Below are 144,179 nucleotides of genomic sequence, written 5' to 3'. Positions count from 1 at the left end.
CTCCCCCAGCACCAGTGACTCCGGCATTGCAACCCTAAGATCTTCCTGGCTGAAGACACTGGCGCTGATTCTCCTCTCTTGAGGACCTGCGGCTCTCGCACTACTATCGGGAGGGCATACCTGTCCTCTCCCCTGAGAGAGTCTCGTCTTGTGATTTAATTGACGATGACTGTGCCTGTGTCACCTGGAAACGGGCAAAGGAGCACTACACACAGCTATCAAATGTAAATATTTGTATCGCCAGTTTCACCACCGCCTATGCTAAGTTAGAATTGTACTCTCTTCTGGATGCATTACAAGATCATTGTTTGTATTATGACACTGATTCAATCATTTATGTAAGCAGGTCAAACCATTGGGACCCAGAATTAGGAGATTATCTGGGTCAATTGACAAGTGAACTGCCTCCAGGTCAACACATTACTGAGTTTGCTGCAACAGGACCTAAATCCTATGGATATAAGCTCTCAGGAGGGAAAGCGTGTATCAAGGTAAAAGGGATCACATTAAACGTGGCTAATAGTGAGAAAATTAATTTCGATAGCCTAAAAGATTTGATACTTGACTATGCGGATAAGGAGGCTGATACAAAGGAGAAATAAAAGACACTGTGGCAACCGGGGATAGTGTGTATTAAGCACGACTGGCACCTAGAAACAGGAACACTGCAAAAGACACTGAAAGTAGTGTATGATAAACGTGTCCTGAGACCAGACCTTACATCCTTGCCCTACGGGTATTGAACAATGGATTTTAGGCTGCAGCACCCATTTTCATGTATTTTGTCAGGGCCCTCTAACTGCGGCAAGAGTTTTTTTATCAGACAATTATTAGACAATAGTAGCCATGTGTTATCGCACATGCCTGATAATATTGTATGGTGTTATAGTTGCATGCAGCCTCTCTATAAAGAACTGAAGTTAAAATACCCATTTATTACATTTATAGAGGGCTTGCCTGAAACATTTAATCATGATGAATTACTGCCCTGCGATAAAGTATGGAAAAGGCATGTGAAAGTGATGAGATTCAAAAAGCCTTCACTAAATACGTGCACCACAGAAACCTCAGCATTTTATACATTGTACAGAATATGTTTTGTCACTGACGGAAAAGTAGAACTATCACTTTAAACACCAAATATATGATCATTTTCAAAAACCCGAGAGATAAATTACAGATTACAAAGTTAGCTCGACAGATGTACCCAGCCAGGTCTCAATATTTTTTGGAAGCTTATGAAGATGCCACCAAGAAGTCTTTTGGAAACTTATTTGTCGATCTCATGTCAAATACTCCTGATGAATACCGTTTAAGGGCTGGTCTTTTCCCCCTAGATACTCCAGTGGATTATGTATATAAAAAAAAGAGAAAGTAAAAGCTGTCAACTTTCCAACTTTGAGCGCATTTGCTATCTGTGACTCTGGCTGTCAGTACGTCACAGCGCATGCAGAGAAACATTGCTATCTTGCAGCTACTGGTTAAAGCCACCCCACAGCAGAGGAAGGCTATTCTGTATGCGGGGGGGGAGTGATCTAGTGCATGCTGTATCTGAAATTGCTCTAAATACACTGAAAGGCAACATCCACTTAAGCGCTAAACAATTTCGGAAACTCAAGAATAGTGGCATCGTTATAAAAACTCTAAGTAAAAAGACAGTGTCTGAAAAAGCCACTTTATCTTTGCAGATGCCTGATACCGATACCCTGACCGAAATAACACCTACCAGAGCCTGTTTTTGATGATATTTTAGAGGCTATACCACAAAAAAGACAGGCAAAAGAAAAATGCTGAAATATTACTTACGAAAATGGTGTCCAACAAAGCTGTAACTTCATGGAACAAGAAAGGGTCCCCCTTGTACACAAATTGCCCAATCTGTGGGTCTCGTGATAGATCTGGTTAGAGCTGTCACACAGCCACATACTCTTGCAGCAGGGAGAGCTCCAAAAGGCTGGGGCAGTTTAATGACAGCTATGGTGGAGATTAATATCCCCGGTTCTGTATTGTCTAACAGAGTTAACAGGGGGTTATTGGAGAAACTAAAAATGACCCCTACTAGAGACAGTTATATGTCTGCACAGAGATACCCTATTTCTCCCGATCCAGAGCTTATCTCAATGGAGGGGGTCGCTGCTCCACCCGAAACTCTGCAGAGAGAGCAGCCCACAAAGAGACACAGGCTGTTTGGAAAATTATCATGGTTATCTCTGTAAACGGGTCCTCATGGTTTTATTTATTGTAGTATTATTTTGGTGGGTGTTTGTTTATATATAGGTTATAGAAATACATAAGTTGTTGTTATCTGTAAAATGTTTAATCCTAGTGCAAGTGTTTTATTATCATTATTATGTGTTTTCATGCCAAAGAACAATTGTCAGTAGTGTTTAATTGTTTTTGATTATTTTTTTGTGATAATTGGCTGAATAAAAATGTAATGTGTGATAAACAATGGCGTTTGTATGTGTGAACTTATTAACTAGGTAAAACCGTAATTATTGTGTATATAATATTTTATACTCTGGTTAACAGGCATTACATTTAGGAGAATTTCAAATTTCATTAAACACAGACACACACACACAAGCACTAATGTAGCATGCCTCTGCCTCTATAGAGTTATTTATACACTGCTCTAACATTGCTTATTTCTGTTCATGACTGATTTAGCAATTATGACAGATCCTAAAATCATGCTTTCGGTTACACACCTGGCAATTCTCATTTACATTAAGCTTAAACAAATAAACAGGCCTTGTTCTCAGGTTATTATAACTTTTCACAAACTGTATTACCATATTGTCATTACAAATTAAATCTTCAGAATACAACTTTAAAATCTGATTATAAGCAAACCCTTTACAACGCTGTTGTAAAAAGTACACACAGTGGTTTCCACATATTGTGGATAAAGCATCCTGCAACTGGTTACTGTTATACATTGTTAACACAGCGTTTGTGTTAAAAACGCATGATTGATTTAGGGAAAAAAGGAGCATTGGGAGGGAATCCATAAGAAACAAAGAATTCAGCCATCCCATCTCCTCCTACATAGATAGCGAGTCAGTGCTCTCCGGGTCGGTCGTGAGGGTGTTCTGGACCCGTGATCGTTTGGGGAGCTTATCAGATGGAAACACACCCAGAAAATAGTCTTGCGTATAAATGTCCTTAGTCATGATGGCACAAAGTTGCTTGGTATCCATGATAAGTTATCATTCTCGAAATCCAGTTGTAGCGGTTTAGTGAGGAACTGCTCCCCATCTGCATACAGGGCCAGAAAATTAATATCACAATGTTTAAAGTTGAAGGGGTATTGTGTAACGTCCCCGCTGAATGAGGCATTATCCACAAAACCAATTACTATTATTTTAGGCAGTTGGCCCAAAAACAAAATAGAGTTTAAAATCTTCAGCGTTGCTCATGAGACAGAACGCTTCTCTGTTTCGGGTGAGTTTAATTTTTATATCAACACTGTTCAGCATTAATTTGTCTTGAAAAACAGGTCTGCATGGATACACCCCAACAATTCCAGTTTTTGGCTTCCTGCTATATAGGCCGCTCTATTTGTGAACCCCAGATTTGCCCCGTTCAGTGGGGTTACTTTATGCTGGCCAGTCTTTGACAAAAAGGCCTGCCGAGTATTGTGTGTTCAGAGTGCTTTCACTGTAGTTGAGAATGGATTCTATAATAGCTCTGTACAGATAACAGTTGTTGCTCTGGCTAATAAGGCAGCCACTGATTGTGATGTCGACCTGGCTGAAAAAGGATGCCACGGGGTAATTTACCAGGCTCACACGATCATCTTGGGCCAGATCGGTGCCATTGTGCTTAGTTATTTTACTAGTCAAATAGATCACAGTGTTGTTCAGATCTACATAGTCTTCGCCGTTTCCAGTGATGTAGAATTCCAGTGGGGCGTTGTCAGAGAGAGCTGTGAGGGGCGGCACCTCCACATAGAAACTCTTTTCAATACTGGACTGTGTGGGGGCCAGCTGAAAAAGGTCTAGTTCAGATTTGGTACACTCCACAGAGCTGCATTGAACGAAAGCCATGCTTAAAATATATCCCCGCAATGTTGATTTCTGGAACTCCTGTTCTTGCGGGCTCTGTTTCTTTTATGATTGTGTTTCTTCCATATAGCCCTTCTTTTAATAGGTGTTGGGGGCCCTGTGAGCCTTAGTGGTAATGTTCTTTTTCTATTAACTTGTCTCCTTATATGCATTTGTCCTGAACTCTCTTGTTTAGGAGCATTTATTCTACTGCCCAATGCACTTGTAACCTGGCCGACCACGTCTTTAGCTATGTTTATTGCGGCTGATCTGACGTGTGGTTTGAAAATTTCTAACCCACATCTCAGAAAAGGCATAGCTTTTCTGAATAATACTCTAAATCAGGGGTCGGCAACCTATGGCACTATAACCACTATAGCTTGTTTGCATATGACGTCACATCACTGCGTTGCTGTGGCGCAAAATGCAGATGGAGGGCAGGAAGTGATTTTCTACATAGGAAGCACTATCACAAACTCAAATTGAATATGTTTTGCGTTGTTTACGGTTGCTCAAATCGATCAAACCGAGAAAAACCACAAGGAGCTTTTATCATGTACTAAAAGTTGTTGCAAGAAATTGACCGAAAATTTACAAAAAAAAATGGCTTGCAAACCTGTGTCTGCGATCGGGAGGAGCCGAGTCGGATAATGCTCATGTGTGCAGTGACCGCTTCATCAAAGGTTAGCTAATACAACTGATGTGGCTATGTTTATGTAACGTTAGCTGTTTCCATACTTTGTAAAATTAAAGTAATTGTTTTTTCTTTTCTTTGTTTGAGTTTGAACAAAAATACGTAACGTTAGCAAAGCTAACTACAAAGTGTTTTGCAGGGTGCAGCCTTCTGCTATGGTGTTGTTCTCTTTAGGCTGCCCTGGTGCTTTAAACGACATTGAGTCTGTAGACTGTTGCTGTCATTCCCCTTAGTAGAGTAGGGTACAAAACAAAATAAATGATATGTACAGTACATTTAAACACCTTTTCTCCATGTGATGGCTTGCACTTGCACTTTTCCATTGTACAGGAGGCTGTATCTCGCATCTTAACACCAGCTTCAGTGGAAAAAAGAACTGCCCCTACATGAGAACGGAGAACGGAGAAAATAATAGAATAGACATTTCTTTATTAACCACAAATGGAACATTGTATTTTGCATAGTTCATCTGTGGGTGTGCACTGGTGATATATTTAAAACAATAGATAGTACAAGCAACACCACTAACACTTAAGCTACACAAAATAAAGGCGAACAAAATTAATGAGCAGCAATGACTTCTCTCTCTTGTTTCGCGATGATCCACATCTTTAGTGGCATTTCGGCAGACCTTTAAGAGTGGTCAACCTAATGTAAAGTAAACAACCGTAACGCTAACATCGAGAGGCGCAGCAGCATTGAATGTCTGTCGCTAGGTTAATCCACAGGACAAAAAAATAAATGCCACTCACCTGGGCGAAAACCAAACGACAGTCATTGTGGAGCACCTTGGTACCAAGGTTGTGGACCCAACCACTAACAAAGAAGTTGTATACCTTTTTTAGTGGAAGGATGTCTGGAGGACAAGGTAGTTGCTTATATCTAGTGCTTCGATGGCAGGCAAGTCTTTCAATTCAGTTGAAAAATCGCTGCTCTTCATAACATATGGATCACGTCCAACATATGTTGTGATTTTCTGTTTATACCTTTCTCTCGTAATAGCGTCTAAACTAGTACAGTACGGACTTTCCTCCATCTCCTCCATTCTGCTTTTCACTTCCTGCCCTCCATCTGAATTTCGCACCTCATCACAACACAGAAGTGGGGCATAAGTGTTAACCACTAATTGGTGTTCGATTATATCGGTATAAACATACATGTGATTAAACCCAGCAGTAATATCCGCAAGGGTGCGGTGATTTCCCACCCCGCCCTCTTCTCGGGAATGAACCCCAAGACGTGTGCTAGTTGGCCCCTGGTAAAAAACAATAAAGTTGAATCACCGAAAAGCCTCACGCTTCTACTAATATGATTTTATTGAAAGTATACCTTGGGCGATGTGGGGACAGCCTTGATAGCATTATTCATGGCTGTTAAAAATACCAATTTGTGTCGGTTGTCTCAGAAAGCAATTCGAAGCTCTGTTTCCTGTCAAACATATTGACAGTTATGGGGTAGTGCATCTCCACCACCCCTACTTCCCATTTACCTGTTAGATCAATGGATTTGGCTAGATGATCACTGAAGTTGGGGCTCTTGTTATTAGGAAATAGATCCTGTGAGGCGTTGCTGGTTAAAGTCAGGTAAAATCCATTTGCACTCAATTTTTGAGCTACTCACAGCCCCGGTGCTATGTCTTTCACCTCTTTGATCCAAATATTAAATTTAACCCCCCAACCCAGCCATTTGACTAAAACTTGTTTATTACAACCGCGGCCTATGGAGTCTAACATTTTTTGTATACTATAGATCCTGTCAACATTCGGGTTTATCTTTTGTAACTTTTTGTAATCTTTTAGTTTGTAAATGGGTCTTAATCCAGGCACACATTCTTTGACTATGAATATCTCATTGGTGAATGTCTGCTCATACCCCTTTTCAAATTTCCCTTTTATTCTTGATACCCTCACATGATCACCTTGTTTAAACTTGAATATTGAAGGTTTGCTTTTTCAAAATGACCCATACACAGTCCTCCAAACCCTCAGGGCATTTTCTTATTCTCTTTTTATTTTTAAATTAATTTTACCAACACTGTACCATAAAACATATAACCTTAAAAATATATATTTAAAACTTTAATTTGTTATTCTCTTTTAATTTTTTTATTTATTTTACCAACACTGTACCATAAAACATTATAACCTAAAATAAAAAAATATATAAGTATTTAAAATTTTATTTTGTTATTCTCTTTAATTTTTAATGTATTAACACAGTATCATAAAACATATAACCTTAAAAACACAGTTTAACCTATTAAACATTACACCGCCACACCAACAGGGTGAGGTTAGGTGTGAATTGGGGGCAGGTAGACAAAAGCTACTTAAAGCAGCTGTTAGACCAAGAGGTAATCAGAAGTATTTACAAGTTGCCACAGAGAGACAGGAGAGTACAGGTGTGAGGCAGCCCTCTTGTTGTTTGACTAGTTTCAGACCAGTCTTAGCATTGCTCATTTTGTTTTAAGTTTGCCTTAATTGAAGTTAGCATTGTCTGTAGTTTGCTTAAATTGAAGTCAATTCAGTTCAGCAGCTTAGTTGGTGAAAGTAAACAGGCTGTAGAAAGTAGATTTAGTCGAGGACTAGCAGGAATTTTGTTGCAGGAGGAGCCAGATGGGGCCTGTTAGGTATGAATTGGGGGCAGGTAGACAAAAGCTACTTAAGGCAGCTGTTGAGAAAGAGCTGCACTGTTTCTCAGTCACAAGAAGTTAATCAGTTGAATACAGATCTGAAACCTAGAGACTTTTAGAAGCATGTGACCACTACAGTGTCAGGTTTGCAGAATGATTGGCTTCCTGGATGAACTCATCCAAGAAGATTTCATTTGTGAACGTTGTCGGCAGGTTGAAATCCTAGAGATCAAGGTTCGTGATCTTGAGGCTGAGCTTGTTGATCTGCACTGTATTAGGGATATAGAAGAATTGGTCAATCAGCCCATGAGAGAGATGGTGTGCATGCCAAAACCTAGGAGAGTTGAGACCATAGAGAAGAAAAGTGGACAGAACTGCTAGGTTACAGTAGGTCATCACCGCAGAAAAGAGCACGCACAACCCCTAGAGACACCCCAAGACCTAGAATTACCCAACAGGTTCCAACTGTGTTCTAATGGGGGACTCCAACATAGACTGGGAAAGCCCAGTTGGGACTACAGAGGCAGAAATAGAAATGGTTGAGATGGTAAATGTCTGCTTTCTAACTTAATTTGCCAGGGAACCAACCAGGGAGAGAGTATGCATTGACTTGATATTTTCAAATGACCAAGATAGAGTCAGAGGGACACCAGTTAGAGAACCAATGGCAAACTGATCACAATATGGTTAGCTTTGAGTGGGGAGACACCGACTCACAGCCATCCAGGAGACATCTTTTTGCGTGTTTGTGAGGCAAACATGCGTAGCGTTAGCCCAGATAAACAGGCAGGTTTCAGGAGGGAAATCTTCTATTCGGCTGGTCTCCTGAGTAGATCTCATCTGACTACAGATGGCCTTGTAATCCCAGGAGGCCAGCACGACTTTATGGAGGCCTACTTCGAGCGCAAAGGCTCGGAGCGCCCTGTAGAACGGCAGGGGATCCCACGAGTGCGGCCTGATGTTATCCATGGCGCAGCGCATGGCGAGGGTCATCGAGCAGAGAGGTGTTGAGCTTCCAGACCCCAGGCCCCGACTCCCGTGTGCTCGGGATGAGCACCTCTCCAGTGGCTTACTGAGGAGGACGAGATCTATCCTGGAGAAGGAGGAGCCAGAAGAACTCACCCAGGTGAACAAGGGGACCAGGTCCCGACCTGCGTCGCAGAGTTCAAAGTCCTCCACGAACGCAGCGAGATCCCTGCTGGCTCTATCATTGCGGGGCTTACTCCGGTCTACATCCCTCAGAGCACAGTTGAAATCACCTGAAATGATAACTGGTAAGGTGCTGATCAGGAGCGGGCATAGCTGAGGGAGAAAGAGGACTCTCTCTCTCTGGCTGGTGGGGGCATAGACGTTGACCAGCCTCAATACAGCCCCTTTGTATTTAAAGTCGAGGCTGGCCAACCTGCAAGGTTCACTCAGAGAGCTGGCTACAGAGGACCTTCCTGTGCAAACCCTCTTACTCCCTTACCAAGATGTTCCCTCCACTCTCTCATTCACTCATTCTAGCCCAGTAAGCGAGGGAGGCCACGTACGTGCTGTGCCTTCCTCTCCCTCTCCCTTCACTGCCAGCTCAGTGATGACATCACAGAACTCTCTCTCTCAGCTGATTGCTATGACATCACAGAGCATGTACATTCCGTTGCTTCCTGTCTGTCAATCACATCTTTCCATCTCTATTTACAGTGATCCTCTCCAAACCAAAACAATTCCATTTTAATTATGTTCTTCACCCTCCAAACCCATCTATAATACACGTCCAACACAGAGGTTTCATCTTTCATTTTCTTGACCTTCCAACCTAATGAAATCAGAAACCATACAATATCATATGGGAAACTAGTCAGTGAAAATTTTCCATAGACAATAACATCCACAGTTAAAGATGCAAAATAAATAAAATGTTGTAACACTGCAAAACATTTGACCCAAATCTCATATGCAAAGCCACATTCCCAAAACACATGCCCCACAGTTTAATCTTTCCCACAGGCCTCCCTTGAACAGCACGCTGTATCCACACATCCATGCCTATACATTACATTACTTGTCATTTAGCAGATGCTCTTATCCAGGGCAACTTACATTTGTACCCATTTATACAGCTGGGCATTTTACTGGAGCAATCTAAGTGAAGTACCTTGCTCAAGGGTACAACAGCACTGCACCACCCAGGATTTGAACCCACAACCTTCCAGAGCCATAATCACTACTCCACAGTGCTACAGTACTGCCTTGACCTGGTAACCTGTTGAAAACACTTAACCAATTAAGATCTTTCAAAGCATTCACTATCCACCGTGGTTGCAATTGCCCCCAATCAATTGCTTTGAGACCCACATCAATGGGTATCTCCCTCTTTGCAATAATCAGATTATACAACTGCTTGTGATCAACCGACATGTCCCCCTCCAGCAACCCCCCATGCAGTTTCAAAAGCAGTTTTGCATATTCATACTCCTTTGGTCCCATTTCCACATGTGGTACCGTATTATCCCATGGCATATAAGACCTTAAAGCACCCCCCATCCAAAGCCGACAAAAATAGAAACTCTTATGGTCAATTTTCCCCATGACAGTTGCACACACATTTGTGACATAAATACAATCCAATTTCAGAGGTAAACAGATCACTCCCCTCCCCCCCTCCCCCACCTGTCTATACATTAGGTCCCTTTTTACACTCTCATATCGTCCTCCCCAAATGAAAGTAAAGACAGCCCTAGTCAATCTTACTTTAACCCTTGCAGGCATTGGAAACACCTCTGCTAGATAAATCAAAGAAGGCAATAAGTCTGCTTTGATTCCCATAATTTTCCCAGAGATAGTAAGGCACAGTGATTTCCATCTATTCAGTCATTTAAAAACCTTATCAATCTTCCCCTCCCAGTTTAGCCTAGCCCCAACTTGTTTATAAAAATGCACCCCCAAAATCTTGATGCCATCCTCACATACACTCATGCCACCCCTAGAGTCTCTCCTCCCACTCCAAGCCCCACAATACATTAGTGAAGTCTTCCTTTTATTGATGGAGGACCCAGAAGCTGCACAGTATTGGTCCAGTACATTAAGTGCTCTATCGATATCCCTGTCGCAGACCAAGGTGAGAGTGGTGTCACCAGCATACTGGGTAATCTTTAAACGCTGCCCATGACTCCTAGACCTTCCCTTGTCAAAGCCTTACTAAGAATGTTATAGTCTACGCACAACAAGGTTATCAGTCTCCTATTTTCATTTAAAGTGTTGTCACCCTTTTTATACAGCAGACTTATTACCCCCTTCTTCATCAACTCTTCCATAGCATCGGTCTGCAATATTTCCATAAAGACCACAGTCATGTCATCCCCCATAAACCCCCAAAAACACTCATAAAATTCTTTTGAAATCCCATCAAACCCAGGTGCCTTATTATTTTTTAAAGAAAATAAAGCTCTCCATAATTCTTCGTGTGTGAAGGCTTATCCAAACCCTCTTTGTCGGCTGCCTGTAAGACTCTGCCATATGCCCAATAATCATGTCTCGCTTTGTGGGATCTATCTCCCTCTTCTGAAACAAGTCAGTATAAAAGGCATGAACATGAGCTAAAAAAAAATGGGTAGTTCGAACACATAAATCCCCTTTAACAAACTACGTTATGTAGCGCTTCCCCTGTTTCTCTTAGAACAGGATGAAAAGTGTTCTAGATACTTTTTTCAATCTATCAGTCTTTTCTATAGCACCTAAGAAGGAAAATCGCTTAGCCATCAGTTCCATCTTAGTGCGTATAGTTTTCTTCATGTTGTCATAGTGGACAACATTGTCTCCCCCTGATTTAATTTGCCATGTAAAAAAAGTAACTCCCATTGAAAAACATACATTTCACCCAATAAACAGTATTTTCACATTTGAAACCTGTTACAAAAGTAACCAATAAGATGAACATACAAAAAGTTAAATTACAATTTTTGCTTACTGCACGGTTCAACAAAATCTCCCCAGAGCATCAGTATAAAATCCTAAAATACACTGTATTTACCCTAAAACAGATATTAAATCAACAAAAACACCAAAACCTAAAGAAACCTATATTCATAATAATCAATTTAGAAAAAATAAACCAATAAGGTAAAAAACTAAAATGATAAAAACAAGATTCCTGCTGGTTCCAGAACATCACCAGCACATCACCATAAAAATCCTACAAAATAAAAGGAAATACAATTTAAACTTAACAGACAAAAGTTTTAAATTAAATTAAAACAACAGGTTTCCTTCCTCACTCACTGAACAGACAGCTTCACCCAAACACCATTTCACTTGGAAGCCTTGTAGGCCAATGTAAAATAGGCAAAATCCAGCTTGAGCCTGCCTACCGCCAGCATTCTGAACAGCCTCACCACCTCTGTCAGCCCTAAGCCTGACAGCCTGTTTTTTCAGGACTTGAGTACAGCTAGCTTTTCCTGCCCTAAAAGAAAATTAATTAGTACACTTAATTAATATGCTTCTACCAAAAGGGACCCCAAAAATAAACAGCAGCCTTGTAAACAGTACCCCCAGTTGGAATAGAGGCTCTAGCCTTTCAGTCACTATAAACATGGAACACAGTTTCGAAGTAAAAAACATAGCTCAAAATCTCAATGAAATCAGACATATATTTGCTTCACAACCACATATCACCAGTGAATAATCCCATATCAACCAACATTATATATGCAAACTAGATGCGGTTTCTGGTGCTTGTCAATCACAGATCTATTTCGGTGGGTCTCTGTAATTGAAACGGGTGAGGATGCACAATTCTCGATTTGTCCGCCTGCTGGAAATATGCGTCTGCATTGGAAATCATTTGTTTCCACCACTGACGTAGGAGTTTCTAGTTAGACACAAGCTATGGCACCGTGCACCCCCCGGTAGAGTGTATGCATATGTCCACACGATAAACAATGCACATTTTAGCTGCTTATTTATAGAAATCAGGAAAACCAAATACGTGTTTTGGTTTTACAAACTGACGCTCTTGTCCAGTCCAGAATGTGTATATTCCCTGAACAGGGAATCTGCGAGCAATCAACTAACTAACTAACTAAAGGGAACACTAGCTCTATATAGAACAACCCATATTAATACGTAACATCCTATTGGCTGATAACCAGGAATTGCTGTGACTAGGTTCCACACTATAACAAGCACTGAGTGCAACACACCTCCGTAACATTATATAAAAAAAAGAAAAATTATGATAAAAAGTTAATTAAAATTATTCTTGCGGTCCAGTCAAAAGCATCTGGTGGTCAGGATTTTGCCCGCAGGCCGCCTGTTGACTACCCCTGGTCTAGAGTCTACCCTTCCTCTCAGTTCTCTGCAGTGGGCTGACTTTATACATAACCTGTATGGGTCTTGACTTTTTAAAACTCTAAATTTCATTTTCTGAAGTTTTAAAATCTGACCTCATCCTCCCCCTGCTCCTCCACCACACCTGTGGGAGACACCAGCAGCTCTGGAAAAACAGCATCTTTTCCCTGTCCTCCTACCTGTGTGGCATCATCTCTAAGGGTTTGCTTTTGCCCTGGAAACAGACAGATCCTCACCTCCCTCAGCACTTTCTCTGCCTGCCTGCCAATTCTTCCGCACTGGGCCAGCAAGAGAGTCCAGGTGCCATCAGGTGTCCTAACATTGTGATACCTGCCCTCACAAACCTTTCCTGCAGTGCTAGTGACTGCAGGCACTGCGCTCAGAGAAGAGAAGAAGTGGTTCCTCTAGGAGGTTGAAAACTCCTCCTCCCTCTCCACTTTCACTGCCTTCCACACTTTTGAAATACTGCAATAAAAAGAGGGTAGGTTAGAACTGTCCAGAGCGTGATGGCTAATTAAAAAAAAAATTAGTGCCATATCCCAGCCCCTCTACTTTTTTAAGAAAGAAGCAGGCCAACCTCTTCCAGTGGGCTCACTCCCCAGCATACAGGAACCTTTGTATGGCCTGCAGGTACACTACAGCAGGCTTTAACCAATGCTTCCCCCCGCAGAAAAACTCCAGGAGAAGCTTCTGAAGACCATCAATAATATCTCAGGGAAGGTCCACACACACCAATTTTTGATACAGCATTGAGGCAGTCAAACTATTAACTACGCTCCCCCTAAGTGACATTTGTTCCAGCAGCCCCCGCCACCACTCCAGCCTCCCCCTGACTTTGTCTATCAGGCCCTCCCAATTTTTCTCCATATAAGCAGTGGTACAGAGGAAAACCCCTAGCACCTTCATCCCTGATCTGCTCCACTCCACAGAGTGTGTGGCAGAACCGGAGGGCCACTCCCCTGCCAGCTCCCTGAAAGGAAGGTATCAGTTTTGTCCCAGTTAATCTTTGCAGATGACGCCCTCTGGAACATCTCGAAGCTTTGCTGCAGCTCTAGGATATCTTCAGTACTCGAGACAAACACGGTCACATCATCTGCATAGGCAGACACCTTCACTGACACAGGAGGAGCGGAGCATGGCAGTTTCCAGCCTCTCAGTCTACTCCTCAACAGAGCCAGCAGGGGATCAGTCGAGAGGGAGTAAAGCATACCTGACAGGGGGCAGCCCTGCCTGATACCTCTGCACACCGGGAAAGGTTGGCTTAGCCTATGGTTAATTTTTAAAACACTAAAAATATTATATTATAATATAAAAATCGAATAAACGTAATAAATTGGGGACCAAAACCAAAGGCTTCCAGGGTTTTAAACAGATAAAAATGACCCGATCAATGGCCCTACAGCAGCTTAGCGGCAGCTCCCCAGACCTCAGAATCTCCTGTAGCACAAGGAGCAAGTCAGGCCCAAGGTCATTCCAGAAGTGTTTGAAAAAATCAATCGTTAAACCGTCAATAAAATAGCTGCTGCTCAACTCGGTTCAAAAAGCAAGGCTATCCCTGCACTTGTATTAGAGCCGTGACTCAGCACACACCGTCATCTCCACTGCCGCTGCCACTCCACTTCATCACCCGGATCAGAGTGCATTTCCTGGAGGAACACAACTCCTACCCGCTTCTGTTCTAAAAAGCTTAAAACTTGTGCTCTCTTAAAACTTAGTCTGCAGCCATTAACATTACATTTTTTTGTTTTAGAAGCCATTAAAAAGGTTAAAAGAACAATAAGCAAAAATATTAAATATATAAAAACTATACATTAGTAAAATGTTCTTTGTTCTGTCTCAATGAATCACATACAGTACATACTATATTTTTAAGTCTATCGTTTTGTCATGTCTAGCTCTTTCACTGTTGCATTCTGTAATGCTAGTTCTGTGGATTGAATAAAAGATCTAAAATCAGAAATAAAAGTTGCTACATCCACGCCACGCCTGCCTTTTATTTTATCAAGGAAATCGTTTATCATTTTAAGTCGATATGCAATACTACACCAAACAGGGGTGTCAGAGAACAGTGAAGAGTCGGAGATGTCCCCTTCATTTAGGTCTCCCCCCTCCCCTTCAGCTCATCTCGTCTTCTTCCAGACCAGGATCCGCACACTCCCCAGCTGCCTGCGGCAGCAGCTGTCTTAGAGCCCTGCTCTGCCTTACCTTCGCTCTCTGGCGAATTAATCTCATTTTTTTTTTTTTTTGAGTAAGAACCTCACCCTCACCTTCACTTTCGGGGATCCTCCCTTCTCCTGCAGAATGCTCCCTTTATTCATCCTTGACGCCAAAATAATATTATTACTTCCCACAACCGAGCAGGCCGCCAGCAGGCAGTCCTCAAATGACACATTGGTGTCCGGCAAACAGCGGATCCCGTGTCGGTGGGTGAGAGCCCCTGACTTTTGACTTTTGAAATCCCTTTATTCTATAAATTAGAAAACAATTAGAAAAACTAATATAAAGCCAATACAAACACTGGTCCAAAAAAACATAACAAATCCAACATTTCTCATCCCAGTTTCAAAAAGTCCAGTTCAATGAGATCTTAGTCTTTCATAGTTTGTCATGAGAGCATAACAAGCTGCCCCTCTTTAGTCATGGCACACACCCCTTCTGCAACAAACAAAACTCTCCAGCTCAGCTGTGGTATGTACAGCAGTCCCAGGGAAGCCTGCAGCCTAAACGCTGCCATCCTGCTAGGGATATCAATGAGCCCCTGCCTTCCCTCTTCACGGGGGAGATACAAAACAGCCGGGAGCAGCCAGTGATGCCCGCTCCACAAAAACTGCACCAGGCATTTCTGTATTTTGCTTACCAAAACCAGGGGAGGATCCAGGCACACCAGCTTATGCCAAAGCATGGAGGTGACAAGATTGTTAATGGTGAGGACCCTGCCCCTGAAAGAGAGCCGAGAGAGGAGCCACTGCCAGCTCTGCAGCCTCCCCGTCACCCTGTCCAGCAGCCCCTCCCAGTTCTGCTGCATGAATTGCTCATTCCCAAAATAAATAGCTAAAAGCTTGACCCCAGTTTTACTCCAACTTAAAACTGAAGGCAGTAAAGCAGGGGGGGTATCCTCCCAGCTGCCAATAAGAAAAGTTCCACTTTTTGCCCAGTTTACTCATGCTGAGGTTGCCTTTTCATACATTATAATGCGTGACTCCAGCACAGCGACATCTTGGTCAGTTGTAACAAACACACTGAGATCGTCAGTTTATGAAGAGAGTTTAATAGGGGTTGCATGGGGTGCAGCTGGCACTGCCAACCCAAGCAGTTTCTCCCGCAGCTGGTGTAATAGGGGCTCTATAGAGAGGGCATAGAGCATCCCTGAGAGAGAGCAGACCTGCTGTATCCCCCTCTGCACAGGGAAGGGGACAGTCAAACCATTATTAATCTTCACAGCACTAAAAACATTGTGATAAAGGAGTCTTATAAAGTAAATAAAAACAGGGCCAAAACCAAATGCTTTTAAACACAAAACAGATACTTATGGTCAACTCTATCAAAAGCTTTTTCTTGATCTAGCGAAATTAAACCAAAATCAACATTAAAAACTTTGGATACATGAAAAAGATCTCTTAATAAAAATAAATTATCAAAAATCGATCTCTTGGGCACATGACTGATCTGTGTGCACCACGGATCCAGTCTTGGTCTTTAGGCGATTAGCGAGAGTCTTGGAAAGTAATTTATAACAGGGCGCCAGCTCTTGATGTTACAGAGGTCTCCTTTCTTAGGTAGCAGTGTTATCACTGCCCTGCAGCAGCTCAGCGGCAGTTCCCGATCCCAGACTCATTCCTGCAAGACTTGGTACAGATCCTCACCAACAGAGTACCAAAACTACTGGTAAAATTCGGAAGTCCATCCAGTCCGGGAGCCTTCCCTTTGGAGAGCTGCACCACAGCCGCAGTGAGCTCTGGGAATGCCAACGGAATGTCCAGTCCGCTGCTCTCCTCCTTGTCCAGGCTGGGGAGACCCTGGAGAAGTCACTCCATCTCTCCCGGGTCACAGCCCTCAGCCTTATAGAGATCAGAATAAAAGCTCACTGCAACATGCCTGAGCTCCGCAGGGCTGAAGACCTCTCTCCCCCCGGGCAGCCTCAGACAACACATTCCTCTCCAGGACGAAGAAGAAAGCTGTGGGGGCGTCCATATCTTTAAGCTAAGTAAAGTGGCTCTGAGCAGAGAGCCCTTCACCTTCTTCTCCAGCAGGCTGCCCAGGTGCTGCCTCCTCCCCTGCAGGCCCCGATACGCCCCCTCATTGCTCTCGCTGGCCAGCTGACTCTATAAACCAACAATCTCTCTCTCCAGTTCACTGACCACTGCATCCACTGACCTGGAGACATTGAGTGTGTACTGTTGACAGAATTTTTTTATTTGAATCTTCCCTATATCCCACCACTATAATTCGTTTTTTCATTTTGCCAATTTTTACAAAATAATCAGTGAAGTTTTTATCCTGTAGCAGATTGTTATTAAAGTGCCAATATGATTTTGAATGTGATTGGATTGGTAGTGAAACAGTGATGTAAACAAAATGATGATCAGAAAGGCTACTGGGTGCTATACTGCTTTTAGTAAATGTATTACTATGCTGCTGTGGAGTATAGAACCTATCTAAGCGTGCCCCTGACAGCTGATTTTGATTGCATTTGATCCATGTATACTGTCTATTTGTGGGATGAAAAATCCTCCAAATGTCAACCAGGTCAAAAGTATTTCATACAGTGGCCAGCTTCCTGACAGAATGGGGATGGGGCTCCCCGTGGTTTCTATCTATTAAAATCCATAGTACAATTAAAAACCTCCCCCACCACAAGGAAATTATCAGTACTGCAACCCCTGAGTTCCTGACTGAGCATTTAAATATAAAAAATAAATACCAGCGTGTTTTATTTGTACTTTTAAAAGTCGACCTTGAATAATATCCTCAATACATCTCTGCCCCAAATTCTGGAGAAAATAAAACAGTAACCCCAGCACGAAAATTAGAACTGTGGCTTAAAATGCAGTCGCCCCTCCACTCAGACTGATTACTGCTGTCTGAGTGTGTCTCCTGCAATAAAATCATGTTTGAATGCTTACTGTTTAAAAAATCAAATAATTGTGCTCTTTTATTAAAATCCCTGCACCCGTTCACGTTAAAAGAGCCTAAAATAATTTTCTCCATTGATAAAAATAGATTATTCAAAAATAACAAACACGTTAAAAACCAAAAGTTCTTTATAAAAATAGCCATTAAAAATGTTTAGATGCGACTACATTTTCAAACTGAGCAGACATATTTTTTAAGTCTGAACCGTTTTTTCTGTTCAAACTCAATTATAATTGATTTCCTTAAAATTAAATCTGCAGAACACAAAAACAGTTTCTGGTCTGGGAAGAAGGATTTAATGTCTACTCACCTCTTACATTTAGTTTGCTGATCTCTGTTAGTGAATAGTTTCCCCCTTTGGCTGGCCGTGATGTCAGAGAGCTGCGAGGTGTCAGAGAGCCCGTCCTCCCAACCATCCTCTTCTGATCCCGCCGATCCGTCCTCCTCCTCGCCCGCAGAATCTCCATTAGCCACCAGCATCTCCGCTACCTACACAGCAGGCTGAGGAGTCTCATCACTTGGGGGAACATCAACAAGGCCTGCCTGAGCCCCGAGGCTATCACCCCCAACATCGCTCCCTTCCTGCACCGAGTCCTCAGACAAGAGATCCGCGGGTTGAGGCCCACCTGTCTCTTGCCCTTCAGACCCGGTGCTCAGTTGTACCACAGCGTAGGGGTTTAGACCCTACACCGCTGTCATGAGAGACCATAATAGGCTCCCAAACAGACTCCTCCTCACCTGCCGCCGCAGATGTTCTTTTTTTTCTTTTCTTAATGACTGCAGCGTACAACCCCTCCTTGGCTGTGTCTGCCGGCGCTGCAGCCCCCCGGCTCAGCTGCAGCCACACTGGAAGCTCTTCCTCCTAGGCCACAGCTCAGGTCTCGGCGGCTCCTCAACCTCCGCTCTCTGAACCGCAACTACTTGTCCCTGCTTCAGTTTGTAGCTTGGGGCATGTCTATTTAAAGTGCCCCTGTTCCCCGCAAGAAAAACATTTAAAAACCTCTGTGCTAGCAAAAACAACATAATCCCTCCCCTCTATATTAAAACGCCAAGCTACATTTAAACTTTTTTTCTGGGTTATCAAGTAGTACAAAAACTTGTCTCCTAAAAGACATAATGTGTTTAATTTCTGGATTTTTACATCCAAGGGGAATCATTGTAATTGGTGACATTATTTTACCGTTTCTGGAAAGTTCTCTTTCAATTAATGAATTATTAATAAACAAGGGAATATTTGACAATATTACCTTGGTAAGAGGTGTAGATAACGGTGTTACAGTTACCAAAGCATCATTCAACATAAATCCCTCTTCCACAATTGTGTTGACCAGATTTTCTTGATTAAGGAAAACGACTATAGTTTTGTTCATTTGTGAGGGGGATTTGATTATTTCAAACCCGACCACCATCCCCACAGCAAGAAACAGCAAGCAACAATCTTCAACAGAATCATTAATTTCAGATTTTTTTTTAAAACCGTGGCCCTTGAAGCCCCCTAACCCACTGGAGTGGGAACCCATCATCAGGCACACACTGGCTAAAACATTTAAAAAGTACTAAGAATAGAAAAAAATACTTTTAAAAAACATTAAAAAATATATAATAAATACATAAATAAGTAAATGGCGATTAAATGCACCACTACCACTTTCACACAGCTCACAAACCCTGTCGCATCTTCTTAATTTCTAGGTATAGAAGATCATTCATATTTTATTATATTTTGATGATATCACGGAACTCTCTCTCAGCTGACTGCTATGACATCACAGAGCACATACATTCCATGCGTGCACCTTTCCCGGAAATACTGCAATACCGGGCCGATGCCTGAAGGGAATGGAGCAAGCTCCCTCTCCCACTCCCTGTTCCAAAAATCCATGTAATATGTTATCCCCACATGGGGGACGTATCAGATATTAAACTGATAAGAACCGATTTTTTGTTTTGTTTTGTAACATATTTATTTACAAAAGCAACAACACCAATACAATGTATACAGTAAGACGAAAGCACAAGACATGAAAACAATACAATAACATTACAGGAGAAAACCGAAGAAAAATCACAAACCAGAAGCAATCAAACAAGCAGTAACACATAGTCACACATAGATACAAGTCACAATAACAATGTTACAAACACCTCCCCAAGATACAGAAGACACAGTTCCAAGCAAAAGACAGGTTCTCATAGAGCAAAGCATGGAGAACCCAAAAATACAGTAACAATCAAAACACAGAAAGAGAAAAAAAATCAGGACAAGCACGAAAGAAACCATACAACATACAAAAGAACAATGGTAGCTAAACCACCCACCCAAGCCCACCTAAAGAAATACAATAAGACAGTCACAAGAGAAAACTGACCTTTCTGAACACCAGAAGTTAACAGCTTTTTATACAATGCATGGCATGTGGGTCTGGGCAGGGTCAGTCACAGGTTTCCCAAAGTGTTGTCTTGAGATCAGGTTTCTGACCATTGTAATGTTCATGGTTGTCTTCCTGTGGGGAGGTGTAGGAATGTGGAAAACAGATGGCTTCCTTTGATCTACAGGGAGAGGTCTGGTCCTATAGTCCTCAAAGCAACTGTTGATCAATAATGATGAGGTGACCTCTCTGAAGAATCCCCTTTTTAATTGCTTTCAGAAATCAGACTGTAGAGTAGACTGAATCAAACAGAGTCTTTATTCAAGCCGCTTGGAGAAAAGTAATACACACAGGTCTCTGTCCTTACTTCCCTAAAATCATAGAGCTACATGATGTTATATACATACTGCGATATCCTGGACAGGGTGAGTTTGAACCAATAAGGGGGAGACAACTCCCTATCTTATGATATCCTCACTATCTTCCTGATTAAGCTTAAACACAATGTTTTCTATTTTATGCCCAAATATGGAGAAATATGTAGCCATTTCGTTATGTCTAGATAGGCAAAGAGGGGTTGTGTGCCCACTTCCCCATCTTCTTGTGGTTTTACTAGAACGTACGTTCTGTACTAAATTTGTATTGTGTGTCTGCAGAGAGATGCATCTGGTACAAACCGGTAGAAGCTGGTCTCATTATGTGCTCTTTGGTAACCTCATGTACGGCTGAGGAATTTGGGGCCTTTTCACTAAGATAAGCCACAGAAATCTTGACACAGATGCTGGGAGTGACTTCTGCAGCATCAGCACTAGTAAAAACAGCCTTACTAACATTTGCTTGCTTGACAATTAATACAATTGTTAGAATTTAAGAAACTGCTCTGAGACTGTGTTTGAGACAGGTTCTTCTAAGCTGCTTGCTGAATAAAGACTCTATATTACATGATTTCTCCTCTCCAGTCTCATCTCTTATTGCGGGATTTATTGGGGTTGTACAGCGAAGTATTCAAATAATCGTGGGATAGGAATGTCTTTTGCCTGGTCAGGCAAACAATGATGTCATAACTACACCTTATTGAGCTTTGTTATGGAAATTGCAATGGCCACCTACAATTTCCTGGAGCTTTACAGTGCATCTCAATTATGTTTCATCCTGCTCCAGGTAAAAAAAGTCAATCCCTAGTGACTACCTACATAATACATACATTTTGTTGCTTCTAAGAGAATACAAAAGTCAGTTTACATATATTTCTGTTGCATTTTAATTTACAAACATTGTACATTCTACAAATCTTAAGAAAAGGAATTAACTTCATGGCTTTTATTCTATTCATTTGAATAATTTGACATCTCCACCAAAAGTACATGATAAATTGAACTATCAATACAATAATTTATGCTACTGCAGATGCCATTTGAGCTGTTTCACAATGTATTTGTAGATTCCTATAATCTGGGAAAATTTTAATTATAATATTCTAACTTATTTTTCCATGAACCATCACTTCAATGTTATGGACCTCAACATTGGCCTGTTCAAAATGCCGTGTGGCTGTCTTTAAAGCCGCGCCCTCGGCCTACTGTGTCTCAACGAGAACACCAGCGTCTTCTCTGTATGCACCTTTGCCACTACGGGTCAAACATCGATTCCTTCAGGACACGATTCATAATGTGCATATCTGTCGTGGAATAAATCGGTCATCTGAAGACACAATGTGTGGTTCGCACAACATCCTCCTTATAAAAGGCATCTCTATTACATGGACAGTAGTTGACATTCACACAATCTATAAGGTTTCCAGTAAAGGGACAATTCAAATTAATAATAATCTTGATTCCAATTTATCATAAATTATTTCAGTATAGCACTCAGCTGTCGTCAGCAGCATTATATCTCCTGTATTTACTGAATCAACTTTCCTTCCAAGTGTAGATACTTTTTTTTTGTGCAGCTGTCAAACCTTCAAAATAATGTGCTTATATTTTTCCTTTTTAGCTAACTTAAATATCTTAGACCATTTTAATAACTATTACAGCAGCTCCTTCAACAACAGTTAATAGTTGTTAGGTAAATGATGGCAGTTATTAATCTTTGTTTCTCAATTCATTTTTTACCAATAAACCATAATTTAAAATTATTCCCATAGTTTCATAAGGAACAACTCCTATTATTCCTATTTTCATTATCATTATTTATTTCTCTAATATTTCCTTCCAACATTGCCATTGTCTTTATTTGTATTTTACTCATTAATGGATATTCATTGTCTCAATATACACTCACCTAAAGGATTATTAGGAACACCATACTAATACTGTGTTTGACCCCCTTTCGCCTTCAGAACTGCCTTAATTCTACGTGGCATTGATTCAACAAGGTGCTGAAAGCATTCTTTAGAAATGTTGGCCCATATTGATAGGATACCATCTTGTAATGGAGATGTGTGATGGAGATTTGTGGGATGCACATCCAGGGCACGAAGCTCCCGTTCCACCACATCCCAAAGATGCTCTATTGGGTTGAGATCTGGTGACTGTGGGGGCCAGTTTAGTACAGTGAACTCATTGTCATGTTCAAGAAACCAATTTGAAATGATTCGACCTTTGTGACATGGTGCATTATCCTGCTGGAAGTAGCCATCAGAGGATGGGTACATGGTGGTCATAAAGGGATGGACATGGTCAGAAACAATGCTCAGGTAGGCCGTGGCATTTAAACGATGCCCAATTGGCACTAAGGGGCCTAAAGTGTGCCAAGAAAACATCCCCCACACCATTACACCACCACCACCAGCCTGCACAGTGGTAACAAGGCATGATGGATCCATGTTCTCATTCTGTTTACGCCAAATTCTGACTCTACCATCTGAATGTCTCAACAGAAATCGAGACTCATCAGACCAGGCAACATTTTTCCAGTCTTCAACTGTCCAATTTTGGTGAGCTTGTGCAAATTGTAGCCTCATTTTCCTATTTGTAGTGGTGATGAGTGGTACCCGGTGGGGTCTTCTGCTGTTGCAGCCCATCCGCCTCAAGGTTGTACGTGTTGTGGCTTCACAAATGCTTTGCTGCATACCTCGGTTGTAACGAGTGGTTATTTCAGTCAAAGGTGAGTGTATATATATATATATATATATATATATATATGGGAAAGAAAGGTGATTTAAGCAATTTTGAGCGTGGCATGGTTGTTGGTGCCAGACGGGCCGGTCTGAGTATTTCACAATCTGCTCAGTTACTGGGATTTTCACGCACAACCATTTCTAGGGTTTACAAAGAATGGTGTGAAAAGGGAAAAACATCCAGTATGCAGCAGTCCTGTGGGCGAAAATGCCTTGTTGATGCTAGAGGTCAGAGGAGAATGGGCCGACTGAGTCAAGCTGATAGAAGAGCAACTTTGACTGAAATAACCACTCATTACAACCGAGGTATGCAGCAAAGCATTTGTGAAGCCACAACACGTACAACCTTGAGGCGGATGGGCTACAACAGCAGAAGACCCCACCGGGTACCACTCATCTCCACTACAAATAGGAAAAAGAGGCTACAATTTGCACAAGCCTGGTCTGATGAGTCTCGATTTCTGTTGAGACATTCAGATGGTAGAGTCAGAATTTGGCGTAAACAGAATGAGAACATGGATCCATCATGCCTTGTTACCACTGTGCAGGCTGGTGGTGGTGGTGTAATGGTGTGGGGGATGTTTTCTTGGCACACTTTAGGCCCCTTAGTGCCAATTGGGCATCGTTTAAATGCCACGGCCTACCTGAGCATTGTTTCTGACCATGTCCATCCCTTTATGACCACCATGTACCCATCCTCTGATGGCTACTTCCAGCAGGATAATGCACCATGTCACAAAGGTCGAATCATTTCAAATTGGTTTCTTGAACATGACAATGAGTTCACTGTACTAAACTGGCCCCCACAGTCACCAGATCTCAACCCAATAGAGCATCTTTGGGATGTGGTGGAACGGGAGCTTCGTGCCCTGGATGTGCATCCCACAAATCTCCATCACACATCTCCATTACAAGATGGTATCCTATCAATATGGGCCAACATTTCTAAAGAATGCTTTCAGCACCTTGTTGAATCAATGCCACGTAGAATTAAGGCAGTTCTGAAGGCGAAAGGGGGTCAAACACAGTATTAGTATGGTGTTCCTAATAATCCTTTAGGTGAGTGTATATATATGGGCAGATGCGTAAAGTGGGTGGAGCAAGCTCCCTCTCCCACTCCCTGTTCCAAAAATTAATTTAATATGTTATCCCCACATGGGGGACGTATCAGATATTAAACTGATAAGATTTTTTATTTTAATTTATTTTTTTATTAGAAAATGATCAATACAGTATACACTGAACAAGTAAATTACAACCACAAGGAAAACAAGCACAACAAAAACAGAAACAACATTCCAAAAACAAACAGCAAACAGGCAAACCAGGTATCAAGAAACAATCAACGAAGCACAGGGCAGAAAAAAATGACATACATGAGTCAAAACAAAAGGAAAACTATCACAATAAGGAATACAAGCCCTTCCAATGCTCTCTGGCTGTGTGAAAACCCCACACACACACATCCCGCCTCATTCTCCCTCTTAAGTCACCCACCACCCCCATGGGCTGGATATGGGCACGGGACTTGATAAGGGCACCCCTAGAATCCCACAGAGCTTTGCTTAATGAGGCTGATCAGGAGGCAATACAGAAAGGCCAGGTGCTTGTCCCTACCACCCACAACCACCCCCAGAACCAAATCCATGTAAGTGGCAGGCATCCCCAAGCCCAAACGTCCAAAGATCCCCCCCATAGCCCGCCACACCTCCACAGCATACCCACACTCCAGAAACACATGATTCCGTGTCTCCACATGGCCACACACAGGACGAGGACAGGCACTGTTCACGGGTCAGGCCATGACGGAGCAACACTTCCCGAACAGGAAGTTGGCGGTGTACCAGCAACCAATTCAAGTCCTATAGTCCTAGGCTTTTAGGTTGTACCCGGTCCCAAACCTCCAGAGGTGCAGGCAGCACCCTGCCCTCACACAGCACAGTCACCAAAGCCAAATGCAGAGCCTTCTGGTCCATGCACAGGCCCTCGTCCCACACCTGAGGGTGCTTACTGGGAAAACGTATGGAATGTCTGTAATGTGCAGGATACGTCTCAGCAATAGGCACACAGGAACCAGGTGTTTCATGGTCCATGAGAACCATAGACGGACAAAAAAACACTTTATGATGGGGAACAGAAGTTAAGGACATACAAAAACTAGAAAAGAAAACACAATCCAATTTCAGGGGAAATGAGGCAAACCACGGCCCCCCTTCTCTACTGGCAGATACAGCACTTCCCTGGCCCCTCCCAAACAAACCCAAACACTAGGGACAGGAGTGTCCGCCTAAGACGTGGAGGTAAAGGAAAAACACAGGACAAATACATTAAAGAATGAACAATATCTTGTTTTAACCTTACCAAAATAAGAGAGATGCAGAGAAGCCCACAAACCTAACCTCACTCTTAGCCGGGAAACATTCAATTCCCAGTTAAAACCGGCACAATCCCCCCCTCACAAAAATACACCCCGAGCAGTTAAGGGCACCTGTGCAAAGATGCAACCCCCCGGCACGTCCTGCCTATGTTGCAGCGAACCGAAATACTTGACCGTGGTCTTCTGGACATTCAAGCGTGTGCCCGCAGCCAGGGAATAATGCTCTATGACCTGGAGAGAGCGCTCCAGATCCATGTCAGAACCCAGAAACAGTGTGGCATCATCGGCATACTGGGCAATCTTTAGTCTCTCCCCACCACTACCTGGCAGTAACACACCCTGCACCCTCGGGTCCCCCCTCAATGCTGCAGCAAAAGGTTCCATAAATAGAACTTATAGCAGCGGAGAGAGGGGACAACCCTGCCTCACTCCAGAATGCTGCAAAATAAACTCACCCAAGTGCCGATTAATATTAACCCAACTACCAACCCCCGTGTACATAACCCGTAACCAGTTCACAAACCTATCACCAAACCCAAAATGTCTCAAAACCCGAAACATAAAACCCATGGTGCACACGATCAAAAGCCTTCTCCAGGTCAAGGCTAACCAACATGAGAGGTACATTTCTGTCCTCTGCCCAGGCAATGACATCACGTGTGAGCAGGAGGTTCCGACATATAGACCGGCCTGCCACTCCACAAGTCTGGTCAGGGCTGATGACATGGCTCTTGGCCCGTTGCAGCCTGCCCACCAGCACCTTGGCGAGCATCTTATAATCCACACACAACATAGTGTGTGGCCACCAGTTGCGCAAGTCAGACGCCTCACCCTTCTTATATAACAAGGAGATAATGCCCACCTTCATCGACCGGCCCAACTCACCCCTGTGCAACACCTCCTTGACCACCTCCACCAAAAAAGTCCCCAACAGATCCCAGAAACATGATATAAAATTCCTTGTGGCAAACCATCCACCCCCGACACTTTCCCCTTTCCCATGGCCCGCAATGCCCCCAACAGTTCACCAGAGACTGGAGCAGTGGCTACCTGCACCATCCCTGCAGCATCAGACACCTTTTTAGCCTGTGCAGCCCGGACTTGTTTAAAAAAATATGTGCTGCACGTTTCATGGAACTCATGAAATTCGTGTTAGCACTGCAAAAGGAAAGCCTTAGCCTTGGCTACAAAGTGCTCCTTCAGCTGGGCTTTGAGGCGGAGACACCTCACCATGTCAAAATCCCCCCCAGAATTTGACACACTGTACAGCCACTCCAGCTCCATTTGCAGACCCCAAACCTCCTACCAATCAACCACCGAGCCGTAAGATGTCCTCAGTGCCACCCACCCCGGGAAATGGACTCTGTAGAGGTCTCGAAAGGGAGCCTCTTGCAAAATGGAGCTGTTGAGCTTCCAGTAGCCTCTGCCAAAAACAGGCCCCTTTAATGAAAAACAAATACAGAGTGAGTCATGATCAGAACACCATTGTCATTGTACAAGAAGCCACCACCAATTCTCAAGACCAATGGTCCAATCTATGTGCTGCCCCCCTAGTGTTTCGGAACGTAATTCCCACTTCTCATGGACGACACAGCTTGAAACCATCCGCCAAAGAAAAACGAGACAAGACAGAATGCAACTGAAAAGCAGTGAAATCAGACTGGCCTGCACCAACAATATCCACATTAAAGTCCCCCCCTAGGACTAAACGCCTGTTAGTGATGCAGACATCCAACAACTCTAAAAAGAGTTGCCGCCTCAAGCTGGGGACTGCAGGAGCGTAAACATTAACAAGATGAAACTGCTGCCCCCCCACCCCACATTAACACAAAGCACACACCCAGGGACTGCAGCAACCGTGTCCTGAATAGACACCTCCCGTGTCTCGAAAAGGATCCCCACCCCTGATGAATGGACACCCCCCACACTGTAAAAAGTGTGACATCCCCGCCATCCCGGAGATTGACCTCCTGCAAAAAACACACAGTAAAGGAATAATAAACAAAATAACAAATAACAAGGACAAATAACAAAAGGTAGAGGCCCGCTTCTAGCAATTAACAATACCAGCAATAAAAAGCAAAAAAAATCACAGGCAGAGAGAAAAAATAAAACAATAAAACAGAATAGCGGGAAACAAAACATACAAAAACAACGATGTGGTCACAATTACTTATGACAAGCCACACTACGTACCTGTCTCTAAGACTCATTTTGACAATATTACGATCGAAGTGAAATCGGATCAGAATATTGACATACCCTTCCGTTTTGGTATGGTTATAAGCAAACTACATTTTCGACCTGTGAAACATTGTGTACACGGTTAAAATGACTATCATGAGGGGTTATGTCGATCCTAAAGACTATGTGAACTATTACAAAATGCAGGCTGGTAACGGTTTGCCCGGGTTCGCTGGAGCTAATGTGATGTATGGGAGCGGAATAGGTGGACTCTTTCAAGGACTTTTCGGGATGGCTATGCCTCTTCTCAGGAGAGGCTTTGATATAGCGAAACCGCATCTTAAATTGGCCGCCAAACACATCGTAAGCGATCAGCAGCGCTATGACCAGATCCGCCAACAATGATAATCAGGAGGGTTCGGGTCTAATGGTCCTGGCCAGAGGCTCTCGTAAAAGACGACGCCCTCCCGGAGGGCGGAGAGTTGTAGCTAACAAAAGACAGAGACTTACTTATTCAGCAATAGACCGTAGCAGAACTCGTAAGAGTAGGCAGCCGAAAAAGAAGAAGAAGAAGACCGTTAAAAGAAAACCTAAAAGAAAGCCAAGAACCTGTTCGGGATATATATTTTAATCATGGCTTTTGTACACAACATGTCGGAAGAATGTGTGAAATCAGAACTGGATCTGTTTACAGTCCCTTACACGCAAACAAGTATTGATAAAAGCATCCGCCTCTTTCGGCCATTTCAGAATCCGCCCCTCTGGAATTTTTCATAGCCGGTAATGGTGAAGATTATTTAGATTTGAATAATACCCTTATTTTACTCACTTGTAAAATTGTGACTGAAGAAGGACAGGCTATCGAGAGGGAGGCCAAAGTGGGGGTTATCAACTACCCGGTGGCCACCATCTTCTCGCAAGTGGACGTAACCCTGGGGGATAGACTGATAAGTCAAAGCAGTAATACATACCCCTATAGAGCACTGATGGAGTGTATACTTAATTATAGCGAGGAGACTCTAAACAAGCAGTTCAGCCCCGGGCTGTTTGCCAAAGACACACCAGCCGCCATGGATGTCAAGGATCCAGGTGGCACCAACGTGGGTCTGAAAAAAAGAGCAACATTTTCTACAGCAAGTAAAACAATTGAGCTTTTTGGTCATGTTCATTCCGACATATTTTTTCAAGAGAAACTGATGCTCAACGGGGTTGATATTAAGATAAAAATGATTTGGAACAAAAATGAATTTTGTCTGATGAGCGATGATGATGAAAAATATAAACGTATTATTTTATTTGGCCTCGCTATTTGTTAAAAAGGTGTCCGTTTCACCAACTGTTAAACTAGGCCACGCTCAGGCTCTAATGACCACTAACGCCAAGTACCCCATTGAAAGAGTCTATATGAAAGTGCATAGCATCGTGGCAGGAACTCGCAATATGAATCAGGAAAACCTCTTCCTCGGACAGCTCCCAAAACATGTAATTATCAGGCTGGTGGATAATGACGCATTTACAGGGTCATATACAAAGAATCCATTTAATTTTAAACATTATAATGCAGAATTTATAGCTATGTATGTTGATGGCACGCAAGTCCCCGCCAAAACTTTTCACCCCGATTTTGAAAATGGTTGCACGGTCCGTGAATATTACAGTCTAGTTCTCGCTACAGGGAGACATCTGAAGGACCAGCCTCTGCTGATAAACCACGCTGAATACATCAACGGCTACACTTTGTACACCTTCAACCTAACCCCCGATGAAGAGTGCGGGCAACATTTCTCCCTGGTGAAAACAGGAAACATGAGACTGGAAATACGTTTTAAGCAACCCCTAGCCGGTACTGTAAATATGGTTGTGTACGCCGTGTTTGACAATATTATAGAAGTGAATCAGAGAAGGAATGTGCTCTATGATTATTATTAAACATGAACACCAGAGAGCTCACGGCTGTCATGAACTGTAACCCCCACACTAAGAAGCTGTTTCACGGAGTCTATGCCTGCGATCAGTTACCTGAATTGAAGCTAAAGAACTTACCCTCCATGTTTATAATTAACACTCACCCTGAAACCATGCCTGGAGAGCACTGGCTGGCTATTTATCTGACAGAAGATCATCGCAGTGAATTTTTTGATTCCTACGGAAACCCTCCAGATTTTATTCATTTTCCAGCTATGATCAACAACTTTTTAATAAACAATTGTAAAGAACCGGTTTATAACTGCCGGCAAGTGCAAAGTCTACAGACTATAACCTGTGGTCAACACTGTGTGTTTTTCTTATATCATAGAGCTAAAGGTCTCCCCTACACAAATGTTATGATGCTGTATGGCACTGATTTAGGAAAAAATGATAAAACAGTGTCCTGGTTTGTTCAAACCTTGTGTCCTAATAATAACTATGTTAAATACCTAACATGTATACAGAATGTCTGTTCTTGTAAAGATTTTAAAAAATGTCATGCGTGTTAAAGAAATTATTTTTATTTGACATAATCTGATATAATCATTAAATTATAAAATGTGAAAAAAACATTACAGAATAAGAATTATATATATATATATATATATATATATATATATATATATATATCATAAAAGGAAGTTTGTTATGTTGTAAAATTGTGAAAAAACATTACAGAATAAGAATATATCATATGTCAAAATATGGATATACATCATAATAAAAGTATCAAACCTTACATACAAAGACTTTGCTTTACCCATTTCCAACTATAAGTACTCATTTATGCCATTAATAAGGGGTCCATCTATGTTTTGATTCGGGTTTCGTTCTTTTCTTTCTGGCGGGGGATTCAACCCAATCACTTTCACCGGCCTTACAGAGGCGGATTTTGTGACGGGTGGTTTGGTTAGGGATTGTTGATTGAGGCATGTTCAGACACACCAAAGCTTGGAGGAAATCTCTCAACCTCGTAGGCCTCCTACTATCCAGAATCTTATTAGAACTCGTTACATTCTTGATCAAATCAAACATGTGCAATCCTTTAATCACCCGTCCTTTAAAAATAAATTCACCTTGGTTATTCCAGGAGGTCACCCGAGGTGTGTTAAACATTTTATGTAGAATATATTTTGCATTTCTTTGACTTCTTACAGGCATGCTTTTCAATACATCTGATAAAACCGCATCAGTCTCTACAGGGTCTTCTTCTTCTGTTTCAATAACCTCACTACTTTCAGAAAGCTGCTCTTTCTCCGAAGGCAACATTAAAGTTAGAGTACTCTGGCTTTTTGCACCCTGTTTAACGATACTCAGATATCTTTGTAAGGCAGCTGTATAAAGCTGTACTTTTTCATAAGGGTTTAAATCGCATCGTGACAATATAGACTTCATTTCAGAGTCTAGATTATTTTCCAGTCTGTTGGAGGGATTCTGGAGGCGGCGGGGATTTTGTTAGTTTGTCAAGTTGTACTTAAGGCACCAAAAACATTTTTTGGGTGTATTCCATCGCTACTATACAGATCTGGAAGCTAGAAGGTTGGTTAAGAAAGGTAAGGCTATGCTCAAGAGGGGGCCGATAAAACCACTTTTCTGATTAATAGCCTTTCTCTTCTTTTTAATGGATAACTTCTTGTTAGTGAGGACCTTGATAACAGACTTTTGTTGTTTTAGTTCACCCAGTTGAAAATCTGTTAAGGGTATGTTGCCCCGTAGAATGTTGAGGCAATTTCACATAAAGTTTCTATCAGATCAGAAGGGGTGGCCAACAACACAGCTTTCCTCTGACGAGGATTACCCTCATATAATATCTTTAAAAGCGGTAGGTTTCTTCTTATCCTAGCCCACATTCTATTTTTTATTTCTTCTCTTTAGCACGTAGACTACAGGCCAATCTGGGGGCAGCAAACCCGCTCTGAGTTGATAGTCTTCGGGAGTTTGCGCTTTTAAATCCACTAGCAAGTATCCGTAAGGGTTTTTAGTCGCGTCTTTGAACGATCCCAAAAAGAATTTAGATTGTCTGGGGTACATTTGCCGGGCCAAAGTGTTCACCTGCAGCTTATCTCTAGGATTTTTGAAAAGAATAATATAATTAGCATTTAAATTGATCGTTCGACTTATTACCTTGAAAATAATAATTTTGAACTAGATAGACGATACTCAAATTACTATGGTGTGTATATTTTGTAAAAGCTTTCTCCACTTTGCTATTGTCGCTAGCCGTTTCCATGAGATCGTCTATTAAATTGCATTTGTCACTGGGTAACAAATCATCGTCGCAAAGTGACGTAGGGACACCTTCCACAAATTTAAGATTTTAAATTTTAACCATTAGCTCATCGTACAGAGGTTGCCAACATGAGTAACACCAAACTATGTTATCGAGAGTTTGTGTTATAGCCGTTGCAGAATTCTCTAAAAGCCTTTTAAGAAAAATGCTTTTACCAGAATTGGAAGGGCCCGATATAATACATGAAAAGGGGTGTTGCAGTCTGTTATCGAATCCCCCGTCAATATCCATAGGGTAGCGTATTGTAGTCTGGCAAAATAACTCTTTTGTTGTACACTACCCGAAACCTTTTCTGTAGTGGCCTGTTTTCGAGAGTGTAGAGCTTATTATTTTGGATGATCTGATTTCCGGAAGTAATCACCTCTTGAGGTTGAACGCATTGATCTAGGCCTACAACATAATTTTGAACCAAAGTCGTTAGAGACTTGATATTGATCAGTTTCTTGTTAGTGTGATTCAAAGTTATACCTTTCACCTTCATACAGCTCTTTCCTGAAGCTGTTTTATAAGTCTTTGGACCCCCGAAACAAACTCTACGATGTGATCTTGGGGGTCTAGCTCATTTGTTAACTTGCCCAGATAATCTCCAAGCGGCGGCATCCAATCACCTGGTCTGCTGACAAAGACTACAGAGTCTGTATCGTGATATAAAGTTCGCTCCTGCAGACGCTCCATTAAACTATACAATTCTAATCTAGCATAAGCTGTTGTAAAAACATTTCCAGGCTTGGTCGGGAAATCTTGAGGTCGTCGCCACTGCACCTGAGATACTCTGTAAGTTACAAAGCTAATGTGCGACACATCGTGCTCTTTGGAAAACAGAAATTTAAGAAACTGCGACGGATCTTTAATCAAGGTAGTGTTTATTCTATTAGACCGCTCTCCAAATTTACCCCACAGGCAATTTAGAATCGGTTTTGATATCTGTCTCTTCGCAGGGTTTACAGTTATGTTGCTCAGATCCATGGATATCTTTTTCAAGATATTTCTGAATATAGCTCTCTTTACTGGTTTCATCAGTACACCATGAAGGGCAGCCGGAAGCCTGCTTCCCTTTAAGGTGTGTCATGATGTAATCTGCAAAAAGTGTGTCAGATTTTTCAGAGAAATGCCAGACCTCGTTCACTTTACCGACGCTGTATCCTTTCTCAATCGCTTTATTAAACTCCACGCTGCACCACACCCCTGTCAACAACCTCTCATCATCCTCATGTGGACACTCCACCGTCTGGTTTTCAGTTTCAACGCACGTTCTACAAAGCGGAAACATCAATTTTCCCGAAGCTCTATAAGGCAAAACTGGCAAGAAAAGCCCCCTGGGTGGATACATTGTGACCTTGATTAAGCCAAAGTATTGCTGGAGATCGAGAAAGTCGCGATAAATTATGGTGGGGTGTCCTACGGGGTACATTTTTGTCTTGTTGACAAAGGGATATAGGCTAGTGAAATCATAGTAATCTATTCTCTCCTCAGCCTTCATCTCGTAATGTAAACAGATCACGTTAGTGCGCCCTCCGAACAAAGCGTCTCTCAGTTCGAGACGTTCGGGAAAATCAAAGGTTTTCATGAACGTTGCTTTTTCATAGCCGTCCACTCATGTTCCCACATCACTTTCAAAGTTAAACTATAGGTGTTTTTTAGAGTCTCGATTCTTTGTAAGAAATCAAAGTGCATATCTCCACAGATTTGACGAGTGACAGGGTTAAAAGTGTTTGCATCAAAGCACCAAGGACAACTGTGATCAATACAACCGGCAAACTCATAAGCCGTACGAATCCCATTTTCCTCCGAAAAACCGTCCAGAAAGTAGGGGCCCATTCTAACCTCGCCATAATTCAAAGCATGTATGATCAAGATGTTATGATTGTCGGACATGTGTTCCAACCATTGGATGGATGCCATAGAAAAACTCTTTTGTCAGCACCTGTAATTGTCCGGAGTTGTAATGGCGATGGTGTTTTTCTGCAAGAAATTGGCTTGAAACATTTTCATACAGAGAGAAGCTATTGTCGTACACTGTAAAGGGTCAAGACCCATGACTTCATGCCTGAACCTAACACATGATTCTTTAAGGATCACCACGGGGCATCTATAATTCTGTGTTTCGACCGTGTTAAAAAAGTGGCAGAACCAGCCCTTTCCTCGCGTTTCAAACCCCAACACTTTAGGTAAAGCGCTCAGTTTCATGGGTAAGACGCTGGTTGAAATCATGTTCTTTGAAACACATTAATTTACAGCCCTGCACTATGATGTTGGGGGTTACACCGTTTTCCACCAAATATTTCATCAAGATATAAGAGTCATACCCCCTAGCATTATGAGCTATGAATGTGTAATCTTGTTACTTTGGACAGCGATATTTTTGCAGCCCACTCGCGATCCAACATGTCTATATAGTGAATATAATTCGCTATATGAACGCCTCCTTCCTGCCTACACTCAAAGTCATAAAAGACATACTTGTTATGTAGGGGTGCCGGTTTAACAGACTGTATGAAACATTGGTGTTCGGTCTCGGGTGTTAAGTCGGCGTTACAGAGATGACACCTCAGAGCGGCACACTTGTGGGGTTTATCCTCTTTATAGGTGTACTGTCTGTAACACTGAAGAAAGTGGACCGACAGATCCTTAAACAATCCTTACACCGCACTGTGGGAGCTTCACCCTTTCGACATTGCGGATGGTAACACACATTACAGTACCCGACGCATTGATGGTTCTTCCTATCGTTAAAACCCTTGTAGCAAAAATCACAGATATACGAACACCCCAATAAAGCCTTCAAATTTCTAATACCGTAGTAATGATTTTCGTGAAGGAAAAGAAACAATGTGTGGGGGTTAAACTCTGAGTGAGTTTGAAATGTGTCAAATACATCATTTATCTCACAACGGTATCAGACTACGATCTTAAGACCCATCACCTCCTCAAATTTGTGGATATCTGAAAAAGTCACCATCTCCTGTTCCGATAGACCCGCTGCCTGATGCATTTGCAAAGCATCATGCAAAACCTGCTCTGCAGCTATATTAAGTTTGAGCAGGCGTACTATACTATACGCAAAGCATGTTTTGTTATTTGTATTACCCTCAATCACTATTTGCCCGAGTTTCTTATTAATTATTTCAGTCTTGAGACAACTTGACAATCTCCTACGAACACCACCCTCAGGGTTACGAACAACATTAATGACCAAGACCAGACTTTCATCGGCCAAGATGGAGGCTTGACTCTGAAGCAGGTTTTCAATTTTAGATAGAAAAGCCTCAACATCTAACTCATCACCTCTCATTATGGTAAAAACACTGCTAAATAATGAATCTGCTCTCAGCTCCAACTGCACCACATCCTGGGGTCTAACACGTTTGGTAATTCGGTCAAGCATATTTTGTATAATATCATTTATTGTAACAAATATCTCGGTATAATTGTCGCTGTCGAATAATTCTGCAAAGCTAAATCTGTGAACAATTTCAAAATTACGGAAGTTTGGTCTGTCTACGTGCTCTACACCCCCATCATTATTATCAGCATCGATATTATGACAATCCCCACAACTACCACCACAAGTATTTGTTCTATCGTTACTCCCCCGAACATCTTCAGCCTCTTTGTTGATATTTTGAACATCGCTAAGCTTGTGACTAAACCCACTGTCAACACCTGCAGCTTCACTGTTCTGACCCCCGCCACAACCCTTTTGTTGTACATTGTTTAAAGCATGCTGAAGACCTTCAAAAGTGTCAACATAGTTGTCATTTACAACATGGTTAGAGGCATACTCAGGAACGTTTTCTGTTGGAGCAGGACTAGTAATAAGTTGGGGTTGTTTTGTTAATTTGTCTCCATTCGGAAGGGGTAGGTGGTCTAAGGAATCAACCATTTGTAACAAGTCAGAATTTACAGAGGGATACAAGTCTATAGCAGGAGCCGGTCAGTTGTTTATTTCATCCACCATTTCTAATAGCTCGGGGGCAATCGGTACATTTGCTAAGGCCTCAGGGTCATTCGTATCAGGATCATTCTATCTAGGTCTTTTGGACTCCTGCTCATGAATGTCTGCATCATTGGTCCTTTTATTACTTTCAGACATGTTCAATCCCTGATCCTGTTTATATAGCTTGCTAAGGCATTAGTTAAGATTGTTTGACCCTCAATTACCTGTCTGATTATTCAACACTATACACTCACCTAAAGGATTATTAGGAACACCTGTTCAATTTCTCATTAATGCAATTATCTAACCAACCAATCACATGGCAGTTACTTCAATGCATTTAGGGGTGTGGTCCTGGTCAAGACAATCTCCTGAACTCCAAACTGAATGTCTGAATGGGAAAGAAAGGTGATTTAAGCAATTTTGAGCGTGGCATGGTTGTTGGTGCCGGACGGGCCGGTCTGAGTATTTCACAATCTGCTCAGTTACTGGGATTTTCACGCACAACCATTTCTAGGGTTTACAAAGAATGGTGTGAAAAGGGAAAAAACATCCAGTATGCGGCAGTCCTGTGGGCGAAAATGCCTTGTTGATGCTAGAGGTCAGAGGAGAATGGGCCGACTGATTCAAGCTGATAGAAGAGCAACTTTGACTGAAATAACCACTCGTTACAAACGAGGTATGCAGCAAAGCATTTGTGAAGCCACAACACGTACAACCTTGAGGCGGATGGGCTACAACAGCAGAAGACCCCACTGGGTACCACTCATCTCCACTACAAATAGGAAAAAGAGGCTACAATTTGCACAAGCTCACCAAAATTGGACAGTTGAAGACTGGAAAAATGTTGCCTGGTCTGATGAGTCTCGATTTCTGTTGAGACATTCAGATGGTAGAGTCAGAATTTGGCGTAAACAGAATGAGAACATGGATCCATCATGCCTTGTTACCACTGTGCAGGCTGGTGGTGGTGGTGTAATGGTGTGGGGGATGTTTTCTTGGCATACTTTAGGCCCCTTAGTGCCAATTGGGCATCGTTTAAATGCCACGGCCTACCTGAGCATTGTTTCTGACCATGTCCATCCCTTTATGACCACCATGTACCTATCCTCTGATGGCTACTTCCAGCAGGATAATGCACCATGTCACAAAGGTCGAATCATTTCAAATTGGTTTCTTGAACATGACAATGAGTTCACTGTACTAAACTGGCCCCCACAGTCACCAGATCTCAACCCAATAGAGCATCTTTGGGATGTGGTGGAACGGGAGCTTCGTGCCCTGGATGCGCATCCCACAAATCTCCATCAACTGCAAGATGCTATCCTATCAATATGGGCCAACATTTCTAAAGAATGCTTTCAGCACCTTGTTGAATCAATGCCACGTAGAATTAAGGCAGTTCTGAAGGCGAAAGGGGATCAAACACAGTATTAGTATGGTGTTCCTAATAATCCTTTAGGTGAGTGTATGTTGCAACTCACGCAGGTCCATAGATGCCAACTCAACCTGTAGATTGATAGTCTCCTGCAAGGTTGTAGTTAGATCTTCTTCTTCACTCGATACGACGCTGGTTGGTGATGCAGGCGGTCCAGGCGGTTTTTGGATATGCGTCGGGGAGTCCTGGCTCCTAACTTGCGGAGACACCCGGGCAGTTTCTCGGGGTGTTGTTGGTGAATAACTGGGGCTACCTTGCTGTGTAATCAGACGCAGTAATGAACTGTCTGAAATAGATTCCGATGAACCTGAAACACATGAGAAAGGATACATTTAATCACAGCCGGTAACACACACACACACACACAAAATAATAAATAAATAAATAAATAAATAAAATGAATATAATAACATAAATAACATCCTTAAACAAACAATATATTATTATCATAGATAATATTATCATAGATTTATGTAGACCTATAGCTTTTCAATGAACTATTCTTACACTTATTAATACAATAGTGTTCAGATTATTATAGACCATTCATAATAAAAATATATAAAAATGTTTAAAATAATAATTACATCTAGAATGTTGTATTACAATAATAATAATAACAACGTTAATAATTGTCTCAATAAAGCGGGTGCTACGAAAACATTAATAATAACGGTAAGTAAATACATTGTAAAATGATAACCACCCGGACAATATTACCGTTTCATAAATAATAGTTTTAAATACTCGGTTGTAAAAACGTGTAAACGATGCAAACAGACCGTTTAAATACAGACATCTTCTTAGATCTGGAGTTCCTGATTCAAGCTCGTCATCACTTTCGGTGTCTTAAACGGAGACATGTATAAACATGAGTTAATACCCTAGGTTAGTCTGTGCGCAGCGGCCAGGTTACTTTCACTTTAAAACGTAGACTACTACAGTCATTTAAACACTACAGATCCCAGCATGCCTCGGGGCCGGCCTGCGTGCGCATCATTCTGCTCAGATGGCTCAGCGTAGGCCCTCAGCACAGCACGCCCTGACAGCGCCAGACAATAGAGCCATTGTGCGCACTGTGTACAATATGAGCACGGCTCCATCTCTCGGAGTAATGAAAGAAAGGTCTCACTCACCCTCGGAACGCGTTCTTTTCCGTAAATACTTGACACAGGCCGGTCTGGATAGGTCCTCTGATAAAAACACAAAATAATATAAAAAACCACCGCCCGTATAGATCCATAATTTAACATCACAGATCCTGGCGAGATATTTATTACATGTATAAAATGAAAAGTATAACCTACGCGGCTCACCGTTTGACGTGCTGGGTCGCTCGTCATCTAATGTCGGGAACAAATCTGAAAGTAAATATGATTATATGAAAATAAAAATGTACATACATTCATAACGCGAATAATTAATACGGTCTTACCCGTATTCATTGATTCGCTCGTGTAGAAATCGAGCATATTGTATGGGGTGCTCTGTAATCCTGCAGATACACGGGTGCTTGTTAGAAACATCGCGTTGTGCCTAATATTTATAAATATTAAAAAATATATCAATAAATAGTAATATCTAGTGTAAAAGGTTCTTGAGACGTTTGAAAATCAACGGTTCCTATAAACAGAATTTAAACGTTTAATTACAATTCAAATATATTTAAAACATTTCTAATATTAATTACATTTCAAATATTAGATTTCTTAAATACGTATTTAAATGTAGCACATTGTATTTTAATCTTTCTGAATGAGTGTACGGTTATCTAAACACTTTGCAATTATATTTCTTGATTAATTTAATTATACTTACCATCAAAGTTTGAGAAGTTTAATGTCCGATCCGCATGGTCATGGCCAGGCATGTTGATGTCTCTTTGTGTGTTCTGGACCGTGCAGACAGCGTGTTGACCAAATGGACTGAATCTCCACCGCGAATCCGCATTGAAACACCGCGCTGTGCGCGTGAACGCGGTGATGACCGCCGTATTTCCCACAACTTTTCCGTTCACGCGCTTGAAAATTTCTTTGACAATCCGTATGGTGGCGCTCGAGGATAAGTAATCTAAGTTTGTTCATGAAAATATCACTTATTAGATTTTATTTAACCTTAATATCGTTAAATGTTCTGTAAATTACACGTATCTATCGTATGTTGTAGATCATGTACAACGCTTGTTGTTGACATATGTTTAATAAAGTTTTCTGTAGGTCTTTCCATTTATTTTGATATATAATATACACTCACCTAAAGGATTATTAGGAACACCATACTAATACTGTGTTTGACCCCCTTTCTTTCAGAACTGCCTTAATTCTACGTGGCATTGATTCAACAAGGTACTGAAAGCATTCTTTAGAAATGTTGGCCCATATTGATAGGATAGCATCTTGCAGTTGATGGAGATTTGTGGGATGCCCAGGTTTGTATACATCTCTTATTATATTTTATTACATTTTAGAACCAAAATACCTCTTTAGACAAGGGGGGTTTATTAAGTGGTCTCTCTCTCTCTACGCGTGATTGATGTTACAACCCCCCACCACTACCACACTTTTTCTTTCTGTAATCCAGCAGAAGCTTAATATTACTTATTTTCAGTAATGTAATTTAATTATATTAGATTCCTATTTTTGTCACAAATATATGATTATTGCACATCTGTGACTTGACCGCATCTTCCCTCTAAAAAGAATCTTAAAAGAGAAACCAATTGACCTATGAGTTTTCAGTTCAACTATTTATTTAGATTAACTGAAAAACCCAGCATATGAAATTCTCTTATAACGGACAGGATGCCCATGTAAACAAATTCCCCATTCTCGTTCCATAAAGTTACAGCGTTGCTGGACACCATTTTCTTAAGTAATATTTCTGCATTTTTCTTTTGCCTCTGTGGTATAGCCTCTAAAATATAACGAGAAACAGCCTCTGGTAGGTGTTATTTCGGCCGGGGTATCGGCATCAGGCATCTGCAAAGTTAAAGTGGCTTTTTCAGATTCTGCCTGCCGCGTCAGGGCCAGGTACCACTGTAACACTTGTGCATAGTGAAGGGCCGTTATTAATGTTTTATGTAAACTGTATTATGTTTTATATTAATAATAATATGCAGACCAAGTAAAGTAAATATATTAAGTTAGCAACAACCACTTTGCAAGTTGTTCAGGGCATACCCTCTAGACATTCCTGTCAATAATAATTGGGCCCACAGCTGTTTGTTAAAAGTCTGTTTGAGGACTTAAATTGCTTCCCCAGATTGGCAGGAACTGTCATTGTTAATGATTGATTAACAGTTGTTAAAATATAATTAGTGGGATCAGACCTTTCCAAGTATATCAAAGGAAGACATCTGTTCTTTGGATCCCACACCTCTCCCGAGGAAGACTACCATGAACATTACAAGGGTCAGAAATCTGCCCTCAAGATAACACTCTGGGAAACCAGTGACTGTCCCTGCTCACAGACCCACATGTCATGCAATGTATAAAAGCTGTCCCCTTCTGTTATTCAGTGAGAGTCTCTGCTGGAGAGCTCCCATGTTGGGGCCCTCGCAGGCCTGGCATGTTAAATAAATACATGTTATCATCTGTGCATCAAGACTGGGTTCTTCAATAGTGTTTTGCTTTTTCATATTCACCCAACTGAGAATTTTGCAGAATATCTTTAATTTCCCCATTCAATTCATACGTGGCTATTTTTCTGATGTCATGTTCAACTGGAACATGGCGAAAATTATTTACATCTGTTTCTGAGGAATTAAATACATTTTCTCTGTGCAAAAACTGCATTTTTTTTACTTGGCCAGTAGCCTGGTAATGAGCGGTAGGGCAATACTTAGCAAATTACCAATAACCCCCCCAGGGTGGTTCAATAGATTTATCCTTTTCTTGAGTTTCCAAAATTGTTTAGCGCTCAAGTGGATGTTGCCTTTCAGTGTATTTAGAGCAATTTCAGACACAGCTTGTACTAGATCACTCCCCCCCGCATACAGAATAGCCTTCCTCTGCTGTTGGGTGGCTTTAACCTGTAGCTGCAAGATAGCGATGTTTCTCTGCATGCGCTGTGACGTACTGACAGAGTCACAGATAGCAAATGCGCTCAAAGTTGGAAACCCGACAGCTTTTACTTTCTCTGTTTTTTATACACATAAACCACTGGAGTATCTAGGGGGAAAAGACCAGCCCTTCAACGGTATTCATCAGGAGTATTTGACATGAGATCGACAAATAAGTATCCGAAAGACTTCTTGGTGGCATCTTCATAAGCTTCCAAAAAATATTGAGACTTTCCTGGATACATCTGTCGAGCTAATGTTATAATCTGTAATATATCTTTCGGGTTTTTGAAAAGGACCATTTGTTTGGTGTTTAAAGTGATAGTTCTACTTTTCCCATCCCTGAGAGGGAGAGCCCTGCTTTGTGTCAGCACACGTCCGACAGAACGGGTCGGTAGCACGGGGAAGAACAATTGTCTTTGACTTTTGCTAGACCAAAGTAATTGTGTACATCTTCAAACCCGTCACATATCAGGATGACCAACGGGTTACAATTTGGTTTTATTCACAAAAGGGTACAGACTGGTGAAATCGTAGTAACGGAGCTGCTCACCAGGCTTTAGCTGATAATACAATGTCACAGCATTGGTCCTCCCATCGAATAGAGACTCCTAAAGATGCTGGTAATTGTTTTTCGGTAATAAAAGTGCTAACATCCAGATTTTCATTCTACATTGTCTTCCATTCGTGTTCCCACATCACTTTAACATCAAACCCTTGTAATTTTAAGAATTCGGTTTCATACATTGTCTTTTTATATAGCCAAACAAATGTTGTGTGTGTGACGCTGTTAAAGTCATTTTCACTATAACAGCTATCGCAACCGTGAAAAAAACAACCATGGTACTCAAATGCAGTTTTCACTCCATTTATTACTGCGAAACCGTCTAGATAGTACGGGCCATATTTACGCTCACCACCTGGCTTTAGAGCGTGTTGTATGCTGATCTTGTCTGTGTGCTCTGTATACATAAGCCATTGAATAGCAGGGGTGATAATTCTCGTGGGGGACTAATACAATGGTTTTCGGCCTGAGAAACATGTACCGATACATGGTCATACACACTGAAGCTATCGTGATGTACTGAAACAGGTCAAGACTGACTTTAATCAGGTCTGAATCAGGGTCTTTTGGGCACTTTGGATGTTTCTGCTCTGTCATGTTTAAGACCTCATCCCTAAATATCGTGCAAGCTTGTCTCAGTATGTCCACATCCTGTCTACAATAATGTTTCAATTCATCTTGGAAATTAAAATCAGCGTGTTTGTGTACATTGTACTCTGATTTATCATCACCCTTCATGTAGTCTATCCCATAAAATTGTTCAGCAGGTAATGGACCTACATAATTTTAGTTTGCAACCATATTAAAGAAGTGTGGGAAATGACCTTTTGCAAACCCCATGGCTTTTGGCATATTGCTCAGTTTCATAGGAAAAAAGTTTAATGAATCAATGAACCTAATGTTCAGACCAGTCACTGTCATGCACATAATTGTACCTCCTTGTGTGATTAAGTGCAAAGCAACCTTTTCATGTATGTGCTGTCTAATTACCAAGTAGTTATCATAGCCTTTACCATTGTGTGAAATAAAAGTGTAGTTTTTTAAACACGTGTCGATTAAACATTTCACAAAGACCGATAATCAAGAATCTTCATAAAACTCCCATGAGAGTTTGTTGTTTATGTGTGAGGCATAAACATAATTTGGGATGTGTGTCCCTGTTTCTTGCATGCATTCAAAATCAAAGAAAATGTATTATTTCGATTGTTTGGGGACATGTACCATGTTCATGTAGCATAAATGAATGTCGGGGATCTCGATAACATGTCTACAACGATGACACAGCTTTTCTTCACAAGTGTGTGTTATTGGGAGAAAAGTACAACAATTCGTACAGTAAAAGTTCTGAACACATTGAATCTCTTTGGTCGCAGCTTTAGGCAGGTGTCTCCTGAGACACACACTGCCTCTGCAGAATATTTTACATACACTACATCTTGTGATGGTCTCTTTAATCTCAAAAAAGTGAGGATCTAAACATGCATGGCACAAATTCCGACACGTGTGATTATTTTTACGTTCATAGGCCGCTTGACAATACTCACAGAAATTGCGAGCGCCTATAAATAATTTGATGTTTAAAACACCGTAGTAATGTTGTTCGTGAAGTAATACAAATAGGACTTTAGAATTTATAGGTGTGGGTCCTGTAGTAAAATACTGCCACTAGTTTTCATATTACAATACCTTGATAACGACCCCCAACAGTCTTTCAAACGCATGGATATCTGAAAAATGAATCTTTTCAGAATTGAAAACCCTAGCTGACTATGTATGCGTTTGTCACGTTTGTTTTTGTATCTGTCCACTCTTTCCCTTTCCACAAACAGTACACACTGGCAGCAAAACATAAATTGTCACCTTGGTTTTAATTTTTTTCTCCAGGTTCGAGATGCACAGGCTAGGAGACTGATCAAGGAGAAGATGGCAGCACAGTCACATCCACCGCTGACATGGTGAATGTGGCCATACAGTTTTATAAGGGATTGTTTTCTCCTAAGGCAGTTGACAAGACCGTTGGGGACTCTTTTCTGGCAAAAGTTGGGCAGTGAGTTCTGCCTGAGCTCCAGGAGGAATTGGAGGGCCCGATCACAGCGGAGGAGCTGAAGGGTGGTGCTGTGGTCCATGGCTAATGGAAAGGTCCCTGGGGTCGATGAGCTGCCTAAGGAGTTCTGTGTTGCTTTTTGGGATGTGCTGGTTGGAGAGTTGTTAGTGGTGGAGGGGTGCTATCTTTCACTGGGGTTTGTTGGGGGACTCTATGTGGGAGGGCATCATTTCTCTTTTATTTAAGAAGGGCGATGCTCGTGATTTACGATGCTGAAATTATAGACTGATCATTTCTTTGTCAGTGGGCAAACGTAAAAAATCAGCAGGGGATCAAATACTTTTTTCCCTCACTGTACATGTTTTCATTTTATTATTATTATTATTATTTTTTTTTATTTTTTTCATCTTACAGGCCAAAGGTATCTACCACCTCTGCGCTTGTTGCTGCATCATACTTGAACGAACAGATGTCTGAAGGGTTGGCATTCCAGATGCTCACTACAGAATTTCCAGTAACCCTTGATGGAGAAGCCGCATTGAAGAAGCACAGATGCAGATTGGCTGGAATTCATGAGCGTCACTGTTATGACAGATGGAGGAGTGCACAGTACCAATTGAGAAAGGAAATGATCAACAGTAAGTAGAGAACTGCTGATATTTTACATACATTTACAGTGAATACAATATTTGTGGAATGGCTTTAAATTTCATTTCTTGTGTCTTTTTCAATAACAGGTAGATTCCTTAGACGTCGTCCAACAGAAGGACAGGTGCAGTGTTGCATCACAATTATGTCCTGGAAGAACAATGTTCCAACTGTACATGATGTCCTGGCAGCCACAGATTGGGATGGACACTGATTCAGCTAATTAATATGATTGGAGGGGTCTGCAAATTGTCAAAGATCACCAGAAGGGGAGGAAAGTAATGATATCAAGGCAATTCCAAAAAGGTGAAGTTGTATGTGACTATCATGGCCGACTTATATCAAAGGCAGCAGCATGTGGCTTTGATGAGTCACATGGAAGAGGAGCAGATGGGCTTCTTGTTCTTCTTTAATGCAAATGGTGAAAAGTTATGCATCGATGCAACAGACGAATACTGCTCTTGTCAAAACAAAATCCACACCAAGGGAAGGCTAATAAACCATTCCAAAAAACAGAACAACATCAAGCCAGTGGTAGAGGTTTTACATATAAAAGAGAAACAAACCCCAACCATTATTTTTATGGAAAAATGCGACATTGCTATAAATGAAGAACTATTGTATGATTATGGGGTGACAAGGTAGTAATGTCATGGAGAAGGACAATCCTTGACATGGTTAGATGAATAAATATTTTTCAGGTCATCATACTTGTAATAGTGCATTTTGTAATTATTTATTGATTTTTAATTGTGTTGTGCTGTATCCCTGGTTGACCCAGCACTGCCTTTGTTCCTTGTCTTGAAAATAAAACATTGTTATTACTTACCTGTTCATGCTGTTTTGTCACATTGTTTGTTTGTTGTTGTTTTAAAATGCTTAGTTTGGGGAAATAAATCAGTTTTTTTTTTTTTTAAGGTTTAGAAAAAATCAGCTCTAGCCACCTAAATGGAATTTATAAATGCTCCAATCGGTTCCAAAACACACTGTAGCTGGGACTCTCACTAGAATTGTCCCATTATCTGATCGTCTTCGAACCTCTGACTTTCGTTCTTGATTAATGAAAACATTCTTGGCAAAGGCAGACATTCGAATGAGTCGTCGCCGCCACGGGGGGCGTGCGATCGGCCCGAGGTTATCTAGAGTCACCAAAGCGGCCGGGGGCTGGACCCCGGATGGGTTTTTGGTCTGATAAATGCACGCATCCCCGAAGGTCAGCGCTCGTTTGCATGTATTAGCTCTAGAATTGCCACAGTTATCCAAGTAGACTTGGAGCGATCAAAGGAACCATAACTGATTCGTGGTCCTGTGGTTGCAAGTCTATTGCAACTTGCGCAAGTCTTTTCCTGCCTTCAGAACACACTGTAAGCAATTGCCCAAGAAATTCTCAGATTAGGTTAGATCCCTGGCCAGTTCAGCTCCTGAGCTGCATTTTCTCAAGATCTAACCAAATCTGAGGATTTTCAATTTTCCAAAATAAATTGCTAAAAAATACAACAAGTGACTTAAACCGTCTCATACTGGCATACTGATGTCTGGGGGCATGTAGGCTATCAGACCAGGGGTCAGACATCATCAGAAAGCATGCCAGTGCAGAGATCAGCATACCAAGTTGATCCCTGGGCAGTTCAGCTCCTGAGCTGTTTATGTTGTGGATCTAACCAAATAAATTATTTGTAAAGCCAGATAAATAAGCTTTCTTTTGAGTGGTCACAAGTGTACAGAAATCCTTCCAGTGCCGAGATATGGACAGAAACAGTCCATCAGGCACAACTCAGAAATGCACCCGTGAATGAGCCCTCAAAATCAGCTTGAGATCTGCCAAGCTCCCTTGAATTAATCAAAAAGCAAAACGGGGAAAAAAAAAATATAAACAATCGACACATGCCCTAAGAGGAGGAAAGAATCTATCTAAAACAGGGTCAATCTTTTCTGTCTGCTCTAGCAGTGCAGAGAAATCTAATTTTACTATGAAAACAAATAATGGCTCCACCCCCTGTACAGCAAGCAATCTTCCTCCTGTACAAGTGTACTCTGAAGTGGGCTTGTGCTAAATGACAGAAAGAGATAAATTATAGTTGAAAACACAAATGTTTTTTGAAACCAATCATATATTTGGGAATAAGCAAACACAAACTACACATCTGTCATTTAAATAAAAGAGAAAAGATTCATTCACAGTAATTAAAAAATACAAAATCGATTTTTTTAATGTATCATTTTGAAAAAAAAAAAAAAAAAACACATACATGGATGTGCCATGTCCATGACATGTCAGAAATTATTTGGGAGCCATGAGAGAAGTCACCTCACTAAATAGTGGCCGGATTAACAAGATCAGCTGAAATGGACAAAAAAAATGGTTAAAATGTTAAAATATTCAAATTTTAAATACATACTATTTAGTTTTCAGACATTACAAAACAAATGTATATCTTGGATTTTTTCCTCTCTGACACTTTCCCCCCCGATTTGGCATGCAGCTTGAGAGATGACAGGGATCAGAGATGCTGAGCTGCAAATGCGCCAGGGCAGGCGGACAGAATGAAGAATGGATTTCTGTTCCATAGTGTTCCCATGGACCAGAAGGGGCAAAAGTTACAGCTAGTCATTCTAGCTGTGCTAGTGGAGCAGGAGGCCGTTGCTGCTGTGGTAGGTGGAGGGCACGGTAGCTGACCTCTGTTGCCCCAATTTGTACATACTTGAAAAATTAAAAATGTTTTTTGATTAGGTTCCTATGGTAACATGCTAAACCCTTAGGCTGTGCTTTCTCAGATAACCGGGTTTCAACCGCAGCCTATCATTTTGGAGGAAAAAGCACAAACCCATGTAATTTTAACGTGCATGGTGCTGAAAAATGAAGCCCTCAGGTAGGGCTGCCAACCATTCCTTATTACAGGGGTTTCCAACCCAGGTCCTGGAGGACCCCCTATCCTGATGGTTTTAGTTCACCAAGATGATGAATGTTTGGGGAGTGCTGATATTTTAACACCTCAGTCTGTGCACCACCTGATTGACTGCTCTCATGTACATACTAGTGAGCTCTAGTTTAAAGCAGAAGTTCTAGAGCCACAAAAGCAGGAGGTATTTGTGATCTCTTCTTGATTCTTCATTCTAGTTGATCTCAAAGGTGTTTCATGGTATTGCCTTTCTAAGAACTTTTAATTGTTTCAGTAGTACATGAGTCATTGGTTTGAACATTTTTGAGAATCTATAAAACTTGGAACTAAAGTACAGTCTTGGATCATGGCCATTAGTATAATTAAAAACCCAGTGCACAGAGCTTTTCATTGTACCACTCATAAAAATAAAAGCCTGCCATTGAATACTGGGTGACTGGGTAATTTTTGATACGTGAGGTCAAATGTTTAATTTAATCTGGCCCTCTATTAATAATGTGCTGTAGTATCATCCTAGAAATACTTCTTAGGATGCTCTCTGATGCAATTTTATTATTATTATAGGATGAGGAACTTAATGAAAATGCAGAGTAATAGGAGGCACATATTTCAGCATAAAAAAGGATGGAACCATGTTGTTTAATACGATTTATTAAAACAGGAACATGAGTCAAACTATAGCATTTTACATCCTCCTGATTCCTTTGTGGACTAAGAAGCCTTTACATAAAAACAGCTGCACACAGGATCATTATTTTATCTCCAGTTGCCAGTTCTGCACAGCTCCCAGTTTCAGACCTTTAACTGTCAACAGTGACCTCTTCTCCTCATAAGTAAAAGGCACGTTCTCTGCCCTGTCACCTAAGGGTAGAACAGGAATTAAAATAGTACAGAAAGTGCAGATGTAGAGGACTGAATAAAATGACAGGCTTGTAAAAAAAAAAAAAAAAAACATTAAATACACATGCATATATGTAGCATAATACACCAGGTGGCTGTGTATAAATACATAATGTTCTCTTTCAAACAGTATGTGTGGCACCCCAAGCACAGAAAAGAGACAAAATATTCTATCAGGCCTTCCCAACACAGTAACATACCTTAACAAAATTATCAAATGCATATAGTCTTACTATCAATATTATTAAATAGTTTAAAATACACCTTTGACCAGGGCAACTTGCATTGTTTAAAAAAAAAAAACTATGTACACAGCATTGCATGGGTAACAAAATCAACTTTAAACAATCCAAAACATTGAATACAATTAAGAATACAGATACTAAAATGAAGGTATAAGAAAAGATTAGAATGCACAATTACAGTGGCTCTCAAAAGTATTCACCCACCTTGGACTTTTCCACATTTCATTGTGTTACAACTTGAAATCAGAATGGATATAATCAGGAGTTTTTGCCACTGATCAACATAGAAGATGTCCATAATGTGAAAAAAAAGTGACAAATATAATCTGTAAATTATTCTAAATTAATTACAAATACAAAACAGAAAATAATTTAATACACACGTAATCACCACCTTTGCTATGACACACCTGACTGAGCTGTGATGACACAAATTGTCTTTAGAAGTCACATAATTAATTGAATGGAGTCCACCTCTCAGGTTAAATACACCTGTCTCTGGGAGGCCCCACAGTCGGTTAGTACAATTCCTAACAAAAACTACATCAGGAAATCGAAGGAACATTCAATGCAAATCCGGAATAAGGTTCTTCAAAAGCAGGCCCGGTGCTATGGGTGGGCCTCAGGGGGCCTTGCCCCCCCAGTTTAGATCCAGTGCCCCCCCCAGTATCCGATTCTAAATTGTCATTTAAAAAAAAGCAAAAATAATATTAAAGCGCAATTTGGTTCTATAAAATGTATACAAACTACTACCGGAAATACTGTGTTTCAAAACCAGGGTTGCCAGGTTTTTTTTTATGGCAACAAGCCTTATTGATTCCCAAAACAAGCAACCTCCTACAACAACCAATCAAACAGAGGGGGGGGGGGGGCGGCTGCTGTCAACACTTTATGACTGTTGATATAGGGTGCATTTATGACATGCGTACTTTTGTTATTCTGCAAAGACTTTGACCAATTTAGCCAATGGTTTCCAGATCAGTCTTCTGAATCTGTGCAAATTCTGGTCAGAATTGTTAAAGTCTGCATGTTGTGAATGCACCCATTGGGTGTACGAATTATTTTATGCATTAATGATGTTTTTTTTTTATTTTTTTTATATGGTTCTGGATTCAATAGACAATAATAATAATACCCTCAGTACTACACCTGAGTATGTTCCCTGCTTTTATTTTTTGTTATAGGCATAATTCTTTTAGATAGCTAGAAAACGCAAATGTAGGCTAAGAATAATTAATGCCCAAACAAGCACATTCCATATAAAACAAGCCCAGAAACTGCAACCCAAGAGTTAAAAAAAAAAGTAACTGCAAAAAAAATATCTAAATCCGTGGGAAATGTTCAAAACCCCTTAGTGACGTTTTTTAGTTGTGCCTCTAGTAGAAGACGGCGACACATTAATTGCACTGCGTCACTGTGGGTGAAGACATTGAGACCTTTTTTTTTCAATTGGCTTTGAAAATGGACATATGAAAGTGGCTGAAAACAAATTAAAAACAAGTATCCGGTATAGTATAATAGCCTGTTGTCTTTCCTTTCAGTATAATTTGCCCAATTAAACAATTGCGTATAAGGGAATCGGTTTGTTAATAACAGTAAGATCTTTTTTTTCTGTTCAATTTTGAAGAATCAGATGAAAGTAAGCATTATATGTACAGTCCTTTCTGTATGATAACTTGGTGTATATGCAAACCTGTGTATTGCGCATTGTAGAGTGCCTGTTCACTCGATTTGTACTCAACTTGACTCAGATGCTACCTTGTAGCTAATGCGGTAATAATAACAATAATAATAATAAAATCGGAAGGAACTGTATATAATATTGTATTGTAATCATGTCATATGATTGATTGTTTCCATTGTTTAATGCCATTATAAGGAAGTAAAATGGTAAAGAATATGATTTAATTCATTTTACAAAATGGGCCCCGCCTAAATAAGTGGCTGCCCCCCTAGAGCGTTTAAGCTGCCGCCGGGCCTGTTCAAAAGCACCAATCAGGGGAAGGATATAAGAACATTTTCAAGGCATTGAATATCCCCGGAGCACAGTAAAGTCCAGTATTAAGAAATGGACAGAATATGGCACAACTGTGAATCTGCCTAGATCAGGCCGTACTCAAAAACAGAGTATCCGGGTGAGAAGGGCACTAGTCAGGGAGGCCACCAAGAGGCCTATAGCAACTCTAAAGGAGTTAGTCTTCCACTGTGAGCTGGACTGTGCATACTGCAACAGTAGCCCGGGTGCTTCACAAAAGTGGACTTTATGGGAGAGTAGCAAAACGTAATCCATTGTTGAAAAAAACTCACAAAAGGCATGAAGGCATGTGGGAGACTCTGAGACCAAGTGGTGGAAGATTTTATGGTGTGATGATGCTTTTTGGCCTCAATGCTAAGCGCTATGTTTGGTGCAAGACTAACACTGCACATCATCCTGAGAACACCATTCCTACTGTGAAGCATGGTGGTGGCATCATCATACCATGGAGATGCTTCTCTGCCTCAGGGCCTGGAAATCTTGTAAAGATAGAGGGCAAAATGGATGCAGCAAAGCACGGAGAAACTAACCAGCAGGACAATGACCCCAAACATACAGCCAGAGCCACACTGGTTGGCTTAAAAACAAAAAGGTCAATGTCCTGGAGTGGCCCAATCAAAGCTCATATTAAATCCATTCTGATTTCATGTTGTAAAACAATGAAATGTGGAAAAGTTCAAGGGGGGTGAATACTTTTGAGAGCCACTGTATATTCATGTTTTCTTCTAAAATATATTAAAAACTGTAATCTGTACATTACTGACTTACTTTGGCATGAATATTGCAATTTGTATTTTTGTTTTATATACAAAACGTTTGTGTGGTGGAGTTTTATTTCTGGGTTGCTTTAATTCAACTTCAGGAGGGATGCTCTTACCAGAAAGTTGTGCAGTCACTGCAGAGGGCCTCTCTCTGACTCCCATCCACTGCACACATTCTACTGAGCATCTGGATTCAAACTTCCCTGTGTTGTCAGAACAACTGTAAAACATAATCAGGCTGTTTAAGATAATTTTACAGTCATAGACCCAAAATAGCTGTCAGCTGCAGTAGACAAACACCCGACAAATTTAAAGACTAAAGTATGTAGCTGCATCTATGCATAAGTGGAGCAGCTCCTCAATATAGATTAACAAGCTTTCTTGCTTATGTATTTATTTCCCCCTAGATCTTCTCAATTTCCAAAGCTTAAGGAAAGTGCTGGAATACAGCCATGCGCCAAAACAATGTCAAACCCAGTACTTGATTGACTGAATAACCAGGATCCTCATTCTAACTGGAGTGACAATTGGATGCATGGATCCAGGGTCTAGGGGGCCGAGGGTAATAAACCACTAGTCGAAGCGGTGCCTAGAACCAAGGCTACACACACTGGTGGTGGAGCGCAGCAGAGGCACAGCTGCGGGCTGTAGTGCGGGTGCAAGCCGGTGGAGGAGCACCTCACGCGGACGAGATCTCTTACGACAAACCAAGGCCTAGGCTGAGCTGATTTAAATAAAATTGCTGCATGATCTTTAACGAGGGGCAGTGGACATTTTTGAGCGAATGTGTCATGCTTTCATTGGGTAGAAGCATGAGTTTATTTGCACAGATCTGCCTAACTTTGCTAACTTTGCAGCAGATGTGTTGCAATGGTAACTTACTCAGCTGGAATTTAAGTTTGCTTCGAGGAAAGTTTTTCTTTCAGATAGCTACGAGGAATAGGGTCCTGGTGTTGAAATCAAATTAATATTATTAATTCATCCCCCCTCTCCTTTTTTAACTTTAAACCAAAACCTCCTCCAACAAGGTCAATCAAACCCTCTCTCTGCTTTTGGCGTTACACAAAAATGGGTTTCTAAAATTCTGCCAAGAACCTTTTACCTGGAGAGCAGTTTACCATTGAAGAAGGTAAATCTTTGCAGAGCAAACTCTTTCTTGTCTGTGTAGTTGAAGGAATGGCCATCGTCCATATACAGGTCTCCCACTGCACTGCCCTGGGGAGAGCAAATGGCAAACATGGTTAGCTTTACAGGCTTAAAAAGTGCTGCTTTGCTTATCATTCATCTCCAAAATACCATTTATATCCAGTTTACTCTTGCAGTTCTGTTCAACTGGATTTAAAATGTGTTTTTACAAGCTGGTGGTGCTGTAAACAGAATAAAAAATCTAAGACGGAAACAGACAAACAATAACAAGGAAGACTAAGAATAATACAAATAAAATAGTCTCTGAATCATCACTTTCAGAAACCTTAATTTTTTTATGCCGTGTGAGTGTTTTATAAAAGTACACTAGGGAGGAACACCTTGGGGTCCAGTGCCACAGTCAGAGAGAATGGCATACTGTTCTGGTCAGCTGTGCATGTGCCAGCCTCCTTCTTCCTGGGTACCACAGTGCCACCTCGTTGGAAGACTGGCGCCTAGCAACAAGAAGTAAGAAACAAGCGGTTTAGATTCTGTGACTTCTACATCAGGCTCCAGCAGTAAACAAATCAGGGGGGTACTTAAATAAAAAGAGAAATGTGCAAAAGCACTTACCATGTAAGTCTGACATTAATATATACAAATAAGTAAATGGTTAGCCCCAGAGAGACAGGGAGCTCTGACAATGGGAGATGTTCTACTAACCACAGCAAATAAAGGGAAACTGCTTGTAGGAAAGTCCTGAAATGTTTGTACCTCAATCCCAGGAGTATAAGGAACAAGATGTTAGACCTAGAAGCCACAGTGCTGGCATGTGACTATGATGCTGTACGAGTGACAGAAACATGACTTACAGAAAAGGATGGAGATGAATACAAGTTGAAAGGATACACACAGTTTAGGAGAGACAGCCAAAATCGAAGAGGTGGTGGGGTAGCATTATATGTCAGAAATGACAATGAGGCAGATGAACTCAAATTAGATCCTGCTAACGAAACGGAATAATTGTGGGTTAAATGATTGCATAAAAGATTTGGAGGGTTAGTGGTAGCAGTGTTACAGACCACCTAATTAGATATGATGTTGTAGTGTACAATGTTATCAGAACTGCATGTTATGATCTATAATGATCAATTAATAGTAAGATCAACATTTTGGTGTTTATGCCACAAAGCTCACTTTAATGTTACATTAACATACCTGTTGGTGTCGTTAGTTTCGACAATTAAAATTATTGTATCAACTAGTGTTGTCACGATACCAGAAGTTTGACTTCGATACCGATACCAGGCTTAGTATCATAACATTCGATACCAAAACGATACCACACCAAAAAAAAAAAAAAAAACTTTCTAGGTTAAGGCATAATGTAACATTAAAGTGAGCTTTGTGGCATAAACACCAAAATATAAACAATGAGACCTGTGCTTTTCCAATCTGTCATCTTGCAGGGAATTCACTGTTGCATCACTTTAATTACCAAATACAGCACAATATTTTTTCTGTATTCAGGTCATAAATTAATGTACATGTTGATCTTACTATTAATTGATCATTATAGATTTGAAAACAAACACTATAAATGTTGTGGCACAGTGGGGGGAGTTACATGCCAGCGGGTTATATGGGTGGTTGCAAGTAGGAAAAGTCCCCCGACTCTGTCTGCGTTTCTTTTAAAAATCAAGGGTTCTTTGTCTTTGTCCTTCTTTTCCTGTTTTTTTTTTATGATGCCATTAGGGTGAACACCTTAAGGGGTGTCCCAATCCATTAGGCAACGAGTGAAGGAGCCTAAATCGAGCTTTTTGTGCCCTTCAATTCTCCCTTCGACGGAGTGTAAAAAAAGAGTACACTTATGCGTTTTAAGGCGGAGACAAGTCAATAGGGAATATATGGCAGCAGCGGGTACATATAAAAGTAATCTAATGCTAGCTAGACAGTTGTAGAAATTGTTAAATTATGTATCAAGGAAATTATAATACATAGATAATATAAAATTATTATATAATCATGATTTAAATATATGATTAGACAGTTCAGCCAAAAAATGTTAACCTATCAATTAATTACTGAAGTGTGTCCCATTGAACACTTTTAGTTTCACCCTACACGCTACACCCTAGCTCACTCAAGTGCACACTCTGTGATGTCAGCACAACGTCCTGCGAAGTGTATACCTGTCGAATGGGTGTAGGGATCAAGTGTGCGATTTGGGATGCAGCCAAATAAATAAATATTTGGGTCCTCCCTTTTATGCAAGCAGCCCTGAGACACCTGTTCCTGGTGGTGGGTCAGCTGACTGCTGGAGTAAGTCAGCTGACAGCCAACAGGAAGTTGAGTGCTAGGGTTTGTGGGCAATGTAGTTTTCCCTGTGTTTGTAGGGCTAGCTGCCAAAAAATGAAAGACACGTGCAGGAATATACACCGATCAGCCATAACATTATGACCACCTACCTAATATTGTGTAGGTCCCCCTTTTGCCGCCAAAACAGCCCTGACCCGTCAAGGCATGGACTCCACTAGACCTCTGAAGGTGTGCTGTGGTATCTGGCACCAAGACGTTAGCAGTAGATCCTTTAAGTCCTGTAAGTTGCGAGGTGGGGCCACCATGGATCGGACTTGTTTGCCCATCACATCCCACAGGTGCTCGATTGGAGGCCAAGTCAACACCTTGAACTCATGATTCATCAGACCAGGCCACCTTCTTCCATTGCTCCGTAGTCCAGTTCTGATGCTCACGTGCCCATTGTAGGCACTTTCGGCAGTGGACAGGGGTCAGCATGGGCACCCTAATTGGTCTGCGGCTACGCAGCCCCATATGCAACAAACTGCGATGCACTGTGTGTTCTGACACCTTTCTATCAGAACCAGTATTCACTTTTTCAGCAATTTGAGCTATAGTAGCTCGTCTGCATCAATGAGCCTTGGCCTCCCATGACCCTGTTGCCGGTTCACCGCTTTTCCTTCCTTGGACCAATTTTGATAGGTACTGACCACTGCAGACCGGGAACACCCCACAAGAGCAGCTGTTTTGGAGATGCTCTGACCCAGTCGTCTAGCCATCACAATTTGGCCCTTGTCAAAGTCGCTCAGATCCTTACGCTTGCCCATTTTTCCTGCATCTAACACATCAACTTTGAGGACAAAATGTTCACTTGCTGCCTAATATATCCCACCCATTGACAGGTGCCATGATAACGAGATTATCAGTGTTATTCACTTCACCTGGTCAGTGGTCATAATGTTATGGCTGATCGGTGTATCTGTTATATATAACCTTGCCCCACACTGTGTTACAATGTGTAAAGATAATATCAAAGTGTTTAGTGGTTTCAATAGTTTAACAGGCGGTGAAGACTCACACTGTCGAGGGTTACAGAAACATTGACTGTCCTGCCTCCTCTGAATATCTGGGAAGAGTGAACATCGTACCAGTACTGCGAGCAAAAGTTACAAAGACATCAAGAGTTACCAGTTGGGACTGGAAATACATTTTCTATAAATTCAGTATAACAAGTAAAGAAACTTTAACACAAACACTTTCCTCACAAGAAAATAGCAATATTTTTAGCTGTTAATTTAAACATTTGCTGTCTCCAATGTATGGTAAAATAATGAATAAACAGGGTTATTGTACATATTAAATGTAAACACCTCTTTGCTGAGAAAAAATGATCAATTACAAATATATTAATGAATTGTGGAACCAATATATATAATTCAAATATAGCTTACCTCCCCACATCCTGGAAATAAAACCTTCACCTCTTTGACTCCAGGGTCAGTCACAGGGCAAGCCAACAAAGCACTTCCTATCAATAACAGAATTTTTTTTTTTCTGCAGTTGCTTTCACTAGTCATTTTTTGATGTACAATAACTATCAGACTAAAACTAATGGCATGTATACCTATCATGTACTGGTCTTCCACTGCAAAGGTCTGTGGCTCTTTGGGGAATTCTACCCACAGCGGCCTAAACAAATATAAGAACAAAAGTTACAAATGTTCATCCATCTTGGTTGATTGGTTTTTAGTACCTTGTAGTTTCACTTTTTTTTTTTTTTGAAGGAACACAGAGAGCTGTCTAAATGTAAATGGTTAAGTAGCTTGTTCTCTACCTCCATAGCTCTTTATGTGAACATGTGCCAGTCTTAAAAATACCTAATATTTTAACTACTGACTAACTACTGACTGACATCTTAAAATATGCTGTTGACTCATGACACAGTACCCACAGAAAAGAAGTGATAAATTAATCCTTTAAAAAAAAAATTAAGAAACTGAAAGCAGAAATTATATATATATATATATATATATATACACTCACCTAAAGGATTATTAGGAACACCATACTAATACTGTGCTTGACCCACTTTCGCCTTCAGAACTGCCTTCATTCTATGTGGCATTGATTCAACAAGGTGCTGAAAGCATTCTTTAGAAATGTTGGCCCATATTGATAGGATAGCATCTTGCAGTTGATGGAGATTTGTGGGATGCACATACATTTTTCCAGTCTTCAACTGTCCAATTTTGGTGAGCTTGTGCAAATTGTAGCCTCTTTTTCCTATTTGTAGTGGAGATGAGTGGTACCCGGTGGGGTCTTCTGCTGTTGTAGCCCATCCGCCTCAAGGTTGTACGTGTTGTGGCTTCACAAATGCTTTGCTGCATACCTCGGTTGTAACGAGTGGTTATTTCAGTCAAAGTTGCTCTTCTATCAGCTTGAATCAGTCGGCCCATTCTTCTCTGACCTCTAGCATCAACAAGGCATTTTCGCCCACAGGACTGCCGCATACTGGATGTTTTTCCCTTTTCACACCATTCTTTGTAAACCCTAGAAATGGTTGTGCGTGAAAGTCCCAGTAACTGAGCAGATTGTGAAATACTCAGACTGGCCCGTCTGGCACCAACAACCATCCCACGCTCAAAATTGCTTAAATCACCTTTCTTTCCCATTCAGACATTCAGTTTGGAGTTCAGGAGATTGTCTTGACCAGGACCACACCCCTAAATGCATTGAAGCAACTGCCATGTGATTGGTTGATTAGAAAATTGCATTAATGAGAAATTGAACAGGTGTTCCTAATAATCCTTTAGGTGAGTGTATATATATATATATATATATATATATATATATAAAATCCTGTAAGACATTAACTTTTAATTGTACCAGTAGATGTAGAATATTGCATGTTTCATATGTGTAAAACAAGTAATTTTTTTGGGATAAAGGCATGTGCTAAATACCTTAATAATAAAAACAATACTATATGGACTGAAATGAGAGACTTACCTCATTGGTGGCTTGGCTGAGAGCTGGGCCTGATGGAAGAGGGTGTACCAGTAGGGCAGCAGGCAATACCGCTGGGAAATGGCTGCCCTGATAATGGTTGTCACCTCCTCCCCAAAGATCCATGGTTCACGCCGCTTTGTTTGCATGGCTGAGTGGCCTCGGAAGAAGGGCTGCAGTGCTCCTGCCTGGTACCAGCGTACCAGCAGCTCCGGTTCAGGGTCATGGAAGAAGCCACCCACATCCACTAAAGAGAGGGGCGAAAATAATCTGCTGTTTGTTGCACTGCAAACCAAAAATGCCACAGAGCTGTATGCTGTATGTTGTTGTTTTTAGTACCATGTTGTTTGTTTTAGTAGGCTGCAAATCATTTGCCCTTTGGGACTTAATAAATACAGTTAGGTCCATAAATATTTGGACAGTGACACAATTGTCATTATGTTGGCTCTGTACACCACCACATGGATTTGAAAGGAAACAATCAAGAGTGTAGTGTAGACTTTCATCTTTAATTTTTAGGTAGTTACATGCAAATTGGGTGAATGGTGTAGGAATTACACCCATTTTTACAGGTGGTTACCCAATTGTAGGTGCTCAAAAGTAATTGGACAACCTAACATAATCATGAATGAAATTGTGAGTTTTAATACTTGGTTGCAAATCATTTGCAGTCAATGACTGCCTGAAGTCTGGAACCCATAGACATCACCAGATGCTGGGTTTCTTCTCTGGTGATGCTCTGCCAGGCCTGCACTGCAGCTGTCTTTAGTTCCCGTTTGTCCTTGGGGCGTTTTGCCTTCTCCATACTCTTCTCATTCCATCAATTTGATCTTTGACTCATCTGTCCATAGGATGTTGTTCAAGAACTGTTTAGATGTTTTTTTGGCAAACTCTAATCTGGTCTTCCCGTTTCCTGTTTACTTCTTGTGGTAAACCCTCTGTATTTACTCTGGTGAAGTCTTCTCTTGATTGTTGACTTTGATACAGATACAGCTACCTCCTGAAGGGTGTTCATGATCTGGCCAACTGTTGTCAAGGGGTTTTTCTCCACCAGGGAAAGAATTATTCTGTCATCCACAACAGTTGTTTTCCATGGTCTTCCGGGCCTTTTGGTGTTCCTGAGGTCACCAGTGCGTTCTTTCTTTTTAAGAATGTACCAAATAGTTGATTTGGCCACACCTAATGTTTTTGCGATCTCTCTGATTGGTTTGTTTTGATTTCTAAAGCAAAACTGAAAGCAAAACGACCCAAGAACAAGCAGGAACTGAAGAGAATCACCAGGGAAGACACCCAGTATCTGGTGATGTCTATGGGTTCCAGACTTAAGGCAGTCATTGACTGCAAAGGATTTGCAACTAAGTATTGAAACTCCCAATTTAATTAATGATTATTTTAGTTTGTCGAAATACTTTTGAGCCCCTACAATTGGGGGGACCACCTATAAAAATGGGTGTAATTCCTACACCATTCACCCAATTTGCATGTAACTACCTAAAAATTAAAGATGAAAGTCTACACTGAAAGCATATCTTGATTGTTTTCTTTCAAATCCATTGTGGTGGCATACAGAGCCAAAATGATGACAATTGTGTCACTGTCCAAATATTTATGGTCCTAAATGTAAATACTGCCCATGAAGGCTTGAGTTTGTGTATGAAGAATTGAAGTGTCTCCTGCTGACTCTTACCCACTGCTGACTCTGCTTGGCCAACTGTCCCCACCAGTTACCCTGGTGGTTATTAAGGTTAAGGTGATTTCAAGTGCATGTCTACTAATGGTAATTATGCCTTCTTTGACTACACCGATCATAACAATAATATAACTATTGACATATTTTGGCCTTTACTTGAATAGGATCTTGCCAGCATTTGAACCTGAACTTCTTGTTCATTTACTTAAATCAAGACTGATATGGGATATAATATTTACTTTGCATTTACTGTATGTGTTGCTTACTTAATGCCTAAAGCAGGTGATAGGATAGCTTTGATCCTGGCTAAAGGACCTGTCTTGCTTTACTGGACATGCCCACAAAGTGTGATTTTGAGGTGGATTCTGCTATATAAAACACTTGTTGTTAGAATGGCACTCTAATGCTTTGATTCTGAAACAGGGTGAGAATCCACAGAGACAGACAGACGCATTTCCCTGGGTGTGGGATCAGGTTGCCGGACTACAGCTCAGTTGATGCAGCTCACCCCCACAGAAGGAGATTCCAGTGATGCTCAGTGTCAGCAGCATAGGGATGGAGATTTTCAGATAGTCCCAGGTGGCCACATTGTCTCCTGTCCAAACAGCTCCTTCATACAGACATAGAGGCATCAGATACTACAGTAATTGTATTTATACATTGCCTCATACTGGAATGCCAGTGCAAAGAGTGATTTCTCATCCTTACAAATATGCAGGTGTTCTGTCATGTGGATAATAGATAATGCACATCATCCAGCCCACAGTGGTTAGAGATTACTGCAGTGGCGATTGACCTCACTATATCTGTATTTACAAAATATTTTGACCCCCATCCATCAATGTTAGAACTAGAAGAAGTAGCGCATGAGAAAGACCTAGGAGTTTATGTGGACTCCTCACAAAGGCAAACAAAATGTTAGGGTATATTTTCAAAAGTGTAGAATTTAAAACAAGGGAAGTAATGTTACGACTGTACAATGCGCTAGTTAGACCTCATCTGGAATACTGTGTACAGTTCTGGGCTCCACACTTCAAGAAAGATATCGCTGCTCTAGAGGCAGTTCAGAGGAGAGCAACCAGACTTATTCCAGGTTTGAAGGGAATGTCCTACTGAGAGACTGAGGGACCTGAACCTTTTCACCCTGGAAGAGGAGACTACGTGGGGACTTGATTCAAGTCTTCAAAATCATGAAAGGCATTAACCACATCAAACCAGAGGAGCTTTTCCAGATTTTCCAATGTTAGAACTGCATTCCTTAATTATTATTTATTTTTATTATTTTTGTCTTGTCTTAGCAGATGCCTTCATCCAGGGCAACATACAACATAGCTTTAATACATGTGTTTTTTTCTGAATGTCCTATGAAAGATATTTAAATCAGATGGAGGTATGTCTCTGGCTGTGAGACTTTGAAAATGTTTTCCTTCTTGGCTAGCAATACTACTTTAATATGGATTTGCTTTTCTCAGTATTGCAGTGTCCTGCTCATGGATGTGCAGAGGGTGGGTGAAAAGGTGGGGTGAGCCACTGCCGTTTCCCCCCCACCAAAGTGAGATTTAGGCCGGACCAGGGCCACCTTCACTCATATGTGAACGGGGTCATAGTTTTAAGGCGGCCCTGGGCCAGGTCAAAACTAGTCCAGCTTTTTGACCTGGCCTAAATCTTTGAGGCGGCCTAAAGGCGACCTAAACGTGAATATGAACAAGCCGGGCCCTGGGCTGGGTGGAAAGGATCAGTACACCAAAAAAGCCAAACAAGACAAGACAAACAGTATTTTCTCTATATTGCTTGAATGTCATATCGATCTATAGCCTTAAATGTACAGATACATTTCACTATCTCATATCTTTATATATATTAAAAAAGTAAAGGCTAAGTAATGAGTTATAATGATGTAAACAGTTCAAACTACTCGGTCAATTAAAACAAAACTGTGTGCAGCTGGTAACTAACTATTGTTTTTTTCTTGTACTAAGTATGATTGAAGTCTGAAATGTAACAGTATGCATTTTACACCTGAAAATTGCATTGTGAAATTGTGAATGGGACCAGGTGATGATAAGGCCTAATACATGTGAACAGGGTCTTGGTTCTGACCACACCTCCCACAACGTACTTCAGCAGCACCTAACACACATTATTTCTTATTAATCTGAAACCTATTGTTCTAAAACTCAGTTCTCTGGTTTATTTATCTGAATCCCATATCCTATTCAGTGCTTTATGCCCAAAGTCCCACTCACCAAACCTCTGGGATCCAGCAAAGAAGGAGCGTGTGAGGACAAAGGGCCTCTCTGTGCCACCTGACCTCCAAGTTAGGCCCTCTGCTGTGGCCCAGTGCTGCCAGGAAGAGAGAGATCAGTATTACAGACCATCTGCTGAGAATGGACATTATATTATATCCTCAAATCAAAACTCAACTTTCCCTGGAAAAACATCAACATAGACATTAATTAATGCCATTAACTTTTACTAATGACTTTCAAATGCCTCCCACAACCAATATAGAATATAGTGATAGCAAAGAGGAAATTCCATTCTTAACTTGTTAACTTGTATGTTCTACAGTACTGGTGTTTTGTATCATACTAGTCTAATCTATAATGTATTTTCACATAAGTGTTTAAGAATTAAAGATTCAATAAGTCAGATTGTGTTTTAAGTGGCTGTTTCTCCTCTGCATTTAAACAAGCTGCTGTCATCCCACTCAAGAAACCAACCCTTGACCCCACCTCTCCTCAGAACTACCGCCCTGTCTCCCTACTCCCCTTCCTCTCAAAGACTCTCGAGCGGGCGGTCCTCTGTCTTTATGTCCCAACACTCACTCCTTGATCCTCTGCAATCCGGCTTCTGCACAGCTCATTCCACTGAGACTCCTGGCAGTCACTGACTCCCTCAGCTGTGCTCGGGCGGCCTCCCTCTCCTCAGTCCTCATCCTCCTTGATCTCTCCGCAGCATTTGACAAGGTCGATCACTCTATCTCTCCTGCCTCGCTGATCTTGGAATCTCTGGGACTGCTCTCACCTGGTTCTCCTCCTACCTCAGCAACCGGACCTACCAAGTGACATGGCGAGGTTCCTCATCCACCCCCCAACCTCTCCTCACAGGCGTTCCGCAAGGCTCCGTCCTGGGCCCGCTCCTGTTCTCTCTCTACACTCGCTCGCTGGGCCCCCTCATCGCTTCCCATGGTTTCTTCTACCACTTCTATGCTGATGATGCCCAGATCTTCCTGTCTTTTCCCTCTTCTGACCCTCTCATCCCCTCTCGCATCTCTTCCTGTTTGTCTAGGAAGTCACCCTCGATCCTGTGCTCTCCTACACCCAGCACATCAACACGCTGATGCGAACCTGTAGATTCTTCCCTGAGCAACATACGCCAAATCCGTCCCTTCCTCACCGACTACTCAACTCAGCTGCTCGTCCAGTCACTGGTCCTCTCCCGCCTGGACTACTGCAACTCCCTCCTGGCCGGCCTGCCTGCAACTAATACCCACCTGCTCCAGCTCATCCAGAAGTCTGCGGCTCGTCTGGTCTTCTCTCTGCCCCGATTCACACACGCTACTCCACTGCTCCGCTACCTCCAATGGCTCCCGATATCGGCACGCATTCAGTTCAAGACACTGACCCTCACCTACCGCAGTCTTGACCACACTGCACCGAGTTAGCTTCAGACCCTCGTCTCTCCATACATCCCCTCCAGACCACTGCGGTCTTCCGGTGCCAGAAGATTAACTCTGCCTCCACTCCACTCCCCTTACTCCAGAGCCCACTCCTTATCCCTTGGCCCCCAAATGGTGGAATGACCTTCCCACTGAAGTCAAAACAGCAGAGTCCTTGACCTCCTTCCAGTGCTTACTCAAGACGCATCTTTTCAGACAGTACTTGTAATATTAGTCCTTTTAATCCCCTGCAAGATAGCACTTCACAACATTTTATCATGCTTCTTGCGTTACTAATACTTGTATTATTGATTGATTTCCCCCTTGCTCCCTTTCCCATAGCCCTTGACTGTGACTTAACATCTTGACAGCACTTAGTTTTTACTTTCCAGGATGTATGACCTCACTTACTGTACTTACCTGTGTAAATTGGAAGTTGTAAAATGTATTATACTTTGAATTGCTTTGTATAATGTAAATTTGAATTTGTAATGTTTGATGCCTTGTACTTAACTGTATTTTTGCACTTTGTATTGCACTTACACCGATCAGCCATAACATTATGACCACTGACAGGTGAAGCGAATAACACTGATAATCTCGTTATCATGGCACCTGTAAGTGGGTGGGATATATTAGGCAGCAAGTTCAAGGTGTTGACAAATTTCCCAGATCTCAATCCAATCGAGCAGCTGTGGGATGTGCTGGACAAACAAGTCCGATCTATGGAAGCCCCACCTTGCAACTTACAGGACTTAAAGGATCTGCTGCTAACGTCTTGGTGCCAGATACCACAGCCCACCTTCAGAGGTCTAGTGGAGTCCATGCCTCGAAGGGTCAGGGCTGTTTTGGGACCTACACAATATATTAGGCAGGTGGTCATAATGTTATGGCTGATCGGTGTATGTTGTAAGTTGCCCTGGGCATCTGCCAAGAAATAATCATAATAATAATAATAATAATAATAATAATAATAATAATAATAAGTGCTAGTTTGGTATGAAGTAAGATGAGGTTCCAACAAATAACTAATCTGTGTAGTATTGTCAGACTTGTCTCCAGAGAGAGCCAGGGCAGTATAGAACTCTTGGTCTATGGTCTTGGTCAGACTTGGTCAGAACAGGCTTAGTTCAGGAACGGGCAAACAGTGCAATAAAGACAAGGATAAATATGTGGTCAGGGTCACAAAGCAAAATGTCAGTTGATTGAACAACCAAGATAGTAAGAGGGAAATACAGGAAACAAAACACAGGAAGGCGAGCAAGGGTCAGTAAACAGGCACTCAGTAACCAGAAATAATGCTTACACATGCAGTGCAGAAACTAACAAGACTTGGCATTGAATGCATCAAACAGGGGTTTAAATACAGAGCAGAGGGAAGTAGGGGACAGGAATGTGTAGTGTTGGGCCAATGGGAGCTGAGGGATGGTGGTGGAAGTGAAATGAAATTAACAAACTTCAATGGCAAGTGAAGTTAGGTGTATGAACACTTGCACAAACGGCTGTAGAACTTGTTTCTATTAGAAGCACATGACGCATTTAAGAACGTAAATGCCAATTGAGAACACTGGTCCTAAGTAATTTAATTGTTTTCTGTTTTAGAAACAAGTATGTAAACCAAGTAAGTCCACATTAGGGAGAGGCTTTTGTGATTGGTTTGTTTGTTTTAATAGTGCTTGAAAAACAGCTTCAGTATAAACTGCATTGAGATGCTAATAGGTAACTTTTTTTTTTAAAGGAACTTCATCGCATTGTATTGTGTGTGTTTGATATTAACTATCTGTTAATATGATACAGCAGTTTAAAGTACCAACTATATAATTTATAGATCATTATTTGGGATTCTTTGTATTTTGGATTGTTATGTTCTGTGTGGATATGTTTTAGTTTTTGGTTCAGTTATTTAGCTTTGCATGTGTTTATTTTTCTTTGGTCACTGCATTTAAGCGCTTGTACATTCTACTCGTTAACCATATTGCTGCTGCATTGAAAATATTGGCACAATATTGCTGCTATATTGAAAATTGTTATATTTAGAACATAAGAACATAAGAAAGTTTACAAACGAGAGGGGGCCATTCGACCCATCGTGCTCGTTTGGTGTTCATTAATATCTAAGTGATCCAAGGATCCTATCCAGACTATTTTTAAATGTTCCCAAACTTTCAGCTTCAACCACATCACTGGGTAGTTTATTCCAGATTGTGACTACTCTCTGTGTAAAGAAGTGTCTCCTTTAAACAATGTTCTAGCACTGAAACTGTTACATTGAAAAAATAGCTCCTAAATTAATAGTAAGCAAAACTGAATAATAATTATTTTGTAGTAATAAACTTTTAAAGTTTCTAATTGGTCTCTGTTTTGGTCGTGTGCTTGGGAAGGGTGCTGGAATAAGTCCTTCCTCAGTTTAAAGAACCTAATGAGGATTTCCCTCTTCTCTCTATAACATGTTGGGTGTTCCTTACAAAAACATTATTTCTGCATTTCAAATGTTAATCATTTGAAGGTATTTCAGGCAAAACATGTGAAGCAAAATTACAACATTTATTTGATGTTGGCTGAATTACTGATATCCTTCATCAAATAATATGCAAATTAAGAGGCTCTCTGATTGAACTGGTGTCACAAAGTGCATCAATTCTCAATGCTCCTGGTTAGGTTTGAACTCACCTCACCTGTTCACATAAAATTAATGTAATATTTGAATCCCCCCTAATTTGACTGTTGATATTAAGTCATGACTATATCTGCAGAAGCCTTGGCTATGGTAGGTGCCCTAATTCTATATAACAAAAAACTAAAACAAAAAACAAATCGAATAAATGGACTTCGATGAGATTCAATAGCAAAATAATGTACAAATATTTAATACTGCAGTGAAATTAAAGAATCAGGAAATTCCAACTTGTCTTGAAGCCATTTTGACGCACCTGATAAAAACCGTAGAGGTTATGTAGCTCCCTGTGCTCCCAGCCCCCATAATGCACTGCATCCTTCGGCATGGTCTGCTCTGGCCCGTCAAAGACTGAGGGCTCATTCATGTCGTTCCACACAAACAGGGAATCTGTGGAACCCTGATACACACGGAAACTCAGTCATAATAGGTTATTATTATTAAATGATTTCACAACAGAGATGGAGTCTAGACCAGGATGTCTCGAGACCAAGAAATTGACCATGTCTAGCCTCATAAATAAAATAACATTTTGAATAAAAACTAGAGCTACAACGATAAGTTTACTTTTTAAAGGCTTTTGTTAAACAAATTGAAAAATCTGAATAACAGAACAAAATGGGTTTAATTGTTGGTGTATTAGCAAGGAATACAGGAATTAAAACAGGAATATACTGGTGTAGAGGCGAAAACCTGACACTGGATTTAAATTTTAATGTTTTTAATGAAATTGTTAAAGTCAATGTGGGTGTATCTCTTAGTACAAATGGTTTGTTCTCTGTTTCCATGTTGTAAAATTATATAGGTGACCAGAGGGATTCATTATGCATTGTTTAAACCTGATGGTTGAATGGGGATTGGCTGTATTACACTTTCACTGGTACTTAATTTTAAATCTATCAGTCATTTTGGTGAGAGAACTAAACTATTACAGAAAATACTGTTATGTGGAAGGGGTCTAATTTTTTCAAGGGGAAAGTCGAAAGCCTGTGGCTACTGAGGGCATCATAGGTGTAGTAATTTAGCAAATTAAAGGACACTCCGAATGCTACTGGAGAGAGTACTTACATTCATCTTAATTTTATAAATCTTTACTTTTTGTAAAAATGGGGACATAATCTTAATATCTTAAATAAGACTTACATGTTAAGCTACCACGCCCAACATGCTGAGACCCAGACCAAGACCTCAAAATGTGACCTTCAGTCCAAGACCAGGTCCCCAGACTCCATCTTTGTTTTACAGACACCTATGTCCAAGGCAACTTACTTTTTTCACCAAAAGCTAACAATGTACTACATATATCACTAAAAACATACACTTAGCCACACAACACAATGAATTCTATATACCAGATTTCTATGACTGAGACTTTGAAGGTGCAAAAATAAGGCAAATAAGAAATCTGAGTCTGAACAGTAAACTTGCGAGGCAGAAAAAGAGAAAGATATGCAAGAGCAATAGGAAAGATAGAAACAAACAGACTAAACACAGACCACCACTAGTAGTGACCACATTTTTGTTGTACATTTTAATAAACAGATGAGGCAAGTACGTTATAAAAGTCTAAACGCCTGTAGCAAATAAATGAATGAACAATTAAACATCTCAACTAATCCATGGAAGTGTAAAAGTTCAAAGGGTGTCAGGAGGTGAACAATGAAAGCCTCATCACTTAAAGGGCTGTGTGATAAAAGTGACAAAGTACAACACTATTTTTGAAATGCTCTTCATTCATTTTCTACCATAATCCTGTCCAACTCGGGCTCACCTCATAGTTATCAAGAGCAAACTTGCTGCTGTACCAGTCCCGCGTCTTTGGGTTGGAGAAGTCCAAGTAACAGCAAGGGCCTGTAGAGAAGTGTTGGGGGGGGAGTAAAACCAGCAGTACAGGAAGAGATTGTTACATACAGTACTCTATGAGAGGATTAACAAATTCAAACTGAAGTGTTGCCACAAGGCAGACAACAATATATTACTGACCCTAAAATCTGAAAGACAAATTTTCAAAATTTCGTAGCAATGTTAATTACAAGAAAAATAATACTAATACTACACAGTATAGTGAAACATACCGTGAATTACATATAATATCAGTGACAGTTTTGTGTTTACGTCTTTCAAGTTTACATTATTTCAATACATTGGGTCTCTGTTATTCTAACATTCTGGAATGTGTTAGATAAGAGAGGATCTATACCCTTTACTGTCTTTATATGAAAGCTTAACATCTCTTAACATCTCTATCTTTCAAGTCGGAAGCACTGCCCAAGGGGGAGGGGTTTCTGCGCACGTCCGTAGGAACCCGATCGAAACATCACTCTATTAAAGCTTCCATTGGCCCCTGTGCCCGTCACTCAAACATATCCATTCCCACTTCCTATTTGTATAAAAAGTGAAGTCTGCACAGGATCTTCCTCTTTTGCCTCTTTGCTGGACTCGAGAACGTGAGCTCTCTGTGTTTTGTGTGTTTGTGCATCAGACCATTTTACAAACTGAGTGTTTCGGTTGGCTGGCTTCACTAATAAGTGTTGTTCACCACCGTTTCGCTACATCTGTGTCTCTGTCTTGTGTTTGTATTAGTTACATTTATAATTAATCTCGATTCTGTTCCGTCCGTGCACTGAAGACCCAGCTGCACTTTCGAGGGCTTTTTTAGGTTTCAGTTTAGTAGAGCCTTTTAAAAATAATAGCTGTGTTAATATAGTGACTTATATTATCCATCTGCCAGCTGTGTTGTTTTTTTTGTCCATAGGGCTTTTTCCTCCAAAGCTGGAGCAAAAACCGAGGCCCGGCCACCCGGCCTCAGTCGTAAGAGATCTCACCCACGTAAGTGGCTCCTCCGCCGGCTTGCACCCGCACTACAGCCCGTGGCTATGGCTGTAGGAGATCTCGCTCTCTTAGCTTGCTGGGATCGAGCACTGCTACGATTCATTGTCCGTGTGTGGCCCCGGTTTTAGGCCCCGCTTCGGTTGGTGGCCTGCTACTACCCTCGGCCCCCCGGAACCGGTGGTGTCCCTGGAAACCCCAGGACACACGGTGTGGTTAAGCTTACGGGCCTGTGTGTGGTTTGGTGCTGCAGTGCCCCCGTGTCCACTAGCGTTGCCAGGTGGGGACGCACTTACAGTGGCCAGTCCCACTAGGCGCTCCACTTGTCGTGGCGGCGTACCAGTTGCTGTAAGCCCCTTGGTGCACGCACTGACCGGTGCCCCTGCTGCATGCTTTTCTGGTACGCACGTATATGCGCTCAGCAAAGATGGAGAGACCCCCCTCCTCCTCTCGCCCGCCGATGGCATGCTTGGGTTTACACCGTTGCACCCCAATTGTATATAGTTTCTCTCCAGCAATGTGGTAGAAGCTGAAAGTTTGGGAACATTTAAAAATAGACTGGATAGGATCCTTGGATCACTCAGTTAGTAATGAACACCAAACGAGCACGATGGGTTGAATGGCCTCCTCTCCTTTGTAAACTTTATGTTCTTCTGTTATTGCATTGTGTTGTGGTTGTGCATGCGTCTGCCTGTATCCCGCTATATGTATATACTATGTGTAGACAACAGGACTGTGGCCTTTCCTAGCGCTGCTAGTAGACTGGGGAGCCACTGCCGCTGTTTCCAGCTGATGGCACTTGAGCTGTTCTCACTGCCTTGCTGTGTATATAGTTCCTTGGTCAGCAGGTCTGTGGCCCACTCTGGCTGTGCACCATGGAGCAAGGGGCCGCTTCTCCTGTCCTCAGAGGAGGGCACTCGAGCTGGCTCTAGTGCCCCGCTGTGTACATAGTTCATTTGTTTAACACAGTAGAGCTGCCGTTGCCATGTGTTAGCTATGCTAATCGGCAGGCGTCAACTGCTCTTGTGTTACGCGAGAGGTGCATGAGCTGGATCCTGCACCTTGCGTTGTATATAGATTGTTTATATGACATTTTAAGTTTAACAGCACAGTGGAGCTGTCCGCTCTGTACTGTTCAGTTGAGTGTAGATGCTCCTGTGCTGCGCGGAGGCAGCATGAATATTCCTGTTGCCACGCTGTATATACTGTTGTGTTCAGCTTGGCTACTCTAGCTGACTAGCCAGCTGTGCATTATGTTTAATTTTTTCAGTGGGTCTGTGGTGCGAGAGCAGGGGTCCACTGCCACGTTAATGCGTGGAGGGTGCACAAGTTGCTTTGATTGCCCCATGCCATATATTGCGTAGATCTACAGCCTCGCTGCTAACTGCGCTAGTAGAGCAGTCAGTCTTCCTATTGTAAGTGGAGGGTGTAAGAGTTGACCTCTGTAGCCCTGCTTTGTATATGCTGGTTGTGGACAGTTCCCAGTAAGAGCATGACTGAGGTCCTCACTCCTGTGCAGCCCAGGTGTGGCCCCAAGTGGCACTTGTTGGCTCCTGTCTGGAGTTGTATTGCCGACCGCCCTAGTGGTCGCCTTGAAGCAGGCTCCCTCATCAGATTGCTTTGTGATGGTTTTGTTATACAGTATCCCTCCCCATTGGGCAGTGCTTCCGACTTGAAAGATAACGATAGGTTGTGAATGCAACCCAGGTTATCTGAACAAGGAAGCACTGCCCAAGGGTTGCAAGGTCATGCAGGAGTCCTAGCTCCCAGAGAGGAGGATCCTGTGCAGAAGTCACCTTTTATACAAACAGAAAGTGAGAAGGGACCTGTTTGGGCACAGGGGCCAAAGGCAGCTTTGATACAGTGACGTATCGATCGGGTTCCTACGGAAGTGCAGAGAAACCCCTCGGGCAGTGCTTCCTTTTTCAGATATTCAGGATTGCATTCGCTAGCTATCATTATTCTTGATTTTTCACTGAGGAGCCTATAGTGGCAAAATGCACTTGAGTGCATTCAAGTGGAAGTGATGGTCACATACGAAGTCTAGCAGTACTGTCAGCATCCCTGTACCTGGCCAGCATGAGCCCTCGTATGGATTGCCTTCTCTGTCTTTGACAAAGTGCCCGCAGTTTTTAGCCTCAGCATACAGCGAGTACTCTGGGTCAATTTTGATATGAGGATCACTGATCACCACCAGCTGAAAGGGGTGTAGGGTGGGGGGAGCATAGAGAAGCTATCAGCATTGGGAAAAGAATCACAACCCCACTACATGTACATATGACATTAAAGAGTAAACGTCTTTTTTCCTCAGAACTATTCAAAAATACATACAAATTCAACCTTTTCCTTTCCTGTGAAGGTGAATGTGAATGTGCTTTATAGACTGCATTTTTTCAGTTTTGAAGGTATTATACATGTCGTTGTCTTCAATACTGTCACTACTATTGTGATCAAGAATGACTGGTCATTGATGTTGTAAATTGAAAATTCAAACCTATAATCAGAAATAAGTTTAACTAATCCCTATCCATAGTAAGGGCTGACAGTGTTTGCTGTGGAATTGTACCAATACATGGTCACTGTATGTTTTACAGACAGAGTACAATCCCAAAATACAAGCAGACTCATACTCATAAATACTCATTTACTCCAAAACAGATAACATCCCACTATCTTAGCAAACAGTGCTGATCAAATCCTTAATATATAAAACCACAGAAGCATCTGTAAGGTTTGTCCTTACAGTATCTGTATCTGTCCTGGATACAGAATTACTTATTTTTTATGCTGTGTATGATTTTTCCTTAAATTTTTCCTGTAAATATGTTTGTGAAATGTGTCCCAATTCTGGCACAATCAACTGGCTGATATTCTCACAAGTGAAGCAAATGAGTAGAGAAATACAGCGAGCGTGCAAAGGAAAGCATTGCAGTGGAAACCTGCTTCGCTTCTGAAAGGTTTTCTCAGTGTCCGTTGCCTTTGAAACTTAAAATGGACCATCTCAGGTGCACCTCCGAGTGTTCCACACCACACAGCTCCACCCCAGTAGAGCAACAAACTCATTTACACCAAAAGACTAGATTCCAAACGCGGAGGATTTATACACTCTACAGGGTTACGTCACCGTAACCAGTTCATGTACACAATGAGCCCTGTTACACGTCTTAACAAGCCATATTTTAAATGTAAGAATGTTTGTCTGACTATTTTAAGTGCTGTTATGGGGGATGAAGCTGGTTAAACAGTAATTTACTTTTCCAGTTTGGTGACTATAAAAGGAAGAAAACAACTGATTTTAAAATGCATTGTTTAAAATAATAGATATCTAGTAATTATCTCCACTAACCTTCAACGGAACATTAAAGACAAAAGAAAACTATTGTTTTAGGTAAAGGTCAGTTGGGTAACTGCAGTTCCCCTTTAAAAAAAATGTTTAGGTTACCAAAAACTGAAAAATAATGTATATTTCATAGTTAAAAACTGTGTTACTACACCCTCTTAAGCATTATTTGGCAGTGTTACACACAGCTCCTGTGCATAGAAATTACACTATTTCTACAATGCACACATCATTTGAAAGCTTATTCTCTTGGCTACCAGCGTGTTTCATTCTCAGACACATCTGATTTACAGTTTCCGTGTCGCCCGCCGTCATTCAGAGAGGGTAAACGCGCAGTCTGCTCCTGGCGGGTGGCCACATTCAGACGTTCACAGATCACTCAGTTTCGATTGGATTTCTTTGCAAATAGGCTTGTTTTGTTCAGAACAACCTAACAATTAATCCAGTATATATTATTTGATGTTCTATCAAACACAAAGAAGTTCAGATCCAATTATGTAAAATCATTGTGAATTAGTACAGATTAGTATAAACAGAGTTTTCCATCTTGACATTTTGAGCTCTCTACGGGTGTGTGTTGATTATACCAAAACGTGGATGGTCTTGTTTTAATCAGTACACTGTCTGGTTCCAGAATATGTCATAATATTTTCTGAGATTTTGTATTCTTACTCAGACCAAGTATCCCCCCTCCCCCCCCAAAAACAAATGTTTTGCAACAGAGAATGCTTCACATCGTTAGAAAGTCAAGAGACACTTGGCATACAACACAAAAGTGAAGAGTACACATGGCATTAAAGAGAAGCACACAGATTTGGTGCCCTTTTAAGGGTACCAGAGGGGATTGTCAGCTTAAGGGGTTAAATTGTGTTAAACAAAACAATTCCATGATTTATATTTTTATCTCCAATTGTTTATTTGTTCAATGTTTTAATTTCAGAGAACACTGAAACATTAAACTTCATACATTTAAATAAAAAGAATGAAAAATTGAGGTGTTCTAAAAACTTTTCACCAGTAGTTTATATTTATAGTGTTTTATTATTACTTTTTAAGAGTAGTTTGTTGAGCTATAATCATTGACTCTTAACACTCATCACTCAGCTGCTCTACTCTCTGTTTGCCTGTGCGCAGCTTCTGTCGGCCAGTGATGCCTGTTTGCCTTGAGTTGACAGGTGTAGGGTACAACAGTTACAGGATACATCCTGCTGTCTGCTCTCACCAGCCAGTGAAGCCAGTTTGCGAGGCATGGACCACCCTGCACTGCCTGTTTGAGAGGCATCGGACACTTACATATTCTAATCTAGTACTAATGCCATTTGTAATATACCCACAATCTGATTTAAAGTTAGATTTTCATCCTCAGATTGTTGAAAAGATAGTACATCCAATTAATAGCATATATCCTGCCAAATTCCCTAAAATAACATTTGTTTATTTTACATATAACTCCATCCTTATGACATTTTTACAAATTCGTTAATTAGCTAATAAGGCTGGCTCAATGATTTTATTCTACATCAGAGTATTGCTATATGAGGACTAATAGAAATATGGCTTGCCCCAGATGACACAGCCCCAAACAGGAGCTGTTTTATGTGAAAAAATCAAGGCCAATTGAAGGACAGATCCCAGATTTTCAAGGAGTAAAATATAATAAATAAGCTAAAGTCACAAAAAATTGTGCTGCAATCAAATCTGACAAAGTGTATAACTAACATTTGTATCAAGTAAATAAAGGACAAATAGCATATCAGCATGTGGCCAAATAACTCATATTAAATAATATTTAATTATATTAGTATTTACATGTCATAAAGAAAAAAAAAAAAAAGAAAAAAAAACATGAAGTTGAATTTGTTGCCATCACAGTCTGTTGAAAGAGATTGTTGTGATGGGACACTGGAAACAATTGTTTTATGTAAATTGTGTTGGAATATATTTTGATATGAACTGGGATCTATAAATAAAAATGTATGATGATGATCTCTTCATCAGATGCACCTCTTCAGGTAACACTAACACAAACATTACAAATCACCTATCTTAAATTCTCAGTGTCAGGTTGGTTCATCTGTTGAATGAACACGGCAAGAACTCACTGCAATCTAATGGCTCATGATGTTAGTAGCTTTTGTAGTGTTCGTTACCCAGTGTGAACCTGTCAACAGTGTTGAAAGTGGAAAGAAGAAAAATATCAAGTGCTCTGTCAACGAGCAGTGAGGAATGTACCTTGCGTTTTTTATCCTGGAGGTAACACTGCAGGCCGGGGGGGTCGGGGAAGAGCTGGCGGTCCCAGGTGAAGTAGCGCTTGCCCTGGGTGTGCTCAATGTCCAGCCAGATGACGTCATAGGGGATGTGGTGGCGGTCGAATCCCTGGTCCACAGCCCTCACATCAGCCTCGTCTTTGTAGTTCCAGCGGCACTGATTGTATCCCAGAGAGAAGAGGGGGGGCAGAGCCTGCCAGCCTGATCACACCATGACACAAGCATTAGGGACACGACTTGGACTGGATGAAAATCTTTACAGTGGATTGCATAAGTATTCACCCCCCAAGGACTTTTGCATTTTATTGCGTTACAACATGGAATCAAAATGGATTTAATTTGGATTATTTGCCACTGATCAACATTAGAAAGTCCAGAATATAAAACTGAAAAATAAAATAAACAAATTGACAAATTACACATATAAAACAGAAGATCAATAATTGCATAAGTATTCACACCCTTTTCTATGACACACCTAACTAAGCCTTTGTGTAACCAATTGTCAATAGAATTTCATAATTATTTGAATGGAGTCCACTTGGGTGCAATTTTTGTTTGTCACATGATTTCAGGTTAAATACACCTGTCTCTGGAAGGTCCCATACTCACTTAGTACATTTACTAACAAAAACTACATCATGAAGACGAAGGAACTTTGAAAGTTGGTATAAGGTTCTTCAAAAGCACCAATCTGGAAGGACTGTAAAGCACTGGCAGGCAGCACTGTGGAGTAGTGGTTAGGGCTCTGGACTCGTAACTGGAAGGTTGTGGGTCTGCACCCCATGTGGGGCAGTGCTGTTGTACCCTTGAGCAAGGTGCTTCATTTAGATTGCTCCAGTAAAATGCCCAGCTGTATAAATGGGTACAAATGTAAGTCACCCTGGATAAGAGCGTCTGCTAAATGACAAATAATGTAATAATTATATGAGAACATTTCCAAGGCATTGAATATCCACCAGTGGACAGTAAAGTACATTCTAGAATCTGTCCAGAACAGGCTGGCTCAAACCATTTTGATTCCATGTTTTAACACAATAAAATGTGTAAAAGTCTTTGGGGGGGCGGTGAATACTTATGCAATACACTATATATTGGTGATCACACTACACGATTTTAAGCCTGATTTGAGCCCAATTTGGCCCTCACGACAGATCGGGACTGATCGTCACGACAAGTAGCCTGGTCTGGGCGCGTCCCCGCTGCCGATGGTCGTGTAGTGAGAGCCGGGCTGCGATGCAATCGCTTGCCCTCCGGTCCGATCGTAAGCTATTTGGAGCTGCTACGATTTTATTAAATATGTTTAATATTCACGACTCAATCGGCGCCGATCGTGGAGAGTGGCGTGATCAGTAGCCAATGAGAGCCGAGCTGACTGAAGCAGAGAAAAGAAACAGGAAGAATAAACATGACAAGAGAATACGATTTTCATACGTATTTATTAAAATACTTCAAATACCAATGGTTGTTTTGGCGCAGGTTCTTTAAAAATACTCTAATACAGGGAAAATAATATTTCAAATACCAGTTAGTATCTGTAATTGACCCAGGTCTGCGCTAAATATTAACCCCTACAATGCGATGCTCACACTGTGGGATGGATAGAGCCTGTGACTGTTGCTCAGCTGCAGCTCTCACAGTAGCTCTCATGGCCATGTCTTCACACACATCCTTTTTTCTCTCCGCTTGTGTGTTTGTCTGACACACGAACATGAACAGCAACAGCAGTTGCAGTGCAGTTGCAGCAGTGTTCTTGTTACGTAGATTTCCCCAAGTTTTGCACAGATCTGCAGAAATCCACTGATTCCATTGGTGGAGCAGCGCAGATCTGCGCATAACTGCGGACATCTGCACTTCACAAACGTGACCTGTAAATGTCCACGTCCATGTTTGTTGACCTTTTCTCTGTGTGGATCACGTGCGTTTCTGCGAGATGTGGGGAGTGTGGAGGCTGTGATCGCCACGACAAGGATTTCAGATCAGTCGTGAAGTGCATGTTCCCCTGTACTTAAGCGGTTGCGCTCCTTCACGACGCAAAAGACATAAATTCGGTGCAAAATAGTCTTTAAGTGTGAGCTGCCCACTGTTCACAAAATCGCGTCAGATTGTAGAAATCGTGTAGTGTGACCCCAGCATTACATTGGTCTTGAGTTTTTCAAGTGACTTCAATCACTGGCTAGAGAACATGTTAATCTTCACTAATTTAGACAATAATTGCGTAATTGGTTCCAGCTTTCAGTCTTTACTGCTGATAATGGGACCGATGCACCAAGATTGCTGATGACACCTGTTTGTACTCCAAAATAGCTAGCTGTCTTCTTTATGCAGATATATGACACACATACTGTAGCTCTCCTCAACCAGGGTTGCAGAAACCAGTTTCATATTTATGTTAAAACTAATATTAGCCAATATTGTGTAGAGAAGGTGACAAGCAAGAGATGCTGATTTGGGGAATGAAACACTTTTAGCACTTATTTGACAGTGATGAGAATAAAGACAGCAGAAACATTATGTTAAGGTTATTAACATATATATATATAATTATTATTTTACAGGAACAAAAATCATCAGGACAAGCCTTTTTGTCATCTTAGGTGTAATTTAACACTAAATTATTTCCTCCAAAATAGGACCGATATTGTTTCTAATAAATGAACACATTTTAAGACAGTGATCAGCTCATTTGCAGCAGCTGTGTCCTCAGGTGACTCACATCGGCAAGCTGCAGGTTCAGAGTTGCCGGAAATTAGTTCACCTGCGATTATGATGTCATCACCAGCCGAGCTTCAGTTTTTTAACTACCCTTCTCCTTATTCTCATTACCCTTATTGTACTAGCAGTTCTGACTCGCAAGGGGGCTGCAATCCTGACCTTAATCCTGCCCAGAGCACCAGTGTTACCAAGCCCTAACCCAGCTACCCATTTATCAATGTAGTTCATTATTTTCCTTTGTTTGGTTTTGTGTCCCGTACCACCACAGCACCGCACCCATGAAGAAAAACCTTTGTGTTTCTTTTGTTTTGCTAACTCCCTGCCTGGGTGTACTAAACAAAGGCAGTGCATACTGCACACCCCTAAAAACCCAAGTGACTTGTTTCAACCCTGATGGATACCCACAATCATGTTGTTAATAATTTATATTTAAATAAACTAAGGCCTCAACAACCAGTCAAGACAAATCAGATGTTCAATTCCTTTAAGCCTATAAGAAAATATAGACATTTAAAAGGAAATGGACTTTAAACTTGCTTGTAAAAGTCTCACAAGCAGGACAAGTCACAAAGTAATTCAACAGAAATACAGAGACATTTGAATCGAAATAAGAGATAGTCAACCTGTCAGTCCAGCGTACTGTGTGAAAATGTCGGAAGGTGAAGGGCCCAACAGAATGAAGGTGTCAATGATGCCACTCTCTGACATCCAGTGGAGCTCAGTTTGGGAGGGCAGTTTCCTCCTTTTCGCTAGTGAGGGACTGGCCACCTGGGAATGGAGGAAGAACAACAGAAAGAAAGTGTTAGAAGATGTACCTACCTGAAGAATAAACAAAAAAGTGCACTTCCACAATAACTGACAGTGAATACAGTCAGCAACTCGGTCCTCAAATTGTCAGTTGACTGCAATATACATTGGTTTTAACTATTTACAACTGTTCTGTGTAATATCAGTCTCTCCACCTCCTCCAAGCTCTCCCTATAGTTTTACCAGGTTTTCAGAGACAGTGCTGATGTCCAGGAGGGTCTCAGAGGCATTCAGCCAGAAGATGCCAATGGTCCTCTCCAGTTTGTGGGCCAGCAAAAGGGGCACAGAACCATAGAGGCCCAGCTTACTGTGAATGTCATAGGCGAACACATCCAGATTGTATAGCCTGTAGGGCCCGCCAGAACTGCAACACAGTCATTAAAGCACTGTTAGCAGTAAGTGGGGTTTTCCAGAGCAAGTTCAAGATAGAACTGTAAAACAACTGTTACAAAACACTGGTTGCAAAGTCATGGGACACATTTTTTGGACAGAGTATGATTTTCACTCTGTGTTCACTCTGAAGAGAGGATGATAAACATACATTTGCCGACTTCAAAAGTAATAAATGAGATCCGTATAATTCAACTGGATCATGTGACAAGAACTGTGTCGGATACTACTTGAGCAAGTGTGAACTAAGAGATGGATCATCAAACTGAACCTTCATCTAGTAAAAGAGTAGCAGCAAACCCTAATCTAACAGAACAGGGCAGTGTGAAAACAAGCCAGGAAGTAAAGAGCTATTCACAGGCCTGGAAAGTGCCTGATGCTTGCCTGGTGTCTTTGAGCAGAAGTGTGTCTGCATGTTCTGGGATGCCATAAACATTGGAGAAGCCGTGCAGGGTGAAATCCAATCCCACAGAGCTGGGCCCTAAAAGACATTGATTTATGGTTGATATTTTATATCCAGCCTCACTTGACACTGCCTCCTAAAAATAATGTGCATTTACAGCTTGAGGGTTATGGATATATACCTTCAACACAGCAGGATTTATATGTCAACCAAAATCACATAGTTTTAAGACAATTACTATATTTGAATGTCTATTGATACCTAAGGCATGATATAAGTAATTAAAACAAACCCTAATGTTTCAATACCTGTTCTATTAGCAATTAAATATCTCACTATTGTGACCTACTGCACAGTGTGATGTCACTGGGCCTTATTTTTCTGACAATGTAAATAAATCAAAGCAAGCAAGCACCCTATAATGCATTATCATATTTCAGAATTTGTGTTTAAATACTACCATTCTGTTCACTTCGGTAGAGTGGAATTTACAACACATAGATTCTGAGTCCCCAATAATACCACATTAAACTGTACATTCTTCATTAAATACTTATGGGCTAAAATAAACAATGAGATCACTGATGAAATTCTGTAGTTGTAATGTGATTAAATCTTTAAATCTGCACAACAGAGTCCCCCAATGGCTTTCAAGGCTATATTGATAAATTGTGTTTAAAATCGTTAAAGGAAAATACCATTTTTATATTGAATCACAAATGATAAATCATAAGCATCCCGATTTTTAACTAAAGTTGTAGATTCAAAAATATTGGCCCCCATATTCAAACTTCTCTCAATTTACCCACAAAATGTGTGTCTCACAAAAAAGGAGAGATATTATAATGGCACAAATCTTTGCGCAACATTGGAATATACAATTTTTTTCCTGCTGTGCTGGGTGAACCGCACAAGCACTGTCCTGAAGGGCCATGGACTTCCCTGGAACCTGGGGGAGGGGGGGAAGGACCGCCAGAACAGCTGACCCGCTGTTCCTTCTGCTACTGGCTCCCCTCCTGTAGGTGTGTGGCTGAGAAAAGTGTTGGTGAGAGTGAGAGAGCAAGAAGACTATTTTCTGGGTAATGTACTTTGCTTAAGGACACCGATTACACCATTATCTGTATCTGTATCTTTATCTGTTCAACCAACTAAATTATCCTTATCCGTATCCGTACTCTGAATGGGCGTGGCTTAAACCAAAAGTGGGTGGAGAAAACATTTTTTTAAATTTAAGACTGAAATGGATATGGGTTGATCAGAAGTTGCTATTTACAGAACAGCCTCGGAATTGAGCTTCAGAGCAATGTTTTTGATCACAAGAGTAAGAGGACTATTTAGTTTTTTTATAAACTTGAATGAATAAATGAGTCAATGAACACATGAAGTACGAAGTAAAAACTACAGTGTTAATAGTCAACATAACTTTCTTTTTTTACTCTTTAAACATTTAATTTAAACAGTGTAATGTTTCTGTGTGTGATCACCTTTTTCTCACTGCCTAAATGTTTTTATTTTGGGGGGAACAGTATTTTTTATTGCTACACAAAGTAAAACACGTAGGCTATAATATAGTAATATTTAAAGCTTAAATAAAGCCTATATATATATATATTGAAAGCTTTAATTTGTTATAATTTTTATTTATTTTTATGAGCTATAGTGAGAAAAACGTGTTAGGTAAGTCATTTAAAATAATAATAATGTACCGTACTTGTACGTTCAGCAAATAATGTGTGTGTGTGTGTGTGTGTCCACAGTGCTGTTATTCCCAGTGTTTGAGCCAGCTTTGCACAGTTATTGGATGAGAGTGCTGCACAAATTGCATGCAAAAATGTGTATATTCACTCGAATTAGGGCTTTCACGCAATTCAATTAGATTGCGCTATGTGCATGTTTAATGTCAGCACCAGAATACATTTGCATCTCATGTTTCCAATTACCGAGTCATTACCATATGTTAATATAGCCAGAGCATTAAAGGAACAGGACTCTGCAGGTGGACGAATTAAGGCAGTGTACTGGACAGAGTGCCATATTTCTACACCTGTTTGTGACGTTTTAAACATTGTTTTTTGTACATTCATTATATATATATGAGAGAACGGCTTTGGCAATTTGTGTGCTTCCCATGACACACACAGACACACATTATTATATATATATATATATATATATATATATATATATATATATATATATATATATATATATATATATATATATATATATATATATATATATATACATACACTCACCTAAAGGATTATTAGGAACACCTGTTCAATTTCTCATTAATGCAATTATCTAACCAACCAATCACATGGCAGTTGCTTCAATGCATTTAGGGGTGTGGTCCTGGTCAAGACAATCTCCTGAACTCCAAACTGAATGTCTGAATGGGAAAGAAAGGTGATTTAAGCAATTTTGAGCGTGGCATGGTTGTTGGTGCCATACAGGCCGGTCTGAGTATTTCACAATCTGCTCAGTTATTGGGATTTTCACGCACAACCATTTCTAGGGTTTACAAAGAATGGTGTGAAAAGGGAAAAACATCCAGTATGCGGCAGTCCTGTGGGCGAAAATGCCTTGTTGATGCTAGAGGTCAGAGGAGAATGGGCCGACTGATTCAAGCTGATAGAAGAGCAACTTTGACTGAAATAACCACTCGTTACAACCGAGGTATGCAGCAAAGCATCTGTGAAGCCACAACACATACAACCTTGAGGCGGATGGGCTACAACAGCAGAAGACCCCACCGGGTACCACTCATCTCCACTACAAATAGGAAAAAGAGGCTACAATTTGCACAAGCTCACCAAAATTGGACAGTTGAAGACTGGAAAAATGTTGCCTGGTCTGATGAGTCTCGATTTCTGTTGAGACATTCAGATTCAGTCAGAATCTGGCGTAAACAGAATGAGAACATGGATCCATCATGCCTTGTTACCACTGTGCAGGCTGGTGGTGGTGGTGTAATGGTGTGGGGGATGTTTCTTTGGCACACTTTAGGCCCCTTAGTGCCAATTGGGCATCGTTTAAATGCCACGGCCTACCTGAGCATTGTTTCTGACCATGTCCATCCCTTTATGACCACCATGTACCAATCCTCTGATGGCTACTTCCAGCAGGATAATTTTCACCATGTCACAAAGGTCGAATCATTTCAAATTGGTTTCTTGAACATGAAAATGAGTTCACTGTACTAAACTGGCCCCCACAGTCGCCAGATCTCAACCCAATAGAGCATCTTTGGGATGTGGTGGAACGGGAGCTTCGTGCCCTGGATGTGCATCCCACAAATCTCCATCAACTGCAAGATGCTATCCTATCAATATGGGCCAACATTTCTAAAGAATGCTTTCAGCACCTTGTTGAATCAATGCCACGTAGAATTAAGGCAGTTCTGAAGGCGAAAGGGGGTCAAACACAGTATTAGTATGGTGTTCCTAATAATCCTTTAGGTGAGTATATATATATGCTGAATGCATACCTCCTCGGTAATATATAATATATACACCTCTATATAATTGTCCTGATATGGCAAACGAGGCTCATACGCGTAGTATTGCAGTACGAACACAATACTGTGGACGTAATAGTAATGCAAATTACCCAATACCAATAATTGTCTGAATGTATGTAGGTCATCACAGAATCAAAGATAATGGTATTATGTGCTTTACTACTGCTGTGTGTCCAACATGTCTAGCACCTACTGCAGTGCTGTGTAGCCAGAATATCCTTGGTGATTTACATAAGTAAGCTATTCATTCAATTTATTTATTTTACTTAAGTGTAAGTAAGTGTTAAGTGTAATTATATTCAGTGCATATTTGGATGTAGGGTTGGGCGATATTAAAAATTACATATCGCCGATGATATCCGATATTATCGGCTTGTGGGGGGGAGGATCTGTAGCAGAGGTTCACAGCCATCAGGGGATTTAAGTATTGCACCTATAATGTTTTATATACATTTTTTTTCATTCGATATAAAACTCTGCTTAATACCCTGCAGATGCGATAGAAACTTTAACAATTCGTGGTATGAGACACTGGACTCGGTGTCCATCAGGTTGATCACAGCTGCAGCGTCCACACATTTCCATAGCAACTTGAATATCACCTGCGGACAGTTAAAAATCTATGGGGCTACTTCTTATTTTTCAACATATTGAAAAATATATAACACTTATGTGGGTAAAGCTTTTCCTGTAAACACATAAATTGAGATGTGTAAATATGGTCGTCCATGAGCAAGAGCTGCGAGGATAAAGTGTTATTCTTTAAGTTTGACTCCTCGTAGCCCATTGAACAGGAAAATACATTTGTTTTGTTTTTTTCTAATCACAGTTATCTTATTTTTATGACTGTAGGCTATTTTAGGTTTGTACAGTTATTTAGTATTTTTATGATAGGAGAGGATGCCATTTTGTGTTTCAACATTTTGATAATATGATAATTTAAGATTTCTTTTAGCGCATCTACAAACAACAAAACTGAAAGCACACTGTGGAGGAAAAGCGCACTGGTCAGAACGCAGAGGACGGAGAGAGAAACAGACATTGTAGCTTATAAACAACAAGGTTTTGCTTTGAACCAAAATGTTATTAGTAGCTATGGATTCAGAACAACTTCAACTATGCATGTATGCATGTATAATGTACTATGGCAGTATCTGAGTGGAAGATTTGCTTCTGCACCCCCCAAGATGCAAAAAGCAAATTAAACAGATTATCGTTGATGATGTGCATCATTGTCAATGACTGTCATCATCATCTATATATGATTCTCTGATACCATTTAACTTCAAGAAAAATATATATATATACAGTGAGGGAAAAAAGTATTTGATCCCCTGCTGATTTTGTACGTTTGCCCACTGACAAAGAAATGATCAGTCTATAATTTTAATGGTAGGTGTATTTTAACAGTGAGAGACAGAATAACAGCAAAAAAATCCAGTAAAACTCATTTCAAATAAGTTATAAATTGATTTGCATGTACATGAGGGAAATAAGTATTTGATCCCCTATCAATCAGCAAGATTTCTGGCTCCCAGGTGTCTTTTATACAGGTAACGAGCTGAGATTAGGAGCGCTCCTAATCTCAGCTCGTTACCTGTATAAAAGACACCTGTCCACAGAAGCAATCAATCAATCAGATTCCAAACTCTCCACCATGGCCAAGACCAAAGAGCTGTCCAAGGATGTCAGGGACAAGATTGTAGACCTACACAAGGCTGGAATGGGCTACAAGACCATCGCCAAGCAGCTTGGTGAGAAAGTGACAACAGTTGGTGCGATTATTCGCAAATGGAAGAAACACAAAATAACTGTCAGTCTCCCTCAGTCTGGGGCTCCATGCAAGATCTCACCTTGTGGAGTTTCAATGATCATGAGAACGGTGAGGAATCAGCCCAGAACTACACGGGAGGATCTTGTTAATGTTCTCAAGGCAGCTGGGACCATAGTCACCAAGAAAACAATTGGTAACACACTACGCCGTGAAGGACTGAAATCCTACAGCGCCTGCAAGGACCCCCTGCTCAAGAAAGCACATGTACAGGCCCATCTGAAGTTTGCCAATGAACATCTGAATGATTCAGAGGAGAACTGGGTGAAAGTGTTGTGGTCAGATGAGACCAAAATCAAGCTCTTTGGCATCAACTCAACTCGCCGTGTTTGGAGGAGGAGGAATGACCCCAAGAACACAATCCCCACCGTCAAACATGGAGGTGGAAACATTATGCTTTGGGGGTGTTTTTCTGGTAAGGGGACAGGACAACTGCACTGCATCAAAGGGACGAAGGACGGGGCAATGTACCATCAAATCTTGGGTGAGAACCTCCTTCCCTCAGCCAGGGCATTGAAAATGGGTCGTGGATGGGTATTCCAGCATGACAATGACCCAAAACACACAGCCAAGGCAACAAAGGAGTGGCTCAAAAAGAAGCACATTAAGGTCCTGGAGTGGCCTAGCCAGTTTCCAGACCTTAATCCCATAGAAAATCTGTGGAGGGAGCTGAAGGTTCGAGTTGCCAAACGTCAGCCTCGAAACCTTAATGACTTGGAGAGGATCTGCAAAGAGTGGGACAAAATCCCTCCTGAGATGTGTGCAAACCTGGTAGCCAACTACAAGAAACGTCTGACCTCTGTGATTGCCATCAAGGGTTTTGCCACCAAGTACTAAGTCGAAGGGGTCAAATACTTATTTCCCTCATTAACATGCAAATCAATTTATAACTTTTTTGAAATGCGTTTTTCTGGATTTTTTGGTTGTTATTCTGTCTCTCACTGTTAAAATACAACTACCATTAAAATTATAGACTGATCATTTCTTTGTCAGTGGGCAAACATACAAAATCAGCAGGAGATCAAATACTTTTTCCCCCCACTGTATGATAAAGGAAAAAAATTAAATAAATTACACTGCTACTTCTGGAATCAAACCCACAATGTCAGTTTCACAACGCTGTACCTTAACCACTGTGCCAATGGAGATTCAAAGTTATGCGTGAAATCTGTTATAAGCAGCATACAGCTGCCAAAACCAACTGTCCTGATTAATTGTATATAAATTTATAAATTAGGAAATAGGAAGAAATAAGAACAAACGTGTGTGTGTATATATATATATTATATATATATATATACACACACACACACACGTTTGTTCTTATTTCTTCCTATTTCCTAATTTATAAATTATGCAGAAATTACGCTTAGAGTCAGTGGATTCTCTCAATACTCAATACTCAAAACTGCCAAATACTTTGCAGCAACAAAAGTGAAATGGTAAGTGAAAATAGTAATATTTCATATTTTGTAATAAGGTCATACGAATGTTCAGGCCAAGTCTTCGTAAAAACACTTCCTTAAAGATTCAATGCTTAAGGCTTACACAATGCATAATTGCGTCGAAAGTGAAACATTACATCCGAGCTTGAGGAATTTGACAAAACAAGCCTAAGAAGAACAGTAGTGTTCAGAATTTCAGTGGTAATGCTGTGTGAGTTGGGTCATTTGCAACTGTAATGCAAAATCCATCTCTCCCTAATCCCTTAACAAACATATTAAGGACATCTACACTCCAAATCACCTACCATTGGCTTTGATGTCTATGAACTGCCTAAATGTCTCTTTCCATAAGCCTGCAGAGTCTTCATCATCCTAGAATTCACACATGAAGACAACAGAAAGGCAACAGATAGGGACATTAGCTCTGTTAATTCAAGTCGTTCGTGATTTGCATGGCTCAATGCAAAATGTCAGAGCTTAAAGCTGAGCTTCTCATGCTTCTTCATTGGTTCATTAGTGTTGACTGATTTTCATTCCAACTGAGCTCTAACATTATTGAACACATAACCAAACTAATAATTTGCTTAACCTGACTATTTTGTTAAAACTTAATTAGGTGCCAAGTAACCCCCCAAAAGGTGCAAGCCAATGACTGAAAACAGCTAATGTAGAGCTCAATTAGATCCCTTGAAGGGAACTGGAGTATCATAAAGTACAAATATAAAAACACATATCTGATGTTAAAGATGGAACTTGGGACACTGCTTGCCTGTATGTACATTCTAGACATTTCTCAGGCAAATTAAACCTTTTCAGAAGTCATGGTATCAACAATGATGTAATTCTGACAATTATTTCATAATTTATTTCATAATCATATCCTCCCTTGGAACCTGTATTGGGGAAGTAGAATTACCTGCTCACCCTTCTGTGAAGACCTGTGGAGGAGAAACAGACACAAGATGCAATAAGCAGTTAATCTATTTCAAGGTAACAATTTCCCTTACATAAAACTCTGTCCCCCTTGAGAAACAGTTAACTATTCTCTTTGAGAAATGTTAATAGTAACATTTGTCAGTTCTTCACTTAAATTTTAATTGGAACCAATATCTTAAGATCGTTTACAAACGTGAGGAGGCCATTTGAACCAATTGGCTCGTTTGTTGTCCATTAATAACTTAGTGAACCAAGGATCACATCCAGTCTATTTATGAATGTTCCCAAATTGTCGGCTTCAACCACATCGCTGGGGAGTTTGTTCCAGATTGTGACGACTCTCTGTGTGAAGAAGTGTCTCCTGTTTTCAGTCTTGAATGCCTGCAAGACCAATTTCCATTTGTGTCCCTGGGTGCATGTGTCCCTGCTGATCTGGAAAAGCTCCTCTGGTTTGATGTGGTCGATGCCTTTCATGATTTTGAAGACATGAATGAATTCCCCAATGTAGTCTCCTCTGTCCCAGGGTGAAAAGGTTCAGGTCCCTCAGTCTCTCAGTAGGACATTCCCTTCAGACCTGGAATAAGTCTGGTTGCTCTCCTCTGAACTGCCTCTAGAGCAGCGATATCTTTCTAGAAGTGTGGAGCCCAGAACTATAGTACAGAACTAGTGCATTGTACAGTCTAAACACTACTGCCCTTCTTATAAATTCTACACTTTTGACAAGACAAGAAGTGTCGACATTTGATTCACTCTCAATCCAGCAATATTCAGGGCAGTGGAGCTAGGCACCCCATTCCAGCAGACAGGTTTATTATGGGACCTAGTGGTGAAATATGGAAACTGAAGGCAGCGCTCATAGAGGCTCATAGGTGCAGCTGAGTGAGCCCTGTACCGGTCTCTTGTATCAGTCCACATGGTTAGGTACCTGTAAAGACGGCAAGCAATGCAGCTGGAGCTGTGCATAATGTGTGAGTGCAGAGTTTCTTTAAAAAAACATTTGAAATACTACAATTACAAGACAACTTAGGAATTAAACAGCTTGGCCCCAACAGACCAGACATTCATACATTACTTAACAAACCGAGTACAAGGGGAAAACGTACAACAGGACATTTTACAGTGCATGGTATGATGAGAAAACTTGGCTTTGTAGCTACTCTACACGGTAGGGCTGCACGATTATGGCCAAAATGATAATCACGATTATTTGGATCAATATTGAGATCACGATTATTTAGTAGTTTAACCTACTCAGAGTTAACTCAGGGTTATCAAGGAAAGTCAGGGTTGACAAACTGATTGCCTAAACTGGTGTTAACCAGTACTACGACGGTGATTAAGATGTCGGTTAGTTGACTCGGTGTTAACTGGAGTTAGTGTGCGTTCCCATGAAAGGGGCGCATCTGCAGCGCATGCTCAGTGTGTGCGCAGTGTCTCTGCACTGGACTGTCCCCGGAATAATGCAGCTGATAATGTCAGATATGAGGGTTTAAGAAAGGTTAGCAGCTCAATCTAACACCGTGGCGGCAAAGAAAGCCAGGGAGGCCTGTTGGCAGCGCATTGCCAACAGAGTCAATTCATAAGAACAGTGTTCTTGTCATATGTTCTCTATTTTGTCTTACGGATTCTTCTTTTATTTGTAATATGATTGAGATGTAAGGACATGTACAATAGTCTATCTAAATATGTGAAAACAATTAGGATAATTCAATTATAGCCTACACATGGGCTACATCTCTGAAATTGACCTGCTACTTACCGTTAATGAATTAAGATCTACTAAAGCACCTGGGCTGTAAGAATAACATCATTCTAACAATCATTTCAGCTGCAGCCCCAGTGGAAAGCGCACCTGCAACAAGTCCGGATGAAATATAAAAATATTCTATCAAGTGGTGTGTATTAATAATACTCATTATTAATACACAGTACAGATGTGGTGTGTAGCCTACAATAATAATAGCCTATTCGTGTGTTCACAGCAAACAGAAAAAGGCAGAGATTGTGAAAACTGGAGGTGGGCATGATTCACGCATATTTTGGGAATCCACTCTTGGTCGTGGTTCACCACCTAATGTGTCTTTAATTGTCTTGAAGTAAGTAAGTAGAAGCTTTAAGGACAAAATAAAAATGTCAGATCAAATACCTGAACACTGATGCTGTGAAATGACTTCCTATTCACATAATCCCCCTCATGTTCTCCCAGGGGTGCTCTAATGGGGATATGCGTACAGTCAATTGCACCAATCACCCTCGTGATGTTTGTATATAGGCCCAGCCTATGCTTATTAAAATAGAACAAGTATTTTTATCTTTGATCTTTAGAAGGCTTCAAAGGCCAGGGAACACAACACATGCATCAGCAGTTCAGTGAGAGCAAGTGCCACCTTGCGAGCTGCACGGCAGACAGTATTGCTGCTCAGAGGTTCAGCATCACCGATGGGATACATGAAGTGTCCGCTGCAAAATACCGCACAGCAAGACACACTGTCTGTTCAACAGTGAGGGCATCACTCCGGCAACTGGCATTGAGACGTCTGGCCCTAGAAACAGCAACGACACTGAATTCCCTCAGATGAGAATCGCTATCTTTCATAGAGAGCATCATCGGGGTGAGCTAGAGGAGTTGCACGATCTCTACACACCCTCGCCCTGCGGAGTGAGCCTCTCACAACCCGGGCCCAGTGTCGATTGGGTCCCGACAAGAGACTGTGGCAGAGAGGCGGTGCTTATACAGGGTAACACCGAGTTAACCACGAACATGCCCTGCTGGAGCAGTGTAGAGATGCGCGTATATTGCCCTGACCGCAGACCTCAGGTAAAACTTATCCACCTCTCGTAGTGCGGGTTAACCGGGAAGTTACACCCGACCTCGCAAAGTTACTCCTGAACTTAGCTGGATAAGCCAGTTACCTCGCTTCGTAGTGCACCCCTCAGGTCACTACATCTGTTGTATATTACTCTTCTACTCTGGACTGCAGCCGCAACAGCCAGGAAATTGTTGCACAGGCTGTCGCTGGAGGGTGCGCGCGCAGCCAAATCGCCACCTCGTGGCTGGCTGTAAGTTTATGAAGCGCTTGATTTGATATGCGGCGGAGTTTTCTATGAACGGAGCACGCATTTTAAACGTCAATATCGCAGTCAATCATGTTCATTTAATTGTGGGAAGCCAAAATCGTAATCGAGATCAATATTCGATTAATTGAGCAGTCCTACTACACGGAATAAAGTATTCTGTTTTCCCTGCATATAATGCTAGTCATTGTTAGCAGAAGATAGTGGACTAACACAGGGGTGAGAGATTTGAAACTTCAGAACAGACTAAGAAACACGAAACACAAGAATAAACTGAAAAAGGGAAGCAGCCCTCTTGAAATCTTATCAATTTAAAAACTGACATATCCTTCTCATTGTTGTGAAAATACGTATACATTGTAGTAGGCTATTTTTAGACTTTAGTTTATCACATGCCATTTTTGTTTGGGACACATGTAATAGAATAAAGGAAATCCATCTTTAAAGTATATAGGCAACTGCAGAATTTTGTATCTACTAACTGTCTCAATAGACTTTTTACTGTCTATTCTCTTATAGCCTACAATTCAGTCATAGGTGACTCACAGGTGACATTTAATTGTGATGTCATTATTCAAATAACGATTTCAAAACTGGGCATGGTTAGCAATTCAGGCACTGCCCCACCAGTATTAATTGCCATGAGCCGCTGCTGGTCACACGCCAGAACTGTGGCATCAAGGTCTAAGATCTTGTTCCTTATACTCCTGGCATTGAGGTACAAACATTTCAGGACTTTCCTACTAGCAGATTCCCTTTGTTTTCTTTCCTTAGTAAAACATCTCCCATTGTCAGAGCTCCCTGTCCCCCTGGTCCCTAGTTTAAAAGATCCTCAATTACTCTGCACATTACCTGTCCCAATGTTTTAGCCCCACTTCTGTTTAGATGCAGACCGTGTAGAACCTTGCAGTTTGTACAGATCCCATCTATCCCAGAAGAAAGACCAATGCCCCATAAATCTGAAGCCCTCTTCTCTACACCAGGATTTCAACCACATGTTGAACTTTAGAATCGCTACCTGTCTCCCTGGCCTGGCATGTGTATCTCAGAGAAAACTACCATGGAGGTTCTGCTCTTTAGTTTCTTTCCTAACTCTTGAAATGTGTCTTGCAGAACCTCTGGCCTACCCCCTCCTATGTCATTGGTTCCAATGTGGACCATGACCAGTGAATCCCCCCAGCTTTGGGCAGTAGCTCCCAAAGTAGTTTAGGGAGATCTGCACCGTGAGCAACAGGCATGCTAGATACGATGCGGGTCTCCTTATCACAAGAACACACTATATGATCTACCCATCTAAGAATCACCTCTAGATTATCTTGCATACCCTTTATCTGGTGGATCCCGCAGTGTCTCAAAACACAGCCTCCCCTGGGAGTTGAGGGTCACCATCACCTCCCCTCCACATAACACCTCCAGCTGGAAAGGGGACCGGGTGATCCGCATCTGGTACTGGCCATTACTCCAGCTAAGTCTCAGGGTATCCTTGTCTGCTTTCTCTGCACTCAGCCTGTCAGAAAAACAGACAATACTGTGTTAGACTACAACAACAATGGCCCTCTGCAGAAGAGCCTTTTAAGAGCACTGAGGTATTCATCAAATGACAGATGCAGAAACTACTGTATAAGTAAAGGGATATTTTGGTGGGGAAATTATTTTGGCATTATTGGCAATTTTATTACTGGTGCAAGCTTTTGTACACACCATTCTCTCTTATATCTGTTGGTTGGGATTCTGTCTTCTAGAAGGGCCAGACATTGGTTATTGTTTGTTTATAAAGCTGTCCTACAGAAACTACCTAATTATCTCTAATTAAAATTGAGATGGAGAATAAGCACCTATGAATTGTGCTCACAGGATTGGCTGGTACTAGAAGTACCACGGGCTCATTCTGAAATAGGGAAAATTTCATTCACCTTCAATGCCCCCCATTCATGGAACCATTGTGTCTATATCATGTTTTCAACAACCATTTGACTGTGAATTGTGTGTGTTATTCTTAAAGTGTTTATACTATTATATATATATATATATATATTTTTTTTTTTTTTTTTATTGTTAAGTTTATGATTTTTTTTTTTTTTATTGTATATGATTGTAATACAGGGCACCACTGTAAATGAGATCTCGGTCTCAGTTGGTTTTCCCTTGACCTGACCTACATTCGGGCCATCGCCATCTTGGTACACAAGTTCTGCCCTGACTGCAGAAAGTTAGAGCACTTCAAAAGAAAAAGAGCTTCTAAATCTGTAACCAATGCTAAGAAAGAAAAGTACAATAATCATGATAAGTGATAATCAGACAAAGTAATATAACTAAAATGAAATTAATGTAATGGTGAAGTTTATCAAATTGAATCATTATATTAAAAAATCATTGTTATATTAGGTTTACAGTTAGCCGTTTATTTAGAATAAATATTAAATATAATTTTAATTAAAGATTGCTTAAAGAATACCAGTTGTGAATATTGTGTTATATTGTTACTGTTGCTTTCATTTTTATTATGTAAATAACAGTGTTGACTCACCATTTTGTTTTTAATTTAGCTTTGTCTGCTTGAATTTGGATGATTATGACTTGTAGCAAAGTTTTGCAGGCTAGTTTGGATATACACTGGTCAATATGATCAGTCATGTTCAATATGATAAAGTTTTCATTATTGAATAAAAACATTTGATTACCATATTTTGGCTATACGTGTATTTATTTATATGAACCTTCTTTGATTGGAATTTTGATAATTTCAAGGGGTATTCGGCAAGTTGATCAGGATCATGGCTATAGATAAATATCAATAAATAAAATATCAATGATTAGAGAACAGTGCAGATCCTGATCAAAATGGATAAATGTGCAGGTTGATTTGGATTTACACTGAATGTTTCACAAAATATAAGGAATACTGATAATAATTATTGGAATTAGTTTAATAAATACTTTTTTATCGAATCGAGATTGGAAATGACAGAAAAACATAATTAATAGTTTAAACTTAGTGATAGAATGCATAATAAAGCGTGATGAAAGACATAATATATGTGATTTTTATAAATCAAAGAAACTTTGCAGTTGATTGCAATATTTGACATGGTAAATTGCCATGAGGTTTTTCATAAAAATAAATATGAGTTTGAACACTTTGAAAACTTTTACTTCCATATTTACACATACAAATGTCTAGTACATGCACTGATTACATTGTTGAGTTGAAAGGATCACACATATTCGAAAGTGAAAGGTATACTAAGACCATTGACCTGAGAATCGCTTTGCTTGTCTAACCAGATGGTGGCAACAGGTACTCGTGATGTCACACGTGTTCGCTCTATGTCCCTCAATGTAGCAGATCCACCAAATTTAATAGCAGCCAATATTTTCTGTTCAGCTGTAATATTAAAACCAGGCTTAAGCTCCTTCCTAAGAACTAATCCTAAAAAGCAATAGTTTTTTTTACTATTACTATTTATTATTTATATCCCAAGAATTAGATGAAATTACAATAATAAGGCTAGTGATCAAAAAGGTTAAAAATATATTCCAACCAATGACAGCATAATCACTGACAATCTCACCGCTCTCGGACGGGTTCTCCAATGAGAACGTCTGGAACTTCGTAGCGTGCTCTGATTGGCTGCAATTCATTTATCTTCACCCGTACAACTCTGCCCTGAATGGCACACACACAGAGAAGAAAGCGGACCTACATATATGAGGAATAAGGGAGAGCAGATTAGAGTGATTCCACCCTAAGAAAGGATTGTGGGGACAAAAATAGGAAAATGATAATAGGATTTATTTGACCAGCAATTCTAAATTGCAGAATGTAAGTTTGAACCTGTAGTGCTTGACTGTATTCTGGAGGTTTCTGAACAAGAACACTACAAACAAATCAGTCACCACGTTTTTGAAGACTCCCAGGCTGTAGGCAGAACTACTATTAATGTTAGAATGTTTGTGTTAATTAGGGCTGCGGCAAATGACTATTTGACTATTTTGATAATCAATTAATCTGTCGATTACTACTTTGATTAATCAGATATAAAAACAAATAAATTCCAGCGTAAAATGCAAGTGTTTTATAAAACAAAAACTAATGTTTTTCCTCATCTTGCACAATGCTCTATTTAAAACAACTTGAGATGGCAGTTATAAAACCAAGAGAAAATGTGAAAAAAATTAAGGGTTTTATAAAGTGCATATACTAGCAAAAGGTGTTTTTACATTGTTCTCAAAACACAAACCTGTTTTACTCTTCAGTTTGAAAGGTGCTAAACTGTTTTGATAAATAATGAAAAATAAAGCAAACACATTAAATTCAGCGTTTACAAGCTTTTCTACATCACATAGCTTCAACGGCATTCCAGTACTGGACTATGGAGGTAGAATGTTGTTTTTGTTCTTAAATGAGAGACAATATGAGAATACATAGCTGCACAATATTTACATACACACTCGATCCGATGATGTATCCGATCTTTACGTACGTCAAAAAAAACCCGAGTGTGTTCATATTCCCTTTCCCACCATGTACATTTACTGTGAAACGAGTTCGATTTGATCAGATTTTACATGTGTTAAAAATTACATCAACCAATGAAACACGAGAAGAAGACGTGGATTGGTGGAAATGCTTATCATCTGTCTAACCACGAATAACCACACAACAAAGCAAATAAATATAAACAATTATTTACACCTTTTTGTTCCAGGGAATTTAGTCAACTCAGCCCCAACTCTGTGCTTGTGCAGGGGCAATAAGGTAAAGCATGCATTATTCAATATTAAATATCACGTCTTCAAAGCTATCTACTATGTTTCGCATCACAAACCTCAGGCCTGCTATTACACTAAGGATCTGATGCAACTGGATCTGGTAACAATCTGAACCTACAAGCACATGCCACAAGGGGTTGAAATTGTGCACTGAATTGAGGATTAGCCAGCCTACTTCTACCCACCCTGCCTTAGCAACTCTTGGCCAGTTGTGTGCTGCTCACTGGGGACTCCATTGCTAAAGGCTAAACTGGCTATATAATATAGCTGGGATTGGAGACCAGCTCAATCCAGTCTATAGAACACATCCAGCACTCCAGAATCTTTTTAATAAAGAAGTACACTTATCTTCTAAACATGGGGGTTTCAAAGTTTTACTCTAGAGTTACTACATGTGATTGGTTGTGAAGGACTCAGTAGAAGACATACATTTGAAAACAAATATGTACATGCAAGTGCTTGTGTAATGTAATTTTAACTCATGGCAGAACATTACACAGCCAGGAGGAAAACAGTATTTAAGAGTAATATGGCCTAATTGTTCACACAATACCTCTGAAATACCTCTTATTCTTTATGTAAAAATTATATTGCAGAAAAATTGACATGACTGAAGGGTGTGCCATTAAAGCTGATCAGTGGATGAAGTAGTATACATCTCCATTTTGTCATTTAGATAATACAATTTCAGAATTTCTCCATCTCTGCATGTCTATGATGTCTAATATCTGGCACTGTGGTTTTCCAGGACTGCAGTACTACTTAAACTTCTAAGATGCCAGACCTCTGTCTCTGTGTGAATTAGCTCTAGCTCTGCTCCCCTCTCCGACATTTCCAAAGTGTCCATTAGAGGGCGATAGTAAGAAGATCCCTGCTGCAATTCCTTCTGCCTCCTGGGAAAAATGGACTGGCATTAGAGGGAATGGTAGGAAAAACAAGATAATATATTTTCATGTTTTACAAGCTGCACTGGAATCATTCAGGTGGTGGTTTATATTTCAGAACGGTAGAGAATATTTGTATAAACAGATGTGTGGAGATCAACCTTTTAGCTTAAAATGCACAACTTATTCAACAATGTGCAGTGTGTAAAATGTAAATTGGATCCAACTGCTATGCAGTGAGAGTCTTATGTGCTTTCCAGTATTATTTACATACAGCTTTTATTATTATGCCTTTATCTTAAATGTCTCCACCTGTTTCATTTCTAGTGGGATCTATACAAAGGATGTGTAAAAAAAACTGTTTAGTAGTGAAGGTTTCGTGCCTATTTCGTGCCCATGAAAGCCTCAGGGACCTGGCATTTATTAGAATTCCCATACAGATGCTCAGCAGAAAGGAACTCTAAGTCATAGGCTGAAGGGCCTCTGATGCAGCCTGTGCCAATCACATTAATATAGACTTCAGTGTGCTGCAGTAAGGGGCTTGTTTGCCTGTGGTTCTAAACAAAGTGCTAAACAACTATAAATTATAACTTTTCAAATGCAAATTCTCAGTGTCAATCAGGGCATACAGCCTTACCTACCTGTAAAATGCAATGTGGTTGTATTTCTTAAACTTCTCCTTTCCCTCATTCTCAGGGATTACACTGAAAACAAAAAGGTTTGGTCACTTAAGTACTCTTATTTCTAGCAGCCCAAATCCAAACTACACTTCAATGTACTCAATATTAATAAATAAATAGGGCCTACATTATATGTGTATGTTTGTGTGTTTGTAATTCAGGATAAAATAACTTTAACAAACTTTAATACATTAATAAACATATGCACATATGTTAACAAACTTGACATAAATGCCTATACACCCTTAAAATTGAAACTAAACATTTCAGTCACCTAATAAGATCTCAACTAGTGTCAAGAGTCATGTGTGTTGAGGAGGAAGCTGAAAGATTTCATTTGAATCTTGTGGGGCTATTGTCTTCTGGATTTATTTCCAGACGACTGAATTAAACAGAACTGTCTGGAGCCTAGAGAAAAGTATTACATGTCTCCAGGTATTCTGGTAATTACATCAAATGGAACAAAATCCACAATGCATGTGGGTGCGCCGAGTACCTGTCCGGCGTCCCCGGGGCTTCTCCTCCGCGGGACATGAGGCCCTCCATCGCCGTGAGATGCCCAGCGACGGGGCTGTGCTGTGTCCGCTGTGTTCACTGTCCGCAATGGTCTCCAGCACTGAGGCAGAGGGTGCTTCTGGGAATTGTAGTATTTGTATTTAAAAGAGCGTAACGTCAAATACATGTCTTGTAGACCAGCATGAAAAATATCATCATAAGGCTACTTGATGCAACTCAACAAAAGTAATAAACATTAGTCGTATTGTTCCCCAACTGATGGTCTCGAATTGATTATTGCTTAAAACGCGTTGCGCAAATAGTTTAATTTTGTTGTGTTCCCTTTATATAAGACACCATAAATTCACCCAACACTACAGCACAATAAACCGGTAATGTATGTATTTACCTATTTACGGTAGATGTTAGATGGCACTATATAACGACTGCAGACGACATGACTACACAGGCAGTGTTTGCTCCGCACTGCTGGCACAATGGATGGGCGCCTCTGCTGGCCGGAGGCCGCATTACAGCGCCTCTCGGTGAAAACTACCCGGAACTGTGTGGGGTTGTGAAGATGCCGGAGCTGTCAATGTTTTTGCCTGGTTTCTTATTTATATTTACGCTTCTTCGGTTCGTTACCGCAGCGGAGATATCCCGGTGGAGTATTCCCATCGGCCAGGCAAGTCCTTTTCTGTTTCTACTGATTTATACGTGTTTTTTTCCGTTGCTCGGTCTCCACGTTGTGCTTCTGAATAAGTCTTACAGTTGTTGCTGAAAATTGTTAGACACCTGAGTCAGCGCTACAACTACATCAAATAATGATCATAGCTTTTATTTCATCTTACGACATTATCTGCCATAATGGCTGGTATTGTTGTATTATTTCTGTGTTTTTGTAGGCACAGTTAACTCTGTCAGTTTGGTTTATATTTTGGTGCAAACAGTAACACGTATGCTTCGTCCATATGTTTGTAAACCGAACCTATCAGGCTTGAGAGAACAGCTGTGTGTGTTTCTCATTGCTGTATTAGTCCTCAAATTCATGGATTATTCCAAGTCACATTTCATAACCTGCCTAGTATCTCTAAATTACAGGATTCCACCATAAACTGTATTGTTTTATGTTCAAGTGCATGCTTAATGGGTAGCTGGTAGCCTTACGTAGTAGGTTTTTGTTTTTGTAAAAATATCAGGAATGTTTGTCAGTATCAGGTTTTGCGTGAATAAACTTGAATTATCTGCGTGGTGCCTGACAGGAAGACCTCCAGTATTATTAATTATGTTGTATCCTACGGACAAATACGGAGTGATAATGCTAATACCAAAAAAAATATTTCTGTGATCATTAGGACAGATTACTCATTCTTTATGTTATTCCCAGGAAACTAAGGATGCTGTCTTCCGCAAAACCCTCTTTGCCAACACCACTATCTACATGACCTGTAAGTCCCTGGATCTAAAATGATTGCTGTAACTATTATGTATCCAACTCTCAAACATTTATTTTTGCTGATTGACTGGCCTTAAGTAATTTCATTAATTATGTTGTAATATACAGTATGGCGCTACTTTACTTGTTTGTGTATGTGACATGATGCACTGGCATTGCTGAGCACCAAATGGCCTCTTACACCAACTGGAAACTATAAGGATGTGTTTATCTTTAATTCCATATCTTCGATTTAAGCACTTGCTGCATACAATATATTAAGGGTGTGTGTTTGTCTCATCTTGTTTCTGGTTAGATTGTTTATTTGTTGTATTACCTGGATAAGGGTGTCTGCTAAGAAATGAATACTAATCTAATTACCCAGATGTTTAAAAAGCCATTTTGAATTGAAATGTGGGTAGTTACATGAGTGAATATTTTAGCATTTTACATCTCTCTCTCTCTGTGTCCAAAGGTTGATACATTTTTGTCATTCCAACAAAGGTTTATTTTTGTAGATATCATACAGATATCATACAGGTGTAAAATCGATGTGGGTGGCATCTTCAATGATCTTCTAAATTATGTATTGAAATGAATTCTACAGTGATATTTTTAGCATTGTGCACTTTATTAATACATATTCTGGCGGTAAGAATTAAAACCTGTTCCGTCACAAATGTCCTACAGAACAAACTTGCTTTCATTGTTTAATTATCAGTCCTCGGCTGTGTAATAATTGGGCACAAATTTGACTTAAATGTAGCTTTTGAAAGGGACTCTACAATAACATATCTATTACTATGGTCGAATCAATATTCAAAACTGGTTATGTTGTGCTAGGGTGCACAATAACTCAACCACAGTACTTCGTGCAGGTCTTGGAAGAACAATTGAAGAAACTTATCATTGAATGTGAAGGCCTTGTTGAGTACATTTGAAAAAAATGTTTTAGTGTTGAGGAGAACAAATGTCCAGATTTCCTTATATCTACAGGAGGAAAAGGTAGCTGTCAGGGAGACCTTGTAGACACTGTTTTAATGCACACATGACTAAATAGCTTTACACCCAATCAGATATGGTGTTCTATGCATTAATGCATTTCTCTTACAGATAATCACACAAACCAGATAGTTAAGATGTTACACTGCACTGTTTTCTAGCAACATCATATTACATGTCAAGTGTCTTGTTTTTGTGTGTTGTAGGAATCTGCTATGGTGCAGGATATGACCTATCTGTTTGTCAGGTCCACTTCCTCCTGATTCTCACATACTGCATAAGACTGATGTTCTGTTTCTAAACTCCTAATGAAAACTTTCACCAGGGTAAAGTTTTTTTTTGTTTTTGTCTCTTTGGGGGGGTATATGATTTTATCTTTTCATTAGTAATACTATGCGTATTCGAGAAACTGAAATTGCACTGCTGCTCTTGCTCATGTCATGAGTAAATAATTTACCAACTTTGTAGACTCTAAAATTGAAAAGCAAAACCACAAGCCCTCCTTTTAAACAAATAGCCATTGTGAAAGTCAGAGGAGTGTTGAGCTGTAGCACTGCAGGCCTGGAAAGAGAGAGGCTCAAGTTACAGCCGCCTACGTGTTTTCTGTGTGGTCAGTCCCACAACAAGAGTAATGTGGTCAACAGTGCAGCTTCAACCCTAGTCTGCCTGCTAGTGTTGGACTTTGTGTAAGCAGTGCCACTATCCTATTTATTATGATAACAATGATTACTACTATTATTATTTAGACTGTACAAGCCTTGACATTTGGAAAGAAAATAAGCAAGGAACTAATTTGATGGTATTTATTTTGAGGGGACCTTTCTTGGTATTAAAGGAGATTTGTGCAATCTAGGCCTCTCTGCTGAAAAAAGTACCCAGCCATACTTGGTTTCGCTAGAAGTTGTGATGTGTGTAAACGTGCTTTAAAGGAAACCATACAGTTGCTGATTAGTGTAGTTACATGACTTAAAGCGGTCATGAACTGCCTTTTTAATTTTGTACTGTTCTCTGAGGTCCACTTATAATGTTATCAAGATTTTTACATCAAAAAACATCATAATTTAGAAGTAATCGGCTATTTCTGGTCCTGTTTTGACCCCCTCATCGGAACAGACCATTTGAATAGGCGTGGCGGATTGTAGACTCGGAAGTAAACGCCCACTGGTATGATTGGCTGACAGTTTTCATATTTAAACATTTTCAACTCCCCGTCAGTATACGTGTGGAACTGTTTTGAAAATTTCCGATGATGAGAAATGGCAGCCGGTGAAATTCAGCCAAACATGTTTGATCCAGAGTCTGATCCCGAATCACAAGACAACGAACCTGCACCTCAAATGGCAAGGATACTACAGCCTGCGACAGTGTGGTAAATAATCATCTTTATTTAGATTTATACTTTATGTATTTGTGAAGTAGTTAGCCTATTACATTATATTAGAGTTTAGCCGAAGACGCTATATAAATCGGTTTGTGTCGTTATGTTGTTAACATTTATGCATATTACACATTTTATATTTCATTGGTTGTTGCATATAAAGTTTAGATTCTAGGCGTCAATACAGTTATATCTGACAAAGGATAATTCATGCTGCTTCATGTAAATGAAGTATAAATTAATGTACCATCGTTTGTCAAGCTGTCATTCTTATATTCATCGTCCATTATTTTCATTAAAGTAAAAAACTTGTCAATTGTTGTCTTCGGAGCCATCTTTATCGTTTGGTTTCTGCATAGACCTGCGTTTGCCTCTCTCGTTATTTACCTACTATATGTGTGAATCGGTGGGCGGGGCTAAGCAGGCTAAACATTCCACATCCTGTCGTTTTTGCAGATTGGCTTCAATATAAGCTGTTTTTAGACTAATGAGAAAGTTTTGAGTTCTGAAACTTACAGGATGTTTTTATAGTACAATGACCTCTTACATTTTAAAAGATCAAGGGAATTTAAATTTTTCAGTTCATAACCCCTTTTTTAAAGTGTTTCCCATAAGTAGTGCTCTGGTCCTGTGATGTACATCAGGTTTTATAAGTGTTTGCATTAAGTGTCTAATGTTTGTGTTAATTTTGAAAGTTTAGTTCATAACAACATATAAAACAGAAGATCATTGGAATAGGGAAGGATTATATAAAGAAACTCAACAGTTTCTTGCCACCTTAGGCTGGCTCCTAGAGGAAAACTGAGATATAAAAGTTTGCAGTTAGCAGAAATAAAAACACTTTACATTACCACAATGTTTATATGTTGAGAGTCAAAATCATGTAATCAAGCATCTTCTACACAGTAATGTTACCTAATGTCTGGTGTTGTGGTGAAGGCTTAATTCAAATATCTGTGTTCATGCTATGAAGTCCCTACAGACACGTTGGTGACAAACTGGTGACATTGTGATCCAGGTGCCAGAAAGTTCAGCCAGTGCCGTGTCAGTCCTAGAATGAGAAAACAATGTAATAGTATGTGAACAATGTGAATGAAACATTACATACCTATGTTTGTTTGTATTCTAGTATATTATGCTTGTTAGGTGCTATCGTTCCTCCAGTTTTGATAATTGTGTTGATCTAATGACACAGAGTCTGACTCATGATACAGAATATGCGTCCGCATTCCCCTTCCCTACACAAAGGTGTGTAAAGGCTGTGTGCAATGGCATTTTTATAATTAAAAGTTAATAGCCATAAATGGAAACAGCCCCTTTAGCTATGAATCATCAGTAGGTCCCTTTGTTTTATGCAACTTGTTTAAGTATTATTAGTTCTTAGACACCCTTACCCAGGGCAACTTACAGTTTACACAAGGAACATTTTCAAAGCATTACAAAATGCAATAAATGTAATGTATTTTAATCGGTACAAAATACAATAAGTATACATCTCTGGACAATGAGCTAACAAGTGGGGATCTAATACTGTTAAGTCCAAGAAGTGCTAGCAATAGATAAGTAATGTGGAGCATAAGGACGCATAGTTTAGTTTAATAAGAGTGCTGAACAAGCTAGGAGATTAGACTGCTTTATTACAGGTAAAGCCTGAAAAGATGTGTATTGAGTAATCACTGGAAGGTGGTCAGGGACTGTGCAATGCTGACCTCAGAGGGTAGGTCGTTCCACCACTTAGGGATGAGTGTGGCTAGGTGCAGTCTCTTTTAGCCAATGGTAGGCATGAACCAAAGTATTGAACAGAATAAAAGCTGAGGTTGGAAGTCAGTGCAGGGAGTGGAGTAGCATTTGTAAATGGACAAAATCTTTGCTGTGAAACAGTACATTGCAAGGTATGTTTTATAAATTGGAAGACCACTAGCTAATGCAGTGATAATCAATTTGCGTTCAGAGGTCCAAATAATGTTACAGCGCTGTGAATTAGTGTCAAGTAGACAATATCTACATTGTCTACAATGTTCTATTTGTAGCATATACAATCACCTAAAGGATTATTCGGAACACCTGTTCAATTTCTCATTAATGCAATTATCTAACCAACCAATCACATGGCAGTTGCTTCAATGCATTTAGGGGTGTGGTCCTGGTCAAGACAATCTCCTGAACTCCAAACTGAATGTCTGAATGGGAAAGAAAGGTGATTTAAGCAATTTTGAGCGTGGCATGGTTGTTGGTGCCAGACGGTCCGGTCTGAGTATTTCGCAATCTGCTCAGTTACTGGGATTTTCACACACAACCATTTCTAGGGTTTACAAAGAATGGTGTGAAAAGGGAAAAACATCCAGTATGCGGCAGTCCTGTGGGCGAAAATGCCTTGTTGATGCTAGAGGTCAGAGGAGAATGGGCCGACTGATTCAAGCTGATAGAAGAGCAACTTTGACTGAAATAACCACTCGTTACAACCGAGGTATGCAGCAAAGCATTTGTGAAGCCACAACACTTACAACCTTGAGGCGGATGGGCTACAACAGCAGAAGACCCCACCAGGTACCACTCATCTCCACTACAAATAGGAAAAAGAGGCTACAATTTGCACAAGCTCACCAAAATTGGACAGTTGAAGACTGGAAAAATGTTGCCTGGTCTGATGAGTCTCGATTTCTGTTGAGACATTCAGATGGTAGAGTCAGAATTTGGCGTAAACAGAATGAGAACATGGATCCATCATGCCTTGTTACCACTGTGCAGGCTGGTGGTGGTGGTGTAATGGTGTGGGGGATGTTTTCTTGGCACACTTTAGGCCCCTTAGTGCCAATTGGGCATCGTTTAAATGCCACGGCCTATCTGAGCATTGTTTCTGACCACGTCCATCCCTTTATGACCACCATGTACCCATCCTCTGATGGCTACTTCCAGCAGGATAATGCACCATGTCACCAAAGGTCGAATCATTTCAAATTGGTTTCTTGAACATGACAATGAGTTCACTGTACTAAACTGGCCCCCACAGTCACCAGATCTCAACCCAATAGAGCATCTTTGGGATGTGGTGGAACGGGAGCTTCGTGCCCTGGACGTGCATCCCACAAATCTCCATCAACTGCAAGATGCTATCCTATCAATATGGGCCAACATTTCTAAAGAATGCTTTCAGCACCTTGTTGAATCAATGCCACGTAGAATTAAGGCAGTTCTGAAGGCGAAAGGGGGTCAAACACAGTATTAGTATGGTGTTCCTAATAATCCTTTAGGTGAGTGTATTACAGTAATTTAGGTTCCACCCAAATGACTGCAGTTACGACCTACTGTTCCACAGTAGGTTGTGGCTGCAGAACAGAGCGTGCACAACCCTTAGAGACACCCCAAGAGCTAGAATTGCCCAACAGGTTCCAACTGCTGGACACTGAGTTGGACAATGACAGCTCCGAGGGTGATGGGAGGGCAGTTGAGCACCAGAGCACCATGGTGCCCACTCCCCCCCAGAAGAGGGAGGTAGTTGTAGTAGGAGACTCAATTCTTAGAGGTGTAGATCACACAGTGTGTTCTAGTGATAAGGAGACCCGCATGGTATCTTGCCTGCCTGGTGCTCAGCTTGCAGATCTCCCTAAACTAGTAGACGGGCTACTGGCCAAAGCTGGGGGGAATCCACTGGTCCACATTGAAACCAATGACATAGGAAAAGGTAGGACAGAGGTTCTGCAAGACAAATTTAAAGAGTTAGGAACAAAACTAAAGAGCAGAACCTCCACGGTAGTTTTCTCTGAAATACTTCCGGTACCACGTGCTAGGCCAGGGAGACAGGCAAAGATTAGAAAGTTTAACATGTGGTTGACAGCTTGGTGTAGGGAAGAGGGGTTTAAGTTTATGGAGCATTGGTCTTTCTTCTGGGATAGATGGGACCTGTACAAACTGGATGGTCTACATCTAAACAGAAGGGGGGCTAATGCATTGGGAGAGCGTATGGGCAGAGAAATTGAGAATCATTTAAACTAGGGACCAGGGGGGCAGGGATCTCTGGCAATGGGAGATGTTCCTCTAAGGGAAGAAAACAGAGGGAATCTGTTAGTAGGAAAGTCCTGAAATGTTTGTACCTCAATGCCAGGAGTATAAGGAACAAGATGTTGGACTTAGAAGCCACAGTGCTGGCAGGTGACTATGATGTTGTAGGTGTGACAGAAACATGGCTTACAGAAAACAATGGGGATGAATACAGGTTAGAAGGATACACACAGTTTAGGAGAGACAGGCAAAATCGAATAGGAGGTGGAGTAGCATTATATGTGAAAAATGACATTGAGGCAGAAGAACTAAAATTAGATCCCAGTAACGGAACAGAATCTTTGTGGGTGAAACTTTTGGACAAGAGATGTGGAGGATTAGTGGTAGGAGTGTGTTACAGGCCACCCAACTCAGATATTCAGCAAGATGTTGCATTGTACAGTGTCATCAGGACTGCATGTAGCAAGGATGTGGCTGTTATAATGGGGGATTTCAATTTCCCAAACATAGACTGGGAAAGCCCGATTTGGACTACAGAGGCAGAAATAGAGATGGTTGAGATGGTAAATGACTGCTTTCTAACTCAATTTTTCAGGGAACCAACCAGGGAGAGAGTATGCATTGATTTGATATTTTCAAATGACGAAGACAGAGGCAGAGGGACACCAGTTAGAGAACCAATGACAAATTGTGATCACAACATGGTTAGCTTTGAGACATTCTTTCAAAAAACCAAGGACCAAGTCTAAAACAATGATCTACAATTTCAGTTTTCAAGGTATGAGGCGGCACTTAGAAGAGGTAGACTGGAGCACACTGGATACAGATTCAGTTGAAAATGCATGGTTATATTTTAAGAATATACTACTTGAGGCTCAGGAGAAAATTGTACTAAAACTTAGCAAATTGAGGACCAATGAACAGTGGCGAAAATGGTTTAATAGAGGTATGCAAAAAAATATCAAGAGAAAGAAAATGCTGTATAGCACATACAAAAGGGATGATTCTAAATACATAGAATATGTTGAACTGCAAAGAGAACTTAAGAAAGGGATCAGGAAAGCAAAGAGGGAAATAGAAAGAAACAAAGCTCTTGGAGCTAAAGCTACTGCAAGGAGCTTTTTTCAATACTACAACAGCAAGAGGACAATAAAGGAGGAAGTGTAACAGATAAAGGGCAAAAATGGAAGTATCTTGGAAAACGAACAAGATGTAGCAAATGTTCTAAATGAGTATTTCACAGAGGTTTTTACAAAATAAAAGACAGATAACATGCCACAGGTTAACAATCAGTCCAGGCAAATCCTAAGAGATATCAGGATAAATGAGGATGAGGTACTAAAGGGACTAGCAGAATTAAAAACGAACAAATCACCTGGGACAGATGGTATATTTCCAACAGTACTTAAAGAAATGAGGGAAATTGTTTATAGGCCGCTAAGTCATTTCCAGAAAGCTTTTGATAAGGTTCCACACCAAAGACTGATCCTCAAATTGGAAGCTGTAGGCATTCAGGGTAATGTGAGTAGATGGATTATGAACTGGTTTATGTATAGGAAACAGAGGGTGTTGATTAGAGGAGTCGCTTCTAACTGGAGTGAGGTTGTTAGTGGAGTTCCACAGGGATCAGTACTAGGGCCTTTGCTGTTTCTAATCTATATTAATGATCTGGACTCTGGGATAGTTAGCAAACTTGTCAAATTTGCCGATGATACTAAAATAGGTGGCTCAGCAGATACAATCTCGGCAGCACAGGCTATTCAAAGGGACTTCGATAATATTCAGTTGTGGGCCGACGCCTGGCAAATGAAATTCAATGTGGACAAGTGCAAGGTAATACATGCAGGTAACAAAAATGTCCACTATAATTACACTATGGGAGGAATAGAACTAGATGAAGTAATGCATGAGAAATACTGAGGAGTCTATGTAGTCTCCATCCAAACAATGTGGGGAAGCAATAAAAAAGGCAAACACAATGCTAGGGTATATTGTCAAAAGTGTAGAATTTAAAACAAGGGCAGTGATGTTCAGACTGTACAATGCACTAGTTAGAGCTCATCTGGATACTGTGTGCAGTTCTGGGCTCCACACTTCAAGAAGGATATCGCTGCTCTAGAGGCAGTTCAGAGGAGAGCAACCAGACTTATTCCAGGTCTGAAGGGAATGTCCTACTGAGAGACTGAGGGACCTGAACCTTTTCACCCTGGAACAGAGGAGACTATGTGGGGACTTGATTCAAGTCTTCAAAATCATGAAGGGCATCGACCACATCAAACCAGAGGAGCTTTTCCAGATCAGCAAGGACACACGCACCCGGGGACACAAATGGAAATTGGGCTACAAGGCGTTCAAGACGGAAAACAGGTGACACTTCTTCACACAGAGAGTTGTCACAATCTGGAACAAACTCCCCAGTGATGTGGTTGAAGCTGAAAATGTGAGAACATTTAAAAATAGACTGGATAGTATCATTGGATCACTTAGTTATTAATGGACACCAAACTAGCACGATGGGTCGAATGGCCTCCTCTCGTTTGTAAACTTTCTTATGTTCTTTTTTGTTGGTTTGTTTGTAAAGCAGGGTTTACTTGCCTTATTGCTCTTATTGTTATACAGTTATTGTATGTGCATAATTGGTTTTACAATTCTTATTGCACTCGTTCGTAGTGCTGCCAACTGTAATTTTTTGTAACACATTACACATCGCTCAAATGCTTGATAAAAAAATTGAAGATGCCAGGAATTATTTAACTGCTTTTCTCCAGATCACTAGTGTTCTTCTATTTTTGCATGAGAATAATATAATTGTAAGCTGAATGTGTGAGATTTTTTCTTTTGTTTTATTTTATTTGAATAACTCAATTTTACTTTCAGAAGCACATCCTTTGTTTGCATCTTTACACAATTCTGATTGTCTTTTTAGCTTAATTTTATTCACTGCAATGTTTTGGGTTTTTACAGGTATACCGTTGTCATGTATATAAAATATAGTGGCTCTCAAAAGTATTCACCCCCCTTGGACTTTTCCATCTTTCATTGTGTTACAACATGAAATCAGAATGGATTTAATCAGGAGTTTTTGCCACTGATTAACACAGAAAATGTTCATAATTTTCTCATTCATAATTCATAATTTCATAAAAACACCCAGGAAACATCTAAAGAACTGCAGGCCTCTCTAGCCTCAGCTAAGGTCAGCGTTCATGATTCGACAATAAGAAAGAGACTGGGCAAAAATGGAATTCATGGGAGAATTGCAAGGCGCAAACCACTGCTGATTAAGAGAAACATTAGTGCTCCTCTCACATTTGCAAAAAATTTTGATAATGTTCTCTGGAGAGACGAGTCAAAAGTGGAACTGTTTGGAAGACACGGGTTCCATTATGTCTGGCGTGAAGCAAACCTAGCATTTCACGATAAGAACAGGATACCAACAGTCAAACATGGTGGTGGTAATGTGATCGTGTCGGGATGCTTTGCTGCCTCAGGGCCTGGAAGACTTGTCATCATAGAAGAAACCATGAATTCTGCTCTCTAATAGAACATTCTGAAGGAGAATGTCAGGTCATCAGTCCTTGATCTGAAGCTGAAGCATAATTGGGTTATGCAGCAGGACAATGATCTAAAACACAAGCGTAAGTCCACCTCAGAATGGCTCAAAAGAAACAAAATTTGGGTTTGGGAGTGGCCTACTCAAAGTCCTGACTGGAAGCCCATTAAAATGCTGTGGCAGGACCTTAAAAGAGCAGTTCATGCTTGAAAACCCTCCAATGTCACAGAATTACAGCAATTCTGCAAAGAAGTGTAAGATATTATTCGTTAGAATGTAGTTTTTCTATGAGAAATATCTTGCTGTCTGGTTTGATACAGGAAACCAACATCTCCCTATTTTTGCCTAGTTCCTTAAATTCCGAGGGGCCCTGCTATCAGTTAAACTAGAGATAAGAGTACAAGGACAAACACCTGAAAGAGGCCAAACAGTTAGGTTTCTTACTGCCATAATGAAATATGTGAATGGTTAAAGAAGAAAAAGGAAGAAAAAGAAGAAAAGGAAGAGCAGGAGGAGAGACACACCCGCTGCCGACCTGACCAGACTGACCTAAGCTGCCCTCTGAGGAAAATAGGAGAATAGGGGTAATATCCTATCTTTTCTGTAATCTAGCAGAAGCTTTATATTATTTATGTTCAGTAATATAATTAAATGATACTGGTTTTCTATTTTTGTCACAAATATATGATTATTGCACATCTGTGACTTGACCGCATCTTCCCTCTAAAAATAATCTTAAAAGAGAAACCAATTGACCTATGAGTTTTCAGTTCAACTATTTATTTAGATTGACTGAAAAACCCAGCATATGAAATTCTCTTACAGAAGAGTGGGTCAAAATTCCTCCACAGCGATGTGAAAGAATGATCTCCAATTATAGGAAGTGTTTGGTCGCAGTTGTTGCTGCTAAAGGTGGTGCAAGCCATTATTAAGTTGACAGGGGCAATTACTTTTTCACAAAGGGCCAGTTGGTGTTGGATAACTTTTTTCCTTAAATAAATAAAAATGTTATTTAAAAACTGAATTTTGTGTTTACTTGGGTTCTCTTCATTTTATATATCTATATATACAGCTCTGGAAAAAATTGAGACCACTGCAAAATTATCAGTTTCTCTGGTTTTACTATTTATAGGTATGTGTTTGGGTAAAATGAACATTTTTGTTTTATTCTATAGACTACTGACAACATTTCTCTAAAAATTCCAAATAAAAATATGAGTGGAATGGAATGGCTGTCATACATGTAGAGATGCTGATTTAAGAAACAATTGCAGTGGTCTCTTAATTTTTTCCAGAGCTGTAGATCTGACATCATTCAATGTGACAAATATGCAAAAAATGAGGAAATCTGTAAGGGGGCACTGTAAGAACATTTCCAAGGTATTCAATATCACCTGGAGCACAGTAAGGTCCATTATTAAGAAATGGAGCGAATATGGCACAACTGTGAATCTGTCTAGATCAGGCCATCCTCAAAAACGGGCGAAAATGGCACTAGCAACTGTGGCAACTCTAAAGGAGTTACAGTCTTCCATGGCTGAGCTGGGAGATACTGTGCATACTGCAACAATAGCCCGGGTGCTTCACAAAAGTGGCCTCTATGGGAGAGTGGCAAAATGAAAGCCATTGTTGAAAAAACTCACATCAATGGCATGCGGGACACTCTGAGACCAAGTGGAGGAAAGTGATGTAGTCTGATGAGACCAAAATAGAGCTTTTTGACCTCAACACCAAGCGCAACATTTGGCACAAGCCTAACACAGCACATCTTCCTGAGAACATCATCCCTACCATGAAGCGTGGTGGTGGCAGCATCATGCTGTGGAGATGGTTCTCTGCCTTGGGGCCTGGAAACCTTGTAAAGGGCAAAATAGATGCAGTAAAGTACAGATAAATCCTGGAAGAAAACGTGGTGAAGTCTGCAAGAGACCTGGGACTTGGGAGAAGATTCATCTTCCAGCAGGACAATGACCCCAAACATACAGCCAAAGCCACACTGGAGTGGCTTAAAAACAAAAAGGTTAATGTCCTGGAGTGGCCCAGTCAAAGCTTGGACCTCACTCCAAATAAGAATATGTGTAGAGTTGAAAATTGCTGTTCACCAAAAGTGCCCATTAAACTTTTGCAAAAAAGAATGGGCAAAAATTGCTATGTCCAGATGTGCAAAGCTGGTAGAGACTTATGCACATAGACTCATGGCTGTAATTGCTGCCAAAGATGACTCTACAAAATTGACTGAAAGGGGTGATTACTTATGAATTCAGTTATTTTCTGTTTTGTATTTGTAATTCATTTAGACCAATTTGCAGAGTATATTGTTCACTTTGACATTATGGATATCATCTGTGTTGATCAGTGGCAAGAACTCCTGATTAAATCCATTCTGATTTCATGTTGTAAAAGTTGTAAAATGATATTTGGAAAAGTCCAAGGGGGGTGAATACTTTTGGGAGCCACTGTATGTTGGTCATTGTATGTTACTGATGAACGTCATGATAGAGGGATTTTGGTGCACTACTCTTAAAACACAACCCCAATGATTGTGTCCTGTAGCTCTACAATGTCTGCCTGTTTTACTTATTTTTCCTGTCCTACTTTTCTTCCTGTACCCTAGTTCAAGGAGATGAGAGTTCCTGTGACCCTGTGTTGGGCTTCAACATCAGCTGGTACCTGCGCTCATCCTTGTGTTATAATGAAGTCTTCAGCACTCCGGTTAGTATTACAGATTCTGTAGAAGACTCACAGGTCCATAGTTTTGGCTTTGGGCAAATTTCAGGTGAGCTGCTCACTCAATTAATCATAGGGTAATTATTGCATGTTCTTTTCTTTTTTAATTAAACTTGGTTACCAACGAGAACTAAAATCCCTGCAGAGAAATAGCAACAGACTGAGTAAGCATGACAATAATAGCATAACTTTGGAATATGAACTGCTTCAATAATGTTTTTCAACACCTTTCAGGTTTATCCACTGTATTAAATTGTTTTTTTAAGCTCTGTTCTGCCTGCTACATGAGCTGTAACATGAACAGAGTTCAGGGAGTGAGACTTTTCTGTGCTGTGTTTATTTAGTCATCATTAAATGTAGAACACCAAAACTGCAGAAAGCAGACACATTCTAATTAGGCCTAGACCTAATTAAAAATGGTACCTGCCTGCTACAAATAAAAAAATAAAAAAAATTCGACCTATTGATGTTTCCATTAATTGTAGAGAGTGACTTCTGATTATTGGGTACAAATTTATAAATTACAATTCATAGTTTATTTGGTTTAGACCTAACAATTTATATCTTAATACTAGTAAGGGAATTGAGTGTTTGTTAAATATTTTTTTCAAGAAATAATGTTCACTTAACCTCAGTGACTTATGCCTCGGTTCCACCGGCTTAAGCGTCCGTGCCGTGCCGTGCCGTGCCAGACACCCCTTCCTCGGGTGTGTCCCAGAGCTTTTTCTGTAAAACCAGGCCCCTGTGAAGTCCGTCCCTCTTATGGGAGGAGTAGCGACTGTGGGTTTGGTATGTGTTTGTGTTAAAAACAGAGACAGAGAACAACACTACGAGTGACACAGCCTGACGTGGAAGGACTTTTGTGTCTATTTTATTCTTTCTGTTTTACATGATTGTAAATAAATACACGTTTCTGTTAAGAGATATTAGGAAGAGCTAAACGTGTATAGACAACATTATATTCAGACAAGCATTTCGTTTCTGTAAGAAAACTTTTCCATGTGCAACAATAATACTAAATCGCAAATAAGTTTTGTTATTATTATCGTCATCATTTGTGCTAGTATATATGTATTTTAAATGGCACAGCATGACTCCCTTAACTTATTACGCTTTCTGCAGATTTGTAACTGCAAACAATACTTTTTGCCGAATTATTTATAATTTACTTAGCAGACGTCCTTAACCATGGTAAGTTACAGTTGAAACAAAATACACACGTTTCACCATTAATCATCCAGATGCAATATACAATGGACTTATGGATGCATTTATTAAACCAGTCCTTAATGTTTTAGAGGGAAATCCAGATCTGCTGTATTTATTTATTCATTAATTTAACTTGTAAATGGACACACGTTAACTGAATCGTGTTCGCCTTCACACTGATTGTCTCTGCGGATTGTCCTGCACACCATTCACAAAACGACAGCCTGAAACTGTTCATAAAATATTAATAACATCGGCTGCTATGATCCGATTATTATCCTTCAGTTTATTTGTAACTAGTCACGGCACTGCACCGGTCCTGTGTTAATACACTCCGATTATTAACTGTAAGCAGTCATTGTTTCTGTACGTGGATTTCACTCCATGCTGCAAATAAAACTGTAATTTCTTCGTGATCGCACACGGCGCTTGAGATTATATCTTCCGACACAATGTATCTGATCTCTTCCCTGTCTGTCTATAGTCAAGCGCACACCTCCGCTCCTGAAAGTGAGTCATGTCCTTAGTGGACGGGACGGACGCTTACGGACACGTCTGGCAGCAGATAGTTAACCTCCACAAAACGCGTTCAGATGCTTAAGCCAGTGGAAACGGGGCATTAGTGAACTGCTCTGAATGGCCATGGTTTTCAACAGTGAAGTTATTATGAACTCATATGGAATTAAAACTACAAAAAAGTGGAGGCACATCCAGGAATGAATATAAATGGTAAAGGACAGTAGATCTTGCAGTTCACATAGAGAGCAGGGTTGTAATAGAGTGGACAACCTTCACTACACAATACCAGTGATATATAGTGCTATGGATAAACTTTTCTCCCCTTGTCTTTTGCAGGATAACAAGGCACTCTCTATGTTTGGGTTTGATCGGGTGTTGAAGGAGAACTGGAGTGGTTACTACAGCCAAGGCTCCAAAACCTTTCAAAACTGTACTGAACTCTTCAAGCCACAGGTACCAGTACACTAAGGTGTCTGCTGTGTTATTCATAATTCATAAACCTTTGAACTCCATATACAATGGTGTATATGCTGCTCTTGTTTCTTCCCCACTTCCTAAAACTGCTGTAAAGCGAATAGCCATTGTAAATTTTTTTAACTAAAATGCCTTTTATCTTGCTGCTCTGACTGTATAATAATAGTATGACCCAAGCCATCTTTAATGCTACAATACCATTTTGACGTGTCAGTGTATCACTGCAATCTGATAAGGACCAAGCAGCTTCTCTTCCTGGGACTCATGCAAGGTACTGATATAGCCAAGGACTTGTACTGACACACCACCATAGTCATGTGCCCACTATTATTGTCCATGTGGAAATCTGTCTAGTTTCTGTATTTCCCCAGGCCTTTTCCACTTGTACAGCAGTCTGCAGCAGTCTAAATTGGATGATTCATTACTGCAATTAAAATCAATTGAAAACTGTTAGTATTTCCACATTTTTGGCTATTTCGTTCAAATTGCGGTGTTGATTGCAACATATGTAGCTGATCCCCGATAAGACAAAATATCGTATAGCACATCAAAAACATAACCTCATTCGAATGTTAATATAGTTCATGTAAAAAATAAAAAATAAATCTATACCATTGCATAATAAAGAAATACTCTGATTATAATACTCTGTATTAACTGGAAATTACCTTCCAATGCAACTGGCAATTTAGAGGTTAATGATTATTCTTCATGAGTAATGGTTATAATATTGATGAGATGGGAAGGCATAGTTTAGAATGCCAGTGCTATAGAAATGACCTTTCAGACACTGATATGTTAAAGTTAAATGTTGAATTGTAGCTCATAAATATGTAGAGAACACTAAGAAACAGTGTCTGCACTCTTGGACAGTATAGAAATCTGTTTTGCTAATAAAAAAATAAATAGTGTACTTTTAAAATCTGGCACTATGAGAAATGCATATTTTATGCTGCTGACATAGCTAAGATGATCACTAAGTAAATGCTGTCAGAATTTTACTCTGAACTTGTCTCTGACCCGACCCATCAGGTAAATGTGGTTTCGCTCTTATTAAATCATGCAATGTTCTAGTATGTGTATAGTTTCCTAATTACTTTGTGTGATATAAATTATATATACATAGGCAAACAAGTGTATCTGATGCATAGAAAAATGCTCTCTGGTTCCGATTCCGAGCTACATAAATACACACACACGTTACATTGTCAGCATGTTGCAACACTGTGTCCCCAAGACACGATTCTTTAAAATCAAGTAAAGAACAGGAGAAATTAACATCAGGAGCTAATTATTACTAATTATACACAACAGCTGTTTTTTTATATATTTAATAAGTGAAAGCTATCTTGGTTCTATACCTGGGCTGTCATTATATGCGTGAATTAAATAAATTACAGTATAATAGTCCAGTGTTTCTTCAGAAGTGTATCTAAAGCACATGCCAGCTGGACCTGCTACAAGTGCTCTAGAGTTCTAATGTGGTTGATTTGGCTGTGTGACTGGGTTGCTGTAAGGTATTCTGGCAAGACTTGTTCTCCTGAAACCTGTCGTCTATGATCCACATCCACACATTTATACTGCTATGTCTAAGTCCCATTATGCCAAGTTATTTGACAACCTACTAAAAAGTTACTGACCAATCCAGGGAATGTTTGAAGGCATTTTTGTATAATTTACAATGGGGAAGAAAATCCTCTTCATAGAACTTTTCACTTGTTAAAATTATAGATACTGATCTATTAACTTTTCTCTTGTTTACATTGGACGTATTGATTTTGTCCTTTGGTATGTCCCAGTCTTGTGCGTTGTCATCAAATAAAGGGCACAATGATTACACACCTGCTAACCATAATAAATAATAAAATGTCTGCCTACGATGAAAAGGCATTGGAATGTTGCCCATGTAGTAATTGTATTATCAGTTTGCCTTGCACGTTCAATATTCTGCAAGGCATACTTTTTCTCTGTAAAATATCCTGTTCTATAGCTTAAGTGGCACTGCTTTTGTATATGTTCTGTTTTTTCCACAATATTTTTTCTTCCTCCTTTCTGTTCTCTACATTTTCTGTAATTGAGGCTTTTTTCAGGAGTATATGTATATCGCATCTTTATCACTTTGTAAACCCACTCCTCCTATGCAATTAAATGACAAAGAAAATCCTTCTCTTCCAGGTTTACTACAGTTCCTTTCCCCCTTACCAGCCCTTGGCAAACCCAGTAAGTTTTATGGTGTCTAACGAGAAACTCAGCCGGAGAGAGAAATTGTGACCATTCTGGGTTGCCTTAAGTGTGTACTTGAGATCAGGTTTCCCCAAAAATACATGCATGAACAAAAATTAAAACGCTTTTCTTATGATTTCACTGCACAATGATCCAATTTGAGTTTGTATACAGTTCTGCTGAACACAGAAAAACATGGGTATGCTTTGGAAAATGTGTGAATTTGCAGTATTTGGCAGTAGAATTTAAAGTAGAAATTTGTAGAGGTTTGCTCACCTGTAGTTAATTTATCACACAAAAAGTGTTTACATGCCAAAAACTATTGTTGGCTTTCAGAATACTATTCAACATTTCTAGATGGTGATTTCTGTGAATATATTTTATAGCATCTGCTTTGTGACCAAAAGGATGCATTATGATTGATTGGACTAAGATGTTTGATCCCAGTAACAACACGATCTGGCTGAACTACAAGACATGAAGTAAATGAATTCCCAGACCTTCTTGCAGATGGCTGAGATGCACAAAACAATTGGACATCCAACACATTAATTTGAAGCAACAAAGAAGCATTAACTCCTTGATCTGAAAGCATAACGTGTGTAGGCCATTGTGTTCACGGAATTGCTTTTTTGTTCTTTTAAAGGGTCATGGCAGCAATCTCCAAAATCAAACCAACCCTGATGAGTGGACAGGGAAACCAGTGAGTAGCAAGAATCCCTGTCTTTCAAAAGTGGACTAGATTTGTTTGTTTTTCCTCTCTGGGAGATTGTGATTTTGCTCCATATTTAAATTCATCCCTCTTGGGCCATTGGAAATCTCTGCTTAATGGGAAAGAGAGTGGGAAATATATAAACCTGAGAAAAAAAAAACAGATCAATAGAGAAATAATAGGGAAGGTGCTAACACAGGCTCAGAGATTCATTGAGGGTAGCTCACCCAGGTTACTAAAGTGTACACCGCTTCTTATTAGGTCGCCCGATCACTTACAGCCTGATCCATAAGTGATACGTTTTTGCTTTTTTGCCTTGTGTTTAGCTGCAAATCATTTACTAACCCCAACTGCCAAAACAAAATCAGTATTGTTTACATTCTTATTTCATGCTCATAGACAGGTAGACAGACAGTCCTGAAAAATAGTGTGCACTCTCTACGGATGTTGAATGGTTGTTTAATTATTTGTTTTAGTTGTTATTTTCATTGTATAATGTTATGTGTAAATCAAAATTATTTGTTATAATTGTACAAGAATTTTAGCTTGAGTTCATGCATTCCAAGATATGTTCTGCATCCATAATGCATAATGTACTGTTTGCATGGAATAAGAGAAGGGCAATTAGTTGCAGGTTTTTCATATTTTCTATCTATCTATTTATCTAATGTCCGGCTAGTAAAACAGTCTTTGAATAGCAGACAATCATAAATGTAGCAACAAAATGTCTTATGTATTAAATATATTAAAGATATGCCATGTCTTTTAACCAGTATTCTGGCCATCTGTAAAAAAGGCTTGCAGTCCATTTGGTTAAGGTTTTATTTATTTATTTTGCCTAGACACTTGAAGTTTCACATTAGTGAGTTCATATTCTCTTATGTGTTGAATTGATGCTGTAAATAACTTTTTTGAGGGATGGACACACCAGATACATATCAAATTGAGTCTGACAGTGTTGCTGTTTGTTTACTACAGACTCTGGGTGCAGTGGCAAAAGCCTGGCACACCAGTCCTTATATGTTCATCGTGAAGATCTTGCCAGTGTGGCCCAGCAATGCCAAGGGAGGGAAGCAAGGATCCAGTGAGGAGAAACAGCCCAATGTGTCATCCAGGAGCTGGGCATTCAACAGTATGTCAATAATGCGGGGCCTAGATCAGCAGTCTCAAACTCAGTTCCTGGAAGGACACTGCATCTTCTGACTTTTTTTCCAACCAAGTTCCCAGTTTCTTAATTGGTCTGATTTAGCTAATTAATTGGTTGAATGTAATGCTCCTCTAGAGACTGCAAATTATATTACAGCCAGTGCATCTTAGTTGAATCAAAACAATGTTTAAATATTAAAACATTTTCCGGTTAAACTAATGATTTTGTTTGTAAAAAATAGGTTAATTAAGATCATCAGAAAATCAGATGAGACTGAAGCCCTCCAGGAATAAAGTTGGAGACCTTTGGCCTACATAGAAATTATTACAAACATTGAAACTCTGGGAAGTCATTGTCGCAGCATTGTGTAGGGTTCATGAAAGTACAGTAGATTTCTAGGAATGTGTACTGCAACTTAAATATTGAAAATGTATAGTGGAAGTATATAATGTGGATTTGACTATATTGGTCTTTAATTTCTTTATCAATGCTTGTGCTCAGTTGTCATTTAGAGGTATCTGTATGCTAATTAAGGGATAATTATTTTTAAATCAGTTTAAAGCAAATTGATTTAAAAATATACTATTTTCCCAGTTATACCTTTTTCAAATTACTTCACCAGTGTTTAATCCTAGGATTTGTACTGCTGTTTCCTAGTCAAGGCTGGGGGTGCAAATAAAAAATGTCAACAGCTTCACAGACATCTGAGCATCCCGCGTCTAAATCAGAAGACATAACTTTTTTCTTAATACAGCTTGATGGAATCTGTTTGAGTAACCTTCAAAAACCTATAATTGGATTTTAATAAAACAAAATTGAACAAAGTACATAGTTTCAGTTGAGGAGTGCTAATTTGTGTAGGAGAAATCCAAAATTCAAGCCGACACTAAGCCTCTTAAAGTATCATATGAAATCTTGGGATACTTTCTTGGTCGTCTTCATAACACATACTCTTGTACATTCTTAAAATAAATGTGGAAAGAACCATCTGAATATGTTCAGCAGTGACTTTTCAGTTTGTTTAAGGACTTTGTTTGCGTCGCTGTCTGTTGCTCAGCTGATAGCAGTTTTATGTCTCCTGCAGTGACTGTGGAAATGAAGGGATCTCATGAGTACTCCTCCCCAGCTGATTGGCCTCTCATGATTGTAAGTGATGCCAGAGTTCAGGTCCATGTGCTCATGGAACTGGGGATCTTTGGATGGCCTTCGTTCGACCTGTTCTTATATTCAATTGCCTTTTAACCTCAGGGTCAGCCTAGGTGATGTTCTTTTAGCCTCACCAAAACTTTGTATAGCAGCGATGGCCACGTTAGAAAATCTGCTGATTTGTTTTGCCCGTCTTGCGAAACATATTGTGAAATACACAGTCATGGGACACGCTGTTTGTCTACCTATCTAATATCCATAAGGCCTCAATTCATGCTTTAATTAGTGTCCCACTTAGAATTGTGACTGTGCTGTTTTGTGATTCTATCTTGGGAAAAGATACCTCTAGGTTTGAGTGTCCTGATTTCTATACTTGCATTCTGTATAAACATACTGTGAGTTTGTGTGAAGCATCAATTGCAGTGTTTAGGATTATGATCCTGTGTTTGTGTATGTGTCTATGTCCATTTTGCAGTTCTTCATGGTGATGTGTATTGTGTATGTCCTGTTTGGGGCACTGTGGCTCCTCTGGTCTGCCTGCTATTGGAGAGACCTGCTGCGAATCCAGTTCTGGATTGGGGCAGTCATCCTGCTAGGGATGCTGGAGAAAGCCGTCTTCTACTCCGAGTACCAGAGTATCCGCTACAAAGGCGAAAACGGTAAGACTGGATCTCTAAATCTCCCCTCTGATCCTCGACAGTAACAGTCAGATGACGTGTGTGGAATAGCTGTCTTGGTGGTAGGGTACTGTTAATGGATGTTTTGGCATGTTTTTATTTTTAGCAGAAAGACAGAATGCTGTTGTGTCAGGAAGCAGAATATAAGATGTTCCAAGCATACAGTGAGGGGAAAAAAGTATTTGATCCCCTGCTGATTTTGTACGTTTGCCAACTGACAAAGAAATGATCAGTCTATAATTTTAATGGTAGGTGTATTTTAACAGTGAGAGACAGAATAACAACAAAAAAATCCAGAAAAACGCATTTCAAAAAAGTTATAAATTGATTTGCATGTACATGAGGGAAATAAGTATTTGATCCCCTATCAATCGGCAAGATTTCTGGCTCCCAGGTGTCTTTTATACAGGTAACGAGCTGAGATTAGGAGCACTGTCTTAAAGGGAGTGCTCCTAATCTCATCTCGTTACCTGTATAAAAGACACCTGTCCACAGAAGCAATCAATCAATCAGACTGTCCACCATGACCAAGACCAAAGAGCTGTCCAAGGATGTCAGGGACAAGATTGTAGACCTACACAAGGCTGGAATGGGCTACAAGACCATCGCCAAGCAGCTTGGTGAGAAAGTGACAACAGTTGGTGCGATTATTCGCAAATGGAAGAAACGCAAAATAACTGTCAGTCTCCCTCGGTCTGAGACTCCATGCAAGATCTCACCTCGTGGAGTTTCAATGATCATGAGAACGGTGAGGAATCAGCCCAGAACTACACGGGAGGATCTTGTTAATGATCTCAAGGCAGCTGGGACCATAGTCAACAAGAAAACAACTGGTAACACACTACGCCGTAAAGGACTGAAATCCTGCAGCGCCCGCAAGGTCCCCCTGCTCAAGAAAGCACATGTACAGGCCCGTCTGAAGTTTGCCAATGAACATCTGAATGATTCAGAGGAGAACTGGGTGAAAGTGTTGTGGACAGATTAGACCAAAATCGAGCTCTTTGGCATCAACTCAACTCACCGTATTTGGAGGAGGAGGAATGACCCCAAGAACACCATCCCCACCGTCAAACATGGAGGTGGAAACATTATGCTTTGGGGGTGTTTTTCTGCTAAGGGGACAGGACAACTGCACCGCATCAAAGGGACGATGGACGGGGCCATGTACCGTCAAATCTTGGGTGAGAACCTCCTTCCCTCAGCCAGGGCATTGAAAATGGGTCGTGGATGGGTATTCCAGCATGACAATGACCCAAAACACACAGCCAAGGCAACAAAGGAGTGGCTCAAGAAGAAGCACATTAAGGTCCTGTAGTGGCCTAGTCAGTCTCCAGACCTTAATCCCATAGAAAATCTGTGGAGGGAGCTGAAGGTTCGAGTTGCCAAACGTCAGCCTCGAAACCTTAATGACTTGGAGAGGATCTGCAAAGAGGAGTGGGACAAAATCCCTCCTGAGATGTGTGCAAACCTGGTGGCCAACTACAAGAAACGTCTGTCCTCTGTGATTGCCAACAAGGGTTTTGCCACCAAGTACTAAGTCGAAGGGGTCAAATACTTATTTCCCTCATTCACATGCAAATCAATTTATAACTTTTTTGAAATGCGTTTTTCTGGATTTTTTGGTTGTTATTCTGTCTCTCACTGTTAAAATACGCCTACCATTAAAATTATAGACTGATCATTTATTTGTCAGTGGGCAAACGTACAAAATCAGCAGGGTATCAAATACTTTTTTCCCTCACTGTATATGGCCCATTTCACATGAATGTGTCCATGTCTCTCCAGTCCAGGGGGCTGAGATCTTGGCTGAGCTCCTCTCCTCACTGAAGAGATCACTGGCTCGCATCCTTGTCCTCATCGTCAGCCTTGGCTATGGCATTGTGAAGTGAGTGCCAGATAGTAACCAGCAGGCTCTCCAGCAGGGCTACCCCAGATAGGGTTTGTACAGGGAGAATTGGGCTATGCCTCTGGGGCTCGAGACAAGACCACTTGCACTGGGACCCAGCACACCAGATTTGCTCCTTGTCATCCCTTTTTAGTTACATTTCACACCTCAATTACTGTACGGTGTACACATCTCAGGGTGAACCCCTCTTGAAAATGTATAGCATATAAGATGCAATTAAGTTGACATTGCTGTTATAAAGTTATCACTGTACAGTTACAAACTAGCCATATACTCCCCCTTTCACATTTCTCTATGGTCTGTCAGTTTGTTGAGCAGCAATATCTGACAGAGCACTGTCTCCTAGCTGTCTCCTAGAGCTAAGCAGTAATGTGTTCTCAGAGAGGTTATCACAGACTGTCCTGCATATTTTGCAACCTGTCAGAGCTGATTGACTGCACAATTGTTTTAGTCTTGTGTGTTCTTACTGAGATTAGTTCTTTGAATAGGGGCTTACTGATGCTCAGGCATCATCACTTCTCATCATGTGATATGCAATTGCAGTATCAGCTGAGACACTGTACTTGCCGTTTCCCACAGACCCAGGCTGGGCACTACGGTCCACCGGCTAGTAGCTGTGGGGCTGGTATACCTGCTATTCTCCTCAGTGGAAGGTGTCCTCAGGGTCACTGGTGTGAGTATCACTCTTTGACCTTGTGGGCGCAGACTGGAGCTCAAGACCAACAACCACAGCTGTGCGTGTTTTCTTGATTTTGATGATCAACCTGCCACACAGCCAGGCATACCAGAGTATCATGGAAGTTTTTCCCTTATTCAAGCTTACCATGGTAAATTTACCATAGGATTCTTGCAATTTTAACATGATTTGAATGTGGTAATTGTTTCATTGTGCTTTACTGCTCTGGAGTACCATATTATATCATTATACAAATGTCAAAGGCATGTTTGGTATTGTAGATAATGGTTAATCCACAGTGAAGGCTTGTTCAAGTCGTAGGAGATCACTGTAGAACTATGGTATAAATAGTGTGAAAAACATGGTAAATTTACCAGGGTAAACTTGCTTCAGGTACCAAAGAATCTCCACAATTATCCTTCTCCATTGTTCCTCTCAAACCCCAGTCACTTAGGCTCATATATTGTCCAAGTTCTTCGACTGCACTTCTGAGAAGACCATATTAAAATCTGACTGTTTTAATATGATCTGACAAACATGAAGTAATAAATGAAAGATACAGTGCTGTGCTGATACCAAGAAAAAAATATATATTTATATAAAAACTAGAAAAAAGATTAATCACACTCACAATATCTTAGAAGGTGCTGGGAATCAAAAAATATCATATAGAATAAAAGGAAAGAAATACTTACTTACTACACTTACTACAGCTCCAAAAAAGAAAAAGTATTTATTTAGCCTATGCTTCACAGGTTTTTAGCAATGTTTCGATCTACCAGAGATCTTAATCAGGATGAAAAGAAAAGAAAAGAGCTGTAGTAAGTGTGCGGGTATTTCTTTATTTTTATATTATAAGATCTAAAATGATATGTATAAAATACACAAAAAGCATAAAATCTTAATTCAAGAAACTCTAGTACAAGCCAGCAGTAATAGACTATATGAGAGTGGAAGATGCCAGTTAGGGAGTTAATCCATCTAATTTGTCTCTTTCCCTTGTTCCTCAGGGTTTTAATGGAACTGTGGCTGTAGTTGCCAACCTCAGTCTGTCTCTGACTGACTCGTGTGTGATGTGGTGGATATCCTTTACTCTTCTCACCAGCCTCCTATACAACCTTATTATCTACTGTGAATGTATAACCTAGCTGGATGACAGGGGCTGGATCTTAATAGCTACCTATTGTGACAGGTTGGGAGGCCTGTCTCAAAAAAGGCTGGTTTGTAAGTGGGGTCTGGTCTCGAAACACATACACACACAATAGGGAGGCAGGCAGAGGGTACATGAAAGGCTTGCGGTTTTATTGTTGCACACAATGGTGGGTGCAGTGTTAACAAAGTATACAAAACAAAATTCTGGCTCTGTCTGAGCACTGACTAAACCTAAACAGTCCCTAAATAACCAAACAAACATTAATAACAGTAATAGGCACCTGGGTCGGCAGGCCAATATATCAAAGGGATAAGGCAGGTTGGAAATCAAAGTCCGTTACAGAGGGAGGTTGTCAGACAGTCCGGGGTTCAAGAGGGAGAATGGTCCAGGTACAGAAAAAGGAATGGTAAGCCAGTGAATCAGTCAACTCAAAACTTATCCCTTCATTCAACCGCTCTTACACTCTCTCGCCATCTTCCTCTCAATCTCTCTCAACCTCCTGTGCACCTTGTTGCTCACCCAGACAACAATGTCTCTTATGGTCCGTTTCCCTTTTCCTTTTATAGAGGAAGTGGTGGGCTATTCCCATCAGAATCCCTGCTGGTTTTTGGGGGTTGGAGTCTGGGAGTATGTAAAGTATGTCATTTAGTTCTATAGTACAGGCTAATAAAATAATCATTCCACATCTCCAATACCCCTAGTATAGAGGTATAAGAACATTAGGAAGTTTACAAATGAGAGGAAGCTATTCAACCCATCATGCTCATTTGGGTCCTAACGAAGTGATCCAAGGATCCAGTCTATTTTTTAATGTTCCCAAATTGTCACAATCTGGAACAAACTGCCCAGCGATGTGGTTGAAGCCGACAACTTTCTGTCTGAAGAAGTGTCTCCTGTTATCCGTCTTGAATGTCTTTAAGCCCAATTTCCATTTGTGTCCCTGGGTCCAGATCTAGAAAAGCTCCTCTGGTTTGAAGTGGTCAGTGCCTTTCATGATTTTGAACACTTGAATAAAGTCCCCACATAGTTTTCTCTGTTACTTACATTACTTTGTTTGTTTTAAATTCTACACTTTTGACAATATACCCTAGAATTTTGTTTGCCTTTTTATTGCTTTCTCATATTTTTTGGATGAGGAAAGTGATGAGTCCACATAGACTCCTAGGTCTTGCGTTACTACTTCCAGTTCTATTCCTCCCAAGGTGTAATTATAATGGACATTTTTATTAACTGCATGTAATACCTTCCACATTGAATTTAATCTGCCAGGTGTATAGGAGACCTTCTGATTCTGATTTGATCCCTTTTATGATAGTTCCTTAACAGCAGCCCACATCTTCATCAGCCTGTCACAGACTATACGCTTGCTAAAGCTACGCAGGAATGTAGTGAAGCTTTCCCTGTACCAGCACTTCACCAACACCCTCATATTCTCCGTCCTTGGTGAGAGACCACTGCCACTGCCTTGGGTTACACTAGGGGGGACAGTGGGACACTGGTAGCATGAAAGTCAGTATCACAATGCTCAATGACAGTACAGTCGGTAAGATAGAAGATTTATTCACTCAAGGTTTTCTCATCTGTTTGTTAATTCATTTCAGCACACATGGATTATACACAGAACTAGTTGTGTAGCTAGAAGAAGGAAATAAGGCACAGAATACCAGCTTCAATCTATCCTCCAGCTGGTTTATGAAGATGACTAATAAGACACTTTACAACAGATTCTTTATAACTCTGTTTATACTGCCTTTTAGAGATACAAGTTGGATGTGATCTTTCTCAGTTTCTGTCTCCTTCTAGAAACATACGCATGTATTCATCAAATTCACAATCCCGCTACAGAAGGGGCACATGTGTGACATCTGTAGGAAACTCAAACCCATACAGCCATCGAATAAATCTCAACTTCTGACCCAGCGCACATCTCAGACTCGCGATACAGAATTGTTTTCTTTTTTCACAGCATCTATCATCTTCATCATGTGGACTACTAAAGTCTTCAGTCAGGTGGATTGTCAGACGGTGAGTCTAGTTTCACTCTGGTACATTAAATATACTTTCTAGTGTACAGTCAACAGCTCTAGGACATATTTGCAGTGGACTGGTAGGGGAAATCAAATATTGCTATCTTTTAGTTTGTTTTAATTTGGCATCATCAATTAGGTTGCTGACTTTAAATCCCTGTATTTGGTGGAGGGGAAAAAAACGACTTCCCGAATAGAAATGGACATATTCTGAAATATTTTCAGGCCTTGACAGAGCAATGATAGAGATTGATGGAGACCGACCTAAAGAAGGCTGACATTTAATTTGTGCATTGTGATTTTACTGTAAATAGATTGCCACTATTTACCTTTGGTGGGGTTGGTGGATGTGGGTGTTGGATGGAGATGTTTATTTTATCTTGGCTGGATCGGTGCATTTGAAAGAGACCATTAGAGCTGTGTACTCTATAGTGAGTGAATCCCTTTGCTGAGCCTGCCTGTGCTGGGATGTGTTTGTAGGGCTGGAGAGATCAGTGGGTGGACAATGCCTTCTGGCGCCTGCTCTTCTCCACTATCCTCCTCGTCATCATGGTGCTACTTAGACCCTCCGCCAACAATCAGAGGTAATCTACCCCCTACCCCCTGCACTCTCACTGGGATCGCTGTGACAAGTGGTTTATCTGGTATAGTAGTGCTCATTTTACACCTATACACCATGCCTTTCCTCTATATTATACAGTAGCTGCTGTGCTTGTGTAACAGGGCTCATAATGTATGGGCTCGTAATGTTGACTGTATCCATCTCTGAACTAGATAAAGTGTTCAGTTGCCCCACGTTAGGGATTCTTTGGCATAGCGGGTATGTTGCCCTGCTGGGGAAGATGGCAGTTTAAATTTGAACTGGGCCATTGACTGCACACACCACAACTGCCTTCACTTTAGTTCTGCCTGACCCCCATAGTTGAGATTTAGCAAAGGATTTTCTGAATTAATTTCTTGAAGGATTGTGTGATTTTAGGTTATGGTTATTTCACTGTAATATCATATTCTTTGAGTAGGAAAGCTCAATGGGAAATGGGAAGTAAACGTATATTAAGTGCAGAAGGAAACCCTTTTAAAAATACAAAAATATCCATGAAGATTTTTCAGATAAAAAAAATCTGTACTGGCGTTGGTACTTGGAATAAGCTGTAAGTAATTCAGCTAAATCTCTTCTGTAAACATTTCCTCCAAATCATTTGACATTTTCCCTTAACCCAGTTTAAGCTTTTCTAAATTTAAGTGTAAAGGGAATTGAAAAAATCTCCTTAAAAAGGCCAATAGTCCCCGATTCTCTGAAATGGCATTTAATTGGGATGTAGATGGACGTTGTGTTTTTGGAAAGGATTATACAGGCTCAAAGTTAATAAAATTACCCAACTGAACAGAAAAATCTGATATTTTTACACACTCCAAACAACAACATACAACCCTATCATATTGGAAACTGTGATAGTTGTCCTTTAAGTTATTAAATATTTAAGGCGTTTGCGCAACTAGCTAGTAGTCCTGTGATCCCCATCTATCCTTCCTACAGGTTCTCCTACTCACCTCTGATTGATGAGGAGGAGGAGGAGGATGACGACGAAGCCAAGGAGCCCATGCTGAACGAGGCCTTTGGTAAGACTAGCCTACCACACCTTTTCTGATCACAGACAAGTTCAACTTCCCAGTGAGGAGAACACTGGCAACACCAGAACAATTGCAGGCAGTAACTTGGTTATCTTTCAAGTCGGAAGCACTACCCAAGGGGGAGGGGTTTCAGAGTGCATCCGCTGGAACGTATTGAATACATTTGTGTATTAAAGCTGCCATTCGCCCCTGTGTCCATCACTCAAACAGGACCCTTCCACGTCCCGTTTGTATTAAGGGTGACGTCTGCACGGAGACTTCCTCTTTTTGCCCTTCGCCTTGGTTCATCAACACGTGTAAGATAGACTCTGTGTTTTTTATAAAACCAGAAAATTGGCTGGCAGGACATATTGTGCTTTACTTCCACCGATTCGCTATAGTTGTGTGTGATTGCTGTTTTCATTATTTAAATTAGCCACACTGTCTTGTACCGTCGGCGCCTTGGCTCATTTCAGCTTTTTCACATACGACTACTATTCGTTTAATGTTATTATTATTATTATTATTATTATTATTATTATTATTATTATTCAGACTAGTTCGCTGTATTGGTTTCCTCCACAGCAGGAGCACACGCAGCAGAAGTAAAAGCTTCGGTCTGTCGTAAGAGACCTCACCCGCGAGAGGGGCTCCACTGTCGGCTTGCACAGTTCTACAACTGTAGGAGGTCTCGCCCAGTTTTCTGGATTGAGCTCTGCTGTGCTCACCTTTCCATGGTAGTGGTGGATAGAGGTCGACCGATAGTGGATTTTCAAAACTGACACCGATAACAATAATTAGAGTGGGGGTAAAAGCCGATATCCGATTAATCTGCCGTTTTAATTTTTTTTTTAATTATTATTATTTTTTCCTTTTTCATCAAATAAAATCAAAATATTGCATCAAATATATAGCACTCAATGTAAAATTGCAACACTCTGAACTTTATTATCAAAAGAAATTACACTATGAACTAAAAAAAATTATAAAATAAATATAATAAATAACAAATGAAATAGATCAATTCAAAATTAATTAAAAAATAATAAAAGTATTGAAAATTGGATAAAAAATTTGGGAGTTCGGTTTTGAAAGAACTGCAGCATTAATTCAACATTACTCTTTTTAGATAATTGCTGAAAATAAACTACAAATAATGAATTGCCAGTAATAACAAACTTTGGGTACTTTGTGGCCTGAGGGCAGAGCTGCTGCTCACCTGACTGACCTCCCACTCACACAGGCTCAGTCATGGCACATGCACTGGCTCTGCTAAAACAGAGACACAAGACTCGCTTTCAATTTGTAGAAGTGCTTTCTTATTTCTCAGTAGATGAAAACATAAACACGAGACTGCACTATGCATTGTAGTACTTTTATTAATAGTTTTTCATGTCGCATTTACAAGCAATATAGGTGGCTTCTGTTATTTTACAACCGGATTAGCAAGGAAACATTAGAAAACAATTCTGGAATAATCTAGTGCATCAGTGTGTACACAAACGTTCAATGTTTGTAATACATGCAATTGAGTTACACAAATAAATATGATTCAAAATAAAGAATAGAAACGAACAGGTTCATATACAGAAATACGAATCTAAAAATAAAAGACTTGTGCAAATAACTCGGTAGAAATTAGAAAGGTAGAAATGTAAAAATGTAATGCCCTGATTAAAATGCTCTGAGTGTACAATAAAGCAATATTTTTAAACGCAACCATTTTTATTCTTCACTACTAAACTACTTAGGGTCCATAAATAATATTTATTGTACTTCCAGATCAAATAAATTATATAATCCCGGTGGAAACAGAGTATTTAATCGGTAGAATCCAGTGGGTAAATGTTGCTGTCTGAAAGCTCTAAAATGTCTGCGGGATATAAGTGCTAATTAGCTATTTATAATACTGCCACAGTCGTAAACAAAGTACCTTCCTTTTAATTTTGTTTGTTTTCAATGTTAGATTGACAACTTGTATGCGTACCTCTTCTCTCAACCGAAGTTGTTAAGCGCGCATCAATTTGAATTTCCAGCCAAGCAGCGTCTGCGCGCTGAGCCAAGTCACATGTGACAGTAAACTCCATGAGGAGTCAGTGATGGTTTTCATTTCACTGCTAGATGCTGTGTTTATCCCCTACAACAAGGATATTAATGTGTATAACCCCAAAAAACTATCGGCCATTATCGTCGTTCATTTTTGCAGATTGCCGATAGTTTCGGTCGACCTCTAGTGGTGGATTTTCTGCACGTTAATTCCACTATCTCGGCACTGGTGTCCTCAACGCTGAGGGACCTGTCCTGCCCTAACAGTCAGTGCCGGCAATGCTCCGCCAAGCATATTAGGCTGGAGACCAGATGGCTCGCCTCTGCTATGTAGCGTAAGGTACACTTATAAATTTCAGTTAAAGAAGTGAATTTAAGTATCACCTTATCAAGAATCCTAGAATCTTGTAGAACTCAGTTTCTGCAATAATTGGACACAGACACCAATTCCAAAGATATAAATTCTCAAATGTATTAAAAAACAAAGATAAAATGTAGCACTACACTAGTTTATACAGAAATGGAAAAACTAATTAAAATTCACTCAAGATCAACAAATCAAAGACAAATCACTTCCATGACCAAATCAAAGACCATGGAATCGCATATGATAACACACAAAACGTTACACAAAATTACAAACGCATTGACTACAATACCGGTTAGTAAGACAAAGGTGAGTCTCTGATTTGTATTGTTAGTTAGTTACATTAAATAACTAATGCAGGTTAGTATTTATGTCAAATAACTTCTCGTTATATATATATCAGTCTCAGTCTCATTTACATTTGGGTGCCGAGAAAGATTTTATCATTTCTTGTTACCACGATTCTCCCTAATTGATTACTGTTCAATGATTAAGGCTTGGCAGGGCCACCTATAATCTAGTGTCTATTAACGTGTGTCAATTTCAGACTAAACAGTTAAACAGGAATGAGAAGATATTTCTTGGCATTGACAGACATACTACTAATGGTGGCGTACTGTTTTGGCATACTATTTAGTACACTAGTATGCGGTTTTGGACGCAGCCATATACAAACAGGAAGCAGGAAGGGACCCATTTGAGTGACTGACACAGGGGCCAATAGGAAGCTTTGATAGAAAGATGCTTCGATCAGGTTCCAACAGGCAGTACTCGAAAGATAACACAAATTCTGGTGTTTAATAGAACCTGGTCACACTATCCAAAGAACTTAAAATGTAAAAACAAATTAGTGTTAACACTATTTGGAAAATACTTCTATGAATGTTTATCTGAAGGGTCCATTGGAGTGTCTGCCTCTGTGTGTGTGATCTGCTCTTTGTGTTTTATGCAGAGGGAATGAAGATGAGGGGAGCTAAGCCAGAAACCAATGGAATGCCCAAAGCAGTAAATAAAGAAGTGAGTCCTGGCAGCACACTGTGGACAGTTCAATGGTCACCTGTTGAATATTGCAACGGTACAGGCTTTCTGATCACAGCAACAGTTTGGTCTTGCATCACTACTCAGTATGATTCAATACAGTCATAATATTAAAACATCTAATATATTAAATACTGATAGATGCAGGTGAATTTGAAATATGTACAATGGGAACCTAAGTTATTAGTAAGCTGTACTGTGCTTTGCTGTTCCTGTGTGTAAGATTTTGTGTTTTCTGTCTCTGTCAGGATGAGGACATGAAGTGGGTGGAGGAGAATATCCCCACGTCTGTGGCTGATGTGTGAGTATACTGCAAATGTAGGGCTATGAAGCTCTGGACAATATTACAATTGGATAATAACCCTGGTCAAAATTGCAACTGAAACTGATTAATCAGTCAATGCATAAATATGTATTTGTATAGCACACTTTGCAGGGTAGCCTCAGATTGATTTACAGATTGATGAACAGACAACAACAAAATAATAATCTTTGTGGTGGGATGCCTCATCAGCCATGCTAAGATCAGCTTTTCGTAGCGAAAAGGACAGAGATAATTTGCATCATTCAGATGTTTTTCTATTTGAACGCTATAGAGTAGGATAATTTACCTAATAAATATACTTGACCTATGCTTTGACATTAACACAGACTATATGCATATGCGCATTCCTGTACTCGGTTGGAGATAACAGCAAAGCTGCTGCTACAAGGTTATAAACAATTTTAATGAATCGGTAATCCCATAGTTGTAATTTTTATAAATGTAGCCTACATTATTATGCAGGGATCCCCAACATCATCGGTGCTGTACAGTCAGATCCACATCAAGGCACCTCGGGACCAAATAAGAGAGATTTTGTGAACAGGAAATCATTTCACAGCATTAATGTACAGGTGCTTATGACATTATTAAAACTCAACAACTGTTGCAAATATTCCAATGTTGTAACAGTGCTCAACAGTATGGAATCAGACTTTTGATAATACTGTACATCATCCATGACTTTACCTCAGTTATTCTCATATGATCTATGAATCCACCTGCCTCATTTCAAATTTTGAAGGCATGTGCCCAGGCTCTGTTCACGACTCAAGAATATTCAAAGGGTACATTGTGTCAGAGATTTGAGGTAGGTATAGGAAATCTTATTTGTCAGAAATCATTATTAAATATTTGTTTTATGAAATTATTTAAGTGTTCATCACATAGGTCATTATGGATAATTTCCTGTTAATTTGGCTACTAGTCGAAGAAACCATTTATATCGGATAGTTTAATTAGTATAACATAATACTACAGTGATATATTTTTTTTAAAGAACAAAGGCAAAATATGACAAAACAATAGAGAGCTAACCATTATCATACAGCAACATTCTCTCAGTACATTTTACGGTCCATTACTACAAGCATGCAAATTTAAATTGGAGGTGTGTGTAAATGCATCGCCTGTGTAATATACAATATGAAGCAATTTCTTTGCTATGATTCCTCTCTGGACTTGGCAGCAGCAGTGTTGCATTTAGCTATGAAAATGTCTTCATATTCCTCAAAACATTCGAGGAGAAGGTCTTGCTCAGTCAGGCTGACAAAAGTTGCTCTCTGTTTTGACATTATCTTGGGTACAGTGCTCCACAATCGTCCCTTGTGAGGCAGCACGAGCATGCCCACGTATCTTGGTTAATTAAGTCTGAATCGAGTTTAAGAGACAAGTTTAGCCTCTATTCAGCTTCAAGGAATGGAGATAGCCTGATTTAAATTATCATGTAACTGAATCTGGCAAACGTCTGATTAGCCTGAATTAGTTAAACCAAGTACAAGAAACAGGGCCCTGATGTGGAACCCTCATGTTGTGGAGAAGCAGAGTTGTTGGGGGCAGTGCGTTCTGATGATCTTCAATAAATATCCTATAAGTAACAATAAATGTGGCCTTTTTCCAAAAGGGGTAACAAATAAAAGGCTGAAACCCAGGGGCCTGTGTTAACAGTGCTGTTAGCAATGCTTCTCACTCTGTCTTCCCCTCTCCGTCTCTCTGCAGGACACTCCCAGTAATGCTTGATGAGGAGGAGGTAAAGTCATCCCTTGTTTCTTTCTTCCTGGTCTGATGATCTCGGTTATTATTTCCCAATTAATGCACAGAACGAGCTGCTCATTCAGGGGCTGACTCGTGTAAAATGCAAAGTAGCCCATTCAACTTTATTAAGTAGCCCATAAAACTTTTAAGTCTTGTTTAAGAACACTGCATGACTGTTCAGCACTTAAGCATAAAAATAACATTTTCTTTTTTCTTTCCATAAATTGTTCTTGCTTCTGATGTATTTCCATTTTTCCTCTCAAAGTCTTGTCCCATGAAACGGATATATTTTAAAGGGGGAAAAGTATGCAGTGTTGTAATGCATTTTTTTTTTTTTGAAATATCTGATTAACAATAGAAAAAATAAAGTAATGGGAGTAACGGCAATTACAAAGCACATGGTTTAAAATAATTAATGGAAATTATGTCTCCAGTGACCTTTGCTCTTTTGTGGCCTTATTACAGATGGGTGATAAATTATAGGAAAAACCTAAATAAATGAGTGGAGGAACATAATGAATTCAGATTCCTTAAAGCAAGGTGTACTGCATGGTACAAGTTAAGCAATTAACATCCTATTAAGTTCTGTGGCATGTATAAAAATGCTGAGCAGGCCCAGTTGACCTCGATTTTTGGATCGAAATGGCAAGAGGAGAGTTCAGTGGTGCAAAAACCATAGACACTGGTCTACAGAGATGTGGAATAAAGTCAGATGAGTCATCCAACACCATATTCTCAACAAGTGGGCGAGTGCATGTGTGGCGACACCAAGAGAACAGTACAGGCCTGACTGCTTGACCCCTACAGTGAGGGGGTCCGGAGGCTCTGTTATGCTGTGGGGGGCATTTTCCTGCCATGGTTTGGGTTCACTTGTCCCCTTAGAGGGAAGGGTCTCTGCAAATCATTACAAAGTTATTTTGAGTGATCACCTTTATCCTATGGTGAAACATTTCTATCCTGATGGGAGTGGTCTCTTCCAGGATGACAATACCCCATCCACAGGACACAAGGGGTCAGTGAATGGTTAGATGAGTATGAAAATGATGTGAATCATATGCTATGGCCTTTGCAGTCACCAGATCTCAACCCAATTGTACACCTATGGGAGATTTTGGACCGACGTGTTATACAGCGCTCTCCACCGCCATCATCAAAACACCAAATGAAGGAAAATCTTTTGGAAGAATGGTGTTCATCCCTCCAGTAGAGTCCAGAGACTCGTAGAATCTGTGCCAAGAGCATTAAAGCTGTTCTGGTAGCTCGTGCTGCCCAACACCTTACTGAGACACTTTGTGTTGTTTTTTCCTTTAATTTGTCACCCGTCTGTTTAATCTTATGTAAACTATAAGTGTAGGTGTTCTTGTGTAAACTGTAACTTGCCATGGATAAGGGTGTCTGCTAAGAAAATAAATAATAATAATCGTCAATGTAAAGTTATAATTTAGTTTAAATAAGTTAATAAGTACACAATGCAATGTATACATTAAAGATTGAAATCTCTAATAATGAGAATGGAGGACATATAAATGGCAACCGATTAGGATTGTGTGAGTGGTTATAAAGAGGTTTTATAGGTTTCATAGTGCTTATGTTTGTAGACACTAGTCTACACTAGTCAAATATCTTACTACAGCTTAGAGGTTATCCAGCCACAATAATGACAACACCTGGGAAATGCCATAGTAACAAGCCCAGCTCTGCTGAAATAAATGTGCTATAAATGTATACTGGGAAGTGGTATTTGGGAAAGTGGTCCCTTTAACAATTTCTCTATCATTCTCTACAGGAGATTCTGAAAACCAAGCTTGAGAGATCGAAAATGGAGTAGCGGGGATAGAAACTCTGCTTTATGGGGATCATGCATTTTCGACTGATCTCACAAAGGACACTTCTGGCACCAGTTTTTTTTTTTCTCCCCTCAGGACAACAGCTACTCCATTCTAGTAGTGATACTCAGTGTCGGCAGGGAGGTGGAGTGCGGAGGGGAGCTGGGAGGAGGGCTGCTGGGAGGAGGGCTGCTGTTTGTACCGTTTGTTTGTTGTTGTTTTGGTTTGTGTAATCAAATGAAAGCGAGAGGCTGGTTATTCCTATCAGGTCCTGAAGTGCAGCAACAAAAACACAACAAGCCAAAAAAAAAAAAAAAGACAAACTTAAAAAGACCAGAAGCTGTGAATGAGATATAGTGACACACAATACTAATAATAGTAATAATAATAATAATAATAATAATAATAATAATAATAATAATAATAATAATAATAATGAAATACCAAGGAAGACTTTTTTTGTTTGTTTTTACCCTTAAGAACTCTGTGTGGTCTTTGAACAGTTGGAATATACAAAAATATACTATCCCATTTTACCTGGCCTGTGCATGTGACATAGATGTCAGTCTAGTTTCCTAAGGATTCATTTAAGCTTCTCGGTAAGCCCTTGCTGTTTGTGAGGTTGAAACTGTAGTGTCCCTTTTGAAAGTGGAAAAAAAAAAACTCTATTGCCCTGATTTTAATGGATTCGGTTTTAAGTTGTACATTTTAATTTTTGTATTTTGATGTTACTTATTTTTGAATGTAATATACTCATATATACACACACACACACACACATATATATATATATATATATATATATATATATATATAGTAATGAAAGCGGCAGGGATCAAGCCAACAGCACTCCGCTTGTTGCTTAGTCAAAGGAGTTTCTTTATTTAAACAGAGAGTCACGCCTCAGGGCGCTCAACCAAGACAGGTACAGGGTTAGCACCACACTACACTGGGGCACCACCTATCTCAATTTAGCAGGGACCCTCCCTCAATCACATGTGCTGTGTCCTGGAACTCCTGTTGCCTACGGCTTATGCTGGCGTGCCAGTGCTGGCGGGTCACTATGATGTTGTAGGTGTGACAGAAACATGGCTTACAGAAAACAATGGGGATGAATACAGGTTAGAAGGATGCACACAGTTTAGGAGAGACAACCAAAATCGAAAAGGGGGTAGGGGTAGCATTATATGTGAAAAATGACATTGAGGCAGAAGAACTCAAATTAGATCCTAGTAACGGAACAGAATCTTTGTGCGAGAAACTTTTGGACAAGAGATGTGGAGGATTAGTGGTAGGAGTGTGTTACAGACCACCCAACTCAGATATTCAGCAAGATGTTGCATTGTACAGTGTCATCAGGACTGCATGTAGCAAGGATGTGGCTGTTATAAAGGGGGATTTCAATTTCCCAAACATAGACTGGGAAAGCCTGGTTGGGACTACAGAGGCAGAAATATAGATGGTTGAGATGGTAAATGACTGCTTTCTAACTCAATTTGTCAGGGAACCAACCAGGAAGAGTGCATGCATTGATTTGATATTTTCAAATGACCAAGATAGAGTCAGAGGGACACCAGTTAGAGAACCAATGGCAAATTGTGATCACAACATGGTTAGCTTTGAGGCATTCTTGCAAAAAACAAGGACCAAGTCTAAAACAAAGATCTACAATTTCAGAAAAGCAAACCTTGAAGGTATGAGGCGGCACTTAGAAGAGGTAGACTGGAGCACACTGGATACAGATTCAGTTGAAAATGGATGGTTATATTTTAAGAATATACTACTTGAGGCTCAGGAGAAAATTGTACCAAAACTAAGCAAATTGAGGACCAAAGAACAGTGGCCAAAATGGTTTAATAGACGTATGCAAAAAATATCAAGAGGAAGACAATGCAGTATAGCACATACAAAAGGGATGATTCTAAATACATAGAATATGTTGAACTGCAAAGAGATCTTAAGAAAGGGATCAGGAAAGCAAAGAGGGAAATAGAAAGAAACAAAGCTCTTGGAGCTAAAACTAATGCAAAGAGCATTTTTCAATACTACAACAGCAAGAGGACAATAAAGGAGGAAGTGAAACCGATAAAGGAAAATGAACAAGATGTGGCAAATATTCTAAATGAGTATTTCACAGAGGTTTTCACAAAAGAAAAAACAGATGACATGCCACAGGTTAACAATCAGTCCAGTGAAACCCTAAGAGAGATCAGGATAAATGAGGAGGAGGTACTAAAGGGACTAGCAGGATTAAAAACAAACAAATCACCTGGGACAGATGGTATATTTCCAACAGTACTTAAAGAAATGAGGGAAATTATTTATAGGGCGCTAACTCAAATATTCCAAATGACACTTAGAACAGGGGATGTGCCAACTGACTGGAAGACAGCAAATGTCATACCAATCCACAAGAAAGGGGACAAAACTGAGCCGGGAAATTACAGACCACTCAGTCTCACCTGCATCACTTGTAAAATGTTTGGAGAAAATTATTAGACAGAAAATAGAGGAGCATCTTAATGAAAACCATATTCTTGGAGATAGTCAACGTGGGTTTAGACGAGGCAGATCATGTCTTACTAATTTATTAGAATTTTTTGAACATGCAACTGCAGCTGTAGATCATGTGAAAGCATATGATATGATATACTTAGATTTTCAAAAAGCTTTTGATAAGGTTCCACACCAAAGACTGATTCTCAAATTGGAAGCTGTAGGCATTCAGGGTAATGTAAGTAGATGGATTATGAACTAGTTGATGTATAGGAAACAGAGGGTGTTGATTAGAGAAGTTGCTTCCAACTGAGTGAGGTTGTTAGTGGAGTTCCACAGGGATCAGTACTAGGCCTGTTTCTAATCTATATTAATGATCTGGACTCTTGGATAGTTATCAAACTTGTGAAATTTGCAGATGATACTAAAATAGGTGGCTCAGCAGATACAATCTTGGTAGCACAGGCTATTCAAAGGGACTTAGATAACATTCAGTTGTGGGCCGACACCTGGCAAATGAACTTCAATGTGGAAGGTAATACATGCAGGTAACAAAAATGTCCACTATAATTACACTATGGGAGGAATAGAACTAGATGAAGTAACGCATGAGAAAGACCTAGGAGTCTATGTGGACTCCTCACTTTCTCCATCCAAACTGTGGGGAATAAAAAAGGCAAACACAATGCTAGGGTATATTGTCAAAAGTGTAGAATTCAGAACAAGGGCAGTAATGTTCAGACTACAATGCGCTAGTTAGAGCTCATCTGGATACTGTGTGCAGTTCTGGGCTCCACACTTCAAGAAAGATATTGCTGCTGTAGAGGCAGTTCAGAGGAGAGCAACCAGACTTATTCCAGATCTGAAGGGAATGTCCTACTCGGAGAGACTGAGGGAACTGAACCTTTTCACCCTGGAACAGAGATTATGTGGGGACTTGATTCAAGTCTTCAAAATCATGAAAGGCATCGACCACATCAAACCAGAGGAGCTTTTCCAGAACAGCAGGGACACACGCACTCGGGGACACAAATGGAAATTGGGCTTCAAGGCATTCAAAACCGAGAACAGGAGACACTTCTTCACACAGAGAGGCGTCACAATCTGGAACAAACTCCCCAGCGATGTGGCTGAAGCGACAATTTGGGAATGCACTTTTTGTACATGTACATGATTTAATTGTAGCAGGATATCTTGATTAGGTTTGGAAGGAGAATGGACTGGATTTGAACTACAAGCCATATACACTTACCTTTGTGCTTGGTTTGCAGTAGTTTCTTTCTAATAGAAATATAAATATTTATCTTAAAGCTTTTCAAAACATCAACGCCTTTTCTTTGATTCTGTTTCAAAATCTAAATCAGTCCTGCATTCAAATCCTCCCATTTGAAATTTGGTATTATGCACAATGCATACTATGTTAATGTGGACATAATGTATTAGTTACTTCTTTTAACAGTTTTGGAGGAAGTGCATTTAAGATGATAGTTATTCACCACACGCAATTCCCTATGATGCTAAATAGGCATGTTTGTTTTGAAGGTAAGGGAAATGCATCGTTTCCCCATAACTGTGGCATATTTTTTAGTGAATAGTACAAATCTAAAGTGTTAATAGATGACCTAATGAAGATCGGCAAGTAATATTTTATCTTGGGGAAACTCTCTTCACAGATTGCAGAGGAAACTAATGTAACAATCTCCTGCTGTACCAAGTCCCACAACAACAGACCAATGTATAGATTTAGAATCCTGGCTTGTTCTCTATGAGTGGAACTGAGCATTAGGGAGTTTAGGGAATTAATTCCAATAGCTGCTCTGACTCATTTAGCACATGATACTGCCCTGTACTGGAAAACACTGCCACATGGCTCTGTCTGTACTAGGAACATGATCTCAAAGCTTCTGTGATTTATTTTCTTATTTAATTATATTATTATTATTATTATTATTATTATTATTATTATTATTAGAACATGGTGTGTGAGATTAGAATAGTTCTCACTGTGCATAACCCTGTCCATAGTTTTGATTAGGGAAACTGAAGGCTTGTGATAAAATCATTTTCTTCTTTATTTTATCTATGTATATGTGAATCTTTTATTGTTTTCTTATTTTGTTTGCTAGTGTAACACACAGCCCAGTTCCACAAAATGCCTTTCTACACAATTCCATCGATGTTTGTTTGTTTGTTTGTTTGTTTATTTATTTAGTACAATGATCTGTCACCTTTTTTGTGGGGGAGTGTACTCGGAAGTTTCCCTCATACTGATTGTAAAGGGGTAAAAAAAATCGCAGGGGGCCATGAATCTGTCCTTTCCTTTAAGGTTTGTGTTAGGATCATTCTGGAGCAGGGGTTCCCAAAGTGCAGCCCTCAAGGTTTGTTTGGTGCGGCCCCCCAATCCAACCTTCAGCCACAACCTTTACTATCTTTTTACACTTTCTGAACATTTTCTGTTACAAATTGCAGATGTAATTTGGGGGGAAATAATAAAACGGCAATTATAGTTCATAAATGTTCCCTAACAGAAATGTATAGGAAATAAAAAGTTATGATTTGGGACATATTTCGTTTTCATCTGTGGTTAATTTTCTATTGCGGACCCCCCATGCCATGCAGCCTCCGGAAATTGACGCTCCATCGCCAGACATTGGGAACCCCTGTTCTAGAGTTTGCTGTCATGCTTTTAATATTAAGTATGTTATACTTATGCTGCAGGCCATGTAGCATGATGTACGTAATATACTTTTGATTTGTTGATCAAGGGCTCTATATCAGGGCTACAGCAGGGAAGTTCTGCACCCCTGTTGTGCACTAGGAGAATACTATTCTGATAGGGTGATAAAAATTGAGGTTTCTGATCCTGACCTGCTCTAGGATGACACCTCAACGATCTCTTTCCTACTAACCCTCAGAAATTATAACTGTACCAGTCTTGTTTAATATATAGGAATAGATTTATATATATATATATATATATATAATTAGACAATTATGCTGGTGTACAAAATGGGATCTGCTTGCCAAAAATTATTTTGTATGTCTGATTTGATAGTTTGTTTGTCTCCAAATTAAACTTTATTAAATCATATTTTTGTCAGTTTTTCTCACCTACTCATTGGTCTGGTTTCATTGATGTTTTTTATGGAGGCAGTTTTGTGAAAAGCAGTTATGATGCACTCCTTACCTCTTTTGTTCCCTTCCTTAGGTTTATCTTTACCTTCTTACATGAACTTATATTAACAAAGTGATACAAAGTCTGTATATTTCTGACATTTAATTGACTTGTAAACAGTCGTATCTGTCATTCTGCTTTGGTAGTAGAATGATTACATTTTAACTGCTTGTGCCATCTTGAAATGCACTTCTTGTTCTAAGCCTTTGATGTCTTTGCAACCTTGGGCATATTGCTTTGAAAAATGAAGGTTTTCATACCAGTTTAATGAAGACCCATTATGTTTAAGTATATTAAGGCTTAATATATTTCAATATGGTGGGTTTTCATTAAACTCGTAAGAAGAAAATCACCAAAGTCTCTGCAGTTTTCAATATTGTCAAGGTTGCAAAGATGTCTAAAGCAAATTTGACATACCACTGAATCTCAGATTACAAACTTATAACCTGTTACAGTTTAAGCTGTAAGAAGCCATTTTTACTGCTTATAAATAAAAACAAAAAGGTATTCCATAAAGCAGAAAAATCCGAATTTGGCCTAGACAACATCAAAACATTGACCTTCTTGCCACAAACCCCAAATAAAAATATTGGGCCCTTTGACATTTGTATTTATAAATTGTGATAAATGGCTTCTGACAGTTGATTAAACCGCAATTAGGTACGAGTCTGTATTTTTTTTTATTTGGTGTAAACCTTTGTAAGACTGGGTTTTGAATTATTATATTCTATTTCCAGCCCCTCTGTATAAGCAAGCCAAATGTCGTCTTAAAAATAACCTTGTTCATTTTGGAACTATATATGCTGCTGATAAAATATGAGGGCACTTCATGTTTTGTAGTGATCTATATTCCAATGTCAGCAATTGTGGCTTTGTATGTTTGGCTTCAGAATTGGGGGGGGCACTATGCCTATGGAGCTTGGCATTAAGGGAGACATGTCCCCTCTGTCCCCCCCTAAACCTAAGCAGATGCATCTCGGAGATGTATATATAATATTTCTCCCTGTGTCTTAGTCTGTACTTATTTGGAATATGGAATGTGGAAGTACAGAACAAAAGACTGTAAGCATGCATTATTTGCATGCCTTGCACTGAGTAGATCACTGGATGATCTGTCACATTTAACTTGTTTCAATGTTTCATTTCCAAGTTATTTATAGAAGTGTATTAGAACATAAGAACATAAGAAAGTTTACAAACAAGAGGAGGCCATTCGACCCATCGTGATTGTTTGGTGTCCATTAATAACTGAGTGATCCAAGGATCCTATCCAGTCTATTTTTAAATGTTCACAAATTTTCAGCTTCAATCACATCGCTGGGCAGTTTGTTCAGATTGTGACGCCTCTCTGTGTGAAGAAGTGTCTCCTGTTTTCTGTCTTGAATGCCTTGAAGCCTAATTTCCATTTGTGTCCCCAAGTGCATGTGTCCCTGCTGATCTGGAAAAGCTCCTCTGGTTTGATGTGGTCGATGCCTTTCATGATTTTGAAGACTTGGATCAAGTCCCCACGTAGTCTCTTCTGTTCCAGGGTGAAAAGGTTCAGGTCCCACAGTCTCTCAGTAGGACATTCCCTTCAGACCTGGAATAAGTCTGGTTGCTCTCCTCTGAACTGCCTCTAGAGCAGCGATATCTTTCTTGAAGTGTGGAGCCCAGAACTCAATTCTACACTTTTGACAATATACCCTAGCATTCTGTTTGCCTTTCTTATTGCTTCCCCACATTGTTTGGATGGAGAAAGTGAGGAGTCCACATAGACTCCTAGGTCTTTATCATACTTTACTTCTTCCAGTTCTTTTTTTTGTTTGTTTTTTTTGTTACCTGCATGTAATACCTTGCACTTGTCCACATTGGATTTCATCTGCCAGGTGTCCCTTCAGGGGCGGACAAATCAGTAGTCCGGACTCCCGGGACTACCAAAAATTGGGACTGGACTACCAAACTGTAATGTCCTAAAACCCACTGGACAACCACGACTCTAAAACAATATTGTTTATAGACTTCTGGTCTTGATTGACACAACACATTGGGGCGAGTTCTGTGATGAATGTGAGTTGTGATTGGCTCTTAGTCCTATGGGGGAGGGCTTTATGCCGAACACAGAGCTGTGATTGGTTATTCCAATAGGTTTGGCTTGCGGGAGTTTGTGTAGTTGTCTAAATTGCAGAAGAAGCTGACTGAAACGTTAAAACTGCATAAAATAAATAACATCATGTAAAGTCAAATTGATTACGAACTTACATACGTTGAGCTCTGTGTGTTTAGTTGTGCAACTGAGTACATTTTAAGCCTAATTATAAAATTTGTGTTAGTTGTACGACATCTGTATTTGCTGGTTCATTTTATAATTATATATATATATATATATATATATATATATATATATATATATATTATATACTCACCTAAAGGATTATTAGGAACACCATACTAATACTGTGTTTGACCCCCTTTCGCCTTCAGAACTGCCTTAATTCTACGTGGCATTGATTCAACAAGGTGCTGAAAGCATTCTTTAGAAATGTTGGCCCATATTGATAGGATACCATCTTGCAGTTGATGGAGATTTGTGGGATGCACATCCAGGGCACGAAGCTCCCGTTCCACCACATCCCAAAGATGCTCTATTGGGTTGAGATCTGGTGACTGTGGGGGCCAGTTTAGTACAGTGAACTCATTGTCATGTTCAAGAAACCAATTTGAAATGATTCGACCTTTGTGACATGGTGCATTATCCTGCTGGAAGTAGCCATCAGAGGATGGGTACATGGTGGTCATAAAGGGATGGATATGATCAGAAACAATGCTCAGGTAGGCCGTGGTATTTAAACGATGCCCAATTGGCACTAAGGGGCCTAAAGTGTGCCAAGAAAACATCCCCCACACCATTACACCACCACCACCAGCCTGCACAGTGGTAACAAGGCATGATGGATCCATGTTCTCATTCTGTTTATGCCAAATTCTGACTCTACCATCTGAATGTCTCAACAGAAATCGAGACTCATCAGACCAGGCAACATTTTTCCAGTCTTCAACTGTCCAATTTTGGTGAGCTTGTGCAAATTGTAGCCTCTTTTTCCTATCTGTAGTGGAGATGAGTGGTACCCGGTGGGGTCTTCTGCTGTTGTAGCCCATCCGCCTCAAGGTTGTACGTGTTGTGGCTTCACAAATGCTTTGCTGCATACCTCGGTTGTAACGAGTGGTTATTTCAGTCAAAGTTGCTCTTCTATCAGCGTGAATCAGTCGGCCCATTCTCCTCTGACCTCTAGCATCAACAAGGCATTTTCGCCCACAGGACTGCCGCATACTGGATGTTTTTCCCTTTCCACACCATTCTTTGTAAACCCTAGAAATGGTTGTGCGTGAAAATCCCAGTAACTGAGCAGATTGTGAAATACTCAGACCGGCCCGTCTGGCACCAACAACCATGCCACGCTCAAAATTGCTTAAATCACCTTTCTTTCCCATTCAGACATTCAGTTTGGAGTTCAGGAGATTGTCTTGACCAGGACCACACCCCTAAATGCATTGAAGCAACTGCCATGTGATTGGTTGCTTAGATAATTGCATGAATGAGAAATTGAACAGGTGTTCCTAATAATCCTTTAGGTGAGTGTATATATATATACATATACACACATACACAAGTATATAATATACACACATATAAGTTTACTCACATGCCACAGGGGGAGTTTATATGCAATGTTTGTAACTTGTGAAGTGATGACGCTCATGTACGCTTGGCCCTGAAATCGGGAGAATCAGTTTTGTGGTCAAAAAAACAGGTCAATCCCAAATACTCCAGTAAATGAAAAAAAATGACAAAACCATGGAGGAAAACATGTGCATGCCTTCCCATCTCATTAATATTATAATAATTACTCATGAATAATAATCATTAACCTCTGCATTGCCAGTTGCATTGGAAGGTAATTTGCAGTTAATACGTTGCAAGTCAGGAATGTGAGCTGCTGATAACCAAGTTAGGAGTAACAAAACACCAAGGACAAAGGCAAGGCTAATATTAATATTAATATTTTTCCTCCACAAGTGCAACTAAAACCCTGTAAACCCTGAGAAGGAGAGGGAATTTCATCTGTGACTCAAGCACATTGTCTCAAGTAATGTCAAAACACAGGTAAACTCTGGCATTGTATGTTTTTTGAAGATCGCTCGCAGTCTTTGTATTGTGCCATGTCTTCAGAGACGGTCTTCTTTTCAGACCACAGGCAGGAGTTTCATGAACCGCTTTTACAGCAGCCTGAGACCACTCGGCCTCTGCACCATGGATAACACCAGGCCGCACTTGTGGGATCCCCAGGCTCTTCTACAGGGTGCTTCAAGCCTTTGCACTCGAAGTAGGCCTCCACAAAGCTGTGCTGGTCTCCTGGGACTAAGAGACCATCTGTAGCCAGATGAGATCTACCCAGGTGACCAGCAGAATAGAAGATTTTCCTCACAAAACCTGCCAGAATATCTGGGCTAACGCTACGCATGTTTGCCTCACAAACACGCAGAAAGATGTCTCCTGGATGGCTGATGTCTCCCCCATTCGAGTGTTCATGTACAGACGGGGCTTAGCCCTGGTTGACACCTGTCCCTACAAGGGTTGCCTGGGAAAGGAGATGGAAGCTCACATTTTTAAGGATTGCCCCTTTGTTTGCAGGGTCTGGCTCTTGTTGTCTCCATTCTTCCAACAGTTCACTGTTCCTGTGCGGACGAAAGCCCAGTAGTTCCTATATGGTCCAGACAGAAGATTGACATCTACACCTCTGAGGTGCTGGTGGCGTGTCCTCTGCATGGTGAAACGGGCCCTGTGGGAGGGACGGAACATCTGCTTGTTCAACAAGCAGGAGCCAGACCCAAAAGCCATCGTACGGAGGGGCATGAACCTGGTGAAAGACCATGTAAATCGGGAGATCCATCAGAGGGGCAAGGAGGAAGCCTTTAAGTACTGAAAAATTCAAGAACTGGTGGAGCTCAGAATTCCATGAAGGGATCCCACCTCCGGGGACAGATACTCCCCCTGCTGGAGCCTGAGTCCAAGTGTTT

The 144,179-nt window shown here is 40.3% G+C and overlaps 2 protein-coding genes and 2 non-coding genes across 6 annotated transcripts; 1 reads left to right on the top strand and 3 right to left on the bottom strand.

Annotated features, from left to right (window-relative positions):
* Nucleotides 1-19,621: 19,621 nt before the first annotated feature.
* Nucleotides 19,622-19,816, bottom strand: LOC136717473 (U2 spliceosomal RNA). The gene has a single exon (XR_010805235.1). It is a non-coding gene; the product is annotated as a U2 spliceosomal RNA (small nuclear RNA).
* Nucleotides 19,817-24,359: 4,543 nt separating this feature from the next.
* LOC136717461 (U2 spliceosomal RNA) lies at nt 24,360-24,551 on the bottom strand. The gene has a single exon (XR_010805225.1). It is a non-coding gene; the product is annotated as a U2 spliceosomal RNA (small nuclear RNA).
* Nucleotides 24,552-48,372: 23,821 nt separating this feature from the next.
* ganc (glucosidase, alpha; neutral C) lies at nt 48,373-97,024 on the bottom strand. 3 transcript variants are annotated; one of them, XM_066694982.1, is made up of 25 exons: nt 96,935-97,024; nt 96,527-96,664; nt 95,992-96,054; nt 95,251-95,359; nt 93,266-93,393; nt 91,018-91,200; nt 86,599-86,620; nt 85,988-86,054; nt 78,865-78,961; nt 78,274-78,454; nt 77,907-78,051; nt 74,534-74,769; nt 71,032-71,158; nt 67,904-67,983; nt 66,389-66,532; nt 62,044-62,140; nt 60,306-60,407; nt 58,111-58,354; nt 56,726-56,790; nt 56,553-56,629; nt 56,180-56,254; nt 53,205-53,318; nt 52,781-52,893; nt 51,795-51,898; nt 48,373-48,598 (listed from the first exon to the last, which is right to left on the bottom strand). In XM_066694982.1, exons 2-25 carry the CDS (start codon nt 96,574-96,576, stop codon nt 48,489-48,491), a joined length of 2,733 nt encoding a protein of 910 aa, XP_066551079.1. In that variant the 5' UTR covers nt 96,577-96,664; nt 96,935-97,024; the 3' UTR covers nt 48,373-48,488. The 3 variants fall into 3 exon arrangements, with proteins under 3 accessions (XP_066551079.1, XP_066551080.1, XP_066551081.1); XM_066694983.1 differs by lacking the exon at nt 96,935-97,024 and having other exon boundaries at nt 96,527-96,919; XM_066694984.1 differs by lacking the exons at nt 93,266-93,393; nt 95,251-95,359.
* On the top strand, nt 96,968-138,515 carry LOC136717364 (transmembrane protein 87A). Its single transcript, XM_066694985.1, has 20 exons — nt 96,968-97,210; nt 97,913-97,973; nt 110,507-110,604; nt 112,684-112,800; nt 114,997-115,041; nt 115,691-115,747; nt 116,735-116,888; nt 117,988-118,049; nt 118,525-118,708; nt 120,512-120,611; nt 121,212-121,305; nt 122,319-122,392; nt 123,798-123,904; nt 124,428-124,486; nt 124,969-125,072; nt 126,026-126,108; nt 129,465-129,529; nt 129,799-129,851; nt 131,592-131,622; nt 133,414-138,515. The coding sequence occupies exons 1-20, from the start codon at nt 96,983-96,985 to the stop codon at nt 133,453-133,455; spliced, it is 1,818 nt and encodes a 605-aa protein (XP_066551082.1). The 5' UTR covers nt 96,968-96,982; the 3' UTR covers nt 133,456-138,515.
* The last annotated feature ends 5,664 nt before the right edge of the window (nt 138,516-144,179 follow it).

The sequence above is a fragment of the Amia ocellicauda genome, chromosome 21 (assembly GCF_036373705.1).
Source record: "Amia ocellicauda isolate fAmiCal2 chromosome 21, fAmiCal2.hap1, whole genome shotgun sequence".
In the NCBI taxonomy this organism is placed as follows: Eukaryota; Metazoa; Chordata; class Actinopteri; order Amiiformes; family Amiidae; genus Amia; species Amia ocellicauda.
The sequence above is the reverse complement of the archived record's forward strand: the minus strand, read 5'-3'. Positions and strand labels throughout refer to the sequence as shown.

Bases quoted from the DNA above. Each gene is read 5' to 3' on its own strand.
- ganc (XM_066694982.1), bottom strand. From the start codon at position 96,576: ATGGAGGGCCTCATGTCCCGCGGAGGAGAAGCCCCGGGGACGCCGGAC. The intron at 53,319-56,179 runs GTGAGTCTTCAC...TCTTGTTGCTAG, and splicing joins TTTCTGTAACCCTCGACAGT to GCGCCAGTCTTCCAACGAGG. The intron at 52,894-53,204 runs GTGTTCCTCCCT...TGCTCTCCCCAG, and splicing joins CTGTGGCACTGGACCCCAAG to GGCAGTGCAGTGGGAGACCT.
- LOC136717364 (XM_066694985.1), top strand. From the start codon at position 96,983: ATGACTACACAGGCAGTGTTTGCTCCGCACTGCTGGCACAATGGATGG. The intron at 112,801-114,996 runs GTACCAGTACAC...CTTCTCTTCCAG, and splicing joins CTGAACTCTTCAAGCCACAG to GTTTACTACAGTTCCTTTCC. The intron at 129,852-131,591 runs GTGAGTATACTG...GTCTCTCTGCAG, and splicing joins CCCACGTCTGTGGCTGATGT to GACACTCCCAGTAATGCTTG.